The sequence below is a fragment of the Phyllobates terribilis genome, unplaced genomic scaffold (assembly GCF_046119375.1).
Source record: "Phyllobates terribilis strain yellow unplaced genomic scaffold, ASM4611937v1 Scaffold_5__5_contigs__length_657084704, whole genome shotgun sequence".
Classification (NCBI taxonomy): Eukaryota; Metazoa; Chordata; class Amphibia; order Anura; family Dendrobatidae; genus Phyllobates; species Phyllobates terribilis.
This window is the reverse complement of record NW_027362765.1, coordinates 378,365,182-378,509,360: the sequence shown is the minus strand read 5'-3', so window position 1 is coordinate 378,509,360 and position 144,179 is coordinate 378,365,182. Positions and strand designations below refer to the sequence as shown.

General features: G+C 42.5%; 3 protein-coding genes across 5 annotated transcripts; 2 read left to right on the top strand and 1 right to left on the bottom strand.

Moving 5' to 3' along the window:
• The first annotated feature begins 37,740 nt into the window (after nt 1-37,740).
• Nucleotides 37,741-108,270, top strand: PTPN6 (protein tyrosine phosphatase non-receptor type 6). 3 transcript variants are annotated; one of them, XM_073684828.1, is made up of 16 exons: nt 37,742-38,331; nt 45,132-45,254; nt 47,670-47,864; nt 84,341-84,521; nt 88,173-88,286; nt 88,540-88,653; nt 90,799-90,895; nt 93,860-93,939; nt 94,184-94,333; nt 94,654-94,785; nt 95,303-95,457; nt 97,441-97,508; nt 98,257-98,408; nt 98,635-98,714; nt 98,804-98,929; nt 108,136-108,270. In XM_073684828.1, exons 1-15 carry the CDS (start codon nt 38,324-38,326, stop codon nt 98,922-98,924), a joined length of 1,770 nt encoding a protein of 589 aa, XP_073540929.1. In that variant the 5' UTR covers nt 37,742-38,323; the 3' UTR covers nt 98,925-98,929; nt 108,136-108,270. The 3 variants fall into 3 exon arrangements, with proteins under 3 accessions (XP_073540931.1, XP_073540929.1, XP_073540930.1); XM_073684829.1 differs by having other exon boundaries at nt 98,804-98,940; XM_073684830.1 differs by lacking the exon at nt 47,670-47,864 and having other exon boundaries at nt 37,741-38,331.
• Nucleotides 108,271-115,288: 7,018 nt separating this feature from the next.
• On the bottom strand, nt 115,289-126,633 carry PHB2 (prohibitin 2). Its single transcript, XM_073684841.1, has 9 exons — nt 126,475-126,633; nt 123,667-123,796; nt 123,513-123,597; nt 122,460-122,539; nt 116,486-116,670; nt 116,147-116,276; nt 115,685-115,788; nt 115,479-115,556; nt 115,289-115,369 (listed from the first exon to the last, which is right to left on the bottom strand). The coding sequence occupies exons 2-9, from the start codon at nt 123,791-123,793 to the stop codon at nt 115,289-115,291; spliced, it is 870 nt and encodes a 289-aa protein (XP_073540942.1). The 5' UTR covers nt 123,794-123,796; nt 126,475-126,633.
• Nucleotides 126,634-126,637: 4 nt separating this feature from the next.
• On the top strand, nt 126,638-135,133 carry EMG1 (EMG1 N1-specific pseudouridine methyltransferase). The gene is made up of 6 exons (XM_073684848.1): nt 126,638-126,816; nt 127,419-127,520; nt 129,382-129,523; nt 129,604-129,662; nt 134,287-134,436; nt 134,906-135,133. The coding sequence occupies exons 1-6, from the start codon at nt 126,697-126,699 to the stop codon at nt 135,017-135,019; spliced, it is 687 nt and encodes a 228-aa protein (XP_073540949.1). The 5' UTR covers nt 126,638-126,696; the 3' UTR covers nt 135,020-135,133.
• The last annotated feature ends 9,046 nt before the right edge of the window (nt 135,134-144,179 follow it).

Below are 144,179 nucleotides of genomic sequence, written 5' to 3'. Positions count from 1 at the left end.
TCACTCACCCTCCACGGGTTCATTGCTGAGTCTGCTCATGCACCCTGTGTTTGCAATTTAAGAGTAGTGCAACCGACCGCACTGATTGGTTGCAGCGTTGTTGATGTGACATCAGTGCTGCAGCAACCGGAGCAGCGGTGGAGACTCAACTCCGGACCTGGTGAGGGTGAGTAATGCACTTTTTTTTTTTTTTTTTTTAAATGCGCCTAGGAATGGGGATTTTTCTGACCCTTTAAGGACGGGTTTACACTTTAGATAGGACGCCCAGAACAATCAGTACTAGATCGCTCCGTTTGCATCTACTCGTTATTCGCAGCAGCACGTTGGCACAAGACTCTGCGCTGCCGAAAATATTTAGGCAATGAGCGTTTTTTTCATTCGCCGGGTGATCAGCAGCCTCTTTCCTTCAGCTACAACGCTCCTTTCCAAATATTCGTACAGTGGTAATGCGCCCTACGCTGGCTTACAGATCATCGTTCTCGGCAGCACATCGTCCTGTGCACACGTGCTGCCTAGAATAAAGACAGTCTATGCACACTGACCTACTGACCATTCTGAGATGGCAGTCTGTCTAAACAGACTATTAATCCGCCCCTGATCAGAGAGTGTGAACAAGCTCCAAGGTGAGAATTCTCCTTTGGTGCCAATATTTGCCACCTCATCCATGAGGAGGAGGATGGATAGCCTTCACTGTAGACCATCATAAGGGGTCTGCTGATGGGGGTCAAGGTGCAGCAGAAGTGGGGGGGGGGTCACCCTCTAAAAATTCAGTAGAGACCTTGCTGCGTCGGCGGCTTGTTTAGTTATTTGCATAAACATCTATGTGGAGCGATTTCTGCTGACCTGTGACGATTTTCATACAGTGGCGAGAAAATCCTGACACACCCGGCTGTCTGTACAAGACATCACAATAGCTTCATATTGGTACAAGGCAGAGCTGGCCGGAGCCAGGTGCAAATGATTTAACTGCTAAAGTGCTGAGCAGTTTACATCCACAGAGTGCCGGTCATTCAGATTGTAGCGGAGAGGTTTCACTAAGCTTTATTAACTAGGAACGTGCGTAAATAACTGATCATAAATCCTAATACTGCCCCCTATGTACAAGAATATAACTCCTATAATACATCTCTTTATGTACAAGAACATAGGTACTATAATACTGCTGCAATGTACAAGAATATAACTACTATAATACTGCCCCCTATGTACAAGAATATAACTACTATAATACTGCTCCTATGTACAAGAATATAACTACTATAATACTGCTCCTATATACAAGAATATAACTACTATAATACTGCCCCCTATGTACAAGAATATAACTACTATAATACTGCTCCTATGTACAAGAATATAACTACTATAATACTGCTCCTATGTACAAGAATATAACTACTATAATACTGCCCCCTATGTACAAGAATATAACTACTATAATACTGCTCCTATGTACAAGAATATAACTACTATAATACTGCTCCTATGTACAAGAATATGACTACTATAATACTGCCCCCTATGTACAAGAATATAACTATTATAATACTGCCCCCTATGTACAAGAATATAACTACTATAATACTGCTCCTATGTACAAGAATATAACTCCTAGAATACTGCTCCCTATATACAAGAATATAACTCCTATAATACTGCTCCTATGTACAAGAATATAACTACTATAATACTGCCCCTATGTACAAGAATATAACTACTATAATACTGCTCCTATGTACAAGAATATAACTACTATAATACTGCCCCCTATGTACAAGAATATAACTACTATAATACTGCCCCTATATACAAGAATATAACTACTATAATACTGCTCCTATATACAAGAATATAACTACTATAATACTGCCCCCTATGTACAAGAATATAACTACTATAATACTGCTCCCTATGTACAAGAATATAACTCCTATAATACTGCCCCCTATGTACAAGAATATAACTCCTATAATACTGCCCCCTATGTACAAGAATATAACTCCTATAATACTGCTCCTATGTACAAGAATATAACTCCTATAATACTGCTCCTATGTACAAGAATATAACTACTATAATACTGCCCCCTATGTACAAGAATATAACTACTATAATACTGCCCCTATATACAAGAATATAACTACTATAATACTGCTCCTATGTACAAGAATATAACTACTATAATACTGCCCCCTATGTACAAGAATATAACTACTATAATACTGCCCCCTATGTACAAGAATATAACTACTATAATACTGCCCCCTATGTACAAGAATATAACTACTATAATACTGCCCCCTATGTACAAGAATATAACTACTATAATACTGCCCCTATATACAAGAATATAACTACTATAATACTGCTCCTATGTACAAGAATATAACTACTATAATACTGCCCCCTATGTACAAGAATATAACTACTATAATACTGCCCCCTATGTACAAGAATATAACTACTATAATACTGCTCCCTATGTACAAGAATATAACTCCTATAATACTGCCCCTATGTACAAGAATATAACTCCTATAATACTGCTCCTATGTACAAGAATATAACTACTATAATACTGCCCCCTATGTACAAGAATATAACTCCTATAATACTGCCCCTATGTACAAGAATATAACTACTATAATACTGCCCCCTATGTGCAAGAATATAACTACTATAATACTGCTCCTATGTACAAGAATATAACTACTATAATACTGCCCCTATGTACAAGAATATAACTACTATAATACTGCCCCCTATGTACAAGAATATAACTACTAGAATACTGCTCCTATGTACAAGAATATAACTACTATAATACTGTCACTATGTACAAGAATATAACTACTATAATACTGCTCCTATGTACAAGAATATAACTCCTATAATACTGCCCCCTATGTACAAGAATATAACTCCTATAATACTGCTCCTATGTACAAGAATATAACTACTATAATACTGCTCCCTATGTACAAGAATATAACTCCTATAATACTGCCCCTATGTACAAGAATATAACTACTATAATACTGCCCCCTATGTACAAGAATATAACTACTATAATACTGCTCCTATGTACAAGAATATAACTACTATAATACTGCCCCTATGTACAAGAATATAACTACTATAATACTGCCCCCTATGTACAAGAATATAACTACTAGAATACTGCTCCTGTGTACAAGAATATAACTACTAGAATACTGTCACTATGTACAAGAATATAACTACTATAATACTGCTCCTATGTACAAGAATATAACTCCTATAATACTGCCCCCTATGTACAAGAATATAACTCCTATAATACTGCTCCTATGTACAAGAATATAACTACTATAGTACTGCCCCCTATGTACAAGAATATAACTCCTATAATACTGCCCCTATGTACAAGAATATAACTCCTATAATACTGCCCCCTATGTACAAGAATATAACTACTATAATACTGCCCCCTATGTACAAGAATATAACTACTATAATACTGCCCCTATGTACAAGAATATAACTACTATAATACTGCCCCCTATGTACAAGAATATAACTACTATAATACTGCCCCCATGTACAAGAATATAACTACTATAATACTGCCCCCATGTACAAGAATATAACTGCTATAATACTGCTCCTATGTACAAGAATATAACTACTATAATACTGCTCCTATGTACAAGAATATAACTACTATAATACTGCTCCTATGTACAAGAATATAACTACTATAATACTGCCCCCTATGTACAAGAATATAACTACTATAATACTGCTCCTATGTACAAGAATATAACTACTATAATACTGCCCCCTATGTACAAGAATATAACTACTATAATACTTCTCCTATGTACAAGAATATAACTACTATAATACTGCCTCCTATGTACAAGAATATAACTACTATAATACTGCTCCTATGTACAAGAATATAACTACTATAATACTGCCCCCTATGTACAAGAATATAACTACTATAATACTGCCCCCTATGTACAAGAATATAACTACTATAATGTGGCTAACCTCCCTAGATGTGGACGGAAAAGAAAAATTGAGAGATTTCAACGCAAGATTGTGCGGATGGTGGATAAAGAACCTTGACTAACATCCAAACAAGTTCAAGCTGCCCTGCAGTCCGAGTGTAGAACAGTGTCAACCCGTACTATCCGTCGGCGTCTGAATGAAAAGGGACTGTATGGTAGGATACCCAGGAAGACCCCACTTCTTACCCCGAGACATAAAAAAGCCAGGTTGGAGTTTGCCAAAACTTACCTGAGAAAGCCTAAAACGTTTTGGAAGAATGTTCTCTGGTCAGATGAGACAAAAGTAGAGCTTTTTGGGAAATAGCATCAACATAGAGTGTACAGGAAAAAAAAAGAGGCATTCAAAGAAAAGAACACGGTCCCTACAGTCAAACATGGCGGAGGTTCCCTGATGTTTTGGGGTTGCTTTGCTGCCTCTGGCACTGGACTGCTTGACCGTGTGCATGGCATTATGAAGTCTGAAGACTACCAACAAATTTTGCAGCATAATTTAGGGCCCAGTGTGAGAAAGCTGGGTCTCCCTCAGAGGTCATGGGTCTTCCAGCAGTACAATGACCCAAAACACACTTCCAAAAGCACTATAAAATGGTTTGAGAGAAAGCACTGGAGACTTCTAAGGTGGCCAGCAATGAGTCCAGACCTGAATCCCATAGAACACCTGTGGAGAGATCTCAAAATGGCAGTTTGGAGAAGGCACCCTTCAAATATCAGGGACCTGGAGCAGTTTGTCAAAGAAGAATGGTCTACAATTCCAGCAGAGCATTGTAAGAAACTCATTGATGGTTACCGGAAGCGGTTGTTCGCAGTTATTTTGGCTAAAGGTTGTGCAACCAAGTATTAGGCTGAGGGTGCCAATACTTTTGTCTGGCCCATTTTTGGAGTTTTGTGTGAAATGATCAATGCTTTGATTTTTGCTTCATTCTCTTTTGTGTTTTTTCCTTGCAAGCAAATTAAATGAAGAGGATAATACCAAAGAATTTGTGATTGCAATCATTTTCAGGAAGAAACTGAGTATTATCTGACAGAATTGCAGGGGTGCCAATACTTTTGGCCACCACTGTAACTACTATAATACTGCTCCTATGTACAAGAATATAACTACTATAATACTGATCCTGTGTACAAGAATATAACTACTATAATACTGCCCCCTATGTGCAAGAATATAACTACTATAATACTGCCTCCTATGTACAAGAATATAACTACTATAATACTGCCCCTATGTACAAGAATATAACTACTATAATACTGCCCCTATGTGCAAGAATATAACTACTATAATACTGCCCCTATGTGCAAGAATATAACTACTATAATACTGCTCCTATGTACAAGAATATAACTACTATAATACTGCTCCTATGTACAAGAATATAACTACTATAATACTGCCCCTATGTACAAGAATATAACTACTATAATAATGCCCCTTATGTACAAGAATATAACTACCATAATACTGCCCCCTATGTACAAGAATATAACTACTATAATCCTGTGTACAAGAATATAACTACTATAATACTGCCCCCATGTACAAGAATATAACTACTATAATACGGCTCCTATGTACAAGAATATAACTACTATAATACTACTCCTATGTACAAGCATATAACTACTATAATACTACTCCTATGTACAAGAATATAACTACTATAATACTGCCCCTATGTACAAGAATATAACTACTATAATACTGCCCCTATGTACAAGAATATAACTACTATAATACTACTCCTATGTACAAGAATATAACTACTATAATACGGCTCCTATGTACAAGAATATAACTACTATAATACGGCTCCTATGTACAAGAATATAACTACTATAATACTACTCCTATGTACAAGAATATAACTACTATAATACTGCTATGTACAAGAATATAACTGCTATAATACTGCCTCCTATGTACAAGAATATAACTAATATAATACCGCTCCTATGTACAAGAATATAACTACTATAATACTACTCCTATGTACAAGAATATAACTACTATAATACTGCTCCTATGTACAAGAATATAACTACTATAATACCGCTATGTACAAGAATATAACTGCTATAATACTGCCTCCTATGTACAAGAATATAACTACTATAATACTGCTCCTATGTACAAGAATATAACTACTATAATACTACTCCTATGTACAAGAATAAAACTACTATAATACTGCTCCTATGTACAAGAATAAAACTACTATAATACTGCTCCTATGTACAAGAATAAAACTACTATAATACTGCTCCTATGTACAAGAATAAAACTACTATAATACTGCTCCTATGTACAAGAATATAACTACTATAATACTGCTCCTATATACAAGAATAAAACTACTATAACACTGCCCCCTATGTACAAGAATATAACTACTATAATACTGCTCCTATGTACAAGAATATAACTACTATAATACTGCTCCTATGTACAAGAATATAACTACTATTATACTGCTCCTATGTACAAGAATATAACCACTATAATACTGCCCCTATGTACAAGAATATAACTACTATAATACTGCCCCCTATGTACAAGAATATAACTACTATAATACTGCTCCTATGTACAAGAATATCACTACTATAATACTGTCTCCTATGTACAAGAATATAACTTCTATAATACTTCTCCTATGCACAAGAATAAAACTACTATAATACTGCCCCCTTTGTACAGGAATATAACTGCTATAATACTGCTCCTATGTACAAGAATATAACTACTATAATACTGCTCCTATGTACAAGAATATAACTACTATAATACTGCTCCTATGTACAAGAATATATCTACTATAATACTGCTCCTATGTACAAGAATATATCTACTATAATACTGCTCCTATGTACAAGAATATATCTACTATAATACTGCTCCTATGTACAAGAATATATCTACTATAATACTGCTCCTATGTACAAGAATATAACTACTATAATACTGCTCCTATGTACAAGAATATTACTACTATAATACTGCTATGTACAAGAATATAACTGCTATAATACTGCCTCCTATGTACAAGAATATAACTACTATAATACTGCTCCTATGTACAAGAATATAACTACTATAATACTGCTATGTACAAGAATATAACTGCTATAATATGCCTCCTATGTACAAGAATATAACTACTATAATACTGTCCCCTATATACAAGAATATAACTACTATAATACTGCCCCCATGTACAAGAATATAACTACTATAATACTGCCCCTATGTACAAGAATATAACTACTATAATACTGCTCCTATGTACAAGCATATAACTACTATAATACTGCCCCCTATGTACGAGAATATAACTACTATAATACTGCTATGTACAAGAATATAACTGCTATAATACTGCCTCCTATGTACAAGAATATAACTACTATAATACTGCCCCTATGTACAAGAATATAACTACTATAATACTGCCCCCTATGCACAAGAATATAACTACTATAATACTGCCCTCTATGTACAAGAATATAACTACTATAATACTGCTCCTATATACAAGAATGTAACTACTATAATACTGTCCCTATGTACAAGAATATAACTACTATAATACTGCCCCTATGTACAAGAATATAACTACTATAATAATGTCCCCTATGTACAAGAATATAACTACTATAATACTGCTCCTATGTACAAGAATATAACTACTATAATACTGCCCCTATGTACAAGAATATAACTACTATAATACTGACGCTATGTACAAGAATATAACTACTATAATACTGCTCCTATGTACAAGAATATAACTGCTATAATACTGCTCTTATATACAAGAATAAAACTACTATAACACTGCCCCCTATGTACAAGAATATAACTACTATAATACTGATCCTGTGTACAAGAATAAAACTATAATACTGCTCCTATGTACAAGAATATAACTACTATAATACTACTCCTATGTACAAGAATATAACTACTATAATACGGCTCCTATGTACAAGAATATAACTACTATAATACTGCTCCTATGTACAAGAATATAACTACTATAATACTGCTCCTATGTACAAGAATAAAACTACTATAATACTGCTCCTATGTACAAGAATATAACTACTATAATACTGCTATGTACAAGAATATAACTGCTATAATACTGCCTCCTATGTACAAGAATATAACTAATATAATACCGTTCCTATGTACAAGAATATAACTACTATAATACTACTCCTATGTACAAGAATATAACTACTATAATACTGCTCCTATGTACAAGAATATAACTACTATAATACTACTCCTATGTACAAGAATAAAACTACTATAATACTACCCCCTATGAACAAGAATAAAACTACTATAATACTGCTCCTATGTACAAGAATATCACTACTATAATACTGTCTCCTATGTACAAGAATATCACTACTATAATACTTCTCCTATGCACAAGAATAAAACTACTATAATACTGCTCCTATGTACAAGAATATCACTACTATAATACTGTCTCCTATGTACAAGAATATAACTTCTATAATACTTCTCCTATGCACAAGAATAAAACTACTATAATACTGCCCCCTTTGTACCGGAATATAACTGCTATAATACTGCTCCTATGTACAAGAATATAACTACTATAATACTGCTCCTATGTACAAGAATATAACTACTATAATACTGCTCCTATGTACAAGAATATATCTACTATAATACTGCTCCTATGTACAAGAATATATCTACTATAATACTGCTCCTATGTACAAGAATATATCTACTATAATACTGCTCCTATGTACAAGAATATAACTACTATAATACTGCTCCTATGTACAAGAATATTACTACTATAATACTGCTATGTACAAGAATATAACTGCTATAATACTGCCTCCTATGTACAAGAATATAACTACTATAATACTGCTCCTATGTACAAGAATATTACTACTATAATACTGCTATGTACAAGAATATAACTACTATAATACTGTCCCCTATATACAAGAATATAACTACTATAATACTGCCCCCATGTACAAGAATATAACTACTATAATACTGCCCCTATGTACAAGAATATAACTACGATAATACTGCTCCTATGTACAAGCATATAACTACTATAATACTGCCCCCTATGTACAAGAATATAACTACTATAATACGGCTCCTATGTACAAGAATATAACTACTATAATACGGCTCCTATGTACAAGAATATAACTACTATAATACGGCTCCTATGTACAAGAATATAACTACTATAATACTGCTCCTGTGTACAAGAATATAACTACTATAATACTACTCCTATGTACAAGAATAAAACTACTATAATACTGCTCCTATGTACAAGAATATAACTACTATAATACTACTCCTATGTACAAGAATATAACTACTATAATACTGCTATGTACAAGAATATAACTGCTATAATACTGCCTCCTATGTACAAGAATATAACTACTATAATACTACTCCTATGTACAAGAATAAAACTACTATAATACTGCTCCTATGTACAAGAATATAACTACTATAATACTACTCCTATGTACAAGAATAAAACTACTATAATACTGCTCCTATGTACAAGAATATAACTACTATAATACTGCTATGTACAAGAATATAACTGCTATAATACTGCCTCCTATGTACAAGAATATAACTAATATAATACTGCTCCTATGTACAAGAATATAACTACTATAATACTGCTCCTATGTACAAGAATATAACTACTATAATACTACTCCTATGTACAAGAATATAACTATTATAATACGGCTCCTATGTACAAGAATATAACTACTATAATACTGCTCCTGTGTACAAGAATATAACTACTATAATACTACTCCTATGTACAAGAATAAAACTACTATAATACTGCTCCTATGTGCAAGAATATAACTACTATAATACTACTCCTATGTACAAGAATAAAACTACTATAATACTGCTCCTATGTACAAGAATAAAACTACTATAATACTGCTCCTATGTACAAGAATAAAACTACTATAATACTGCTCCTATGTACAAGAATATAACTACTATAATACTGCTATGTACAAGAATATAACTGCTATAATACTGCCTCCTATGTACAAGAATATAACTAATATAATACTGCTCCTATGTACAAGAATATAACTACTATAATACTACTCCTATGTACAAGAATATAACTACTATAATACTGCTCCTATGTACAAGAATATAACTACTATAATACTACTCCTATGTACAAGAATAAAACTACTATAATACTGCCCCCTATGAACAAGAATAAAACTACTATAATACTGCCCCCTATGTACAAGAATATAACTACTATAATACTGCTCCTATATACAAGAATAAAACTGCTATAACACTGCCCCCTATGTACAAGAATATAACTACTATAATACTGCTCCTATGTACAAGAATATAACTACTATTATACTGCTCCTATGTACAAGAATATAACCACTATAATACTGCCCCTATGTACAAGAATATAACTACTATAATACTGCCCCCTATGTACAAGAATATAACTACTATAATACTGCTCCTATGTACAAGATTATAACTTCTATAATACTGCTATGTACAAGAATATAACTGCTATAATACTGCTCCTATGTACAAGAATATAACTACTATAATACTGCTCCTATGTACAAGAATATAACTACTATAATACTGCTCCTATGTACAAGAATATAACTACTATAATACTGCCCCCTATGTACAAGAATATAACTACTATAATACTGCTCCTATGTACAAGAATATAACTACTATAATACTGCCCCCTATGTACAAGAATATAACTACTATAATACTTCTCCTATGTACAAGAATATAACTACTATAATACTGCCCCCTATGTACAAGAATATAACTACTATAATACTGCTCCTATGTACAAGAATATAACTACTATAATACTGCCCCCTATGTACAAGAATATAACTACTATAATACTGCCCCCTATGTACAAGAATATAACTACTATAATGTGGCTAACCTCCCTAGATGTGGACGGAAAAGAAAAATTGAGAGATTTCAACGCAAGATTGTGCGGATGGTGGATAAAGAACCTTGACTAACATCCAAACAAGTTCAAGCTGCCCTGCAGTCCGAGTGTAGAACAGTGTCAACCCGTACTATCCGTCGGCGTCTGAATGAAAAGGGACTGTATGGTAGGATACCCAGGAAGACCCCACTTCTTACCCCGAGACATAAAAAAGCCAGGTTGGAGTTTGCCAAAACTTACCTGAGAAAGCCTAAAACGTTTTGGAAGAATGTTCTCTGGTCAGATGAGACAAAAGTAGAGCTTTTTGGGAAATAGCATCAACATAGAGTGTACAGGAAAAAAAAGAGGCATTCAAAGAAAAGAACACGGTCCCTACAGTCAAACATGGCGGAGGTTCCCTGATGTTTTGGGGTTGCTTTGCTGCCTCTGGCACTGGACTGCTTGACCGTGTGCATGGCATTATGAAGTCTGAAGACTACCAACAAATTTTGCAGCATAATGTAGGGCCCAGTGTGAGAAAGCTGGGTCTCCCTCAGAGGTCATGGGTCTTCCAGCAGTACAATGACCCAAAACACACTTCCAAAAGCACTATAAAATGGTTTGAGAGAAAGCACTGGAGACTTCTAAGGTGGCCAGCAATGAGTCCAGACCTGAATCCCATAGAACACCTGTGGAGAGATCTCAAAATGGCAGTTTGGAGAAGGCACCCTTCAAATATCAGGGACCTGGAGCAGTTTGTCAAAGAAGAATGGTCTACAATTCCAGCAGAGCATTGTAAGAAACTCATTGATGGTTACCGGAAGCGGTTGTTTCCAGTTATTTTGGCTAAAGGTTGTGCAACCAAGTATTAGGCTGAGGGTGCCAATACTTTTGTCTGGCCCATTTTTGGAGTTTTGTGTGAAATGATCAATGCTTTGATTTTTGCTTCATTCTCTTTTGTGTTTTTTCCTTGCAAGCAAATTAAATGAAGCGAATAATACCAAAGAATTTGTGATTGCAATCATTTTCAGGAAGAAACTGAGTATTATCTGACAGAATTGCAGGGGTGCCAATACTTTTGGCCACCACTGTAACTACTATAATACTGCTCCTATGTACAAGAATATAACTACTATAATACTGATCCTGTGTACAAGAATATAACTACTATAATACTGCCCCTTATGTGCAAGAATATAACTACTATAATACTGCCCCTATGTGCAAGAATATAACTACTATAATACTGCCCCTATGTGCAAGAATATAACTACTATAATACTGCTCCTATGTACAAGAATATAACTACTATAATACTGCTCCTATGTACAAGAATATAACTACTATAATACTGCCCCTATGTACAAGAATATAACTACTATAATAATGCCCCTTATGTACAAGAATATAACTACCATAATACTGCCCCCTATGTACAAGAATATAACTACTATAATCCTGTGTACAAGAATATAACTACTATAATACTGCCCCCATGTACAAGAATATAACTACTATAATACTGCCCCTATGTACAAGAATATAACTACTATAATACTGCCCCCTATGCACAAGAATATAACTACTATAATACTGCCCTCTATGTACAAGAATATAACTACTATAATACTGCTCCTATATACAAGAATGTAACTACTATAATACTGTCCCTATGTACAAGAATATAACTACTATAATACTGCCCCTATGTACAAGAATATAACTACTATAATAATGCCCCTATGTACAAGAATATAACTACTATAATAATGCCCCTTATGTACAAGAATATAACTACTATATTAATGCCCCTTATGTACAAGAATATAACTACTATAATAATGTCCCCTATGTACAAGAATATAACTACTATAATACTGCTCCTATGTACAAGAATATAACTACTATAATACTGCCCCTATGTACAAGAATATAACTACTATAATACTGACGCTATGTACAAGAATATAACTACTATAATACTGCTCCTATGTACAAGAATATAACTGCTATAATACTGCTCTTATATACAAGAATAAAACTACTATAACACTGCCCCCTATGTACAAGAATATAACTACTATAATACTGATCCTGTGTACAAGAATAAAACTACTATAATACTGCTCCTATGTACAAGAATATAACTACTATAATACTGCTCCTATGTACAAGAATATAACTACTATAATACTGCTCCTATGTACAAGAATATATCTACTATAATACTGCTCCTATGTACAAGAATATAACTACTATAATACTGCTCCTATGTACAAGAATATAACTACTATAATACTGCTATGTACAAGAATATAACTGCTATAATACTGCCTCCTATGTACAAGAATATAACTACTATAATACTGCCCCTATGTACAAGAATATAACTACTATAATACTGCCCCCTATGCACAAGAATATAACTACTATAATACTGCCCTCTATGTACAAGAATATAACTACTATAATACTGCTCCTATATACAAGAATGTAACTACTATAATACTGTCCCTATGTACAAGAATATAACTACTATAATACGGCTCCTATGTACAAGAATATAACTACTATAATACGGCTCCTATGTACAAAAATATAACTACTATAATACTACTCCTATGTACAAGCATATAACTACTATAATACTACTCCTATGTACAAGAATATAACTACTATAATACTGCCCCTATGTACAAGAATATAACTACTATAATACTGCCCCTATGTACAAGAATATAACTACTATAATACTACTCCTATGTACAAGAATATAACTACTATAATACGGCTCCTATGTACAAGAATATAACTACTATAATACGGCTCCTATGTACAAGAATATAACTACTATAATACTACTCCTATGTACAAGAATATAACTACTATAATACTGCTATGTACAAGAATATAACTGCTATAATACTGCCTCCTATGTACAAGAATATAACTAATATAATACCGCTCCTATGTACAAGAATATAACTACTATAATAGTACTCCTATGTACAAGAATATAACTACTATAATACTGCTCCTATATACAAGAATATAACTACTATAATACTGCTATGTACAAGAATATAACTGCTATAATACTGCCTCCTATGTACAAGAATATAACTACTATAATACTGCTCCTATGTACAAGAATATAACTACTATAATACTACTCCTATGTACAAGAATAAAACTACTATAATACTGCTCCTATGTACAAGAATAAAACTACTATAATACTGCTCCTATGTACTAGAATAAAACTACTATAATACTGCTCCTATGTACAAGAACAAAACTACTATAATACTGCTCCTATGTACAAGAATATAACTACTATAATACTGCTTCTATGTGCAAGAATATAACTACTATAATACTACTCCTATGTACAAGAATAAAACTACTATAATACTTGCCCCTATGAACAAGAATAAAACTACTATAATACTGCCCCCTATGTACAAGAATATAACTACTATAATACTGCTCCTATATACAAGAATAAAACTACTATAACACTGCCCCCTATGTACAAGAATATAACTACTATAATACTGCTCCTATGTACAAGAATATAACTACTATAATACTGCTCCTATGTACAAGAATATAACTACTATTATACTGCTCCTATGTACAAGAATATAACCACTATAATACTGCCCCTATGTACAAGAATATAACTACTATAATACTGCCCCCTATGTATAAGAATATAACTACTATAATACTGCTCCTATGTACAAGAATATCACTACTATAATACTGTCTCCTATGTACAAGAATATAACTTCTATAATACTTCTCCTATGCACAAGACTAAAACTACTATAATACTGCCCCCTTTGTACAGGAATATAACTGCTATAATACTGCTCCTATGTACAAGAATATAACTACTATAATACTGCTCCTATGTACAAGAATATAACTACTATAATACTGCTCCTATGTACAAGAATATATCTACTATAATACTTCTCCTATGTACAAGAATATATCTACTATAATACTGCTCCTATGTACAAGAATATATCTACTATAATACTGCTCCTATGTACAAGAATATATCTACTATAATACTGCTCCTATGTACAAGAACATTACTACTATAATACTGCTATGTACAAGAATATAACTGCTATAATACTGCCTCCTATGTACAAGAATATAACTACTATAATACTGCTCCTATGTACAAGAATATAACTACTATAATACTGCTATGTACAAGAATATAACTGCTATAATATGCCTCCTATGTACAAGAATAAAACTACTATAATACTGCCCCCTTTGTACAGGAATATAACTGCTATAATACTGCTCCTATGTACAAGAATATAACTACTATAATACTGCTCCTATGTACAAGAATATAACTACTATAATACTGCTCCTATGTACAAGAATATATCTACTATAATACTGCTCCTATGTACAAGAATATATCTACTATAATACTGCTCCTATGTACAAGAATATATCTACTATAATACTGCTCCTATGTACAAGAATATAACTACTATAATACTGCTCCTATGTACAAGAATATTACTACTATAATACTGCTATGTACAAGAATATAACTGCTATAATACTGCCTCCTATGTACAAGAATATAACTACTATAATACTGCTCCTATGTACAAGAATATAACTACTATAATACTGCTATGTACAAGAATATAACTGCTATAATATGCCTCCTATGTACAAGAATATAACTACTATAATACTGTCCCCTATATACAAGAATATAACTACTATAATACTGCCCCCATGTACAAGAATATAACTACTATAATACTGCCCCTATGTACAAGAATATAACTACTATAATACTGCTCCTATGTACAAGCATATAACTACTATAATACTGCCTCCTATGTACGAGAATATAACTACTATAATACTGCTATGTACAAGAATATAACTGCTATAATACTGCCTCCTATGTACAAGAATATAACTACTATAATACTGCCCCTATGTACAAGAATATAACTACTATAATACTGCCCCCTATGCACAAGAATATAACTACTATAATACTGCCCTCTATGTACAAGAATATAACTACTATAATACTGCTCCTATATACAAGAATGTAACTACTATAATACTGTCCCTATGTACAAGAATATAACTACTATAATACTGCCCCTATGTACAAGAATATAACTACTATAATAATGTCCCCTATGTACAAGAATATAACTACTATAATACTGCTCCTATGTACAAGAATATAACTACTATAATACTGCCCCTATGTACAAGAATATAACTACTATAATACTGACACTATGTACAAGAATATAACTACTATAATACTGCTCCTATGTACAAGAATATAACTGCTATAATACTGCTCTTATATAAAAGAATAAAACTACTATAACACTGCCCCCTATGTACAAGAATATAACTACTATAATACTGATCCTGTGTACAAGAATAAAACTACTATAATACTGCTCCTATGTACAAGAATATAACTACTATAATACTACTCCTATGTACAAGAATATAACTACTATAATACGGCTCCTATGTACAAGAATATAACTACTATAATACTGCTCCTATGTACAAGAATATAACTACTATAATACTGCTCCTATGTACAAGAATAAAACTACTATAATACTGCTCCTATGTACAAGAATATAACTACTATAATACTGCTATGTACAAGAATATAACTGCTATAATACTGCCTCCTATGTACAAGAATATAACTAATATAATACCGCTCCTATGTACAAGAATATAACTACTATAATACTACTCCTATGTACAAGAATATAACTACTATAATACTGCTCCTATGTACAAGAATATAACTACTATAATACTACTCCTATGTACAAGAATAATACTACTATAATACTGCCCCCTATGAACAAGAATAAAACTACTATAATACTGCTCCTATGTACAAGAATATCACTACTATAATACTGTCTCCTATGTACAAGAATATCACTACTATAATACTTCTCCTATGCACAAGAATAAAACTACTATAATACTGCTCCTATGTACAAGAATATCACTACTATAATACTGTCTCCTATGTACAAGAATATAACTTCTATAATACTTCTCCTATGCACAAGAATAAAACTACTATAATACTGCCCCCTTTGTACAGGAATATAACTGCTATAATACTGCTCCTATGTACAAGAATATAACTACTATAATACTGCTCCTATGTACAAGAATATAACTACTATAATACTGCTCCTATGTACAAGAATATATCTACTATAATACTGCTCCTATGTACAAGAATATATCTACTATAATACTGCTCCTATGTACAAGAATATATCTACTATAATACTGCTCCTATGTACAAGAATATAACTACTATAATACTGCTCCTATGTACAAGAATATTACTACTATAATACTGCTATGTACAAGAATATAACTGCTATAATACTGCCTCCTATGTACAAGAATATAACTACTATAATACTGCTCCTATGTGCAAGAATATTACTACTATAATACTGCTATGTACAAGAATATAACTACTATAATACTGTCCCCTATATACAAGAATATAACTACTATAATACTGCCCCCATGTACAAGAATATAACTACTATAATACTGCCCCTATGTACAAGAATATAACTACTATAATACTGCTCCTATGTACAAGCATATAACTACTATAATACTGCCCCCTATGTACAAGAATATAACTACTATAATACGGCTCCTATGTACAAGAATATAACTACTATAATACGGCTCCTATGTACAAGAATATAACTACTATAATACGGCTCCTATGTACAAGAATATAACTACTATAATACTGCTCCTGTGTACAAGAATATAACTACTATAATACTACTCCTATGTACAAGAATAAAACTACTATAATACTGCTCCTATGTACAAGAATATAACTACTATAATACTACTCCTATGTACAAGAATATAACTACTATAATACTGCTATGTACAAGAATATAACTGCTATAATACTGCCTCCTATGTACAAGAATATAACTACTATAATACTACTCCTATGTACAAGAATAAAACTACTATAATACTGCTCCTATGTACAAGAATATAACTACTATAATACTACTCCTATGTACAAGAATAAAACTACTATAATACTACTCCTATGTACAAGAATAAAACTACTATAATACTGCTCCTATGTACAAGAATATAACTACTATAATACTGCTATGTACAAGAATATAACTGCTATAATACTGCCTCCTATGTACAAGAATATAACTAATATAATACTGCTCCTATGTACAAGAATATAAGTACTATAATACTGCTCCTATGTACAAGAATATAACTACTATAATACTACTCCTATGTACAAGAATATAACTATTATAATACGGCTCCTATGTACAAGAATATAACTACTATAATACTGCTCCTGTGTACAAGAATATAACTACTATAATACTACTATGTACAAGAATAAAACTACTATAATACGGCTCCTATGTACAAGAATATAACTACTATAATACTACTCCTATGTACAAGAATAAAACTACTATAATACTGCTCCTATGTACAAGAATAAAACTACTATAATACTGCTCCTATGTACAAGAATAAAACTACTATAATACTGCTCCTATGTACAAGAATATAACTACTATAATACTGCTATGTACAAGAATATAACTGCTATAATACTGCCTCCTATGTACAAGAATATAACTAATATAATACTGCTCCTATGTACAAGAATATAACTACTATAATACTACTCCTATGTACAAGAATATAACTACTATAATACTGCTCCTATGTACAAGAATATAACTACTATAATACTACTCCTATGTACAAGAATAAAACTACTATAATACTGCCCCCTATGAACAAGAATAAAACTACTATAATACTGCCCCCTATGTACAAGAATATAACTACTATAATACTGCTCCTATATACAAGAATAAAACTGCTATAACACTGCCCCCTATGTACAAGAATATAACTACTATAATACTGCTCCTATGTACAAGAATATAACTACTATTATACTGCTCCTATGTACAAGAATATAACCACTATAATACTGCCCCTATGTACAAGAATATAACTACTATAATACTGCCCCCTATGTACAAGAATATAACTACTATAATACTGCTCCTATGTACAAGATTATAACTTCTATAATACTTCTCCTATGTACAAGAATATAACTACTATAATACTGCTACTATGCACAAGAATAAAACTACTATAATACTGCCCCGTTTGTACAGGAATATAACTGCTATAATACTGCTCCTATGTACAAGAATATAACTACTATAATACTGCTCCTATGTACAAGAATATATCTACTATAATACTGCTCCTATGTACAAGAATATAACTACTATAATACTGCTCCTATGTACAAGAATATAACTACTATAATACTGCTATGTACAAGAATATAACTGCTATAATACTGCCTCCTATGTACAAGAATATAACTACTATAATACTGCTCCTATGTACAAGAATATAACTAATATAATACTGCTATGTACAAGAATATAACTGCTATAATATGCCTCCTATGTACAAGAATATAACTACTATAATACTGTCCCCTATATACAAGAATATAACTACTATAATGCTGCCCCTATGTACAAGAATATAACTACTATAATACTGCTCCTATGTACAAGCATATAACTACTATAATACTGCCCCCTATGTACGAGAATATAACTACTATAATACTGCTCCTATGTACAAGAATATAACTACTATAATACGGCTCCTATGTACAAGAATATAACTACTATAATACGGCTCCTATGTACAAGAATATAACTACTATAATACTGCTCCTATGTACAAGAATATAACTACTATAATACTGCTATGTACAAGAATATAACTACTATAATACGGCTCCTATGTACAAGAATATAACTACTATAATACTGCCTCCTATGTACAAGAATATAACTAATATAATACTGCTCCTATGTACAAGAATATAACTACTATAATACTACTCCTATGTACAAGAATATAACTACTATAATACTGCCTCCTATGTACAAGAATATAACTACTATAATACTGCTATGTACAAGAATATAACTGCTATAATACTGCCTCCTATGTATAAGAATATAACTACTATAATACTGCTCCTATGTACAAGAATATAACTACTATAATACTGCCCCCTATATACAAGAATATAACTACTATAATACTGCTCCTATGTACAAGAATAAAACTACTATAATACTGCTCCTATGTACAAGAATATAACTACTATAATGCTGCCCCCTATAAACAAGAATATAACTACTATAATACTGCCTCCTATGTACAAGAATATAACTGCTATAATACTGCCCCTATGTACAAGAATATAACTGCTATAATACTGCCCCTATGTACAGGAATATAATTTGGATACTACTCCATATGATGCAGAGTATTGCTGTTATCCTCTTTCTTACTCCAGGTATTTTGCAGTGACTATTTTCCTTTTTCCGTGTACTTATGTGACTTATTCCTGATTTACAAGGGTGAGTTTGCAGCTGGAAGGATAAGCGATATCGCACTCAGGATGGTGATAGGTTTATTGCTGATGTACCTGGCGCTGCGCTCCTGCAGAGAGTAGATAAGGAGTTATATATATGTATACTGTATATCCCCAGTGATGGTCTGGGTATTAGCATTAGTACGGCACATTGTGCATCGCAGGGCGGTATTCTGCATGGTTGGGTGTGTTTGTTTTTTCCTTAAATTACCAGATCTAGGTAATGTTCCTACGGAAAAGAACTGCAGGTTCTCGTCTAAAAATAAGTTGGTGTCGACATGAGTTTTTTCTGATCCTATTTCTTACACTTCATGTATAAATTATATATTGTGCTGCTGCGATCGCGGTTTTCCATAGAAGGAAATGTCTTTAAAGGGTCATTGAATACCATGTGGATATCAGAATAGCGTGCAGGAAGTTATTTAGGATAGGCAATGCTCCTCGGGGAAAAATAGGTATGCAAATGAGCTCTCCTCAAGAAAGCAGAGGCGATGAAATGAGGATGGGTGATGGATGGAGTACCCCTTTAAGATGAAAATGTTGTTGACCCCACACTTTTCGCCTCCGCTTTCTCAGTGTTATAGTGGGGCGGCTTCGTGCCTTACTGCGTCTGCTGCCGGGGAGCATAGCCGTGAGAGCTGCGGGATGTTTCGCGCCTGTTGTATCAGGCTTATCTTTGCACAGTAATGGCAGCGGCCTCGGACATTTGTCCTGGGAAACAGATTATCTTCTCTCAGGAAACTTCCTCCTGTTACCTATTCACCCGTAAACCCAGTCATGGAGCCAGTATGTCTGCAAATAGCGAATTCTGCGCTGCCGCAAACAACCTGTGTGCCGGAGCGGACAGCCAGGAACCGCGCTGCTTAAAAGTTTGTGAACCCTTCAGAATTTTCCATATTTCTGCATAATTTGACCTATAACAAATCAGATTTTCACACAATAACTAAAAGTAGATAAAGAAGCAAATCAAACAAACGATTCCAAAATATTAGATTTTGTCATTTGAAAAAAATTATCCACTATCACCTGTCTTGTTGCTTTTCTGCACGTTCTCCTGAGATTCAGCTCATGGACAGATGTCCGGACATTTTCCTTTATAATTTGCTTGTAGAATTCAGAATTCATGGTTCTTATCGATCATGGCAGCCGTCCCACACTACGATATTGCCACCACCGTGTGTCACATGTATGAGGTTTGTTTCTTTTTCCAAACAACGTTTCTCACTTAAACCACAAATCTTTGTTTTGGTCTCATCCATCTAAAAAACATTGTTCCAATAGTCTTCTGGCTTGTCCAGACAATTTTTGTCAAACTGCTGACCAACAACAATGTTCTTTTTGGAGAGCGGTGGCTTTCTCTTTGCAATCCTGCCCTGCATACTATTGTTGTTCAGTGTCCTCCTGATGATTAACATTAGATAATGTGAGAGAGACCTTTAGTTGTTTAGAAGTTACCTTGGGTTTCTTTGTGACCTCACAGACTATTATACCCTTTGCTTTTGGAGTCACCTTTGTTGGGCGACCGCCGCTCGGGAGGGTAATAATGGTCATCTATTTCTTCAATTTGTACACAATCTGTCTGACTGTAGATTTTTTGGAGTCTAAATTATTCAGAGATTTTACCTTTTCCAGATTGATGAGCATACGCAACTCTTCTTCTAAGCTCCCATGATACTTTTCCTTCAACATATTGTGAAGATAACATGGATCTATCAAAGTCTAATTTAAATAAAACAGGTCGCCTACTCACACCTGATTGTCATCCCATCGATTATAGGCCCGTGAGTCTTACTTCTATACCAAGAAAGATCTTTGAACAAATTATTAAACATGTATGCTTGTACCTTTATGAGAATGATGTGATTAACCAGAGTCAGCATGGGTTTGTAACTAATAAGTCATGTCAGACTAACTTAATTTACTTCTTTGACAGAATCATTGACTGGGTGGATCAGGGAAACGCAGTAGTTATAGTATATCTTGACATCAGCAAAGCATTTGACAAAGTATCTCACACCATCCTTATTAAAAAAAAAATGACCAGCTATGGAATGGACAAGGCAACTGTTAGGTGGATTCATTCAGGCTCAGTGATCGGACCCAAAGATTGGTCATAAATGGTTGCACTTCCAGTTGGAAGAATGTCTCAAGTGGGGAACCGCAAGACTCTGTCCTGGGCCCTGTGTTGTTCAACATCTTTATCAATGATTTAGATGAAGGAATTTAGGGTAAACTGATTAAATTTGTTGATGACACAAAGCTAGGAGGGATAGCTAACACTAGAGAAGAGAGAGAGAGGATTCAAAAAGACCTAAATAAACTGGAACTGTGGGCAGCAACCAACAGAATGGTTTATAACAGGGAAAAATGCAAAGTCCTACATCTGGGCAAGAAAAATGAAAAAAAAACATGTACAGAATGGAAGGAATAGGGCTACGCAACAGCACATGTGAAAAAGACTTGGGTATACTAATAGATCATAGACTGAACATGAGTCAACAGTGTGATGCAGCAGCAAAAAAGGCAAATACAATTCTGGGATGTATTAACAGAAGCATATAGTCTAGATCGCGTGAAGTCATTATCGCACTTTACTCCTCTTTGGTCAGACCTCATCTGGAATACTGTGTACAGTTTTGGGCACCATGTCTTAAAAAAGACATAAAAAAGCTGGAGCAAGTTCAGAGAAGAGCGACCAGAATGGTGACCGGTCTGCAAACCATGTCCTATGAGGAACGGTTACAGGATTTGGGAATGTTTGGCTTGTAAAAGAGAAGACGGAGAGGAGACTTAATAAGCTGTCTACAAATATCTCAAGGGAACGTCACAGTGTAGCGGGATCATCCTTATTCTCATTTGTACAAAGACTAGAAGCAATGGGATGAAACTAAATGAGAGAAGATACAGATTAGATATTAGAAAAAACTGTTTGACAGTGAGGGTGATCAATGAGTGGAGAGGTGGAGAGTTCTCCTTCAATGGACGTCTTCACACAGAGGCTGGACAGACATCTGTCTGAGATGGTTTAGTGAATCCTGCATTGAGCAGGGGGTTGGACACGATGGAGCAGGAGGTCCCTTCCAACTCTACCATTCTATGATTAAAAACATCAGGCTCTCAGTTCTCTCTCAAATTATCGGCTAATCCTGAAAGTTCACATACTTTTGCCTCTCACAGGTATGTGATATTGAATCATTTCTGTCAACAAAATAATGACAAAGTCTTATATTTTTGACGTGTCTAATTTGGTTCTTTACTTTTAGAACTTAAAATGTATGCAGAAATATTGAATATTCTATAGGATTCACAAACTTTTAAGCATCACTGGATATTCTTGTACATAGGGGCAGTATTATAGTAGTTATATTCTTGTACATAGGAGCAGTATTATAGTAGTTATATTCTTGTATATAGGAGCAGTATTATAGTAGTTATATTCTTGTACATAGGAGCAGTATTATAGTAGTTATATTCTTGTACATAGGAGCAGTATTATAGAAGTTATATTCTTGTACATAGGAGCAGTATTATAGAAGTTATATTCTTGTACATAGGAGCAGTATTATAGTAGTTATATTCTTGTACATAAGGGGCAGTATTATAGTAGTTATATTCTTGTACGTAGGGGGCAGTATTATAGTAGTTATATTCTTGTACATAGGAGCAGTATTATAGTAGTTATATTCTTGTACATAGGGGCAGTATTATAGTAGTTATATTCTTGTATATAGGCGCAGTATTATAGAAGTTATATTCTTGTACATAGGAGCAGTATTATAGTAGTTATATTCTTGTATATAGGGGACAGTATTATAGTAGTTATATTCTTGTACATAGGAGCAGTATTATAGTAGTTATATTCTTGTACATAGGGGGCAGTATTATAGTAGTTATATTCTTGTACATAGGGGTAGTATTATAGTAGTTATATTCTTGTACATAGGGAGCAGTATTATAGTAGTTATATTCTTGTACATAGGGGCAGTATTAGAGTAGTTATATTCTTGTACATAGGGGGCAGTATTATAGTAGTTATATTCTTGTACATAGGAGCAGTATTATAGTAGTTATATTCTTGTACATGGGGGCAGTATTATAGTATTTATATTCTTGTACACAGGAGGAGTATTATAGTAGTTATATTCTTGTACATAGGTGCAGTATTATAGAAGTTATATTCTTGCACATAGGAGCAGTATTATAGTAGTTATATTCTTGTACATAGGAGCAGTATTATAGTAGTTATATTCTTGTATATAGGAGCAGTATTATAGTAGTTATATTCTTGTACATAGGAGCAGTATTATAGTAGTTATACTCTTGTACATAGGAGCAGTATTATACTAGTTGTATTCTTGTACATAGGGGCAGTATTATAGTAGTTATATTCTTGTACATAGGAGCAGTATTATAGTAGTTATATGCTTGTACATAGGAGCAGTATTATAGTAGTTATATTCTTGTACATAGGTGGCAGTATTATAGTAGTTATATTCTTGTACATAGGGGGCAGTATTATAGTAGTTATATTCTTGTACATAGGAGCAGTATTATAGTAGTTATATTCTTGTACATAGGAGCAGTATTATAGTAGTTATATTCTTGTACATAGGAGCAGTATTATAGTAGTTATATTCCTGCACATAGGAGCAGTATTATAGTAGTTATATTCTTGTACATAGGAGCAGTATTATAGTAGTTATATTCTTGTACATAGGGGGCAGTATTATTGTAGTTATATTCTTGTACATAGGAGCAGCATTATAGTAGTTATATTCTTGTACATAGGGGGTAGTATTATAGTAGTTATATTCTTGTACATAGGGGCAGTATTATAGTAGTTATATTCTTGTACATAGGAGCAGTATTATAGTAGTTATATTCTTGTACATAGGAGGCAGTATTATAGTAGCTATATTCTTGTACATAGGGGAAGTATTATAGTTGTTATATTCTTGTACATAGGAGCAGTATTATAGTAGTTATATTCTTGGACATAGGAGCAGTATTATAGTAGTTATATTCTTGTACATAGGGGACAGTATTATAGTAGTTATATTCTTGTACATAGGAGCAGTATTATAGTAGTTATCTTCTTGTACATAGGGGAAGTATTATAGTAGTTATCTTCTTGTACATAGGGGAAGTATTATAGTAGTTATATTCTTGTACATAGGGGAAGTATTATAGTAGTTATATTCTTGTACATAGGAGCAGTATTATAGTAGTTATATTCTTGTACATAGGGAGCAGTATTATAGTAGTTATATTCTTGAACATAGGGGCAGTACTATAGTAGTTATATTCTTGTACATAGGAGCAGTATTATAGTAGTTATATTCTTGTACATAGGGGCAGTACTATAGTAGTTATATTCTTGTACATAGGGGGCAGTATTATAGTAGTTATATTCTTGTACATAGGGAGCAGTATTATAGTAGTTATATTCTTGTACATAGGGGCAGTACTATAGTAGTTATATTCTTGTACATAGGAGCAGTATTATAGTAGTTATATTCTTGTACATAGGAGCACTATTATAATAGTTATATTCTTGTACATAGGAGCAGTATTATAGTAGTTATATTCTTGTACATAGGGGGCAGTATTATAGTAGCTATATTCTTGTACATAGGAGCAGTATTATAGTAGCTATATTCTACTATATAGGGGGCAGTATTATAGTAGTTATATTCTTGTACATAGGAGCAGTATTATAGTAGTTATATTCTTGTACATAGGAGCAGTATTATAGTAGTTATATTCTTGTACACAGGAGCAGTATTATAGTAGTTATATTCTTGTACATAGGAGCAGTATTATAGTAGTTATATTCTTGTACATAGGAGGCAGTATTATAGCAGTTATATTCTTGTACACAGGAGCAGTATTATAGTAGTTATATTCTTGTACATAGGTGGCAGTATTATAGTAGTTATATTCTTGTACATAGGAGGCAGTATTATAGCAGTTATATTCTTGTTCAGAGCAGACAGTATTATAGTAGTTATATTCTTGTACATAGGAGCAGTATTATAGTAGTTATATTCTTGCACATAGGAGCAGTATTATAGTAGTTATATTCTTGTACATAGGGGCAGTATTATAGTAGTTATATTCTTGTACATAGGGGCAGTATTATAGTAGTTATATTCTTGTACATAGGAGCAGTATTATAGTAGTTATATTCTTGTATATAGGAGCAGTATTATAGTAGTTATATTCTTGTACATAGGAGCAGTATTATAGTAGTTATATTCTTGTACATAGGAGCAGTATTATACTAGTTGTATTCTTGTACATAGGGGCAGTATTATAGTAGTTATATTCTTGTACATAGGAGCAGTATTATAGTAGTTATATTCTTGTACATAGGAGCAGTATTATAGTAGTTATATTCTTGTACATAGGGGGCAGTATTATAGTAGCTATATTCTTGTACATAGGGGGCAGTATTATAGTAGTTATATTCTTGTACATAGGGGCAGTATTATAGTAGTTATATTCTTGTACATAGGAGCAGTATTATAGTAGTTATATTCTTGTACATAGGAGGCAGTATTATAGTAGCTATATTCTTGTACATAGGGGAAGTATTATAGTTGTTATATTCTTGTACATAGGGGGCAGTATTATAGTAGTTATATTCTTGTACATAGGGGACAGTATTATAGTAGTTATATTCTTGTACATAGGAGCAGTATTATAGTAGTTATATTCTTGTACATAGGGGGCAGTATTATAGTAGTTATATTCTTGTACATAGGGGACAGTATTATAGTAGTTATATTCTTGTACATAGGAGCAGTATTATAGTAGTTATCTTCTTGTACATAGGGGAAGTATTATAGTAGTTATATTCTTGTACATAGGGGAAGTATTATAGTAGTTATATTCTTGTACATAGGGGCAGTACTATAGTAGTTATATTCTTGTACATAGGAGCAGCATTATAGTAGTTATATTCTTGAACATAGGGGCAGTATTATAGTAGTTATATTCTTGTACATGGGGCAGTACTATAGTAGTTATATTCTTGTACATAGGGGAAGTATTATAGTAGTTATATTCTTGTACATAGGGAGCAGTATTATAGTAGTTATATTCTTGTACATAGGGGCAGTACTATAGTAGTTATATTCTTGTACATAGGAGCAGTATTATACTAGTTGTATTCTTGTACATAGGTGCAGTATTATAGTTGTTATATTCTTGTACATAGGTGCAGTATTATAGTTGTTATATTCTTGTACATAGGAGCAGTATTATAGTAGTTATATTCTTGTACATAGGAGCAGTATTATAGTAGTTATCTTCTTGTACATAGGGGAAGTATTATAGTAGTTATATTCTTGTACATAGGGGAAGTATTATAGTAGTTATATTCTTGTACATAGGGGCAGTACTATAGTAGTTATATTCTTGTACATAGGAGCAGCATTATAGTAGTTATATTCTTGAACATAGGGGCAGTATTATAGTAGTTATATTCTTGTACATGGGGCAGTACTATAGTAGTTATATTCTTGTACATAGGGGAAGTATTATAGTAGTTATATTCTTGTACATAGGGAGCAGTATTATAGTAGTTATATTCTTGTACATAGGGGCAGTACTATAGTAGTTATATTCTTGTACATAGGAGCAGTATTATAGTAGTTATATTCTTGTACATAGGAGGCAGTATTATAGCAGTTATATTCTTGTACACAGGAGCAGTATTATAGTAGTTATATTCTTGTACATAGGGGGCAGTATTATAGTAGTTATATTCTTGTACATAGGAGGCAGTATTATAGTAGTTATATTCTTGTTCAGAGCAGACAGTATTATAGTAGTTATATTCTTGTATATAGGAGCAGTATTATAGCAGTTATATTCTTGTACATAGGAGCAGTATTATAGTAGTTATATTCTTGTACATAGGAGCAGTATTATACTAGTTGTATTCTTGTACATAGGTGCAGTATTATAGTTGTTATATTCTTGTACATGGGAGCAGTATTATAGTAGTTATATTCTTGTACATAGGGGCAGTATTATAGTAGTTATATTCTTGTACATAGGGGCAGTATTATAGCAGTTATATTCTTGTTCAGAGCAGACAGTATTATAGTAGTTATATTCTTGTACATAGGAGCAGTATTATAGTAGTTATATTCTTGCACATAGGAGCAGTATTATAGTAGTTATATTCTTGTACATAGGGGCAGTATTATAGTAGTTATATTCTTGTACATAGGGGCAGTATTATAGTAGTTATATTCTTGTACATAGGAGCAGTATTATAGTAGTTATATTCTTGTATATAGGAGCAGTATTATAGTAGTTATATTCTTGTACATAGGAGCAGTATTATAGTAGTTATATTCTTGTACATAGGAGCAGTATTATACTAGTTGTATTCTTGTACATAGGGGCAGTATTATAGTAGTTATATTCTTGTACATAGGAGCAATATTATAGTAGTTTTATTCTTGTACATAGGAGCAGTATTATAGTAGTTATATTCTTGTACATAGGGGGCAGTATTATAGTAGTTATATTCTTGTACATAGGGGGCAGTATTATAGTAGTTATATTCTTGTACATAGGGGCAGTATTATAGTAGTTATATTCTTGTACATAGGAGCAGTATTATAGTAGTTATATTCTTGTACATAGGAGGCAGTATTATAGTAGCTATATTCTTGTACATAGGGGAAGTATTATAGTTGTTATATTCTTGTACATAGGGGGCAGTATTATAGTAGTTATATTCTTGTACATAGGAGCAGTATTATAGTAGTTATATTCTTGTACATAGGAGCAGTATTATAGTAGTTATATTCTTGTACATAGGAGCAGTATTATAGTAGTTATATTCTTGTACATAGGGGGCAGTATTATTGTAGTTATATTCTTGTACATAGGAGCAGCATTATAGTAGTTATATTCTTGTACATAGGGGGTAGTATTATAGTAGTTATATTCTTGTACATAGGGGAGTATTATAGTAGTTATATTCTTGTACATAGGAGCAGTATTATAGTAGTTATATTCTTGTACATAGGAGGCAGTATTATAGTAGCTATATTCTTGTACATAGGGGAAGTATTATAGTTGTTATATTCTTGTACATAGGAGCAGTATTATAGTAGTTATATTCTTGGACATAGGAGCAGTATTATAGTAGTTATATTCTTGTACATAGGGGACAGTATTATAGTAGTTATATTCTTGTACATAGGAGCAGTATTATAGTAGTTATCTTCTTGTACATAGGGGAAGTATTATAGTAGTTATATTCTTGTACATAGGGGAAGTATTATAGTAGTTATATTCTTGTACATAGGGGAAGTATTATAGTAGTTATATTCTTGTACATAGGAGCAGTATTATAGTAGTTATATTCTTGTACATAGGGAGCAGTATTATAGTAGTTATATTCTTGTACATAGGGGCAGTACTATAGTAGTTATATTCTTGTACATAGGAGCAGTATTATAGTAGTTATATTCTTGTACATAGGGGCAGTACTATAGTAGTTATATTCTTGTACATAGGGGGCAGTATTATAGTAGTTATATTCTTGTACATAGGGAGCAGTATTATAGTAGTTATATTCTTGTACATAGGGGCAGTACTATAGTAGTTATATTCTTGTACATAGGAGCAGTATTATAGTAGTTATATTCTTGTACATAGGAGCACTATTATAATAGTTATATTCTTGTACATAGGAGCAGTATTATAGTAGTTATATTCTTGTACATAGGGGACAGTATTATAGTAGCTATATTCTTGTACATAGGGGCAGTATTATAGTAGCTATATTCTACTATATAGGGGGCAGTATTATAGTAGTTATATTCTTGTACATAGGAGCAGTATTATAGTAGTTATATTCTTGTACATAGGAGCAGTATTATAGTAGTTATATTCTTGTACACAGGAGCAGTATTATAGTAGTTATATTCTTGTACATAGGAGCAGTATTATAGTAGTTATATTTTTGTACATAGGAGGCAGTATTATAGCAGTTATATTCTTGTACACAGGAGCAGTATTATAGTAGTTATATTCTTGTACATAGGGGGCAGTATTATAGTAGTTATAAACTTGTACATAGGAGGCAGTATTATAGCAGTTATATTCTTGTTCAGAGCAGACAGTATTATAGTAGTTATATTCTTGTACATAGGAGCAGTATTATAGTAGTTATATTCTTGCACATAGGAGCAGTATTATAGTAGTTATATTCTTGTACATAGGGGCAGTATTATAGTAGTTATATTCTTGTACATAGGGGCAGTATTATAGTAGTTATATTCTTGTACATAGGAGCAGTATTATAGTAGTTATATTCTTGTATATAGGAGCAGTATTATAGTAGTTATATTCTTGTACATAGGAGCAGTATTATAGTAGTTATATTCTTGTACATAGGAGCAGTATTATACTAGTTGTATTCTTGTACATAGGGGCAGTATTATAGTAGTTATATTCTTGTACATAGGAGCAGTATTATAGTAGTTATATTCTTGTACATAGGAGCAGTATTATAGTAGTTATATTCTTGTACATAGGGGGCAGTATTATAGTAGTTATATTCTTGTACATAGGGGGCAGTATTATAGTAGTTATATTCTTGTACATAGGGAGCAGTATTATAGTAGTTATATTCTTGTACATAGGAGGCAGTATTATAGTAGTTATATTCTTGTTCAGAGCAGACAGTATTATAGTAGTTATATTCTTGTATATAGGAGCAGTATTATAGCAGTTATATTCTTGTACATAGGAGCAGTATTATAGTAGTTATATTCTTGTACATAGGAGCAGTATTATACTAGTTGTATTCTTGTACATAGGGGCAGTATTATAGTAGTTATATTCTTGTACATAGGAGCAGTATTATAGTAGTTATATTCTTGTACATAGGAGCAGTATTATAGTAGTTATATTCTTGTACATAGATGGCAGTATTATAGTAGTTATATTCTTGTACATAGGGGGCAGTATTATAGTAGTTATATTCTTGTACATAGGGGGCAGTATTATAGTAGTTATATTCTTGTACATAGGAGTAGTATTATAGTAGTTATATTCTTGTACATAGGAGCAGTATTATAGTAGTTATATTCTTGTACATAGGAGGCAGTATTATAGTAGCTATATTCTTGTACATAGGGGAAGTATTATAGTTGTTATATTCTTGTACATAGGGGCAGTATTATAGTAGTTATATTCTTGTACATAGGGGACAGTATTATAGTAGTTATATTCTTGTACATAGGAGCAGTATTATAGTAGTTACATTCTTGTACATAGGGGGCAGTATTATAGTAGTTATATTCTTGTACATAGGGGACAGTATTATAGTAGTTATATTCTTGTACATAGGAGCAGTATTATAGTAGTTATCTTCTTGTACATAGGGGAAGTATTATAGTAGTTATATTCTTGTACATAGGGGAAGTATTATAGTAGTTATATTCTTGTACATAGGGGCAGTACTATAGTAGTTATATTCTTGTACATAGGAGCAGCATTATAGTAGTTATATTCTTGAACATAGGGGGAGTATTATAGTAGTTATATTCTTGTACATGGGGCAGTACTATAGTAGTTATATTCTTGTACATAGGGGAAGTATTATAGTAGTTATATTCTTGTACATAGGGAGCAGTATTATAGTAGTTATATTCTTGTACATAGGGGCAGTACTATAGTAGTTATATTCTTGTACATAGGAGCAGTATTATAGTAGTTATATCCTTGTACATAGGGGCAGTACTATAGTAGTTATATTCTTGTACATAGGGGGAAGTATTATAGTTGTTATATTCTTGTACATAGGGGGCAGTATTATAGTAGTTATATTATTGTACATAGGGGACAGTATTATAGTAGTTATATTCTTGTACATAGGAGCACTATTATAATAGTTATATTCTTGTACATAGGAGCAGTATTATAGTAGTTATATTCTTATATATAGGAGCAGTATTATAGTAGTTATATTCTTATGCATAGGAGCAGTATTATAGTAGTTATATTCTTGTATATAAGGGCAGTATTATAGTAGTTATATTCTTGTACATAGAGGCAGTATTATAGTAGTTATATTCTTGTACAGTGAAAGCAGTATTATAGTAGTTATATTCTTGTACATAGGGGCAGTATTATAGTAGTTATATTCTACTATATAGGGGGCAGTATTATAGTAGTTATATTCTTGTACATAGGAGCAGTATTATAGTAGTTATATTCTTGTACATAGGGGGCAGTATTATAGTAGTTATATTCTTGTACATAGGAGCAGTATTATAGTAGTTATATTCTTGTACATAGGAGCAGTATTATAGTAGTTATATTCTTGTACATAGGAGCACTATTATAATAGTTATATTCTTGTACATAGGAGCAGTATTATAGTAGTTATATTCTTGTACATAGGGGGCAGTATTATAGTAGCTATATTCTTGTACATAGGAGCAGTATTATAGTAGCTATATTCTTGTACATAGGGGCAGTATTATAGTAGCTATATTCTACTATATAGGGGGCAGTATTATAGTAGTTATATTCTTGTACATAGGAGCAGTATTATAGTAGTTATATTCTTGTACATAGGAGCAGTATTATAGTAGTTATATTCTTGTACACAGGAGCAGTATTATAGTAGTTATATTCTTGTACATAGGAGCAGTATTATAGTAGTTATATTCTTGTATATAGGAGCAGTATTATAGTAGTTATATTCTTGTACATAGGAGCAGTATTATAGTAGTTATATTCTTGTACATAGGAGCAGTATTATACTAGTTGTATTCTTGTACATAGGGGCAGTATTATAGTAGTTATATTCTTGTACATAGGAGCAGTATTATAGTAGTTATATTCTTGTACATAGGAGCAGTATTATAGTAGTTATATTCTTGTACATAGGGGGCAGTATTATAGTAGTTATATTCTTGTACATAGGGGGCAGTATTATAGTAGTTATATTCTTGTACATAGGGGGCAGTATTATAGTAGTTATATTCTTGTACATAGGAGGCAGTATTATAGTAGTTATATTCTTGTTCAGAGCAGACAGTATTATAGTAGTTATATTCTTGTATATAGGAGCAGTATTATAGCAGTTATATTCTTGTACATAGGAGCAGTATTATAGTAGTTATATTCTTGTACATAGGAGCAGTATTATACTAGTTGTATTCTTGTACATAGGGGCAGTATTATAGTAGTTATATTCTTGTACATAGGAGCAGTATTATAGTAGTTATATTCTTGTACATAGGAGCAGTATTATAGTAGTTATATTCTTGTACATAGATGGCAGTATTATAGTAGTTATATTCTTGTACATAGGGGGCAGTATTATAGTAGTTATATTCTTGTACATAGGGGGCAGTATTATAGTAGTTATATTCTTGTACATAGGAGCAGTATTATAGTAGTTATATTCTTGTACATAGGAGTAGTATTATAGTAGTTATATTCTTGTACATAGGAGGCAGTATTATAGTAGCTATATTCTTGTACATAGGGGAAGTATTATAGTTGTTATATTCTTGTACATAGGGGCAGTATTATAGTAGTTATATTCTTGTACATAGGGGACAGTATTATAGTAGTTATATTCTTGTACATAGGAGCAGTATTATAGTAGTTATATTCTTGTACATAGGGGGCAGTATTATAGTAGTTATATTCTTGTACATAGGGGACAGTATTATAGTAGTTATATTCTTGTACATAGGAGCAGTATTATAGTAGTTATCTTCTTGTACATAGGGGAAGTATTATAGTAGTTATATTCTTGTACATAGGGGAAGTATTATAGTAGTTATATTCTTGTACATAGGAGCAGTATTATAGTAGTTATATTCTTGTACATAGGGGCAGTACTATAGTAGTTATATTCTTGTACATAGGAGCAGCATTATAGTAGTTATATTCTTGAACATAGGGGGAGTATTATAGTAGTTATATTCTTGTACATGGGGCAGTACTATAGTAGTTATATTCTTGTACATAGGGGAAGTATTATAGTAGTTGTATTCTTGTACATAGGGAGCAGTATTATAGTAGTTATATTCTTGTACATAGGGGCAGTACTATAGTAGTTATATTCTTGTACATAGGAGCAGTATTATAGTAGTTATATCCTTGTACATAGGGGCAGTACTATAGTAGTTATATTCTTGTACATAGGGGGAAGTATTATAGTTGTTATATTCTTGTACATAGGGGGCAGTATTATAGTAGTTATATTCTTGTACATAGGGGACAGTATTATAGTAGTTATATTCTTGTACATAGGAGCACTATTATAATAGTTATATTCTTGTACATAGGAGCAGTATTATAGTAGTTATATTCTTATATATAGGAGCAGTATTATAGTAGTTATATTCTTATACATAGGAGCAGTATTATAGTAGTTATATTCTTGTATATAAGGGCAGTATTATAGTAGTTATATTCTTGTACATAGAGGCAGTATTATAGTAGTTATATTCTTGTACAGTGAAAGCAGTATTATAGTAGTTATATTCTTGTACATAGGGGCAGTATTATAGTAGTTATATTCTACTATATAGGGGGCAGTATTATAGTAGTTATATTCTTGTACATAGGAGCAGTATTATAGTAGTTATATTCTTGTACATAGGGGGCAGTATTATAGTAGTTATATTCTTGTACATAGGAGCAGTATTATAGTAGTTATATTCTTGTACATAGGAGCAGTATTATAGTAGTTATATTCTTGTACATAGGGGAAGTATTATAGTAGTTATATTCTTGTACATAGGAGCAGTATTATAGTAGTTATATTCTTGTACATAGGGGCAGTACTATAGTAGTTATATTCTTGTACATAGGAGCAGCATTATAGTAGTTATATTCTTGAACATAGGGGGAGTATTATAGTAGTTATATTCTTGTACATGGGGCAGTACTATAGTAGTTATATTCTTGTACATAGGGGAAGTATTATAGTAGTTATATTCTTGTACATAGGGAGCAGTATTATAGTAGTTATATTCTTGTACATAGGGGCAGTACTATAGTAGTTATATTCTTGTACATAGGAGCAGTATTATAGTAGTTATATCCTTGTACATAGGGGCAGTACTATAGTAGTTATATTCTTGTACATAGGGGGAAGTATTATAGTTGTTATATTCTTGTACATAGGGGGCAGTATTATAGTAGTTATATTCTTGTACATAGGGGACAGTATTATAGTAGTTATATTCTTGTACATAGGAGCACTATTATAATAGTTATATTCTTGTACATAGGAGCAGTATTATAGTAGTTATATTCTTATATATAGGAGCAGTATTATAGTAGTTATATTCTTATACATAGGAGCAGTATTATAGTAGTTATATTCTTGTATATAAGGGCAGTATTATAGTAGTTATATTCTTGTACATAGAGGCAGTATTATAGTAGTTATATTCTTGTACAGTGAAAGCAGTATTATAGTAGTTATATTCTTGTACATAGGGGCAGTATTATAGTAGTTATATTCTACTATATAGGGGGCAGTATTATAGTAGTTATATTCTTGTACATAGGAGCAGTATTATAGTAGTTATATTCTTGTACATAGGGGGCAGTATTATAGTAGTTATATTCTTGTACATAGGAGCAGTATTATAGTAGTTATATTCTTGTACATAGGAGCAGTATTATAGTAGTTATATTCTTGTACATAGGAGCACTATTATAATAGTTATATTCTTGTACATAGGAGCAGTATTATAGTAGTTATATTCTTGTACATAGGGGGCAGTATTATAGTAGCTATATTCTTGTACATAGGAGCAGTATTATAGTAGCTATATTCTTGTACATAGGGGCAGTATTATAGTAGCTATATTCTACTATATAGGGGGCAGTATTATAGTAGTTATATTCTTGTACATAGGAGCAGTATTATAGTAGTTATATTCTTGTACATAGGAGCAGTATTATAGTAGTTATATTCTTGTACACAGGAGCAGTATTATAGTAGTTATATTCTTGTACATAGGAGCAGTATTATAGTAGTTATATTCTTGTACATAGGGGGCAGTATTATAGTAGTTATATTCTTGTACATAGGAGCAGTATTATAGTAGTTATATTCTTGTACATAGGAGCAGTATTATAGTAGTTATATTCTTGTACATAGGAGCAGTATTATAGTAGTTATATTCTTGTACATAGGGGGCAGTATTATAGTAGTTATAGTCTTGTACATAGGAGCAGTATTATAGTAGTTATATTCTTGTACATAGGGGGCAGTATTATAGTAGTTATAGTCTTGTACATAGAGGCAGTATTATAGTAGTTATATTCTTGTACATAGGACCAGTATTATAGTAGTTATATTCTTGTACATAGGAGCAGTATTATAGTAGTTATATTCTACTATATAGGGGGCAGTATTATATCCTCCTATAATTTCTGGGGATATCTGGAGGCTCAAGCTTAATTCACTTGCAGCGCCGCCACTGGTGAAATGAAGACTGCCAAGAATTTGAGTTACTGTTTCATTGTAAATTCTGCATGTTTTTATATCACTTTATAATATTTGCTGTCAGGGAATAGAATTATTCCTGTTTGCATTCAGAAAATTAAAAACAAAGAGGTACGGCATAAAGTGTTTCCACTCCTGACAAATCTGGGAGATGGACGTATTCGGCAGCACAAATCACCCTCCCTACATGGTATCACCGCAGGTAGCTGTGTCAGACACTTCAGCTCACAGACGATTTTTTAGACTGAATACAATGGTCGCAATCTGTCACCAGTGAAAAGAATTACATCTGTATAGTGTTTGATTATTTTTTTTTCGCCTTTGGATGTAAACTGTTTCTTTTCAGTGATAGTTAATGAAGTTCTTGAAATTGAGTAGGAAGTGAATTCTGAAATGTTTTAGAAAGTTGCAAAAGTTTTGATAATTCGAGAAGTCATTTCATCCAGTCTTGGTTTTGCCCTTCAGGCTCTCTTCCAGAGCCGCATTATTTCCTCGGCCTTTTATCTTTAGCCCTGTATCTTATTTCTGGCCCTCGCACCCTCCCACCATTGCTCTGCGCGGTCTGTGTGGGAGGAGGCATTGCCTGGTTACCTGTGGGTTGTAGCAGACGAGCCTCTCACCTGAGAGACCAGGTACTAAACCCTGATTACAGCTGTATTTCCCATCTACCCTGCACCTTGCACTATAAATCGTCTCTCCCTGCACCTTGCACCCCTCTCTGTCTATATGCCTGGGGCCTCTTGGCCTTTTATTTTGCAAGTTGACGTTGCTAGGAGTATTGTGCAGCTGAGCTTACACAATGTGTCTGAGGTGCACAGCTCAAAAATGAGAAGTAGAAGCTTTAGAGAACACAAGCTTCCTGTTTGAGAGAGCGAGAGACGGATTAACTGGCAGAAAAGAAAACTTCTTGCTGATTGCACATTGAGCGAGGGCAATGAAGCCAAGAGGAGAGATGCAGTGACACCGGTCTGCCCCAGGACAGCGATCACAGGAAGGTCTTTCCAGAAGTTGTGTCGGTGAGGTGAATGTAAGGAAAAGTTGGCTGCGGAGAAAAGCAAGTGACGGCGAGAGAAAGGGGAAGAACCCCGACGACAAGTCTCCACTCCGCACGTGAGGACCCCACGGCAAAGATTCAGAGATGGTCCGGTAAGGAGATGTGGATAATATCTGACGTTACAACCTCTGTCTCTGCTGCCGGTGTCTGTTTCTTTTTTTTCTTTATGGTCTTTTTATCTCTCTTTCCTTTATCCCAGTCTCCTGCCTTTCCTTCTGTCCCCCTTATCTTTTTCTGTGTCCCAAGCTTCTTTCTTCTGCTCTTTTTCTGCCTCTTGCTTTTCTCATTTTTCCTTCTTTGCTACATTTTCTCTCTGTCTCCCTTGCCTTTCCTGTCTCCCTTGCCTTTTCTCTCTGTCTCCTTTGCCGTTTCTCTCTGTCTCCCTTGCCTTTCTCTCTGTCTCCCTTGCCGTTTCTCTCTGTCTCCCTTGCCGTTTCTCTCTGTCTCCGTTGCCGTTTCTCTCTGTCTCCCTTGCCGTTTCTCTCTGTCCCCCTTGCCATTTCTCTCTGTTCTCTCTGTCTCCCTTTCCTTTTCTCTCTGTCTCCCTTGCCGTTTCTCTCTGTCTCCCTTGCCATTTCTCTCTGTTCTCTCTGTCTCCCTTGCCGTTTCTCTCTGTCTCCCTTGCCGTTTCTCTTTGTCTCCTTTGCCGTTTCTCTCTGTCTCCCTTGCCGTTTCTCTCTGTCTCCTTTGCCGTTTCTCTCTGTCTCCCTTGCCGTTTCTCTTTGTCTCCTTTGCCTTTTCTCTCTGTCTCCCTTGCCGTTTTTCTCTGTCCCCCTTGCCGTTTCTCTCTATCTTTTGACGTTTTTCTCTGTCCCCCTTGCTGTTTCTCTCTATCTTTTGCCGTTTCTCTCTATCTTTTGCCGTTTCTCTCTGTCTCCCTTGCCGTTTCTCTCTGTCTCCCTTGTCGTTTCTCTCTGTCTCCCTTGCCGTTTCTCTCTGTCTCCCTTGCCTTTTCTCTCTGTCTCCCTTGCCGTTTCTCTCAGTCTCCCTTGCCGTTTCTCTCTGTCTCCCTTGCCGTTTCTCTCTGTCTCCCTTGCCGTTTCTCTCTGTCTCCCTTGCCATTTCTCTCTATCTTTTGCCGTTTCTCTCTGTCTCCCTTGCCGTTTTTCTCTGTCCCCCTTGCTGTTTCTCTCTATCTTTTGCCGTTTCTCTCTATCTTTTGCCGTTTCTCTCTGTCTCCCTTGCCGTTTCTCTCTGTCTCCCTTGCCGTTTCTCTCTGTCTCCCTTGCCGTTTCTCTCTGTCTCCCTTGCCTTTTCTCTCTGTCTCCCTTGCCGTTTCTCTCTGTCTCCCTTGCCGTTTCTCTCTGTCTCCCTTGCCATTTCTCTCTATCTTTTGCCGTTTCTCTCTGTCTCCCTTGCCTTTTCTCTCTGTCTCCCTTGCCTTTTCTCTCTGCCTTCCTAGCTTTTTCTCAATCTTCCCAGCCTTTTTCTTCCACAATTTCCAAAACATCCATGAGATATGAATTTATTAAAAATGTCCCTCAAGTTCTTACTCGTAACATGATGGCCCTTTTTCACTGCCTGCAAGATGACACTTACAAATCTTTTTTCATTCATTGATTGGTCCTGCAGACTTGTCATTAACTTTCGGCTCATGTTCTGCTGGTCTTCCCTTGGTATCACTTCTACCGTACTCGTGGATGGTCCTCATTTGTTGCCTTGGTCCTTGATTCTTATCACATCTGGGCTTTCTCCACCATAAATCTTACAACAGCTCTTTGTGATCTAGGAAGCTTCTTTCTGGAGCTTTGATTTATAGTTTTTCTATGTTGTAACCTGTATTAAATACAACAAAAATTATATTGCCAAAGTTCTCACACTTTGCAAGAAGGTCCAAAGTGTGATTGTAACGGTTTCATAGTCTTGGACCATAACTTGCTTCCTTATACCCCTTGCTTCAAAGACTACAAAATGATCTTGTAATATTTGATATAAATAAAGTCCCAGATCGCCCCATCTCTTGCCATATTGATATTCCTAAATAAAGCGGGTACCAGTCGCCAACGTCCCTGTCCTTTCATAGGGATGATAACTCTTCCCGACTCTATACGTTGACATCGACGGCGTCCTCCCGACTCCCAAATGATGGGTCTAAAATTAATCCCATATTTAAAATTTCAGTGCCCAATTCATTTGTCCTCAGTTGATCCAAAAGAAGGTAAAATCTTTCCCTGAATGTCATAAAGCCATTAGTTGTAGGGTGAAAAAATACCTCCATTTTAATGGCATCATTATCACGGTTTACTGTCCGGTTCGTTTTCGGTCCCGGTGACCATACGACCATTGCTCATTCTGAGTGATCAGTCTTCTGCTTAGATCTTCAAGCTTCTCCATGGCTCCTGCAATTCTCTCCATCCTTCTTGCTGCTGGTCATCATCTTTAAAGGGGTTGTTCATCTTTGGGGACAATTTTTTTTTCTTTCTTAAATGCATTTATTTTCTCTGAAATAAATCATTTTTAGATTTGGGTTGAATTAAAAAAAAATTCACCCTTTACCTTCTATAATATCTCTGTTACACTGTATATTGCTGAATGTAGAATGAGTTAACTGGGAATCTATCAGTGAGCAAATTCTGTCTTAAGTTTTTTATCTGTCTCTTTCTGGGCTCTTCTCATCCTATTTATGATCTCCGAAAGCATCAACGTTGAATGTGCAGGGAAATAAAGAGCTTGTAAAAGCCGAAAGCTGCAAATTTTTTTATTGAAACCGAATTGCAAAAATGATATTTATCCCCATATGCATGCATTTAAGGTAAAAAAAAAGAATATATCCCCAGATGTGGACAACCCCTTTAAGTTGACGGATGAATGCTCCTTTGACTGACCGCTATTCCTCATGACTCACTTAATGTCCGACGACTGGAGAACGAGGTTGGCGATGTGCGTGCTCTCTCCATATTTTTTTGGTGCGTAACGAGACTCCATTCTTGAGATAGATGTGGGATGTCCAGAGGATATGTTAAAAATGTAAAAGATGGGGCTCTTTTTTAACCCCCTAATGACCAGATCTAATTTGACCTCAGTGATCCCATACTTTTTTTTTTTTTTAATTTTTACTTTGTTACATTTCAGGAACCATAACATTTTATTTTTGTGAGGGCTTATTATTTCCAGGATTGGTTGTATTTGTCATCGGTAACCTATTGGGGGTACATACCACCTTATGCCTAAATCTTCACGGGGAACAAAAAAATTGAAAACAAAAACAGCAATTCTGTTGTTTTTTTTATGACATTTTTAAGTTTATGCTTTTCATTTGCTGCAGAAATAAAGCGTTTTCTTTACTCTGTGGCTCAGCACGATTATGGCGAAATCTACTTTAGTTTTATTTATGTTTTATTACTTTTATACAATAAATATTTTGAAAACAATAAAATGTTTTTGTGTCGCCGTATTCTGAGAACCATAAGTTTCATATTTTTTGTAGCTGTATTTTGCATGACAAGATGTCGTTTTCATCAGCAACATTTTTTGGGTATATGTGATTTTTTGATCACTTTTTATTTATTTTTTTGCAAAAAAAAATAAATGCAATTCTGACATTTTTTTTCCAGTTTCCATGTAGGATAAATATTGATATACGGTAATTGTATAATATAGGTCGATACGATTACCAATTTGCAACTTTTTTTTTAAAGTTCTATTACGGTACTTTGCCTCAAGAAAATCCCTTTTTTTTTGCATAACCATTAGTATTTCTATTTTTATCTTTTTTTTTAGGGTCCGTACAACTTTTTGAATTATTTCACTCTACAAAAAGAAACACAATTCATAGTTCTGGTGTAGTTTTTTTAAAAAATTTTTCACTTTGTAGGGTGAATAATGTAATACTTTTATTTGGTCGTTAGAAATTATTGATACCGGATATGTGGTTTTTTTTTGGGTGCTATTTTTTTTTATGTGATTAAACACCTTTTTATTCTGAAAAAAATCATATTTTTTCCCATTAATTTTAAACAATTTAATATATATTTTTTCTATAATATTTATTAGTCCCCCAGGGAACTAGAAAGTGCGATTCTTTGATCACATAGATAATACCCTGCACTACTTATGTAGTGCAGAGCATTATCTTGTCTATCATTGTTATACAGGCAGGCCGCGTAACAGATTGTGCATATTTCTTCAATTTGTTTTTGGAAGTGTATCATTATAACATATGTATTTTTTTATTCCATATTTAAACTAACTCTTTTTTTTTTACGTTTGATAACAGTAACTTGTGTTTCCATTTGGAGACTTATATTTTAAGTATTATAATCTTTTATTGTACTGCATTGTAATACTTCCATATTTCCCTATGTGTACATATTGCTCTTATAATATTATTATTATTATTATTATTATTATTATTATTAATAATACCATCACCATCGGTGGTTACAATGCTGCGGCCTCTTATCTTTTTACACATTCTCTGACGCAAGCTCTGTATCAGAAGAATAGAGAGCTCGGACCGATATTCAGATCTATTAAGAAGTTAATCTGCACAGAATCCCTTTTACCTCGACTCTTAGTAATGTGGATATTTTCACAAAAAATTGGGAATATTTTTTTGCGTAACATTGAAAAAAAGGAAGAATATTTATATCTGGGATTTCTTTTGTGAGAACTGAGAAAGTTCTTTTGTTAGAAAGATTCATGTAAAAATAGCTTTATTTTTGTACTAAAGAAACTTCTCCAAAGCAATGCCGAATACCGCGGCACCAACACATAGTGGCTGAGTCATGTTTAAAGGGGCAGTCACAGGATAGCCATCAATATCTGACAGATGCCCAATTGCTTGGTTGTTTCTGTAACTCAAATGAAAAAGAAAAAAAACAAAAAACAGATGCACACTTTACAATTTGGAGTCCTGACATTTTTTATACCTACTGCTTGCAAAAATGTTGAGCTGGAAACCAGTTCTATCTATCTATCTGTCTGTCTGTCTGTCTGTCTGTCTATCTATCTGTATTACTGGGAGAGACACACAGAGCTCAAATCCAGCCTAAATTTCTGACAGAGACACACAGGGCTCACATCCAGCCTATATTATTGGGAGAGACACACAGACCTCATATCCAGCCTATATTACTGGGAGAGACACAGAGCTCATATCCGGCCTATATTACTGGGAGAGATACACAGACCTCATATCCAGCCTATATTACTGGGAGAGACACAGAGCTCATATCCAGCCTATATTACTGTGAGAGACGCACAGAGCTCACATCCAGCCTATATTACTGGGAGAGACACACAGACCTCATATCCAGCCTGTATTACTGGAAGAGACACAGAGCTCATATCCAGCCTATATTACTGGGAGAGATACACAGACCTCACATCCAGCCTATATTACTGGGAGAGACACACAGACCTCACATCCAGCTCATATTACTGGGAGAGACACACAGACCTCATATCCAGCCTATATTACTGGTAGAGACACACAGACCTCATATCCAGCCTATATTACTGGGAGAGACACACAGGGCTCACATCCAGCCTATATTACTGGGAGAGACACACAGACCTCATATCCAGCCTGTATTACTGGAAGAGACACAGAGCTCATATCCAGCCTATATTACTGGGAGAGATACACAGACCTCACATCCAGCCTATATTACTGGGAGACACACACAGACCTCACATCCAGCTCATATTACTGGGAGAGACACACAGACCTCATATCCAGCCTATATTACTGGTAGAGACACACAGACCTCATATCCAGCCTATATTACTGGGAGAGACACACAGGGCTCACATCCAGCCTATATTACTAGGAGAGATACACAGACCTCATATCCAGCCTATATTACTGGTAGAGACACACAGACCTCATATCCAGCCTATATTACTGGGAGAGACACACAGAGCTCACATCCAGCCTATATTACTGGAAGAGAGACACAGAGATCTCACATCCAGCTTATATTACTTCGAGAGACACACAGACCTCACATCCAGCCTATATTACTGGGATAGACACACAGACCTCACATCCAGTCTATATTACTGGGAGAGACACACAGAGCTCACATCCAGCCTATATTACTGGGAGAGACACACAGAGTTCACATCCAGCCTATATTACTGGGAGAGACACACAGAGCTCACATCCAGCCTATATTACTGGGAGAGACGCACAGAGCTCACATCCAGCCTATATTACTGGGAGAGACACACTGACCTCACATCCAGCCTAGATTTCTGAGAGACACACAGACCTCACATCCAGCTTATATAACTAAGAGAGACACAAAGACTTCACATCCAGCCTATATTACTGAGAGAGAGACACAGACCTAAAATCCAGCCTGTATTAGTGATAGAGACACACAGACTTTACATCGAGCCTTTATTACTGGGAGAGAAACATACTTCACATCCAGCCTATATTACTGGGAGAGACACACACAGCTCACATCCAGCCTATATTACTGGGAGAGACACACAGAACTCACATCCAGCCTATATATACTGGGAGAGACGCACAGAGCTCACATCCAGCCTATATTACTGGGAGAGACACACTGACCTCACATCCAGCCTAGATTTCTGAGAGACACACAGACCTCACATCCAGCTTATATAACTAAGAGAGACACACAGACTTCACATCCAGCCTATATTACTGGGAGAGACACACAGACCTCACATCCACCCTATATTACTGGGAGATACATACAGATCTCATATCCAACCTATATTAATGAGAGCAATACACAGATCTTCACATCCAGACTATATTACTGGGAGAGACACTCCCACAGGAGGAAAATATGAATTTTGAATGAGGCTGCAATTTTCTGTGTGCTTTAACCATTTTCTTTTATTCTATGATGGATTTGAGCATATGAATAAATTGAGTGATGATCTCCTCATCTCATTTAATTTCCAGGTGGTTTCATAGAGATATAACCGGGTTAGAGGCTGAGGCCCGTCTGAAAGCGAGAGGAGTCCATGGCAGTTTTCTTGTGCGTCCGAGCAGGAAGAGGCCCGAAGACTTTTCATTATCAGTCAGGTCAGTCCACCCTGATCACATTGATGGTTGTGATACCATGTTGGAGACTTCCAGGCTGTTGGCAATGCTTTAGTTTAGTTTTGAGATTAGAATTTTGCTATTAGAGGATAAGAAAAAAAACATTTACTTCCACTTTACAGCCCACAAATGTCTATTGTGAATCCATAATGTAACATTTTCCATAACTCCAAACTGCTTGTGCAGCTCCTTCCTGACGCTAGCTGTCAGTGCAGTCATCATACATAATCACCAACATATCAGCCGCTCCTCTTATTACGCTCCGGCACTATTATAAGCCACTGAGGTTTTTGGGTTGTTTTTTTTTACTGTTGCTTTTCTTTAGTGATAATTTGCTGCTTTTTTTTCTTTCTGCTTTTTTTTTCTTCCAATTTTGCAATTCTTTCATTCTGCTTTTCCCATGATGACGGGGGCAGCGCTTCCTGCGCATAAAGAGGAAGCGCCACTTTTATATATGTCACAGACTATAGACTTCCTACTTGAACGAAACAAACAGTTTAAGTTTTTTTTTTTTTTTGTTTTTTTTTATCGTAGTCCGAAAAGTTTGCAAAAGTCTCTATGGGATGAACTCAGTAGGGTCAGAATTTCCTGTGTCCCTTTATGTCAAAGCAGCACAGAGTATTTCAGGAAGCATTTTAATCTTTTGTCGGATGGGGGCAGAAGGGACTTCTCCGTTCAGGGCAGTGATGCAATCATGGAAATAAAAGCAAATAGCAGATAAATAGTGGAAATTTGCAGCCATGCAGCACAGAGTATTTTAGGAAATGAATGTGTTGTTCTAGTGGGTGGTCATTAACAAGACGGTGTCATGATATGATTAGAGGAAATGGGACAAATGGGGGGTCCCAGATTGAGATTGTAGTGTACTGTGGGTATAGCGGTGTCCTTCAGCAGCACAGAGTATTTCAGCATGGGGGATGCTCGTTTTTAGGGCGCAGTCCTTGATTGGTGTGAGGGCTGGGATGCATCGGACAGGTTCAATTTCACGATAGCAACAGACTGCACATAGCCGCATCTTCTCAGCAGCACAGAGTATGTCAGGAAAGGAATGTCCTGACTAGGCGGGGGCGGGGCAGAGACCTGTCTATGATGGTGATGAGGAGTAATGTCACGATGTGAGAAGGCTACATGGTCAGTCACATAATGCACAATGCTGGTGCTCCAGCAGCACAGAGTGTTTCAGAAAAGGAATGTGCTGATCTGGTAAGGAGTCAGTGACTTATTCACTTTTTCAGCGAGCATTGGGCTGCATGTGACAGAAGAGGGGCCAGGTAGCTAACAGGCTGATAGTACAAGGAACCAAGCAATGTGAACTGAGGTCTAAAATGGTACACATGAAATAAGAGCATGTTCACACTAGCAAAAAGATACAAAACCTACAAAAGACAAAAATATTTAATATAGACAGTGTAGGACTGTCCCAATTAGGGTCACCTTGTCGCTGGTGGGATGGCTTGTATACTTTTTTTTTTATCAAAAATAGTTCACTAAGTACCCTATATTTCATATGCAACTTTGCTTTACATTTATATATAATGATGGTAGGGTATGAGATATATTTTTTGTCTTGGATAGTACAAGGAGCAGAGTCTCCCAGCAGCACAGAGTATTTCAGAAGGAGAGCGTTCACCCCGTTAAGAAGTAGAGGGAGACGGATGACAAGAATGGCCTGACCACTTATATGATTGTATCAGGGAAAATATAATTTTTGTACTGTGTTACCCAGTAGATAGAAAAATATTTAGATTTGAGAGTCCTCAGTGGTTGATACCTTTTAATGGCTAACTGAAAAGATGGTAACAGGTTGCAAGCTTTCCAGACTCCTCCGGTCTCTTCATCAGGCATAGAATAACCCAAAATCTGAAGAGTCACATTATTTATACACAATAGGACACAGAAATAATGTAATAGATGAGACAGGTGATGGAAAGCAGAGCTATTACTATGGGAGAGAGATAAACAGCTCTGGCTGTAAATATTGGATTGGTTCATAGATAAGGACTGTGAAAGTTTTATTGTCCGATGATTGAGGTCTGGTCCAGGGTTACAATGACCCCACAGGTCTGATGAGCACATTCCTTAGTTGATGTAGAATGACATAAATCCATACGACACATTCATTCCTGCTCTGAAGGTGTCAAAGGTCACCATGCGTTTATATTCCCAAAGTTTTCTGTCTCTCTGAGATTTGAAATGACCTTTTATCAGTAATATGGGGCTGCAGAAAAGGAAACAAGTTGGTAAGAAGTAAGCTTTAAGGTCTCCCAGCAGCACAGAGTATTTCAGGGGGTGAGAGACTTTCCAAGAGAACCACCATTCATGATGCAGATACAATCACCTCCACAGAGGACAGTCAGGTGGGATCTGATGGATTCTTCCCTCTTTTTTCCCCCTTAGGGTGGAGGACTCTGTCACCCACATCCGGATCCAGAACACGGGCGACTACTACGACCTGTATGGGGGGGAGCAGTTTGCTACATTAACTGAACTAGTGGATTATTACACGGGACAACACGACTGCCTGCAGGACACCGACGGCACTGTCATCCCACTGAAGTATCCCCTGAACTGCTCCGACCCCACCAACGAGCGGTGAGTACCGGGCTGGTCCGTGTCTGTGCCACGGGAGAAAATCTGTCCGAGCCGCAAAGGTCGGGACCTCAGGTGCAGAGTCTGCATCTAATAACCTCTGACTGGATTAGATACACATAGGTGGTATCACACAGGATGGGATTAGCTGCACTGAGGCAGAGTATGCGGTGTACAGTGAGTACAAAAAGAATTCAGACCCCTTTACATTTTTCACTCTTTGTTTCATTGCAGCCATTTGGTAAATTCTAAAAAGTTCATTTTTTTCTCATTAAAGTCCACTCTGCACCCCATCTTGACTGGAAAAAACAGCAATGTAGAAGTTTTTGCAAATTTATTAAAAAAGAAAAACTGAAATATCACACGGTCATAAGTATTCAGACCCTTTGCTCAGTATTGAGTAGAAGCCCCTTTTGAGCTAGTACAGCCATGAGTCTTCTTGGGAATGATGCAACAAGTTTTTCACACCAGGATTTGGGGATCCTCTGCCATTCTTCCTTGCAGATCCTCTCCAGTTCCGTCATTTCGGATGGTGAACGTTGGTGGACAGCCATTTTCAGGTCTCTCCAGAGATGCTCAATTGGGTTTAGGTCAGGGCTCTGGCTGGGCCAGTCAAGAATGGTCACAGAGTTGTTCTGAAGCCACTCCTTTGTTATTTTAGCTGTGTGGTTAGGGTCATTGTCTTGTTGGAAGGTGAACCTTCGGCCAAGTCTGAGGTCCAGAGCACTCTGGAAGAGGTTTTCATCCAGGATATCTGTGTACTTGGCCATATTCATGTTTCCTTCAATTGCAACCAGTCATTCTGTCCCTGCAGCTGAAAAACACCCCCATAGCATGATGCTGCCACCGCCATGTTTCACTGTTGGGATTGTATTGGGCAGGTGATGAGCAGTGCCTGGTTTTCTCCACACATACTGCTTAGAATTATCACCAAAAAGTTCTATCTTCATCTTATCAGACCAGAGAATCTTATTTCTCATAGTCTGGGAGTCCTTCATGTGTTTTTGAGCAAACTCTATGCGGGCTTTCATATGTTTTGCACTGAGGAGAGGCTTCCGTCGGGCCACTCAGCCATAAAGGCCCGACTCGTGGAGGGCTGCAGTGATAGTTGACTTTTTGGAACTTTCTCCCATCTCCCTACTGCATCTCTGGAGCTCAGCCACAGTGATCTTGGGGTTCTTCTTTACCTCTCTCAAAAATGCTCTTCTCCCACGATTGCTCAGTTTGGCTGGACGGCCAGGTCTAGGAAGACTTCTGGTGGTCCCAAACTTCTTCCATTTAAGGATTATGGAGGCCACTGTGCTCTTAGGAACCTTGAGTAATGCAGAAATTCTTTTATAACCGTGGCCAGATCTGTGCCTTGCCACAATTCTGTCTCTGGGCTCCTTGGGCAGTTCCTTTGAGCTCATGATTCTCATTTGGTCTGACATGCACTGTGAGCTGTGAGGTCTTATATAGACAGGTGTGCGCCTTTCTAAATCAAGTCCTATCAGTTTAATTAAACACAGCTGGACTCCAATGAAAGAGTTGAACCATCTCAAGGAGGATCACAAGGAAATGGACAGCATGTGACTAAAATATGAGTGTCTGAGCAAAGGGTCTGAATACTTATGACCATGTGATATTTCAGTTTCCTTTTTTAATAAATTTGCAAAAATTTCTACATTTCTGTTTTTTTCAGTCAAGATGGGGTGCAGAGTGTACTTTAATGAGAGAAAAAAAATGAACTTTTTAGAATTTACCAAATGGCTGCAATGAAACAAAGAATGAAAAATTTAAAGGGGTCTGAATACTTTCCGTACCCACTGTAGATGATATACAATTGAAACCAGAAGTTTCCATACACTATATAAAAAGACACATCTCCATGTTTTTCTCAATATCTGACATGAAATCAGAATAAACCTTTACTGTTTTAGGTCAATTAGGATTACCATAATTTTTAATATTCGCCAAATGCCAGAATAATGAGAGAGAGAGAATGTTTTAAGGCATTTTTATTACTTACTGCAAAGTCAAAAGTTTCCATACATTTCATTGGTATTTGGTACCATTGCCCTTAAACTGAATGACTTGGGTCAGACATTTGGGATCTCCTTCCACAAGCTTCTCACAATAGTTGGTTGGAATTTGGGCCCATTCCTCCTGACAAGACTGGTGTCACTGATCCAGGTTTGTAGGTCGCCTTGCTCGCACCTGACTTTTCATCTTTGCCCATAAATTTTCAATAGGACTGAGATCAGGGCTTTGTGATGGCCGCTCCAAAACATTGACTTTGTTATCCTTAAGCCACTTTGTTACCATTTTGGCAGTATGCTTCGGGTCATTGTCCATTTGGAAGACCCATTTCCGCCCAAGCTGTAACTTCATGGCTGATGTCTTGAGATGTTGCTTCAGTATTGCCACATAATCTTCTTTTCTCATGATGCCATCTATTTTGGGACGTGCACCAGTCCCTCCTGCAGCAAAACAACCCCACAACATAATGCTGGCACCACCGTGTTTCACAGTTGGGATGGTGTTCTTAGGCTTCCAAGCTTCTTCTTTTTTCCTCCAAACGTAACGATGGTCATTATGCCCAAAAAGTTACATTTTAGTTTCATCAGACCACAGGACATGTCTCCAAAAATTAAGGTCTTTGTTCCTGAGTGCATTTGCAAACATTAATCTGGCTTTTTTATGTTTCTTTTGGAATAATGGCTTCTTCCTGGCAGAGTGGTCTTTCAGCCCATGTTGATTCAGTACTCGTTTCATTGCGGATATTGACACAATCTTACCAGCTTCCGCCATCATCTTCATCTTTCGTCCTTGGGTTGATATGCACATGTCGGACTAAAGCACGTCCATCTCTGGGACACAGAACCCGTCTCCTTCCTAAGCAGTATGATGGCTGGACATTCTCATCTTGTTTGTACTTGCGTATAATTGTTTGTACAGATGAACGAAGCACCTTCAGGTATCTTGAAATTGTACCCAAGGATGAGCCAGACTTGTGCAAGTCCACAATTCTCTTCCTGATATCTTGGCTGATTTCTTTAGACTTTCCCATGATGCTACACAAAGAAGCAGTGTGTTTCAGGTGTGAATTAAAATACATCCACAGGTGTGTATAATAAACGCAGATGTTGCCCAAAAAAAGAAGCTTCCAAACACATGACATCATCATATGGGCAGTCCAGAATTGTTTAAAGGCATAGTAATCTTAGTGTATGTAAACTTCTGACTTTGCAGTAAGTAGTAAAAATGCCTTAAAACATTCTCTCTCTCTCATTATTCTGGTATTTGGCAAATATTAAGCATTATGATAATCCTAATTGACCTAAAACGGGAAAGGTTTATTCTGATTTCATGTCAGATATTGAGAAAAACTTGTAGATGTGTCTTTTTATATAGTGTATGTAAACTTCTGGTTTCAACTGTACATTGACGGTATCACAGAGGATGGGCTGAGATCCATTGACACAGTACCGCACAGAGCCGCAGCTACATACATAGAGTGAGCATAATTTAGGATAGGATTAGATACAGTCGGACAGGATCATGCAACATATATTTCAGTGTTCAAACAATATCATTCAGAATAGACTTAGATACCGTGGCTCAGCAGACAGTATCACACAGGATAGGATTAGATACACAGTTCAGCTGACAGTTTCACACATGATATGATTAGATACCATGGCTTAGCAGACAGTATCACACAGGATAGGCTTAGATACCCTGGCTCAGCTGCACACTATCACATATGATAGGCTTAGATACCCTGGCTCAGGAGCACAGTATCACACAGGATAGGCTTAGATACCCTGGCTCAGCTGCACACTATCACATATGATAGGCTTAGATACCCTGGCTCAGCTGCACAGTATCACACATGATAGGCTTAGATACACAGTCTCAGCTGCAGACTATTCCTGCGGATTATTTTGTAGCACATTGTATATAAATTATACTTATTCTTTTGAGACCTGACAATTCGCAGCGTCTCGTCTGTTCCCGGATTTCTACGATTTGCTCCTTATTTAGAAAACTGTTTTGTTTTTTTGAGAATCAAATTATTGTTTTTATTTTTCTATTTGATATCGTAAAACTTTATAATTCCAAGATGTAAAAATGATGTTTCTCTACAATAATAATCAATCCCACAAGAGCTGAACAGCCATCCTGTGCCAGTACCTAACCCCATCATGTGTGATACAGTGCTAGTGTACCTAACCCCATCATGTGTGATACAGTGCTAGTGTACCTAACCCCATCTTGTGTGATACAGTGCTAGTGTACCTAACCCCATCGTGTGTGATACAGTGGTAGTGTATCTAACCCCATCATGTGTAATACAGTGCTAGCGTACCTAACCCCATCATGTGTAATACAGTGCTAGCTTATCTAATCCCATCATGTGTGATACAGTGCTAGTGTACCTAACCCCATCATGTGTGATACAGTGCTAGTGTACCTAACCCCATCATGTATAATACAGTGCTAGTGTACATAATCCCATCATGTGTGATACAGTGCTAGTGTACCTAACCCCATCATGTGTGTGTGATATAGTGCTAATATACCTAACCCCATCATGTGTGATACAGTGCTAGTGTATCTAACCCCATCATGTGTAATACAGTGCTAGTGTATCTAATCCCATCATGTGTAATACAGTGCTAGTGTATATAATCCCATCATGTGTGATACAGTGCTAGTGTACCTAACCCCATCATGTGTGTGTGATATAGTGCTAATATACCTAACCCCATCATGTGTGATACAGTGCTAGTGTATCTAACCCCATCATGTGTAATACAGTGCTAGTGTATCTAATCCCATCATGTGTAATACAGTGCTAGTGTATATAATCCCATCATGTGTGATACAGTGCTAGTGTACCTAACCCCATCATGTGTGTGTGATATAGTGCTAATATACCTAACCCCATCATGTGTGATACAGTGCTAGTGTATCTAACCCCATCATGTGTAATACAGTGCTAGTGTATCTAATCCCATCATGTGTAATACAGTGCTAGTGTATATAATCCCAACATGTGTGATACAGTGCTAGTGTACCTAATCCCATCATGTGTGATACAGTGCTAGTGTACCTAACCCCATCATGTGTGATACAGTGCTAGTGTACCTAACCCCATCTTGTGTGATACAGTGCTAGTGTACCTAACCCCATCATGTGTGATACATTGCTACTGTACCTAACCCCATCATGTGTGATACAGTGGTAGTGTATCTAACCCCATCATGTGTAATACAGTGCTAGCGTACCTAACCCCATCATGTGTAATACAGTGCTAGCTTATCTAATCCCATCATGTGTGATACAGTGCTAGTGTACCTAACCCCATCATGTGTGATACAGTGCTAGTGTATCTAACCCCATCATGTATAATACAGTGCTAGTGTACATAATCCCATCATGTGTGATACAGTGCTAGTGTACCTAACCCCATCATGTGTGTGTGATATAGTGCTAATATACCTAACCCCATCATGTGTGATACAGTGCTAGTGTACCTAACCCCATCATGTGTGATACAGTGCTAGTGTATCTAACCCCATCATGTGTAATACAGTGCTAGTGTATCTAATCCCATCATGTGTAATACAGTGCTAGTGTATATAATCCCATCATGTGTGATACAGTGCTAGTGTACCTAACCCCATCTTGTGTGATACAGTGCTAGTGTACCTAACCCCATCATGTGTGATACATTGCTACTGTACCTAACCCCATCATGTGTGATACAGTGGTAGTGTATCTAACCCCATCACGTGTAATACAGTGCTAGCGTACCTAACCCCATCATGTGTAATACAGTGCTAGCTTATCTAATCCCATCATGTGTGATACAGTGCTAGTGTACCTAACACCATCATGTGTGATACAGTGCTAGTGTATCTAACCCCATCATGTATCATACAGTGCTAGTATACATAATCCCATGATGTGTGATACAGTGCTAGTGTACCTAACCCCATCATGTGTGTGTGATATAGTGCTAATATACCTAACCCCATCATGTGTGATACAGTGCTAGTGTATCTAACCCCATCATGTGTAATACAGTGCTAGTGTATCTAATCCCATCATGTGTAATACAGTGCTAGTGTATATAATCCCATCATGTGTGATACAGTGCTAGTGTACCTAACCCCATCATGTGTGATACAGTGCTAGTGTACCTAACCCCATCATGTGTGATACAGTGCTAGTGTATCTAACCCCATCATGTGTAATACAGTGCTAGTGTATCTAATCCCATCACGTGTAATACAGTGCTAGTGTACCTAACCCCATCATGTGTAAAACGGTGCTAGTGTATATAATCCCATCATGTGTGATACAGTGCTAGTGTACCTAACCCCATCATGTGTAATACAGTGCTAGTGTATATCATCCCATCATGTGTGATACAGTGCTTCACTCTCTCTCTTCCCTCTCTCCTATTCTCTCTCTCCTGTCTCTCTTCTGTCTCTCTCTCCTTTCTTTCCTCTCTCTCTTCTTTCCTCTCCCTCTCCTCTCCCTCTCTTCTTTCCTCTCCCTCTCCTCTCTCTCCCCTCTCTTCACTCTCTCCTCTTTTTCTCCTGTCTCTCTCTCCTCTCTTCTCTCTCTCCTCTCTTCTCTCTCTCCTCTCTTCTCTCTCTCCTCTCTTCTGTCTCTCACTCCTTTCTCTCTCTTCTCTCTTCTGTCTCTCTCCTCTCTTCTCTCTCTCTCCTCTTTCCTCTTTATCTTCTCTCTCTCCTCTCTTCTCTTCTCTCTCTCTCCTCTCACTTTTCTCTTTCTTCTCTCTCTCCTCTCTCTTATCTTCCTTTTCTCTTTCCTCTCTCTCTCTCTCTTCACTCTCTCCTCTTTTTCTCCTGTCTCTCTCTCCTCTCTTCTCTCTCTCCTCTCTTCTCTCTTCTGTCTCTCACTCCTTTCTCTCTCCTCTCTTCTCTCTCTCTCTCCTCTTTCCTCTTTATCTTCTCTCTCTCCTCTCTTCTCTTCTCTCTCTCCTCTCACTTTTCTCTTTCCTCTTTATCTTCTCTCTCCTCTCTTCTCTTCTCTCTCTCTCCTCTCACTTTTCTCTTTCTTCTCTCTCTCCTCTCTCTTATCTTCCTTTTCTCTTTCCTCTCTCTCTCTTCACTCTCTCCTCTTTTTCTCCTGTCTCTCTCTCCTCTCTTCTCTCTCTCCTCTCTTCTCTCTTCTGTCTCTCACTCCTTTCTCTCTCCTCTCTTCTCTCTCTCTCTCCTCTTTCCTCTTTATCTTTTCTCTCTCCTCTCTTCTCTTCTCTCTCTCTCTCCTCTCACTTTTCTCTTTCTTCTCTCTCTCCTCTCTTCTGTCTCTCACTCCTTTCTCTCTCCTCTCTCTCCTCTCTTCTCTCTCTCTCTCCTCTTTCCTCTTTATCTTCTCTCTCTCCTCTCTTCTCTTCTCTCTCTCTCCTCTCACTTTTCTTTCTTTCTTCTCTCTCTCCTCTCTCTTATCTTCCTTTTCTCTCTTTCCTCTCTCTCTCTTCTCTCTCTCTCCTCTCATCACCTCATTGTGTGTGGTGACACTGACACTCAGGTGCGGTTACTTTTTCTTGCAGGCAGGTATCTGCTCCATCACCGCACACCTTCACTATCGTGTGACATGAGTGACATCACCACTTTCTATGGTGGTGACATTGTTACCTTCCAAGAGCAACAAACAAAAAGGCAGTGATCTGCTGCAGTTTGGGCATAACCGCACCCATTTTGGAGGTCGTGCTCATTCTCTGCACCTCTACATCTTGGCCTCGTGTAATTGGACCCTGGGGTACAGGAAACTTTTTTTTAATCTCTCATTTCTGGAAGGTTTTGTCAGGTGGCAGGAGACTCATCCCCTCTTTTTTTTTCTTCTTTTTTTTTTTGCTTGGCCACGCCCCCTGTGCCCTTCTACCTGATTTGCATACAGCTTCTACATTAGATTTCTAACGACTGGCACATCGGATCTTTTATTACTGGGGGACAAGCGCCTACTCTGACAGGTCCCCTATAAGGGGGTTGTCCTGTCTGAGACATGTTCCGCATGTTGTGTGTTTGGTAATTTTCGGTGAAGTGAATGAAGATCTGCTCATCCACGATAGCGCACCGGCGGGCCGTTCCTGACATAGAGGCGGGAGGATCTCTCAGACTTTTTTCGGACATATCCCTTTAATACTGATATTCTGTTCAGTTTTCATTTAACCTAAATTCTTTTTTCTTCATATAAAAAAATACAATAAAAAAAAGTAATAGAAAGTTTGAGTTACTTTTTGACACTTTTATTTATTTTTACTATTTTTTTATTTGATGATCTTTCATTTTCTCAGGGTTTTACATAAAAACAGCGACTTCTTTTGTGATTTTTTTTCATTTTCAATGTTTGAAATACAAGAAAGTTTTCATTTTAAAATCTTCTGACTGATGATGAGAGTAGTAATTACATTTACATTACTTGCCGCATGTGATTGGCCGGTGGCTCGGCGCCGCCCCTTTGTATTTGTCACATCGGGTATGTAAATATTGGGTAACCATGAGAGACGCCCGCGCCGGCTGCACCCTGTACGGACGGTCAACGCTTCTCCAGTAAATTATTAATATTCTCGGAAAACTTTAACCGTCTGTAAACTAAAGCCGTATGTAATGCTATAGAGTCCTGTGTCACAGGGTCGGCTTAGATACACGGCTCAGCAGACAGTATCACACACGGTCGGCTTAGATACACTGCTCAGCCGACAGTATCACACACGGTTGGCTTAGATACATGGCTCAGCAGACAGTATCACACACGGTCGACTTAGATACACGGCCCAGCAGACAGTATCACACATGGTTGGCTCAGATACACGGCTCAGCAGACAGTATCACACGGTCGGCTTAGATACACGGCTCAGCAGACAGTATCACACACGGTTGGCTTAGATACACGGCTCAACAGGCAGTATCACACACGGTCGGCTTAGATACACGGCTCAGCAGACAGTATCACACACGATCGGCTTAGATATGACGCGCCCCCTGGGCCATATTCTTTAGGGGAATATCCGGAGCCGGATCAGATGGGAGTTGTAGTCTTTCCGAGTGGCTGTGACCCGGTCCGTGCCCAGGGTGTCAAGCTCAGAGTATGTGGCAGTCCTACAGATGTTATTAAGTTCTTTATGTCAACTACGCCACCCGTTGTATTGCGGTCACTATGGCCGCCGCTGCAGCAGGGTCCGCTGAGGCTGATGGTGTTGGTGCAGCTTTTGGTAGTATAACCCCCAACGGGTGGGGTATAGCCTCAGGGGGTCAGGTGCAGAGGATGGGGGTTGTGGTGGTGCAGCATAGATGTTAAGTGAAGACAGAGTCGGGTTGTGCAGTTTAAGGTATTTACTCACTGCTGATGTTCCGGTCACTCCAGCCTCAAGTGACCACCCGAGCCGTGCTGCATCCACCAGGTCCTGGATTCAGCAAACCCCCAAACAAGTCCGGAGCGTGACCCTGAGCTCTCCTTCTGTCCTTTCCTCTGGCCGTCCCCACTAGTGATCCACCTAGGTCCAGCTCCCTCGGGCCTTCTGTTGGGAGACCCCTGGCCTTGGGTTCCCTGACCCTCCACGTGGTTTGCCTTCGGGGTGGATGTGGTGGGTGGCCGTGGCAGACGCTGCCCACGGCCTCCGGTCTCTGGCTAGGGTGTGCTTTTGCCCCCACCAGTTTGGGATCCGGTACCCTATTGCCGACTCTTCACCCGGGGATTGAATTTGGGTTCTCAGAGTCCTTTCTTTTTCCCTCTCTGGGTCTTTCCTTCTCTGCTCCACTCTCTCTCTGCAGGCTCATCTGGACCTCTGCTTCTTACTGACTCTGACAGACTGACCCTGATCTTTGATGGTGCCCACCTTATATACTCCCTCTATGTGTGAGCTCAGGTGACCAGCACCCAATGAGCTCCTATCTTTACCCAGGCTGCTCCCCCTATCTGCCCCTACACTACTTGGGATGTACCACCCCCCTCCCACTCCAGCCAGGAACAGACTCGGTCGTACCTGCACATTTCTAAGTGGGAGTACCGTCGGCCTGCCCCTCGGAAATGGGATGTGTGTAGTGCATGCAGCCTACCGAGCTCAGTTCCACACTCCATCCTTACCCGGGAGTGGAATATCACACCTCTGGATTGAGGTGCAATACCCCTGTAGCAGCCGAATCCTCAGGGTGCTACATTCCCCCCTGGTAAATCACAGCACGTCCTCGGGCTGTAAGAAGAAAACACCACAAAACATACAAATTTTTTTTTTTTCATATAAACAACATAGTAAAAACATATAAAATATCATATATATATCAGAAAACTTTTCATACAAATAACATTCTCGTCGCCTCTGCTCCTCCTCCGGTCACTGTGCAACGTGTGACCGGGTAAAGTGCGACAGTCTTTTCTTGAAAAAACTCGTGGCTTTCCTTTAAAACCAGTAGGGAGCGCTTTAGGACGCGCAACTATATACAGGGGATATGGCCGCTCTCAGTCCTCGGCCAGGTATTAGGGAGGAATGACCGCTCTCAGTCCTCGGTCAGTGGGATTTAAGGGATAAACGGGTAAACAGTTCACACTTGCTGGTCCCAACGGGGACTATATTAGCAACAGTTCACTGTGCCCCGTCGGGCAACTATATACAGCTTGTACTCTGCTGTACTTAACGACGGCGTCCTCCTGCTCTTTCTTTGTGGTTACCTTTAGCTTCAGACCCGTCCGGGTCCTCTTGTTCTTCCTCCTCACACCGCAGCTCTTCCTCCGTCAGGCGATGCACATGGAGGGCGTAGGGTCCCTTGGCACACTTGTGCCGGGTAAAGGTGACCTCGTCCCCGATGTAAAGGTCACGACCTCTGTGTCCCTCCGGTAGGTGGGACTCAACGTCTCTCCTGGTCACGAAGACGTCGCCTGGGGTGCGGTGGTCTCGGATGAAGCCCCACCCATGCTGCATGTTAAACTTGATCACAGTCCCGGTGGTGCGGGGACTATGCGCTGCACGGGGGTCTCTCCTGGCCCGGCTCTTCTGCTCCGCGCTCCTTATCTGGGCTTGTTGTTCCCGGACCCGCCTCTCTCTCCGCTCCCTCTCAAAGACCTCGAGCTGCTGGCGGCAGCACTCTGCACGCTCCGCTGCGGCTGCCCGAGTCTCTTGAGTGAACCCCATGAGATCTTCTCCGGTGGGGTCCCACTCAAATTGGGCCTCTTCTAGCGGGGGCGAGATCCTTTTTACGGGCTTTGGAGCCGGGATCAGGGGTTCACACATGGGCCTTGCCCTCTTTTGGAGCTCTTGTTCGTAGTACTCCCTGGGCCAGACAAAGGGCTGCCCGTCCGGCCATGTGTGTTGGGCGAACAGATCTTCTCCCAGATGCGGCACTCTTGGTCTTATGGGCGCGGTGGTGGTGGCGCCCGGGTTGCCCGGGCCTTGCGGCCAGGCCTGGGGTATCTGGAAGGTGAAGGGCACCGTAAGGACGGCGGCACCCTGGGCTACTTGGCCCTGCGACCAGGCCGGGGGCTCCGCGGAGGTAGGGGGCGCTGTTGGTATTGCGGCGCCCGGGGGTACTAGGCCTTGCGACCAGGCTGGTGGTACTTCCTGCTTGGTCACGCTCGGGGTCGAGGCGTGTGACGTCACAGGGGTCGCGGCTGCGGCTTCCGGTTGAGGCCTAGTCTGTGGCGGTGACGTTGCGGTTACGGGCACAGCAGGGGGTACTTCGGGCTCTGCGACGGGGAGCTGGGGCAGGCACGCGGTTTCCCGGCTTGGGGTAGAGACGTCCCCTTTACCTGCCTCCCTTCGTTCGGCTCCCTTCTCGGCGCCGTCTCCGGCCTTCAGTCCTCCTGCGCCATCCTCAGAGGCGGTCTGTCTCCTCGTCTCGGGTGGCGTGCTCCGCTGACGAGTCTCGGTCCGCTGGGCCATCTCTCGGCTCCACTGCGCCAACGTCTCTCGTTGCACCCGGGCCATCCTCCTTGCGAGGCCCTCCAGAGCGGTCTGCGCACACTCCCGGTCTCGGGGGAGCTGTGCTAGGACCTCCACTAGGCCTAGTGGGGTCGTTGCTTCTAGCAGGCTCCTGACCAACGGGTCGGTGCTGCTCTGCTCTCCTTCTGTTGTCTCCAGCAGGCTCCTGGCCAGCGGGCCGGTGCTGCTCTGCTCTCCCTCCTCTGTTTCTAGCAGGCTCCTGGCCAACGGGCCGGTGCTGCTCTGCTTTCTCGCCATCTCCGGGTAAGCTCCTCCGATACTCTTCTCCAGGCTTCTTGCCTCCGGGTGCGCTCGCTCCAGACTGCTCCAAGCGACACCCATCTTTGTTCTCTCCTTCTCAGTCCTCCCACTTCGAGGGCGGTCCCGGGGCCACTTGGTGATTGTCAGCTCCAGGGGCAGTTCTTTCACGCTGACAGACACCTCTAGCATCACAGTCTCTGTTGGTGGGGGCGGTTTCCACTTTTGGCGCCATTTTCGGTCCTGGCCCACGATGGGAGGTGGCCTCTTGCCACCCTCTGGCACGCCCATAATGGCGTCCGCTCTTCCAAGGCGGGAAACCTTCGGAAATGGCGGGAATCGTCTCCCAGTGGCGGGAAACTCTGCAGATGGCGGGAAAAAGCTGTTAATGGCGGACAACCGGCGGGAAACGACCTGTGATGGAGTCCGATGGCGGGGACCCTCCGGAACCGGCAGGAGACTTCTTTTTGAGGTAAACTCGTTCTTTTCTTCAGGCACGCAGTACCCGGTTGTTGTGGGCACGTAATCCTGCCGACTACGCCAAAGTTGACGCGCCCCCTGGGCCATATTCTTTAGGGGAATATCCGGAGCCGGATCAGATGGGAGTTGTAGTCTTTCCGAGTGGCTGTGACCCGGTCCGTGCCCAGGGTGTCAAGCTCAGAGTATGTGGCAGTCCTACAGATGTTATAAAGTTCTTAATGTCGACTACGCCACCCGTTGTATTGCGGTCACTATGGCCGCCGCTGCAGCAGGGTCCGCTGAGGCTGATGGTGTTGGTGCAGCTTTTGGTAGTATAACCCCCAACGGGTGGCGTATAGCCTCGGGGGGTCAGGTGCAGAGGATGGGGGTTGTGGTGGTACAGCATAGATGTTAAGTGAAGACAGAGTCGGGTTGTGCAGTTTAAGGTATTTACTCACTGCTGATGTTCCGGTCACTCCAGCTTCAAGTGACCACCCGAGCCGTGCTGCATCCACCAGGTCCTGGATTCAGCAAACCCCCAAACAAGTCCGGAGCGTGACCCTGAGCTCTCCTTCTGTCCTTTCCTCTGGCCGTCCCCACTAGTGATCCACCTAGGTCCAGCTCCCTCGGGCCTTCTGTTGGGAGACCCCTGGCCTTGGGTTCCCTGACCCTCCACGTGGTTTGCCTTCGGGGTGGATGTGGTGGGTGGCCGTGGCAGACGCTGCCCATGGCCTCCGGTCTCTGGCTAGGGTGTGCTTTTGCCCCCACCAGTTTGGGATCCGGTACCCTATTGCCGACTCTTCACCCGGGGATTGAATTTGGGTTCTCAGAGTCCTTTCTTTTTCCCTCTCTGGGTCTTTCCTTCTCTGCTCCACTCTCTCTCTGCAGGCTCATCTGGACCTCTGCTTCTTACTGACTCTGACAGACTGACCCTGATCTTTGATGGTGCCCACCTTATATACTCCCTCTATGTGTGAGCTCAGGTGACCAGCACCCAATGAGCTCCTATCTTTACCCAGGCTGCTCCCCCTATCTGCCCCTACACTACTTGGGATGTACCACCCCCCTCCCACTCCAGCCAGGAACAGACTCGGTCGTACCTGCACATTTCTAAGTGGGAGTACCGTCGGCCTGCCCCTCGGAAATGGGATGTGTGTAGTGCATGCAGCCTACCGAGCTCAGTTCCACACTCCATCCTTACCCGGGAGTGGAATATCACACCTCTGGGTTGAGGTGCAATACCCCTGTAGCAGCCGAATCCTCAGGGTGCTACAGATACACGGCTCAGCAGACAGTATCACACATGGTCGGCTTAGGTACACGGCTCAGCAGACAGTATCACACACGGTCGGCTTAGATACACGGCTCAGCAGACAGTATCACACATGGTCGGCTTAGATACATGGCTCAGCAGAAAGTATCACACACGGTCGGCTTAGGTACACGGCTCAGCAGACAGTATAACACACGGTCGGCTTAGATACACGGCTCAGCAGACAGTATCACACACAGTCGACTTAGGTACACGGCTCAGCAGACAGTATCACACACGGTCGGCTTAGATACATGGCTCAGCAGGCAGTATCACACATATTCGGCTTAGATACATGGCTCAGCAGACAGTATCACACATAATGGCTTAGATGCACAGCTCAGCAGACAGTATCACACATGATTGGCTTAGATACACTGCTCAGCAGACAGTGTCACACATGATCAGCGTAGATACACGGCTCAGCAGACAGTATCACACATATTCGGCTTAGATACATGGCTCAGCAGACAGTATCACACATAATGGCTTAGATGCACAGCTCAGCAGACAGTATCACACACGATTGGCTTAGATACACTGCTCAGCAGACAGTGTCACACATGATCAGCGTAGATACATGGCTCAGCAGACAGTATCACACAGGATAGGATTAGATACATGGCTCAGCAGACAGTATCACACATGGTCAGCGTAGATACACGGCTCAGCAGACAGTATCACACTTAGTTGGCTTAGACACATCTCAGGAGACAGTATAGGCTTAGATACACCTCTGAGCCGACAGTATCACACACAAAGGGCTTAGGTGCACTTGAACAGTATCACTTAGGAGAGACTTAAATACATGAAATTAAGTATCTGCTCAGTATCTAAGCCTGTAAAATCTACTGAGATAGTGTATCTAAGCCTATTTCAATAAACTTCACAGGCTTAGATACTGAGCAGATAGTATCGCATATGACTGGATTAGACATATCTCAGTAGACAGTATAGGCTTAGATACACCTCTGAGCCGACAGTATCACATATGAGGTGCTTAGGTACACTTGAACAGGATAATTTAGGAGAGACTTAGATATATAAGATTAAATACATAAATTCAGAACATAGTGATAGGCTTAGATACACTAGCTCAGCAAATAATATCTCTATGCTTAGATACACCTCTCAGCAGACTGTACCTACATATCTTGGACTTAAGTACTCTTTAACAGTATCACACACAAACTTAGACATACCTCTCAGCAGACAGCATTAAATGTGATGGGCTTAGATACACTTGAACAGTATTATACAGGAGAGACAATATCGTATCTAAGCTTAGATACAATGCCATAGCAGATGCTATTGCACATAATAGGCTTAGATACACTCAGATGGTATCACCCATGATAGGTTTACATATACTGGTGCAGCAGATGGCATCACACATGATAGGCCTAGATACACTGTGATACTGTTACACACAGAAAGCTTAGATACACTGACCCAGCAGGTAATACCATACTTGATGGGCTTAGATACACACTGATAAATGGTGTTTTGGATCATGATGACTCATGCATTGGTGTTTTAGCTGGTGCTCTCATCATGTCACTGTCACATGTAAAGGGGTCCTCTGACCCCCCAATGTCTGATAGATGGTGGCCCTCATGTGTACAGTGGGAGGACCCCTTTAACTCCCCTAGTCTCAGTATCAGGCAGTCACCCCACAGCAGGTCAGGGCGCTCGGATGCTATTTTGGGTACAGGATGAGGTTTGGCGTCACCACCTGCGTGTCTTGAAATAAGGATGTGGCGTCGGGTCTTGTAGACAGGATGGGGCTGATTATAGTAACCTGCGGCCCATCTGCTGCGGGGGGTCCCAGCTGGACAGAGAGGGGCCAATAATTCAGGTTATATCTGATCCTTGTAGGTCACAGACAAACCAGCAGTCCTCTGCTGTTGACGGATCTGCTCTTCCTATCAAGTGTCTCTGATTACTACTTTAAAGGGGTATTCCTACCGGAGAGAACTAGGCTACGGCTGGAGTCGCACAACTAAAGTTGCGTGTGTGTGTGTGTGTGTGTATGTGTATATATATATATATATATATATATAATATATATATATATATAAATATTTTTTTTTTTTTTCTAATTTTTTTCTGGTTAAAAAATTAAAAACTTTTAAAAACTTTGCTCCGTGTCACAATTTTCGGAGAACCGTAACTATTTTTATTCCTCGGTTGATGGAGCTGTGTGACGGCTTGGTTTTTTTTTGCATGGTGGGACCATTTTGAGGTACATGGACAAAATTGTTGGTGCCTTCTGGTAAAGTAAGGACACCCCACAATGTCCACTGAAATAACTGGAAACTGACAAAAGTAAATTTTCAATGTCAATTTACTGAATATCAATCATGACAATCAGACTTTGCTTTTGGAATTTTGGTTCAGCAGAAAAATAAAACAAATGAATGACCGACCCCGGCCTGGTCAAAAATCGTAATATTAAAATAAAATATATAATTTATTAAATAAAATATTAATTAATATATATTAATATTTTGCTGCACACACTTTTGAAGGCGGCGACTGCTGCAAATACGATTTCTGTGACTCTCATGAGACTTCTGCACCGTCCACAGGGATTTTGGCCGACTCCTCGGGAGCAGATGGCTCCTCGTGTCTTCTCCAGACTCAGGTTTCAGATGTTCTGTAGGATCCGGGCTCATAGAAGCCTCTTCTGAAGAGTCCGCTGCTTTGCTCTTCACCATTCTTGGATGTTTTTCGCTGTGTGTTTTGGGTCATTATCCTGTTGGAGGACCCATGACCTGCGTCTCAGACTTTTTGACAATGGACAGAACATTTCGCCCCAGAATATCTTGATAGTCTTGAGATTTCATTATACCCTGCATATAGATTCAGGACCCCCTGTGCCAGATGCAGCAAACCCGCCCCAAATCATCCCGGAGCTCCTCCATGTGTCACAGCAGGTACAATGGTCTTTTCTTTGTAGGCTTCATGTTTGCGTCTGTGAACATAGAGCTGATGTGACACCAAAAATCTCCAGTCTTGTCTCCTCCGTCCAGAGGACGTTCTCCCGGAAGCTTTGTGACTTGTCAATATGCATTTTGGCAAATTCCAGTCTCACTTTTTACGACTTGATTTCCACATTTTGTTTCCTTCTCGGTAGTCTTCCATAAAGTCCACTTTGGCCAAGACAGTAACGGAGGACACGACCTGACACTGATGGACCTTGACTTTGGAGGAGGTCACCTCTAATCTCTTTGGTTCCCATTCATGTTATCAATCTCTTCAATTTGTCATCATTTTTTCCTCTTGAGGCCATGTCCACGGAGGTCGGCTACAGTCCCATAGACCTTACACTCCAGGATAATATGTTCAGCTGTAGTAACCTCGAGCTCTGTGGAGTCGTATTATAACCTTTACCTTAAACATTTTGTCTATAATTTTCCTTCTAATCTCCTGAGACACCTCTCTCCTCAGCTTTCTATGGTCCATGTTCAGTGTGATACCAAACAGCACAATGACTACTTTGTAGACACCTGTGATGATAATTTCAGGACACACCTTAGTTTCCCCATGTCACTATGGTCAAATTATTTTCAATATTTTCTAGGGGTAACATCATTTTTGTCCAGGCAATTTTCATTAGTTTTGTTTTTAAATTTTTTTTCTGCTGAACCAAAATTTGGTTTATATTTAGTTGATATTCAGTAAATTTATATTGAAAATTCCCTTTCATCAGTTTCAAGTTATTTCAGTGACCATTGTGGTTTTTCGTTACTTTAACAGAAGGTACCAACACTTTTGTGTAAGACGTTTTGATCGCTTTTTACTGCATTTTTTTGGGGGAGTTTTGCTGACCTAAAAACGGCAATTTTCTTTTTCTTTGCGTCCTTTATTTTATGGATTCGTTATTTATTACATACTGGATGTGTTTATTTTTTCAAAATGTCTTCATTTTCAGATTCTCATGTTTTTTTTTAAATTTTTTTTTAGAACTATATATATTATTTTCTGAACGATTTTAATGAAACAATAAAATAGTATTTAATGGGACAAAGGGATTTTGCTGCTTTTTAAAAAAATATTGTTGCTATACAATTTTTTTTTTAATGCATCCACTAGGGGAGTTGAAGCAGCGATCCTTTGAATAAATAGTATAAAAAATAGTATTATAACCTGTCAATGGTACATTCTGGAATTTCCTAATAGTCAGATTACAAAGTTAGACTGTGGGGGTCTTCGTTAGGACCGTCAGGATCGGAGTTATCTGCAGCAGGAGTCGGGCTGTATATAGGCGGCCATGACCTCATAGCTGTAGCCTTTATGACGGGTGTATCCATCACAATCCGGGGACTATCGCCCACTTGTGACAGATAGATCCATCACTTGTCGCTGAGAAGTTAAACTGCATCATATTTTATACTCTAGTCACATCCAGAGCTGCTTTCACAATTGCTGCCTTGCGCACAGGGCTCCACGAACATAATCCACATTCAGCTGACAATGGCGCTGGCGTCGGTGGGCCCCCTGATTCCACGGGCCCTTGTCGCAGTTGCACCCTCTGTGACCACGATCGTTACGCCCGTGCGTAGAGGTGAAGAGATAAGTTTCTTTGCTTTTTCCATCAATCTTGGATGACTTCTTTTTAATATTTTTTTCACAAATGCTATTTGTCATCTATCATCCAGAGCTGGTGCTAAGTGTCCGATCTATCAGGTCCCCGCTGCCAGAACCCCCACCGATCACTATGGGAGGTCCCAATCTCCCACGCATTCTGACCGCAGTTGGGATTGAACGGGTCGACCTGGACCTGTGTGACCTCTGCTGCTCCATTCATTGCTATGGGGCTGATGGACAAGTGCACTGTAGAGAGCTGCTCCATTCATGTCTATGGGACTGATGGACGAGTGCACTGTGCAGAGCTGCTCTATTCATGTCTGTGGGGCTGATGGAAGAGTGCACTGTGTAGAGATTCTCCATTCATGTCTATGGGGCTGATGGACGAGTGCATTGTGCAGAGATGCTCCATTCATGTCTATGGGGCCGATGGACGAGTGCACTGTGCAGAGCTGCTCTATTCATGTCTATGGGGCCAATGGACGAGTGCACTGTGCAGAGATGCTCCATTCATGTCTATGGGGCCAATGGACGAGTGCACTGTGCAGAGATGGTCCATTCATGTCTATGGGGCTGATAGATGAGTGCACTGTGAAGAGCTGCTCCATTCATGTCTATGGGGCTGATGGACCAGTGCACTGTGCAGAGCTGCTCCATTCATGTCTATGGGGCTGATGGAGGAGTGCACTGTGTAGAGCTGTTCCATTCATGTCTATGGGGCTGATGGACAAGTGCACTGTGTAGAGCTGCTCCATTCATGTCTATGGGGCTGATGGACGAGTGCACTGTGCAGAGCTGCTCCATTCATGTCTATGGGGCTGATGGAGGAGTGCACTGTGCAGAGCTGCTCCATTCATGTCTATGAGGCTGATGAACGAGTGCACTGTGCAGAGCTGCTCCATTCATGTCTATGGGGCTGATGGTGGAGTGCAGTGTGCAGAGCTGCTCCATTCATGTCTATGGGGCTGATGGACGAGTGCATTGTGCAGATTTGCTCTATTCATGTCTATGGGGCTGATGGAGGAGTGCACTGTGTAGAGCTGCTCCATTCATGTCTATGGGGCTGATGGAGGAGTGCACTGTGCAGAGCTGCTCCATTCATGTCTATGGGGCTGATGGACAAGTGCACTGTACAGAGATGCTCCATTAATGTCTATGGGGCCGATGGACAAGTGCACTGTGTAGAGCTGCTCCATTCATGTCTATGGGGCTGATGGATGAGTGCACTGTGCAGAGCTGCTCCATTCATGTCTGTGGGGCTGATGGAGGAGTGTACTGTGTAGAGCTGCTCCATTCATGTCTATGGGGCTGATGGACAAGTGCACTGTGCAGAGATGCTCCATTCATGTCTATGGGGCCGATGGATGAGTGCACTGTGCAGAGCTGCTCTATTCATGTCTATGAGACTGATGGACAAGTGCACAGTGTAGAGCTGCTCCATTCATTTCTATGGGGCCGATGGACAAGTGCACTGTGTAGAGCTGCTCCATTCATGTCTATGGGGCTGATGGACGAGTGCACTGTGCAGAGCTGCTCCATTCATGTCTATGGGGCTGATGGACGAGTGCACTGTGCAGAGCTGCTCCATTCATGTCTATGGGGCTGATGGACGAGTGCACTGTGCAGAGCTGCTCCATTCATGTCTATGGGGCTGATGGACAAGAGCACTGTGCAGAGATTCTCCATTCATGTCTATGGGGCTGATGGACGAGTGCACTGTGTAGAGCTGCTCCATTCATGTCTATGGGGCTGATGGACGAGTGCACGGTGCAGAGCTGCTCCATTCATGTCTATGGGGCTGATGGACGAGAGCGCTGTGCAGAGATTCTCCATTCATGTCAATGGGGCCGATGGACGAGTGCACTGTGCAGAGATGCTCCATTCATGTCTATGGGGCTGATGGACGAGTGCACTGTGTAGAGCTGCTCCATTCATGTCTATGGGGCTGATGGATGAGAGCAATGTGCAGAGATGCTCCATTCATGTCTATGGGGTCGATGGATGAGAGCACTGTGCAGAGCTGCTCTATTCATGTCCATGGGGCTGATGGACGAGTGCACTGTGCAGAGCTGCTCTATTCATGTCTATGGGGCTGATGAACGACTACACTGTGCAGAGCTGCTCTATTCATGTCTATGGGGCTGATGGACAAGTGCACTGTGTAGAGCTGCTCCATTCATGTGTATGGGGCTGATGGACGAGTGCACTGTGCTGAGCTGATCCATTCATGTCTATGGGGCTGATGGACGAGTGCACTGTGGAAGGATGCTCCATTCATGTCTATGGGGCTGATGGACGAGTGCACTGTGCAGAGATGCTCCATTCATGTCTATGGGGCCGATGGACGAGTGCACTGTGTAGAGCTGCTCCATTCATGTCTATGGGGCTGAAGGACAAGTGCACTGTGCAGAGCTGCTCCATTCATGTCTATGGGGCTGATGGAGGAGTGCACTGTGCAGAGCTGCTCCATTCATGTCTATGGGGCTGATGGACGAGTGCACTGTGCAGAGATGCTCCATTCATGTCTATGGGGCCGATGGACGAGTGCACTGTGCAGAGCTGCTCTATTCATGTCTATGGGGCTGATGGACGAGTGCACTGTGCAGAGCTGCTCCATTCATGTCTATGGGGCTGATGGACGAGTGCACTGTGCAGAGATGCTCCATTCATGTCTATGGGGACGATGGACGAGTGCACTATGCAGAGCTGCTCCATTCATGTTTATGGGGCTGATGGAGGAGTGCACTGTGCAGAGCTGCTCCATTCATGTCTATGGGGCTGATGGACGAGTGCACTGTGCAGAGCTGCTCCATTCTTGTCTATGGGGCTGATGGAGGAGTGCACTGTGTAGAGCTGCTCCATTCATGTCTATGGGGCTGATGGACGAGTGCACTGTGCAGAGATGCTCCATTCATGTCTATGGGGCCGATGGACAAGTGCACTGTGTAGAGCTGCTCCATTCATGTCTATGGGGCTGATGGACGAGTGCACTGTGCAGAGCTGCTCCATTCATGTCTATGGGGCTGATGGAGGAGTGTACTGTGCAGAGCTGCTCCATTCATGTCTATGGGGCTGATGGATGAGTGCACTGTGCAGAGATGCTCCATTCATGTCTATGGGGCTGATGGACGAGTGCACTGTGCAGAGCTGCTCTATTCATGTCTATTCATGTCTATGAGACCGATGGACAAGTGCACAGTGTAGAGCTGCTCCATTCATTTCTATGGGGCCGATGGACAAGTGCACTGTGTAGAGCTGCTCCATTCATGTCTATGGGGCTGATGGACGAGTGCACTGTGCAGAGATGCTCCATTCATGTCTATGGGGCTGATGGACGAGTGCACTGTGCAGAGATGCTCCATTCATGTCTAAGGGGCCGATGGACAAGTGCACTGTGCAGAGCTGCTCCATTCATGTCTATGGGGCTGATGGACGAGTGCACTGTGCAGAGATGCTCCATTCATGTCTATGGGGCCGATGGACGAGTGCACTGTGCAGAGCTGCTCTATTCTTGTCTATGAGACCGATGGACAAGTGCACTGTGCAGAGCTGCTCCATTCATGTCTATGTGGCTGATGGAGGAGTGCACTGTGCAGAGCTGCTCCATTCATGTCTATGGGGCCGATGGACAAGTGCACTGTGTAGAGCTGCTCCATTCATGTCTATGGGGCTGATGGACGAGTGCATTGTGCAGAGCTGTTCCATTCATGTCTATGGGGCTGATGGAGGAGTGCACTGTGCAGAGCTGCTCCATTCATGTCTATGGGGCTGATGGACAAGTGCACTGTGTAGAGCTGCACCATTCATGTCTATGGGGCTGATGGACGAGTGCACTGTGTAGAGCTGCACCATTCATGTCTATGGGGCTGATGGAGGAGTGCACTGTGCAGAGCTGCTCTGTTCATGTCTATGGGGCTGATGGACGAGTGCACTGTGCAGCGATGTTCCATTCATGTCTATGGGACCGATGGACGAGTGCACTGTGCAGAGCTGCTCTATTCATGTCTATGAGACCGATGGACAAGTGCACTGTGTAGAGCTGCTCTATTCATGTCTATGGGGCCGATGGACGAGAGCACTGTGCAGAGATGCTCCATTCATGTCTGTGGGGCCGATGGACAAGTGCACTGTGCAGAGCTGCTCCATTCATGTCTATGGGGCTCATGGACAAGAGCACTGTGCAGAGATTCTCCATTCATGTCTATGGGGCTGATGGACGAGTGCATTGTGCAGAGATGCTCCATTCATGTCTATGGGGCCGATGGACGAGTGCACTGTGCAGAAATGCTCCATTCATGTCTATGGGGCCGATGGACGAGTGCACTGTGCAGAGATGCTCCATTCATGTCTATGGGGCCGATGGACGAGTGCACTGTGCAGAGATGCTCCATTCATGTCTATGGGGCTGATGGACGAGTGCACTGTGCAGAGATGCTCCATTCATGTCTATGGGGCTGATGGACGAGTGCACTGTGCAGAGATGCTCCATTCATGTCTATGGGGCTGATGGACGAGTGCACTGTGTAGAGCTGCTCCATTCATGTCTATGGGGCTGATGGACAAGTGCACTGTGTAGAGCTGCTCCATTCATGTCTATGGGGCCGATGGATGAGTGCACTGTGCAGAGATGCTCCATTCATGTCTATGGGGCTGATGGACGAGTGCACTGTGCAGAGATGCTCCATTCATGTCTATGGGGCTGATGGACGAGTGCACTGTGTAGAGCTGCTCTATTCATGTCTATGGGGCTGATGGACAAGTGCACTGTGTAGAGCTGCTCCATTCATGTCTATGGGGCCGATGGATGAGTGCACTGTGCATATCTGTTTTATTGGAGAAAAATATAAAAAGTACATGTCTGCAGTTACCAGATGTTTGAAATGGCCTCAAGGGCAAAATAAATCTGTATATCTGCATTCAATGTTAGAAGAATCTATCTATTATCTATTTATATTCAGTGGGTACGGAAAGTATTCAGACCCCTTTAAATTTTTCACTCTTTGTTTCATTGCAACCATTTGGTAAATGCTAAAAAGTTCATTTTTTCTCATTAAAGTCCACTCTGCAGCCCATCTTGACTGGAAAAAAACCAGAAATGTAGAAATTTTTGCAAATTTATTAAAAAAGAAAAGCTGAAATATCACATGATCATAAGTATTCAGACCCTTTGCTCAGACACTCATATTTAAGTCACATGCTGTCCATTTCCTTGTGATCCTCCTTGAGATGGTTCTACTCCTTCATTGGAGTCCAGCTGTGTTGGAAAGGCACACACCTGTCTACAGTCATGGCCAAAAGTATTGAGAATGAGACAAATAGTAATTTTTCCAAAGTTTACTGCTTCATTTTTTGTAATGGCAATTTGCATATACTCCTGAATGTCAAAGAGTGATCAGCTTAACAGCAATTACTGTACTTGCAAAGTCAATATTTGCCCAGAAAATGAAATTTAACCCCCAAAACACATTTCAACATCATTGCAGTCCTGCCTTAAAAGGAGCAGCTAACATCGTTTTAGTGATTGATCCATTAACACAGGTGTGGGTGTTGATGACGACAGGGCTGGCGATCAATCAGTCATGATTAAGTAAGAATGACATCACTGGACACTTTAAAAGGAGGCTGGTTCTTGGTATCATTGTTTCTCTTCAGTTAACCATGGTTATCTCTAAAGAAACACGTGCAGCCATCATTGCACTGCACAAAAATGGCCTAACGGGGAAGAGTATCGCAGCTACAAAGATTGCACCTCAGTCAACAATCTATCGCATCATCAAGAACTTCAAGGAGAGAGCTTCCATTGTTGTCAAAAAGGCTCCAGGGCGCCCAAGAAAGACCAGCAAGCGCCAGGACCATATCTTCAAACTGTTTCAGCTACGGGATCGGACTATCAGCAGTGCCGAGCTTGCTCAGGAATGGCAGCAGGCTGGTGTGAGTGCTTCTGCACGCACTGTGAGGCGGAGACTCTTTGAGCAAGGGCTGGTTTCAAGGAGGGCAGCAAAGAAGCCACTTCTCTCCAGAAAAAACATCAGGGACCGACTGATATTCTGCAAAAGGTACAGGGAGTGGACTGCTGAGGACTGGGGCAAAGTCATTTTCTCTGATGAATCCCCTTTTCGATTGTTTGGGACATCTGGAAAACAGCTTATTCGGAGAAGAAGAGGTGAGTGCTACCACCAGTCTTATCTCATGCCAACTGTAAAGCATCCTGAAACCATTCATGTGTGGGGTTGCTTCTCAGCCAAGGGAATCGGCTCACTCACAGTCTTGCCTAAAAACACAGCCATGAATAAAGAATGGTACCAGAATGTCCTCCAAGAGCAACTTCTCCCAACCGTCCAAGAGCAGTTTGGCGCCCAACAATGCCTTTTCCAGCATGATGGAGCACCTTGCCATAAAGCAAAGGTGATAACTAAATGGCTCATGGAACAAAACATAGAGATTTTGGGTCCATGGCCTGGAAACTCCCCAGATCTTAATCCCATTGAGAACTTGTGGTCAATCATCAAGAGATGGGTGGACAAACAAAAACCAACAAATTCTGGCAAAATGCAAGCATTGATTATGCAAGAATGGACTGCTATCAGTCAGGATTTGGTCCAAAAGTTGATTGAGAGCATGCCAGGGAGAATTACAGAGGTCTTGAAGAAGAAGGGGCAACACTGCAAATATTGACTTGCTGCATTAACTCATTCTAACTGTCAATATAACCTATTGGTACTCATAATATGATTGCAATTATATTTCTGTATGTGATATAAACATCAGACAAACACTAATAAAAACCGGAGGCCAGCAGATCATGTGAAAATATAATTTTGGTGTCATTCTCAAAACTTATGGCCATCACTGTATATAAGACACAGTGCATGTCAGACCAAATGAGAATCATGAGCCCAAGGAGCTCAGAGACAGAATTGTGGCAAGGCACCGATCTGGCCAAGGTTATAAAAGAATTTCTGCATTTCTCAAGGTTCCTAAGAGCACAGTGGCCTCCATAATCCTTAAATGGGAGAGGTTTGGGACCACTAGAAGTCTTCCTAGACCTGGCCGTCCAGCCAAACTGAGCAATCGTGGGAGAAGAGCCTTTTTGAGAGAGATAAAGAAGAACCCCAAGATCACTGTGGCTGAGCTCCAGAGATGCAGTAGGGAGATGGGAGAAAGTTTCACAAAGTCAGCTATCACTGCAGCCCTCCACCAGTCGGGCCTTTATGGCAGAGTGGCCCGACGGAAACCTCTCCTCAGTGCGCAAACATATGACAGCCCGCATAGAGTTTGCTCAAAAACACATGAAGGACTCCCAGACTATGAGAAATAAGATTCTCTGGTCTGATGAGACGAAGATAGAACTTTTTGGTGATAATTCTAAGCGGTATGTGTGGAGAAAACCAAGTACTACTCATCACCTGCCCAATACAATCCCAACAGTGAAACATGGTGGTGGCAGCATCATGCTATGGGGGTGTTTTTCAGCTGCAGGGACAGAACGACTGTTTGCAATTGAAGGAAACAGGAATGTGGCCAAGTACAGAGATATCCTGAATGAAAACCTCTTCCAGAGTGCTCTGGACCTCAGACTTGGCCGAAGGTTCACCTTCCAACAAGACAATGATCCTAAGCACACAGCTAAAATAACAAAGGAGTGGCTTCAGAACAACTCTGTGACCATTCTTGACTGGCCCAGCCAGAGCCCTGACCTAAACCCAATTGAGCATCTCTGGAGAGACCTGAAAATGGCTGTCCACCAATGTTCACCATCCAACCTGACGGAACTGGAGAGGATCCGCAAGGAAGAATGGCAGAGGATCCCCAAATCCAGGTGTGAAAAACTTGTTGCATCATTCCCAAGAAGACTCATGGCTGCACTAGCTCAAAAGGGGGCTTCTACTCAATACTGAGCAAAGGGGCTGAATACTTATGACCATGTGATATTTCAGTTTTTATTTTTTCTAATAAATTTGCAAAAATTTCTACATTTCTGATTTTTTCAGTCAAGATGGGGTGCAGAGTGTACTTTAATGAGAAAAAAAATGAACTTTTTAGAATTTACCAAATGGCTGCAATGAAACAAAGAGTGAAAAATTTAAAGGGGTCTGAATACTTTCCGTACCCACTGTATCTATCTATTATCTATATAGTTGACAAAGGTTGGTCACAACCGAAACATTGCCACACTGTTTGGGCTAATAAAGTCCACTTTTTTTCACAAAGAAATTCTTTTGGAGTGCTGCCTGCCTTTTTTGCCTATATTACAACTGCAAATGGATATTTGTTTGGGGGGCCTTGTACCCGGATTTAAAATATATGGTGCTGTTCCAATTTTGCTACTATTATCTCTCTATTATCTCTCTATCATCTATCTATTATCTATTATCTATCTATTATCTATCTATTATCTATCTATTATCTCTCTATTATCTCTCTATCATCTATCTATTATCTATCTATTATCTATCTATTATCTATCTATTATCTCTCTATTATCTCTCTATCATCTATCTATTATCTATTATCTATCTATTATCTATCTATTATCTATCTATTATCTCTCTATTATCTCTCTATTATCTCTCATTTTTTATCGGACTGTTCTATATTTAATCTTTTATTTTGTGCCTTCACGGTTTTACACTTCGGGGCGCTTGCAGTTACATGTCTCAGTTCTCAGTTTCCCCCGTCTTCTTCCCTCCTTGACTCCCCACCCATACCGCGCACCGCTGTGTCCCTCTGAGCTTCCTTCTTGCGGTTGGAAAATTCTCTGCTCTGTTTTGAAATAATTTGTCACTGAAGTTTCCATCATGTGACTTCAGACAACTCAACCACACAATCCTCTTGTGCAAAATGCAAACTGCGCTGTGGGGAACTATGACAGGTGCATCATATTATAATGGTGTCTGATAAGCAAGTGCATTGTGGATGTAATGGCCGCGAGCCAGATACCTGCAGTGTCCCGAAATATCTCACCTTACATTAATCCAAAACAAATATATCATCATAATTCTACTACATCCCCATGTCAATTTACACTTCAAATCAACATTTAATACTGGTGCAGTCACTGTGTACATACATTACATTACTGATCCTGTACTGATCCTGAGTTACATCCTGTATTATACTCCAGAGCTGCACTCACTATTCTGCTGGTGCAGTCAGTGTGTACATACAATACATTACTGATCCTGTACTGATCCTGAGTTACATCCTGTATTATACTCCAGAGCTGCACTCACTATTCTGCTGGTGCAGTCACTGTGTACATACATTACATTACTGATCCTGAGTTACATCCTGTATTATACTCCAGAGCTGCACTCACTATTCTGCTGGTGCAGTCACTGTGTACATACAATACATTACTGATCCTGTACTGATCCTGAGTTACATCCTGTATTATACTCCAGAGCTGCACTCACTATTCTGCTGGTGCAGTCACTGTGTACATACATTACATTACTGATCCTGAGTTACATCCTGTATTATACTCCAGAGCTGCACTCACTATTCTGCTGGTGCAGTCACTGTGTACATACAATTCATTACTGATCCTGTACTGATCCTGAGTTACATCCTGTATTATACTCCAGAGCTGCACTCACTATTCTGCTGGTGCAGTCACTGTGTACATACATTACATTACTGATCCTGAGTTACATCCTGTATTATACTCCAGAGCTGCACTCACTATTCTGCTGGTGCAGTCACTGTGTACATACATTACATTACTGATCCTGAGTTACATCCTGTATTATACTCCAGAGTTGCACTCACTATTCTGCTGGTGCAGTCACTGTGTACATACATTACATTACTGATCCTGAGTTACATCCTGTATTATACTCCAGAGCTGCACTCACTATTCTGCTGGTGCAGTCACTGTGTACATACATTACATTACTGATCCTGAGTTACATCCTGTATTATACTCCAGAGCCGCACTCACTATTCTGCTTGTGCAGTCACTGTGTACATACATTACATTACTGATCCTGAGTTACATCCTGTATTATACTCCAGAGCTGCACTCACTATTCTGCTGGTGCAGTCACTGTGTACATACATTACATTACTGATCCTGAGTTACATCCTGTATTATACTCCAGAGCTGCACTCACTATTCTGCTGGTGCAGTCACTGTGTACATACATTACATTACAGATCCTGAGTTACATCCTGTATTAAACTCCAGAGCTGCACTCACTATTCTGCTGGTGCAGTCACTGTGTACATACAATACATTACTGATCCTATACTGATCCTGAGTTACATCCTGTATTATACTCCAGAGCTGCACTCACTATTCTGCTGGTGCAGTCACTGTGTACATACATTACATTACTGATCCTGAGTTACATCCTGTATTATACTCCAGAGCTGCACTCACTATTCTGCTGGTGCAGTCACTGTGTACATACATTACATTACTGATCCTGAGTTACATCCTGTATTATACTCCAGAGCTGCACTCACTATTCTGCTGGTGCAGTCACTGTGTACATACATTACATTACTGATCCTGAGTTACATCCTGTATTATCCTCCAGAGCTGCACTCACTATTCTGCTGGTGCAGTCACTGTGTACATACATTACATTACTGATCCTGTACTGATCCTGAGGTACATCCTGTATTATCCTCCAGAGCTGCACTCACTATTCTGCTGGTGCCGTCACTGTGTACATACAATACATTACTGATCCTGTACTGATTCTGAGTTACATCCTGTATTATGCTCCAGAGCTGCACTCACTATTCTGCTGGTGCAGTCACTGTGTACATACATTACATTACTGATCCTGAGTTACATCCTGTATTATCCTCCAGAGCTGCACTCACTATTCTGCTGGTGCAGTCACTGTGTACATACATTACATTACTGATCCTGTACTGATCCTGAGGTACATCCTGTATTATACTCGAGAGCTGCACTCACAATTGTGGTGGTGCAGTCACTGTGTACATACATTACATTACTGATCCTGTACTGATCCTGAGTTACATCCTTATACTCCAGAGCTGCACTCACTATTCTGCTGGTGGAGTCACTGTGTACATACATTACATTACTGATCCTGAGTTACATCCTGTATTATACTCCAGAGCTGCACTCACTATTCTGCAGGTGCAGTCACTGTGTACATACATTACATTACTGATCCTGTACTGATCCTGAGTTACATCCTGTATTATACTCTAGAGCTGCACTCACTATTCTGCTGGTGCAGTCACTGTGTACATACATTACATTACTGATCCTGTACTGATCCTGAGTTACATCCTTATACTCCAGAGCTGCACTCACTATTCTGCTGGTGGAGTCACTGTGTACATACATTACATTACTGATCCTGAGTTACATCCTGTATTATACTCCAGAGCTGCACTCACTATTCTGCAGGTGCAGTCACTGTGTACATACATTACATTACTGATCCTGTACTGATCCTGAGTTACATCCTGTATTATACTCTAGAGCTGCACTCACTATTCTGCTGGTGCAGTCACTGTGTACATACAGTACAGACCAAAAGTTTTGACACACCTTCTCATTTAAAGATTTTTCTGTATTTTCATGACTATGAAAATTGTACTTTCACACTGAAGGCATCAAAACTATGAATTACCACATGTGGAATTATATACTTAACAAAAAAGTGTGAAACAACTGAAAATATGTCTTATATTCTAGGTTCTTCAAAGTAGCCACCTTTTGCTTTGATGACTGCTTTGCACGCTCTTGGCATTCTCTTGATGAGCTTCAAGAGGTAGTCACCGGAAATGGTCTTCCAATAATCTTGAAGGAGTTCCCAGAGATGCTTAGCACTTGTTGGCCCTTTTGCCTTCACTCTGCGGTCCAGCTCACCCCAAACCATCTCGATTGGGTTCCGGTCTGGTGACTGTGGAGGCCAGGTCATCTGGCGTAGCACCCCATCACTCTCCTTCTTGGTCAAATAGCCCTTACACAGCCTGGAGGTGTGTTTGGGGTCATTGTCCTGTTGAAAAATAAATGATGGTCCAACTAAACGCAAACCGGATGGAATAGCATGCCGCTGCAAGATGCTGTGGTAGCCATGCTGGTTCATTATGCCTTCAATTTTGAATAAATCCCCAACAGTGTCACCAGCAAAGCCCCCCCACACCATCACACCTCCTCCTCCATGCTTCACGGTGGGAACCAGGCATGTAGAGTCCATCCGTTCACCTTTTCTGCGTCGCACAAAGACACGGTGGTTGGAACCAAAGATCTCAAATTTGGACTCATCAGACCCAAGCACAGATTTCCACTGGTCTAATGTCCATTCCTTGTGTTCTTTAGCCCAAACAAGTCTCTTCTGCTTGTTGCCTGTCCTTAGCAGTGGTTTCCTAGCAGCTATTTTACCATGAAGGCCTGCTGCACAAAGTCTCCTCTTAACAGTTGTTGTAGAGATGTGTCTGCTGCTAGAACTCTGTGTGGCATTGACCTGGTCTCTAATCTGAGCTGTATCCTCAGAAGCAGAGGTGACTCTTGGTCTTCCTTTCCTGGGGCGGTCCTCATGTGAGCCAGTTTCTTTGTAGCACTTGATGGTTTTTGCAACTGCACTTGGGGACACTTTCAAAGTTTGCCCAATTTTTCAGACTGACTGACCTTCATTTCTTAAAGTAATGATGGACACTCGTTTTTCTTTACTTAGCTGCTTTTTTCTTGCCATAATACAAATTCTAACAGTCTATTCAGTAGGACTATCAGCTGTGTATCCACCAGACTTCTGCACAACACAACTGATGGTCGCAACCCCATTTATAAGGCAAGAAATCCCACTTATTAAACCTGACAGGGCACACCTGTGAAGTGAAAACCATTTCCGGTGACTACCTCTTGAAGCTCATCAAGAGAATGCCAAGAGTGTGCAAAGCAGTCATCAAAGCAAAAGGTGGCTACTTTGAAGAACCTAGAATATAAGACATATTTTCAGTTGTTTCACACTTTTTTGTTAAGTATATAATTCCACATGTGTTAATTCATAGTTTTGATGCCTTCAGTGTGAATGTACAATTTTCATAGTCATGAAAATACAGAAAAATCTTTAAATGAGAAGGTGTGTCCAAACTTTTGGTCAGTACTGTACATTACTGATCCTGAGTTACATCCTGTATTATACTCCAGAGCTGCACTCACTATTCTGCTGGTGTAATCACTGTGTACATACATTACTGATCCTGTGTGATCCTGTGCATTGCTGGAGATGAGTGTCTGCTCCGCAGTACTGATGCTCAGAGGTGCTCTATGTTAGGCGTCAGGCTTTTGCTGGATTCAAAATGGGTCCAGAGCTTTCTGTGGTCTCCTATTTTGGTCCAGCCAGGGCTGATGCTGCTCAGCATCATCATCAGCCCCAACGCCTAGCTGGTCCACGAGATGTACAGATTGTCTCTCGGGTATTTGTGCCTAGCAATGTTAAGCATAGGTTGCTGAGGGAGACAGGGCTGTTGGAGCCTAAGTCCAGGATTCTCCGCACTGAGCATGTCCGTGACCTGGCGGACCTTGATTAGTGGTTTGGCAACCACCTGATCCTGTGACTTGGCACCGCCTGATTGGTCGCGGGTGACACCACCAATAGTGCGAAGGTGGGCAGGGCTTAGTCTTTAAAAGACCCGCCCACAAACATGGCTGCGCGCTCTGATCATTGAGCAAGTGATGCTGTTGTGTGGACGACTGTGTTCCACGTAGTTTCTATAGGCAGGCTAGTGGAAATAGGCAGGTAGCTCCGTCTTGCAGTCTGGCTCTGCTAAAGGGGTCGCCTAACACCCCGAGCAGCCTGCAGACGCCCTGTCCACGGCTATCGCCTGTCAGCCACGTGGAGTAATACCCTTCAGTCCGGTAGCACGCCGGCTGGAGGCACGTGTACCCGTCGGCGTAGTCACACACGCATCCTAGCGCCGCCAGTGTAGTCCCTGTGTAGTTAACAGGGCTACAGCTTCTTCCCCGGCCGCGCATCTCCCGTGCAGTTAACGGAGATAGAGCGAACCGCTATACCCGTTCCTGTGTGCAGCAACACGGAAGGGTTTATCATTTAAGTTGGTTGCTTTCCTTTTTACCCCGAAAGTGTTCGGCAGCAGTCCTCCAGGCTGCATCGCGGACCCCGGGGTCGGTTGCGTTCCATTATAATAAAGTTGTCTGCAACCGCCCTCCTAACAGTATCAGAGCGCCAGGGTCTTGCAGAACATGGCTGACAACCAGCAACTGCTGCAATATATACAGCAAATTGAGGCCAGACTTAAGTCTCTGGAACAAGCTGTCCCGGTCGCTGATATCACTGCAGTAGCTACCCAGGCGGCTTCTCAAGCAGCCAATATTATTAACGCGGCTGCGGTGAATAATGCGACCACTGCAAGTGCTCCATTACCCCGTTTTGCTCTCCCGGAAAAATTTTCTGGGAACAGTAAATTTTGCAGGGGTTTTATTAATTTTTGCTCCATTCACTTGGAGATGATGGAGGCACGGTTCCCCTCCGAAAGAGCCAAAGTGGGTTATGTCATCTCATTACTCTCCCACAGGGCTCTGTAGTGCGCTACTCCTCTATGGGAGCGGAATGATCCGGTTGTAGCAAATGCGAGTCTTTTCCTTAAGACTCTAAAAAGTATATTCCTTGGTCCTCAGGTCACGCATGATACGTCCCTTAAGCTTTTTGCATTCATCCAGGGTTCGGCCACCGCCAGCCACTATGGCATCCAGTTTAGAACCCTAGCGGCTGAACTGGATTGGTCTGAGCGGTCACTTATCCCGGTGTTCTGGAAGAGTCTGGCTGGTCATGTTAAAAATGCTCTATCTACCAGAGAGATTCCAACCTCCCTGGAGGAGTTAATCTCTCTCGCAAACCGAATTGATTTGCGTCATGCAGAACACAGGTTAGAGCTGGAGGTCGCCAAACCTCAGTATCGATTGGCACCTTCCTTCTCCAGACCCATATCCGAACTTGCGACTCCCGACCCGGAGCCTGAGGCTATGGATATATCCCGGACTGACTCTAGTCCCTCTCGTTCCCGACCTGCACATCTCTTGGAGTACCCCGTAAATAAGTGTTCCAAGCAGTCGGAAGAGCGAGTAGGTCTTACCACCGTCGGAGGAGGTGTATTAGATTCTGGGACTTCTTCCTCCAAATTGTTATATAATGTGACATTGTCCTTTGGTACATCTGCAGTTACTGCCAAGGCGTGGGTGGACTCTGGTGCTGATGGAAATTTTTTGTCATCTGCGTTTGCCCAGAGGCACGCCATCCCTATAGAGTTATTGTCAAGACCAATGAACATCAGTGTAGTCAATGGTTCACTCCTGGACACGCAAATCACCCACCAGTCGATTCCCCTCACCATGTAATTTCCTCAGGGCCACCGGGAGGTCATCTCCTTTCTTATTATTCCCGGTGGATTAGACGAGGTGTTATTGGGTCTCCCCTGGTTACGTTGTCATACTCCACACATTGACTGGAATACGGGGAGAATTTCTTCCTGGAGTGAGAATTGTGCGTCTCAGTGTATGGTCACAGTCACCCGGAGGGTAGTCTCTGATCCCTCTACCGTTGTGGCTTCCGGTACAGATTCTTTGTCTGTCCCCAGGACCCAGGCCTTGTCAGACTATGTCAAAAAGAACTCTCAGGTAGAGGGTGGCTGCAGTGTCCTCTAACCAGGTTCCGTCAGGGAGGACGTTTGTTTCCCCTAATCTACAAAATATGGTGCTCTCCTGGGCTCATGCCCCTAAGATCGGAGCTCATCTGGGGGTCAAACGTACCACTAAGTCCCTTCAACGGTCCTATTGGTGGCCCTGGTGGCGCCAGGACTTCAAGGACTTTATTCTCACGTGTCCCGTCTGTGTGAGAGATAAATCTTTCCGTCAAAGTCCGGCTGGTCGTCTCCATCTGTCACCCATGACGGACTCCACACATAGAGAGTTGGTTGTCACTTCTCGTCGTCCTGCCATGCTATCCGGGCGACAGAGTGTGGCTCACGGCTCGCAATACTAAAGTATGCAGGGAGTCTGCTAAGTTTGCCCCCCACTTTAAAAAAGGGTACCCTGTACACCGGAGGGGTCACAGTTCTGAGAATTTTCTCTGTGACCCGGTGGACCACATTCATGCTCCCCTGCTCATTGAGGAAAATGAGCGTCAAGTGGAGGGGGATGTTAGAAGGGGGGATAATGTTAGGCGTCGGGCTGTTGCTGGATTTGAAATTGGTCCAGAGCCTTCTGTGGTCTCCCATTTTGGTCCAGCTGGGGCTGATGCTGCTCAGCATCGTCATCAGCCCCAACACCTAGCTGGTCCATGAGATGTACAGATTGTCTCTCAGGTATTTGTGCCTAGCAACGTTAAGCATAGGTTGCTGAGGGAGACTGGGCTGTTGGAGCCTAAGTCCAGGATTCTCCGTACTGAGCATGTCCGTGACCTGGTGGACCGTGATTGGTGGTTTGGCAACCACCTGATCCGGTGACCTGGCACCGCCTGATTGGTTCGGGTGAAGCCACCAATAGTGCAAAGGTGGGCAGGGCTTAGTCTTTAAAAGACCCGCCCACAAACATGGCGGCGCGCTCTGATCATTGAGCAAGTGATGCTGTTGTGTGGATGACTGTGTTCCACGTAGTTTCTATAGGCAGGCTAGTGGAAATAGGCAGGTAGTTCCGTCTTGCAGTCTGGCTCTGTCAAAGGGGTTGCCTAACACCCCGAGCAGCCTGCAGACGTCCTGTCCACGGCTATCGCCTGTCAGCCACGTGGAGTAATACCCTTCAGTCCGGTAGCACGCTGGCTGGAGGCACGTGTACCCGTCGGCGTAGTCACACATGCATCCTAGCGCCGACACTGTAGTCCCTGTGCTGTAACAGGACTACAGATAGTTTTTCACCGCTTATCTCTCGTGCTGCTCACGGAGATAGAGTGAACCGCTATACCCGTTCCAGTGTGCAGTAACACGGAAGGGTTTATTATTTAAGTTGGTTGCTTTCCTTTTCACCCGGAAAATGTTCGGCAGCAGCCCACCAGGCTGCATCGCGGACCCCGGGGTCGGTTGCGTTCCATTATAATAAAGTTGTCTGCAACCGCCCTCCTAACACTCTACTCCCAGGATGCGGAACGATATATTGGAGGATCTCATCTAGGTCATTGGTTGAGTATCTGATAGCGGATGAAGGCTGATTCCACTGTCAGGAAAACCTGCCTGTACCTTCCGGTCCTGATAGCTACTTATAAATGAGGCCAAGTAACCACAATTTTTATATACAGGTTGCTATATGGTGACCACCGGGTGGAAAAAAAGTGCAAGAAAATCTGTGCTGATAAATTAGAAAACCACAACGAATATTCACCATGAGAACTTTCTTTCTATCTAATATCTATCTATTATCTATCTATTATCTGTCTGTCACTCTGTCTCTCTCTCTATATATATTGTAATGTCTGTGAATTCCATTTTCAACTTCTCCAAGTTTATATCGACACATTTGTTTCAGGTGTTAGTCTCCATTCACCTCCAGAGCTGCACTCAAACTTCAGCTGCACTCAAATTTGAACTCAAACGTTTATCTCTACCCCTGATCTCTCTCTGTGCGGTGGTTACATCCGAAGCAATTGAAATAAAGTAAAGTCATCTTTTCATGGAATTGGTCTTCTACCTCTGGTGTTTTGTTACTTTCTTCTGCCCGTATAGAGGAGTGAAAACTGTTATTACTTTGGCTTTACTTTCGCTCATGTGAGGATCTCTGTTATATTTAGCAGCTTATTTGTGTATTAACAGACATATTGTTATCTGCTGCGGGTATTTTTACTCTGCTTTGCATTCTCACCAGTTGTCTTATCTGTACTAGTTTTCCATTCATATTAATTTATGCTTCTGTAGAGCGCCACCCAGTGGAATACAGGAGTGAAAATGTATTGATTTTATTAATGTTCCAAAATTCCACAGCTGGTATCATGGGTATCTTTCTGGGCCAGATGCAGAGAAGTTACTACAGCAAAAGGGAGAACCATGGACGTTCCTTGTCAGAGAAAGTCGTAGTAAACCGGGAGACTTTGTCATATCTGTCCTGACGGCTGATGTAAAAGATGGGAAACCCCGAGTGACGCACATAAAGATCATATGTGAGGTAAAATGTTTATGTACTGGAATATAGTTACTATAATACTGCCCTCTATGTACCAGAATATAACTACTATAATACTGCTCCTATGTACCAGAATATAACTAATATAATACTGCTCCTATGTACAAGAATATAACTACTATAATACTGCTCCTATGTACAAGAATATGACTACCATAATACTGCCAACTATGTACAAGAATATAACTACTATAATACTGCTCCCTATGTACAAGAATATGACTACCATAATACTGCCAACTATGTACAAGAATATAACTACTATAATACTGCTCCTATGTACAGGAATATAACTACTATAATACTGTCCCCTATATACAAGAATATAACTACTATAATACTGCCCCTATGTACAAGAATATAACTACTATAATACTGCCCCTATGTACAAGAATATAACTACTATAATACTGCCCCTATGTACAAGAATATAACTACTATAATACTGCCCCTATATACAAGAATATAAGTACTATAATACTGCCCCTATGTACAAGAATATAACTACTATAATATTGCTCCTATGTACAAGAATATAACTACTATAATACTGCCCCCTATGTACAAGAATATAACTGCTATAATACTGCTCCTATGTACAAGAATATAACTATTATAATACTGCCCCCTATGTACAAGAATATATCTACTATAATACTGCCCCCTATGTACAAGAATATAACTACTATAATACTGCCCCCTATGTACAAGAATATAACTACTATAATACTGCCCCTATGTACAAGAATATAACTACTATAATACTGCCCCTATGTACAAGAATATAACTACTATAATACTGCCTCTATGTACAAGAATATAACTACTATAATACTGCTCCTATATACAAGAATATAACTACTATAATACTGCTCCTATGTACTAGAATATAACTACTATAATACAATACTGCTCCTATGTACAAGAATATAACTACTATAAAACTGCCCCTATGTACAAGAATATAACTACTATAATACTGCTCCTATGTACAAGAATATAACTACTATAATACTGCCCCCTATGTACAAGAATATAACTACTATAATACTGCCCCTATGTACAAGAATATAACTACTATAATACTGCCTCTATGTACCAGAATATAACTACTATAATACTGCTCCTATGTACCAGAATATAACTACTATAATACTGCCCCTATGTACAAGAATATAACTACTATAATACTGCCCCTATGTACAAGAATATAACTACTATAATACTGCTCCTATGTACAAGAATATAACTACTATAATACTGCCCCCTATGTACAAGAAAATAACTACTATAATACTGTTCCCTATGTACTAGAATATAACTACTATAATACTGCTCCTATGTACAAGAATATAACCACTATAATACTGCCCCCTATGTACAAGAATATAACTACTATAATACTGCTCCCTATGTACAAGAATATAACTACTATAATACTGCCCCTATGTACAAGAATATAACTACTATAATACTGCCCCTATGTACAAGTATATAACTACTATAATACTGTCCCTATATACAAGAATATAACTACTATAATACTGCTCCTATGTACAGGAATATAACTACTATAATACTGCCCCTATGTATAAGAATATAACTACTATAATACTGCTCCTATGTACAAGAATATAACTACTATAATACTGCCCCTATGTACAAGAATATAACTACTATAATACTGCTCCCTATGTACAAGAATATAACTACTATAATACTGCCCCTATGTACAAGAATATAACTACTATAATACTGCCCCTATGTACAAGAATATAACTACTATAATACTGCCCCTATGTACAAGTATATAACTACTATAATACTGTCCCTATATACAAGAATATAACTACTATAATACTGCTCCTATGTACAGGAATATAACGACTATAATACTGCCCCTATGTACAAGAATATAACTACTATAATACTGCTCCTATGTACAAAAATATAACTACTATAATACTGCCCCTATGTACAAGAATATAACTACTATAATACTGCTCCCTATGTACAAGAATATAACTACTATAATACTGCCCCTATGTACAAGAATATAACTACTATAATACTGCCCATATGTACAAGAATATAACTACTATAATACTGCTCCTATGTACAAGAATATAACTACTATAATACTGCCCCCTATGTACAAGAATATAACTACTATAATACTGCTCCCTATGTACAAGAATATAACTACTATAATACTGCCCCTATGTACAAGAATATAACTACTATAATACTGCCCCTATGTACAAGTATATAACTACTATAATACTGTCCCTATATACAAGAATATAACTACTATAATACTGCTCCTATGTACAGGAATATAGCTACTATAATACTGCCCCTATGTACAAGAATATAACTACTATAATACTGCTCCTATGTACAAGAATATAACTACTATAATACTGCCCCTATGTACAAGAATATAACTACTATAATACTGCTCCCTATGTACAAGAATATAACTACTATAATACTGCCCCTATGTACAAGAATATAACTACTATAATACTGCCCCTATGTACAAGAATATAACTACTATAATACTGCCCCTATGTACAAGTATATAACTACTATAATACTGCCCCCTATGTACAAGAAAATAACTACTATAATACTGTTCCCTATGTACTAGAATATAACTACTATAATACTGCTCCTATGTACAAGAATATAACCACTATAATACTGCCCCCTATGTACAAGAATATAACTACTATAATACTGCTCCCTATGTACAAGAATATAACTACTATAATACTGCCCCTATGTACAAGAATATAACTACTATAATACTGCCCCTATGTACAAGTATATAACTACTATAATACTGTCCCTATATACAAGAATATAACTACTATAATACTGCTCCTATGTACAGGAATATAACTACTATAATACTGCCCCTATGTACAAGAATATAACTACTATAATACTGCTCCTATGTACAAGAATATAACTACTATAATACTGCCCCTATGTACAAGAATATAACTACTATAATACTGCTCCCTATGTACAAGAATATAACTACTATAATACTGCCCCTATGTACAAGAATATAACTACTATAATACTGCCCCTATGTACAAGAATATAACTACTATAATACTGCCCCTATGTACAAGTATATAACTACTATAATACTGTTCCTATATACAAGAATATAACTACTATAATACTGCTCCTATGTACAGGAATATAACTACTATAATACTGCCCCTATGTACAAGAATATAACTACTATAATACTGCTCCTATGTACAAAAATATAACTACTATAATACTGCCCCTATGTACAAGAATATAACTACTATAATACTGCTCCCTATGTACAAGAATATAACTACTATAATACTGCCCCTATGTACAAGAATATAACTACTATAATACTGCCCATATGTACAAGAATATAACTACTATAATACTGCCCCTATGTACAAGAATATAACTACTATAATACTGCCCCCTATGTACAAGAATATAACTACTATAATACTGCCCCTATATACAAGAATATAACTACTATAATACTGCTCCTATGTACAAGAATATAACTACTATAATACTGCTCCTATGTATTACTGTGGATGATATTATTCTGTGTCTCTGTAGGGGGAGAATTATACTTTGGGGGATTTAAGATTTGATTCTCTCACGGATCTAATTGAAGCTTATAAGAAGCGTCATATAGAAGAAGTTTCTGGCGCCTACGTTTACTTGAAGAAGGTGAGGACAGAACATGATGATGTGGTGTGTGAAGGTCTGCGGTATTATATATCCTTCTCTATACTACTGAATAGTAATTATTAGCGTTATTATACTTAATGTTTCAGGATATTTTCAGCTTGGACTTGGATAAGGATCCTAATACTTATTTATGAGGGGCTGTATGATAAATATAGGCCTTGTCTCCTCTTGTTGTTTCCACTCTCCTCAGGGTTCTCCTTTATCTTCATGTCTCCGTCCATTTCTCCCACAGCCGTACCACTCCACCAGAGTCAATGCAGCCGACATTGAGAGTCGCATGAAGGAACTAGACAAAAAGTCAGAAAAAGAGGAAACATCGAAGGCCGGATTCTGGGAAGAGTTTGATGTAAGTCCTCCGTGGTTCACCACCCAATTACGTAATAAGACATTTGCTCTGGGTGTTTTATTTTTTTTAGGGGGATGTCCTTTTTTAGTTGGGTCCTCCTCGCCCCTCCCCCCCCCATTTCGGGTCCTCTTTGCCCTCGGGTCCTCCTCGCCCCTCCCCCCCCAGTCGGATCCTCCTCCCCCCACACCCCCAGTCAGGTCCTCCTCGCTCTCCCCATCCCAGTCAGGTCCTCCTCGCTCCCCCCCCTAGTCGAGTCCTCCTCACCCCACCCCTCCCAGTCGGGGTCCAGCTCGCTCCCCCTCCCCCCTCCTAGTCGGATCCTCCTTACTCCCCCCGAGTCAGGTCCTCCTTACCCCCCCCCCGAGTCAGGTCCTCCTTACCCCCCCCCATGAGTCAGGTCCTCCTTACCCCCCCCCCGAGTCAGGTCCTCCTTGCCCCCCCCATGAGTCAGGTCCTCCTTACCCCCCCCCCCATGAGTCAGGTCCTCCTTACCCCCCCCCCCGAGTCAGGTCCTCCTTACCCCCCCCGAGTCAGGTCCTCCTCGCCACCCACCCCGAGTCAGGTCTTCATTTCTGAATTGATTTTTGGTTCTTGGGATCTGGATTAAACTTGGGTTCTGATCTGGGTAGAAATCCGTCTTGAGGCCCGGTCTGCTGTGTGAATTTATTTTGGGGTCTGGTCTGGATTAATTTTTGGGTCTGATTTTATTTTTGGATCTGGTCTGGATTCACTTCAGGATCTGAAATTACCACATGTCCTACGTGTGTTCTTAATTAATTTGTGAATCTAGATTGTGGCATTAATTTATTTTGGGGTCTCAATTTACTTTTTTAGCCTGAATATTTTTTCGGGGACTCGGGGGGGTCTGGATTTATATTGGGTTCTGGTCTTGGGTAGAATTTTTTTAAGGGGTTTGTTTTGAATTTAATTTTTCTTTTGGTCTGGGGCTCTGAAATATTTTGTGGTCTCGCCTGGATTTATTCTGGATATTTTACCATCTTTGGGATTTTTGGGGGGTTCTGTTTTTGTTTTTTTTTGGGGGGGGGGGGGAGGCTTGATTCATTTAGAACTTATTTTGGGATTTGGTCTGGGGTCTCAATTTACTTTTTGAGACTGGATGGGGTACTGGATTTAATTTTCGGGCCTGGTCTGGGGTAGGAACGTATTTAGGGGTCTGGTCCAAATTAATTTTTTTGTCTGGGGGTTCTGATTTTTTTTTTGTCTGGGCTGGATTTATTACAGAGTACTTTTGGGGTCTTTGATAAATTTTAAGGACTGGATTTTCTTTTTGTTCTGGATTAATATTGTGGCCTTGATTAACTTTGGGGTTTAGTGTGCTATTTGAAGTTATTTTGGGGTCAGAAAGAAGTTTGGGGTCTAGAGAATGATTTTGGCATGAGACCGAGCAGCCAGGATCTATTTCCTGCCGAAAATCCGTCTTCATGTGACATGTTGTGATATCTGCCCCAGAAACATTTTGCTTTTGTTGTATGTGTTGGGACAGGAGAGCGGCACGTGGAACATTTTTGCACGATGGCTTGTGAATTTTTAGCTACTCCTCTGTCTCCTCCTTCTGCTTTCAAGCCATCGATAACTTTTTCTTCTTTTTGGTTATTTTTTAATCTCTCTTTTATGCTGCCTTTTCGCCTTCTTAGTAGGACAGTCCCACTTTGGTGAATTTTTTTCACTTATTTTACGAAAGACGTCATTTTTCCACCGTCCTCGATCGCTCGTGTTCTTACACTTTCCTTACTTGTCTTTATCTGGTGCAGACGAACCGATCCTACAGGGCTTTGCTGGGTGTTTTAGGTCAGGGTGGGGTGAAAAAAGTCTCCAGCCTCCGGGCAAAAAGCTGAGGAGTCACCACACAGGGAAGGAAACTCAGAAATGGCTGATCACCAATCACTGGTTGGGTTCCATCGCCCGGGGGAAATAATTCTAAGCCAAACAGACGTCTATGGAGGAAAAATCTAAAGCATCTGACTCGTTTCCATCGGGCGTTGGCCAAGAATATTCTTCTAGTTCCTAGATTTGTCTGCAGCCATCTGAGCTTCACCACGAGGCGTCATGGTGGTAAAGGCCGGTGTTTGGTGCAGACATTGCTGAGGGCTTCTTCATTGATCTTAAGTCTTTCTCCTCCTCCAGGTTCTTCAGAAACAGGAATCCAACTTATTGTACGAGAGGGCGGAGGGTCAGAGGCCGGAAAACAAAAGCAAAAACCGCTACAAAAATATCCTTCCGTGTGAGTTTGTCCTGAATCACATGACTGTTTCCACCTCATTTGTGTTCATTTTTGGGACATGCGCCCATATATCCTGGTGTATAGGAGCATCCGTGGAGGGTTTTTATTTTATTTTTTCACTCCATGTCCTTTTATCCACCCCTTGAATGTGGACGTTGATGCATGAGCTCCTCTTTATGACATCACACTAATTTCCAGGAAGTTTTTCTGCTCAACTTTTCCTGGAGATCCACCATATTTCTTTCCCAGGAGAGTTGGTCACTATGATCTAGTAGTAATTACAACGTCGCCTGCTTCACCTCGTTTGCTCAAATGCAGATCTCCCGATGATTGCAAGCCAGGGAGCTGCCCTAAGTGATAGCTGGCCTAAGTGATAGCTGCCCTAAGTGATAGCTGGCCTAAGTGATAGCTGGCCTAAGTGATAGCTGCCCTAAGTGATAGCTGCCCTATGTGATAGCTGGCCTATGTGATAGCTGGCCTATGTGATAGCTGGCCTATGTGATAGCTGGCCTATGTGATAGCTGGCCTATGTGATAGCTGGCCTATGTGATAGCTGGCCTATGTGATAGCTGGCCTATGTGATAGCTGCCCTAAGTGATAGCTGGCCTATGTGATAGCCGCCCTATGTGATAGCCACCTCAAGAGCCAGCCGCCCCATGTGATAGCCGACCCAAGTGCCAGCCGCCCTATGCGATAGCCGCCCTATGTGATAGTCGCTCCAAGTGCCAGCCGCCCCATGTGATAGCCGCTCCAAGTGCCAGCCACGCTATGTGATAGCCGCCCTACGTGATAGCCGCCCTACGTGATAGCCGCCCTATGTGATAGTCGCCCTATGCGATAGACGCCCTATGCGATAGCCGCCCTATGCGATAGCCACCCTATGCGATAGCCGCCCTATGCGATAGCCGCCCTATGTGATAGCCACCCCAAGTGCCAGCCACGCTATGTGATAGCCGCCCTAAGTGCCTGCCGCCCTACGTGATAGCCGCACCAAGTGCCAGCCGCCCTATGTGATAGCCACGCTATGTGATAGCCGCCCTAAGTGCCAGCCGCCCTATGTGATAGCCACCCCAAGTGCCAGCCACGCTATGTGATAGCCGCTCCAAGTGCCAGCCGCCCTATGTGATAGTCACCCCAAGTGCCAGCCACGCTATGTGATAGCCGCCCTACGTGATAGCCGCCCTATGTGATAGCCACCCCAAGTGCCAGCCACGCTATTTGATAGCCGCTCCAAGTGCCAGCCGCCCTAAGTGCCAGCCGCCCTATGTGATAGCCGCTCCAAGTGCCAGCCGCCCTATGTGATAGCCACCCCAAGTGCCAGCCACGCTATGTGATAGCCGCCCTACGTGATAGCCACCCTACGTGATAGCCGCCCCATGTGTTAGCCGCCCCATGTGTTAGCCGCCCCATGTGTTAGCCGCTCCATGTGCCAGCCACCCCATGTGATAGCCGCCCTATGTGATAGCCGCTCCAAGTGCCAGCCGCCCTATGTGATAGCCACCCCAAGTGCCAGCCATGCTGTGATAGCCGCCCTAAGTGCCAGCCGCCCTATGTGCCAGCCGCCCTATGTGATAGCCGCCCTATGCGATAGCCGCCCTATGCGATAGCCGCCCTATGCGATAGCCGCCCTATGCGATAGCCGCCCTATGTGATAGCCACCCTAAGTGCCAGCCACGCTATGTGATAGCCGCCCTAAGTGCCTGCCGCCCTATGTGATAGCCGCTCCAAGTGCCAGCCGCCCTATGTGATAGCCACGCTATGTGATAGCCGCCCTAAGTGCCAGCCGCCCTATGTGATAGCCACCCCAAGTGCCAGCCACGCTATGTGATAGCCGCTCCAAGTGCCAGCCGCCCCAAGTGCCAGCCGCCCTATGTGATAGCCGCTCCAAGTGCCAGCCGCCCTATGTGATAGCCACCCCAAGTGCCAGCCACGCTATGTGATAGCCGCCCTAGGTGATAGCCGACCCATGTGTTAGCCACCCCATGTGTTAGCCACCCCATGTGTTAGCCGCTCCATGTGCCAGCCACCCCATGTGATAGCCGCCCTATGTGATAGCCGCTCCAAGTGCCAGCCGCCCTATGTGATAGCCACCCCAAGTGCCAGCCATGCTGTGATAGCCGCCCTAAGTGCCAGCCGCCCTATGTGATAGCCGCCCTAAGTGCCAGCCGCCCTATGTCATAGCCGCTCCAAGTGCCAGCCACCCTATGTGATAGCCACCCCAAGTGCCAGCCACGCTATGTGATAGCCGCCCTATGTGATAGCCGCTCCAAGTGCCAGCCACGCTATGTGATAGCCGCCCTAAGTGCCAGCCGCCCTATGTGATAGCCACCCCAAATGCCAGCCACGCTATGTGATAGCCGCCCTAAGTGCCAGCTGCCCCATGTGATAGCCGCCCTATGTGATAGCCGTCCCAAGTGCTAGCCGCCTCATGTGATAGCCGCCTCGTGATAGCCGCCCCAAGTGCCAGCCGCCCTATGTGATAGCCATCCTTTGTGATAGCCGCCCCATGTGATAGCCGCCCCATGCGATAGCCGCCCCATGCGATAGCCGCCCTATGCGATAGCCGCCCTAAGTGCCAGCCGCCCTATGCGATAGCCGCCCTAAATGCCAGCCGCTCCCTGGAATAGAGCAGGCGGCCATCTCTGTAGTCTATTAGTGGCGGCCGGTCTCCTAGGTAAGGAGTGCAGCACTTACAAGCGCTTTGCTTTACAGCTCGTAAGCGCTGCTTCAGTGCCCTGTGACTTCTGATTGATTTTCCTCTGCTTGGAGCATGGGAGATCGCACGGTTGAGACCAGCAGCGTGATCGTGCCATTGATCCCAACTCTCAACCTTTTGGGGTGCACTGCCCCCCAGTAAGCACATAGCTCCTAAAAAAAAAAAGATGATGAGACAACCCCTTTAAGTCAGAACCATTAAATAATTTTTCTTTAATTTTGCCTTTTTTTTTCTCTCCTTTTTTCTAGTTGACCACACGAGAGTCATTCTACATAACGGAGACCCAAACGTTCCAGGCTCCGATTATATCAACGCCAATTACGTGACGGTGAGTCGCATGGATACAAAGGAGGATGGAAAGTAACTTGTCTGCAGGAGATGCTGAAAAGAAGAACTTCTGGAAGAAGTGACATAAAAGTTTTTACATTTACTTTCAAGTTGATCTTGGATAATTTGGATTGTGGGGTCACAAGCTTTCAAGGGGTCCTTGACCATTTCTTCATCTATCCAGAAAAGATATAAAAAAGTGACTATTTTCAGATTTTAAAAGGTTTTTTTTTGTTCTTTCTTAGAACCAACTAATTGGTGAAGATGAACCCTCCAAACGCTTCATTGCTTCTCAGGGGTGTTTAGCGTCCACCACGGGAGACTTCTGGCAGATGGTTTGGCAGGAGAATAGCCGGGTCATAGTGATGACCACCAAAGAAATAGAGAAGGGGCGGGTGAGGTTTCTTGTTTTCTATTTCATCCTGGTTTGTTTTTAGAAATTCTTTTATATTTTTAGTCTATATTTGTTTGGTCAGAGCTCCAGATCCTCTGAAATGGCATAGAAATTACACTCTGCGACCACGAGGGGGAGCTCACAGCTCAGTTTTATTACTGACATCAATGTGTGTGCAGTGAGCTCCCCCTAGTGGTGGCAGCAGGAGTTTTATGATCTAACTTTCTGCTACATTTTTCTCTTCTTGTTTTGCTTTTATCTTTATTTCCTAATGCCACCACCTTTCAAGGCTCGATTAACTCTCATTCCATTTAATTCTAGACTAAATGTGTACTTTACTGGCCGGAGGCACCTGGGACCAAGGAGTTTGGAAACTTTTCGGTTGAACTTTATAAGGAACATGAAGCCATGGAGTACAAGATCCGGGTTCTACGAGTGACCTGTCTTAAGGATGTAAGTATGCAGCTGAGCACCTGGGAAATTCTCTGTGTATAATTTTGCAAACTAATATTTTTACTTTTCAAAAATTAAAAAAATTAATTCAAAAATAAATAAATAAAAAATGACGTAATGAAACAGTGAAGGAAATCACCATCAAAGAGCAACAATGAAATACAATAGAGACATTAATATGATCTGTACTTTTTAGAATAGAAACGTCCAATGTCGAAAGTAGTTTCCAGATTATCAGAACATAGATACTGTATAATTTCAATAATCCGGCAACTACATCTCCGGTGTCTTGGGTCGCACAGATTTTCTGTGATAACGGACTAGGAAATAAAGGATTACGATTTTCCGATTGAAAGGGCTCCTCTCCCGTGTAGGATTTTTGGTCTGTGCCGGATTATCAGAATTTTGCTGTATATCAAATATCAGAATTATAGCAAAAGCTCAGTAGTAATGTCACCATCTGTAGACTGTGCCCCCCATCGTGGCAGGGTCTCAGACTATGTGCTTGTGTTCTCAGGGGGGCAAGACCCGGGAAATCTTTCACTACCAGTACCTGAGCTGGCCGGACCACGGCGTGCCCACCGACCCTGGCGGCGTCCTGAGCTTTCTAGGGGAGGTCAACCGCACGCAGGAAAGCATTCCTGCCGCCGGACCCATCATTGTCCATTGCAGGTAACGCCACAAGCATCGGTCGTGCTCCAGTCACATCCAGAGCAGCATACAAATACAGTTATATGAAAAAGTTTGGGCACCCCTATTAATCTTAAGCTTAATGTTTTATAAAAAATTGGTGTTTTTGCAACAGCTATTTCAGTTTGATATATGTAATAACTGTTGGACACAGTAATGTTTCTGCCTTGAAATGAGGTTTATTGTACTAACAGAAAATGTGCAATCTGCATTCAAACAAAATTTGACAGGTGCATAAGTATGGGCACCTCACCAGAAAAGTGACATTAATATTTAGTAGATCCTCCTTTTGCAAAAATAACAGCCTCTAGTCGCTTCCTGTAGCTTTTAATGAGTTCCTGGATCCTGGATGAAGGTATTTTTGACCATTCCTCTTTACAAAACAATTCCAGTTCAGTTAAGTTTGATGGTCACCGAGCATGGACAGCCCTCTTCAAATGATCCCACAGACGTTCAATGATATTCAGGTCTGGGGACTGGGATGGCCATTCCAGAACATTGTAATTGTTCCTCTCCATGAATGCCTGAGTAGATTTGGAGCGGTGTTTTGGATCATTGTCTTGCTGAAAGATCCATCCCCTGCGTAACTTCAACTTTATCACTGATTCTTGAACATTATTGTCAAGAATCTGCTGATACTGAGTGGAATCCATGCGTCCCTCAACTTTAACAAGATTCCCAGTGCCGGCTATGGCCACACAGCCCCAAAGCATGATGAAACCGCCACCAAATTTTACTGTGGGTAGCATGTGTTTTTCTTGGAATGCTGTGTTTTTTTGCCGCCATGCATAACGCCTTTTTGTATGACCAAACAACTCAATCTTGGTTTCATCAGTCCACAGGACCTTCTTCCAAAAAGAAATTGGCTTCCCCAAATGTGCTTTTGCATACCTCAGCTGACTCTGTTTGTGGCGTGCTTGCAGAAACGGCTTCCTTCGCATCACTCTCCCATACAGCTTCTCCTTGTGCAAAGTGCGTTGTATAGTTGACCGATGCACAGTGACACCATCTGCAGCAAGTTGATGCTGCAGCTCTCTGGAGGTGGTCTGAGGATTGTCCTTGACTGATCTCACCATTCTTCTTCTCTGCCTTTCTGATGTTTTTCTTGGCCTGCCACTTCTGGCCTTAACAAGAACTGTCCCTGTGCTCTTCCATTTCCTTACTATGTTCCTCACAGTGGAAACTGACAGGTTAAATCTCTGAGACAGCTTTTTGTATCCTTCCCCTGAACAACTATGTTGAATAATCTTTGTTTTCAGATCATTTGACAGTTGTTTTGAGGAGCCCATGATGCCACTCTTCAGAGGAGATTCAAACAGGAGAACAACTTGCAAGTGGCCACTTTAAGTAGCTTTTCTCATGATTGCATTCACCTGGCTATGAAGTTCAAAGCTCAATGAGGTTACAAAACCAAAAAAAGTGCTTTAGTAAGTCAGTAAAAAGTATTTAAAACAAGAAAATGATAAGGGTGCCCATACTTATGCACCTGTCAAATTTTGTTTGAATGCAGATTGCACTTTTTCTGTTAGTACAATAAACCTCATTTCAAGGCAGAAACATTACTGTGTCCAACAGTTATTACATATATCAAACTTAAATAGCTGTTGCAAAAACACCAATTTTTATAAAATATTAAGCTTAAGATTAATAGGGGTGCCCAAACTTTTTCATATAACTGTAATAATCCTGACGTTTAGTTAACCCTCTAATTGCTGGATCTGGACTCGCCCTCCTGCCTTCTACTGGTCCCGGTTCTGTACAGACCGTGCGGTGATGAGCGTCTGACAGATTGCTTATGGCAGGCGGCAGAATTCTGAATGCAGCTCTGGATGTGGCTAGAGTAGGAAACCTAATCTATGTCAGACCAGCAAGTCAAGCCCTCAACAATAGATGTAGATAGATGCCTCCTCTGCCTCGTGGTGGCCAGAAGTGCATCACTCGTTGCCTCCTCTGCTCTTTTCGCAGCGCCGGGATTGGCCGCACCGGGACCATTATCGTTATTGACATGTTGGTTGACACCATCCAGACAAAAGGTAAGAAGAAACCAAGATGTCTTCCTGCTGGGCTTGTGTTTAAAGGGGAGCATCGCTCCGCTGCCTCCTGGTTACTGGGGGGACGGGGGCACTCCTGAAGATTGACAGTTCGGACCAGCAGCATCATCACATCGCTGGTCCCGAACTGTGCGCTCCCCAATGTGCCGATCCCACCAGCTTCAGAGCAAGTGATTACAAGCTCCACAGCAAAAAGCTTGTAAGTGCTGCGCTCCTTGCCACCTCTGCAGTAGTGGCCGGTAACCTAGGCAATGAATAGTAAATGATAACATTAAAAATCTCTCCATGCTGGAGAACCGAGAGGATCAGAGCTGCAGTGAAAAGCATAGGGGGCAGGCAGTCTGAGCCTCTGATAAGACAGGAGGTAGATTTCAGACAACTACAGACCCCATCAGACAATAGTTGGGCCATAAAGCTGAGACTACATGGCGACTTTGCTGGTCACTTAATGCTGGTGAAGGGAGTTGCATACTCGCCGGACAGGAGCCCTGTGAACCGTCTCCTACCTGCCGGCGTCCCCGGCTCCTCTTCTCATCTGTAGGCTCGTCGTTGCCGCTCACACATGACATTGCACCGAGCCTTGTAACCAGATAAGAAGCCGGGGACGCCGGCAGGTAGGAGGCGGTTCACAGGGCTCCTGTCCGGCGACCATGGACCGATGAATCCTGGGAATAACCGATTTGCTCATCTCTTCCGCTCCCGTCTGTGACTGCTCCCGTGTCGCCTCTAGGTCTGGACTGTGACATCGACGTGCAGAAAACCATCCAGATGGTGCGGTCGCAGCGCTCGGGGATGGTGCAGACGGAGGCGCAGTACCGCTTTACCTACGCCGCCATAGCCCAGTACATCGACTCGGCCAAACACAAACTGCAGGCGCTGGAGGTACGGGCAGTGCGGCCGCTCCATGGAGACCTTATCTGATGACAATTCCTTTAGTGCAGAATCTGATAATCCGGCACTGTGATGCGGAATCTCGGATGTGTCTCCTGGTGGAATCCAGATTATACAGCGTTCTGTACCGGACGATCAGAGAATTTCTGGACTGAAGGAACTGTACTGTATACGGTGATGTGACCCCCAATGAAAAGAAAAAATTCTCCCCCCACAGAGAACGAAGACGGCCGAGTCGGAATACGGAAACCTGGGTCTGTCTATGTCCAAGATGAAGGTCACACGGAGTTCCTCCAAGTAAGATGTCCTTCCCCTCCAGTGTCAATGTAGCCCCCTGACGTCTGGTGCCCCCCGCGTTCTCACGCCCGACGTCTGCTGGGTTTCAGGCCTAAAGATGAAGGAACGGTTTACGAAAATCTGAGCGGCAGGAAAGACAAAAAAGAAAAGGTGAACAAGAAGACGTCATCGGAACGGGAGAAACCGCGGACCTCCGTGAAGAAGAAGTGACCCAAGTGAGACCACGGTATCACTAGTGATAGGCTTAGATACAGCACAGCATCACACAGGACAGGCTTAGATACAGCACAGTATCACACAGGACAGGCTTAGATACAGCATAGTATCACTGGACGGGTTTAGATACAGCATAGTATCACACTACACGGGCTTAGATACAACACAGGACGTGCTTAGATACAGCACAGCATCACACAGGACAGGCTTAGATACAGCACAGTATCACACAGGACAGGCTTAGATACAGCACAGTATCACACTGGACGGGTTTAGATACAGCATAGTATCACACTGGACGGGCTTAGATACAGCACAGCATCACACAGGACGGGCTTAGATACAGCACAGTATCACACAGGACGTGCTTAAATACAGCACAGTAGCACACAGTACAGGCTTAGGTACAACACAGCATCACACAGGACGTGCTTAGATACAGCACAGCATCACACTGGACGGGCTTAGATACAGCACAGCATCACACTGGACGGGTTTAGATACAGCATAGTATCACTGGACGGGTTTAGATACAGCATAGTATCACACTAGACGGGTTTAGATACAGCATAGTATCACACTGGACGGGTTTAGATACAGCATAGTATCACACTAGACGGGCTTAGATACTGCACAGCATCACACAGGACGGGCTTAGATACAGCACAGGGCTGGAGTCCATCTGTGCAAATATTTTCCAGCTTTTTAAAAAGTCGCATTTGATGAATTGGTCGCAAAGAAGTGGAAAACAAAAGAAATAACAAAACACTAACATGATGAAGATCTGAACAGAAAATAAACATTAATGAGGAGCAAATTGAAAGAAGAATAAGACGCAAATAAAAAACAGGCGATTAAAATGAAAAACTAGACAAAAGTGTGAATACAATAATGACTCGAGCTCTACAGGTTTATTAACACATCTAAAATAAAATACACAGACGAGATTAGTGCAGAGACAACACGGTAAAACAGACGGGAGAGGAGAACACCTGGGTAAAGTGTCCACCTGCAATGTCAATGTCTACCACAAGATGGCAGTGTACAAACCACAAACGCTAACAACCCAGAAATTTTGCGTTCCATCAAAGAGAAACAAATGGGGGTAAATAAATGGGGTAAAAGAAAAGTCAAGAAATATTAGGCACTAACCCACTCGACAAACATGGGGTCCCAATATTAGGCTCCCAGGAAGGCTGACAATAATAACAAAAAAAAAAAGAAGTAGCAACCACCCCTTGAAGTGGGCACATGAACAAGAGTTCCCGCAATAATACAGAGTGACCTAGGGTAGAACAGCAGGGACGCACCGCACCAAATGCGCTTTTTTCCTTGGTAAGCTTCATCTCGGGTCACTTTGTATTACTGCAGGAATATATATTTCTCCTTTACGCACCGCAAACATTTCTGGGTTTTCTGCTCTTGTGGTTATACACTGCCATCTTCTGGTATACATTGACATTGCAGGGTGGACACTTTATCCGGGTGTTCTCTTCTGATTGTATTCTCATCTAGTCTCTGTACTAATCCCGTCTGTGTAGTTTATTTTAGATCTATTAATAATGTTTGTGGGTTTCTCTTGGGCTTTGCTTGTATTGGTACCAATAAGCTGGTACATGTGGGTACATGGTACATTCTGGATTTAGATACAGCAAACAGAATTACACACAAAAGGTTTAGATCCACCATCCAGCATATCACATCTAAACAGGCTTGGATACAGCAGCTCAGAAAATAGAAAAGCAAATATAAAGGATTCGCATTGTCATCTTTGCAGACAGTATTAAAGACCGGTTCAGATACTCCAGCACAATAGACAGTATGACGGGATCAGATACACGACCTCTGCGGGCGGCATCAGAGGATCAGACACACGACCTCTGCAGGCGGCATCAGGGGATCAGATACACGACCTCTGCGGGCGGCATCAGAGGATCAGACACACGACCTCTGCAGGCGGCATCAGGGGATCAGATACACGACCTCTGCGGGCGGCATCAGAGGATCAGACACACGACCTCTGCTGGCGGCATCAGGGGATCAGATACACAACCTCTGCGGGCGGCATCAGAGGATCAGACACACGACCTCTGCAGGCGGCATCAGGGGATCAGATACACGACCTCTGCGGGCGTCATCAGGGGATCAGATACACGACCTCTGCAGGCGGCATCAGGGGATCAGACACACGACCTCTGCAGGCGGCATCAGAGGATCAGACACACGACCTCTGCAGGTGGCATCAGAGGATCAGACACACGACCTCTGCAGGCGGCATCAGGGGATCAGATACACGACCTCTGCGGGCGGCATCAGATGATCAGATACACGACCTCTGCGGGCGGCATCAGATGATCAGATACACGACCTCTGCAGGCGGCATCAGAGGATCAGATACACGACCTCTGCAGGCGGCATCAGAGGATCAGACACACGACCTCTGCGGGCGGCATCAGATGATCAGATACACGACCTCTGCGGGCGTCATCAGGGGATCAGATACACGACCTCTGCAGGCGGCATCAGGGGATCAGACACACGACCTCTGCAGGCGGCATCAGAGGATCAGACACACGACCTCTGCAGGCGGCATCAGAGGATCAGACACACGACCTCTGCGGGCGGCATCAGGGGATCAGATACACGACCTCTGCGGGCGGAATCAGATGATCAGATACACGACCTCTGCGGGCGGCATCAGAGGATCAGACACAAGACTTCTGCGGGCGGCATCAGAGGATCAGATACACGACCTCTGCGGGCGGCATCAGGGGATCAGATACACGACCTCTGCGGGCGGCATCAGGGGATCAGATACACAACCTCTGCAGGCGGCATCAGAGGATCAGACACACGACCTCTGCAGGCGGCATCAGGGGATCAGATACACAACCTCTGCAGGCGGCATCAGGGGATCAGACACACGACCTCTGCAGGCGGCATCAGGGGATCAGATACACAACCTCTGCAGGCGGCATCAGGGGATCAGACACACGACCTCTGCAGGCGGCATCAGGGGATCAGATACACGACCTCTGCAGGCGGCATCAGGGGATCAGATACACAACCTCTGCAGGCGGCATCAGGGGATCAGACACACGACCTCTGCAGGCGGCATCAGGGGATCAGATACACGACCTCTGCAGGCGGCATCAGAGGATCAGACACACGACCTCTGCAGGCGGCATCAGAGGATCAGACACACGACCTCTGCGGGCAGCATCAGATCATCAGACACACGACCTCTGCAGGCAGCATCAGAGGATCAGATATACGACCTCTGCGGGCGGCATCAGATACACGACCTCTGCGGGCGGCATCAGGGGATCAGATACACGACCTCTGCAGGCGGCATCAGAGGATCAGATACACGACCTCTGCAGGCTGCATCAGAGGATCAGACACACGACCTCTGCAGGTGGCATCAGAGGATCAGACACACGACCTCTGCAGGCAGCATCAGAGGATCAGATACACGACCTCTGCGGGCGGCATCAGATACACGACCTCTGCGGGCGGCATCAGGGGATCAGATACACGACCTCTGCAGGCGGCATCAGGGGATCAGATACACGACCTCTACGGGCGGCATCAGGGGATCAGATACACGACCTTTGCTGGCGGCATCAGATGATCAGATACACGACCTCTGCGGGCGGCATCAGGGGATCAGATACACGACCTTTGCGGGTGGAATCAGGGGATCAGATACACAACCTCTGCGGGGGCATCGGGATCAGATACACGACCTCTGCAGGCGGCATCAGGGGATCAGATACACAACCTCTGTGGGCAGCATCAGGGGATCTGATACACGACCTCTGCGGGCGCATCGGGGGATCAGACCCACGACCTCTGCAGGCAGCATCAGATGATCAGATACACGACCTCTGCAGGCGGCATCAGGGGATCAGATACACGACCTTTGCGGGTGGAATCAGGGGATAAGATACACGACCTCTGCGGGCGGCATCAGGGGATCAGATACACAACCTCTGCGGGCAGCATCAGGGGATCTGATACACGACCTCTGCGGGCGGCATCAGGGGATCGGATACACGACCTCTGCGAGCGGCATCAGGGGATCTGATACACGACCTCTGCGGGCGGCATCGGGGGATCAGATACACGACCTCTGCAGGCAGCATCAGGGGATCAGATACACGACCTCTGCGGGCAGCATCAGGGGATCTGATACACGACCTCTGCAGGTGGCATCAGGGGATCTGATACACGACCTCTGCGGGTGGCATCAGGGGATCAGACCCACGACCTCTGCAGGCAGCATCAGATGATCAGATACACGACCTCTGCGGGCGGCATCAGGGGATCAGATACACGACCTTTGCGGGTGGAATCAGGGGATCAGATACACGACCTCTGCGGGCGGCATCAGGGGATCAGATACACGACCTCTGCAGGCGGCATCAGGGGATCAGATACACGACCTCTACGGGCTGCATCAGGGGATCAGATACACGACCTTTGCGGGCGGCATCAGATGATCAGATACACGACCTCTGCGGGCGGCATCAGGGGATCAGATACACGACCTTTGCGGGTGGAATCAGGGGATCAGATACACGACCTCTGCGGGCGGCATCAGGGGATCAGATACACAACCTCTGCGGGCAGCATCAGGGGATCTGATACACGACCTCTGCGGGCGGCATCAGGGGATCGGATACACGACCTCTGCGGGCGGCATCGGGGGATCAGATACACGACCTCTGCAGGCAGCATCAGGGGATCAGATACACGACCTCTGCGGGCAGCATCAGGGGATCTGATACACGACCTCTGCAGGTGGCATCAGGGGATCTGATACATGACCTCTGCAGGTGGCATCAGGGGATCTGATACACGACCTCTGCAGGCAGCATCAGGGGATCAGATACACGACCTCTGCGGGCGGCATCAGGGGATCTGATACACGACCTCTGCAGGCGGCATCAGGGGATCAGACCCACGACCTCTGCAGGCAGCATCAGATGATCAGATACACGACCTCTGCGGGCGGCATCAGGGGATCAGATACACGACCTTTGCGGGTGGAATCAGGGGATCAGATACACGACCTCTGCGGGCGGCATCAGGGGATCAGATACACGACCTCTGCAGGCGGCATCAGGGGATCAGATACACGACCTCTACGGGCTGCATCAGGGGATCAGATACACGACCTTTGCGGGCGGCATCAGATGATCAGATACACGACCTCTGCGGGCAGCATCAGGGGATCAGATATACGACCTCTGCTGGTGGAATCAGGGGATCAGATACACGACCTCTGCGGGCGGCATCAGGGGATCAGATACACGACCTCTGCAGGCGGCATTAGGGGATCAGATACATGACCTCTGCGGGCAGCATCAGGGGATCTGATACACGACCTCTGCAAGCGGCATCAGGGGATCTGATACACGACCTCTGCGGGTGGCATCAGGGGATCAGACCCACGACCTCTGCAGGCAGCATCAGATGATCAGATACATGACCTCTGTGGGCGGCATCAGGGGATCAGATACACGACCTTTGCGGGTGGAATCAGGGGATCAGATACACGACCTCTGCGGGCGGCATCAGGGGATCAGATACACGACCTCTGCAGGCGGCATCAGGGGATCAGATACACGACCTCTACGGGCAGCATCAGGGGATCTGATACACGACCTCTGCAGGTGGCATCAGGGGATCTGATACACGACCTCTGCGGGTGGCATCAGGGGATCAGATCCACGACCTCTGCAGGCAGCATCAGATGATCAGATACACGACCTCTGCGGGCGGCATCAGGGGATCAGATACACGACCTTTGCGGGTGGAATCAGGGGATCAGATACACGACCTCTGCGGGCGGCATCAGGGGATCAGATACACGACCTCTGCAGGCGGCATCAGGGGATCAGATACACGACCTCTACGGGCGGCATCAGGGGATCAGATACACGACCTCTACGGGCGGCATCAGGGGATCAGATACACGACCTCTGCGGGCGGCATCAGGGGATCAGATACACGACCTCTACGGGCTGCATCAGGGGATCAGATACACGACCTCTGCGGGCGGCATCAGGGGATCGGATACACGACCTCTGCGAGCGGCATCAGGGGATCTGATACACGACCTCTGCGGGCGGCATCGGGGGATCAGATACACGACCTCTGCAGGCAGCCTCAGGGGATCTCATACACGACCTCTGCGGGCGGCATCAGGGGATCGGATACACGACCTCTGCGAGCGGCATCAGGGGATCGGATACACGACCTCTGCGGGCGGCATCGGGGGATCAGATACACGACCTCTGCAGGCAGCATCAGGGGATCAGATACACGACCTCTGCGGGCAGCATCAGGGGATCTGATACACGACCTCTGCGGGCGGCATCAGGGGATCGGATACACGACCTCTGCGAGCGGCATCAGGGGATCTGATGCACGACCTCTGCGGGCAGCATCAGGGGATCAGATACACGACCTCTGCGGGCAGCATCAGGGGATCTGATACACGACCTCTGCAGGTGGCATCAGGGGATCTGATACACGACCTCTGCAGGCGGCATCAGGGGATCAGACCCACGACCTCTGCAGGCAGCATCAGATGATCAGATACACGACCTCTGCGGGCGGCATCAGGGGTTCAGATACACGACCTTTGCGGGTGGAATCAGGGGATCAGATACACGACCTCTGCGGGCGGCATCAGGGGATCAGATACACGACCTCTGCGGGCGGCATCAGGGGATCAGATACACGACCTCTGCAGGCGGCATCAGGGGATCAGATACACGACCTCTACGGGCAGCATCAGGGGATCTGATACACGACCTCTGCAGGTGGCATCAGGGGATCTGATACACGACCTCTGCGGGTGGCATCAGGGGATCAGATCCACGACCTCTGCAGGCAGCATCAGATGATCAGATACACGACCTCTGCGGGCGGCATCAGGGGATCAGATACACGACCTTTGCGGGTGGAATCAGGGGATCAGATACACGACCTCTGCGGGCGGCATCAGGGGATCAGATACACGACCTCTGCAGGCGGCATCAGGGGATCAGATACACGACCTCTACGGGCGGCATCAGGGGATCAGATACACGACCTCTACGGGCGGCATCAGGGGATCAGATACACGACCTCTGCGGGCGGCATCAGGGGATCAGATACACGACCTCTACGGGCTGCATCAGGGGATCAGATACACGACCTCTGCGGGCGGCATCAGGGGATCGGATACACGACCTCTGCGAGCGGCATCAGGGGATCTGATACACGACCTCTGCGGGCGGCATCGGGGGATCAGATACACGACCTCTGCAGGCAGCCTCAGGGGATCTCATACACGACCTCTGCGGGCGGCATCAGGGGATCGGATACACGACCTCTGCGAGCGGCATCAGGGGATCGGATACACGACCTCTGCGGGCGGCATCGGGGGATCAGATACACGACCTCTGCAGGCAGCATCAGGGGATCAGATACACGACCTCTGCGGGCAGCATCAGGGGATCTGATACACGACCTCTGCGGGCGGCATCAGGGGATCGGATACACGACCTCTGCGAGCGGCATCAGGGGATCTGATGCACGACCTCTGCGGGCAGCATCAGGGGATCAGATACACGACCTCTGCGGGCAGCATCAGGGGATCTGATACACGACCTCTGCAGGTGGCATCAGGGGATCTGATACACGACCTCTGCAGGCGGCATCAGGGGATCAGACCCACGACCTCTGCAGGCAGCATCAGATGATCAGATACACGACCTCTGCGGGCGGCATCAGGGGTTCAGATACACGACCTTTGCGGGTGGAATCAGGGGATCAGATACACGACCTCTGCGGGCGGCATCAGGGGATCAGATACACGACCTCTGCAGGCGGCATCAGGGGATCAGATACACGACCTCTACGGGCTGCATCAGGGGATCAGATACACGACCTTTGCGGGCGGCATCAGATGATCAGATACACGACCTCTGCGGGCGGCATCAGGGGATCAGATACACGACCTCTGCGGGCGGCATCAGGGGATCAGATACACGACCTCTGCAGGCGGCATCAGGGGATCAGATACACAACCTCTGTGGGCAGCATCAGGGGATCTGATACACGACCTCTGCGGGCGCATCGGGGGATCAGACCCACGACCTCTGCGGGCGGCATCAGGGGATCAGATGCACGACCTTTGCGGGTGTAATCAGGGGATCAGATACACGACCTCTGTGGGCGGCATCAGGGGATCAGATACACGACCTCTGCAGGCGGCATCAGGGGATCAGATACACGACCTCTGCAGGCGGCATCAGGGGATCAGATACACGACCTTTGCGGGTGGAATCAGGGGATCAGATACACGACCTCTGCGGGCGGCATCAGATGATCAGATACACGACCTCTGCAGGCGGCATCAGGGGATCAGATACACGACCTCTGCAGGCGGCATCAGGGGATCAGATACACGACCTTTGCGGGTGGAATCAGGGGATCAGATACACGACCTCTGCGGGCGGCATCAGGGGATCAGATACACGACCTCTGCGGGCGGCATCAGGGGATTGGATACACGACCTCTGCAGGCGGCATCGGGGGATTGGATACACAACCATAACACATGACATCACTTACATCCACCAGTAGATGAGATGATTGCAGTGTACACTGAGCGCCCCCTTATGGTAAAGTGCTGTATATACAAGCTCGGTGCTGGAAGTTTCCACAATGAGCATTTCTTGTTTCTTCATTGTGCAAAAAAAAACAAAAACGCTTCGTCTCAGACTGTTCCAGCAAAGTGGACGGGATTTCCCCAAATCTCATCCTGTGCTTTTCTTTTTATATTGCATAAGCTGCGGTGTGATTTTGCAATCTCCAGCATGTCAATCCCTCTTGACGGTAACATGCATTTTTTGGGGGGATTTTCCCCGTAGATTTGATTGAGATACGGAAAATCCGCAGATTATATATATATATATTTTTATTAATGTAACCTGCACATTACTGTATCAATAAAGTTTTATTAAAGCTTAATGACCGGACGCTTCCAACTCAACCAAAAAGGTAAAAACCGCAACTGAAAACAAAATACAAGTGACCTGATTTGGGTAATTAGTGCTGAAAAATCCTCCTGGTGGGAACGTGACCGTACACCTCAGTCTGACCCACTTCTGAATTGATGAATCTCACGTTTTCTTCCCGACAGGTTTCTGCGGACGGATCCCTTCAGAATTTTTTTTACCTGATCCCAGACTGCCTCGGCCCAGCACACAATCTGGACAGTTTTACTAGAAAATGTGACATTTCTGATAATTTAATAAAGTGTTCTGCATGCAGTGAATACCGGCTCGTATATTTAAGCGGCTCTCTAGTTCTGCAGCAATGATGTCCGATCCTGTGTTTAGCAGATTAGTGATATTACTTCGCCAGCAGTTTTGCCTGCAATTACAGCAATGAAGAGATTAGAACCGAGCTGCAATTCCATGTGCAGCCACTAGCAAATATACGGCGCTGTCCCTGGTAAGGGGGAGACTGTGCGAGCGGCACACGTATAGCAGCAACAGAGCGTGCTCAGCCATGCCGCCAATCAGGAGCACATTGTCCTCCGGAATAACAAACGTGAGAGAGTCCCTTTAAAAAAAGGGACTTTGTGCACCATACATTTAAGTACACCTTCTCACCGGCTTGTTTTCCATCTATCTCTGCTAAGCTGTCAATCAAAGGGGAGGGTGGAGTTTGAAGGAAACCAAGCAGGTGGGAATGTGCACTTAAATGACCTGTGCACCATGGCTTGGCCAAGTGGCGGTACTGGGACTGATTAGTCATTCCTTGCTGAGAGTCCCTTTAATGCATCCTCTATAACCTGAGAAATAGTGATCAAGTGAATTTTTTTTTTCTGGTTTTGTCCAAGAAATAAAAACTCCGGGATGGAGGGAGCCAAGGACCATGGGGATAACAGTCCTCAAAGTACAATTAAAATACAGTGCTGTGAAAAAGTGTTTGCCCCCTTCCTAATTTCTAATTCTTTGGCATGTTTTTCACACTTCAATGTTTCAGATCACAAAACCAATGTAAATATTAGACAAAGATAACACAAGTAATCACAAAATGCAGTTTTTAAATTAAGGTCTTTATTAAGGGAAAAAGAAATCCAAACCTACAGGGCCCTGTGTGAGAAAGTGATTGCCCCATAAATCCAATAAATGGTTGGACCACCCTTAGCAGCAACAACTGCAATCAAGCGTTTGCGATAACTGGCAATGAGTCTTTACAACGCTCTGGAGGAATTTTAGCCGCTCATCTTTGGGAAATTGTTGTAATTCAGCCACATTGGAGGTTTCCGAGCATGAACCGCCTTTTTAAGGTCCTGCCACAGGATCTCAATCGGATTAAGGTCAGGACTTTGACTAGGCCACTCCAAAGTCTTAATTTTGTTTTTCTTAAGCCATTCAGAGGTGGACTTGATGGTGTGTTTTGGATCATTGTCCTGCGGCATAACCCAAGTGCTCTTCAGCCTGAGATCACAAACGGCTGGTCGGACATTCTCCTTCAGGATTTTTTGGTAGACAGCAGAATTCATGGTTCCATTTACTACAGCAAGTCATCCAGGTCCTGAAGCAGCAAATCCGCCCCAGACCATCACATTACCACCACCATATTTTACTGTTGGTATAATGTTCCTTTTATGAAATGCTGTGTTACTGCTACGCCAGATGTAGTGGGACATACACCTTCCAAAAAAGTTCATACTTTTGTCTCGTCAGTCCAGAGTATTCTTCCAAAAGTCTTGGCGATCATCAAGATGTTTTCTGGCAAAACAGATGAGCTTTTATGTTCCTTTTGCTCAGCAGTGGTTTTCGTCTTGGAACTCTGCCATGCATGCCATTTTTGCCCAGTCTCTTTCTTATGGTGGAGTCATCAACATTGACCTTAACTGAGACAAGTGAGGCCTTCAGTTCTTTAGATGTTGTTGTGGGGTCCTTTGTGACCTCTTGGATAAGTTGTCGCTGCTTTTAGGGTAATTTCGGTCAGCCGGACAATCCTGGGAAGAATAATAATAATTGTTATTTTTATAGCGCCAACATATTCTGCAGCACTTTACAATTTTGGGAATTGGGAAGGTTCACCACTGTTCCATGTTTTCACCTTTTGTGGATAATGGCTCTCACTGTGGTTCGCTTGAGTCCCAAAGCTTTAGAAATGGCTTTATGACCTTTTCCACACTGACAGATCTCAAGTACTTTGTTTCTCTATTATACTTGAATTTCTTTGCATCACAGCATGATTTCTAGCTTTTGTAGATATTTTGGTCTACTTCACTTTGTCAGGCAGGTCCTATTTAAGTGATTTCTTAGTAATCAGGCCTGTGTGTTGCTAGGGAAATTGAACTCAACTTCCCAAAGATGTGATAAATCACAGTTAATTTAGGTTTTAAGGGGGAGGGGGCAATCACTTTCACACAGGGCCCTGTAGGTTTGGATTTCTTCTTCCCTCAACAATAAAGACCTTCATTTGAAAACTGCATTTTGTGTTTACTTGTGTAATCAGGAAGGGGACAAACACTTTTTCACACCACTGTATAGAAATCTGTTTAAGGGGGTCCTTGACTCTAGAATCCCAATTTTTATGCTATTTTTTTTGTGGAAAACATATAAGGATTTTTAGGATAGGTTTTTTGTTTTGTTTTTTTTTACACAATATATTTACACGTTTTGAAATATACTTACAAATTTTTAGATCATGAATAAAGTATAAATATGTATTGTAAAAATGCAGTGAAGTGGGCAAAGAAAACAAAAAACAGTGGTGAACAGTGGCTACGCTCCCAGCTATTGTAGCTGTCTGAAACAAGAAAAATATTCTTAATTACTATGGAGAATCGAATTTTGGCACAATTGGAGGCCTGGCAAAATTACAACAACAAAAAAAATGGATTTTGACTTTATTCTGGTTCAGAAGATATGCACTTAATATACTGAAAATGTGTGCACAAGCCCGACTCAGTGGACTAATTGGTTCTGGAGATATCGTGGCAGCCAATTTGAAAAAATGTGGTTTTGAGAAACAACACGTTAAAAGTTTTTTGTACTGATTACACAGAGACACGTTTACTTATGATCAGCTATTCCAGGACCATAGTGACCCTTCCTCAGGCTCGTAAAATTCCTGCAGAGCTGTTCTGTCTTTTCTGCGATGAGATCTGTCGTCTTCCACGGAGTCAGACGAAGCCACTCCGAGCGACTTAAACGAGCCCCGTCCTGAGTGCGCACGTACCTCTCCACCTGCTGTCCAATAGGCATTTCCATCACGTCCGTTACTTTAAGAATTGCCGTAACTCCCTCGTTAAAGATAATTATTGCCAAAATCTTAGCTATGGTCACAATCTTTGCACCTGAATGAAGAAGATGTTTCAGAGCAAAAGTCCAAATGAGTGAGTAATTTTGCGTTCCAGCAAATCATCCGATGACAGTTCTTCATAAATTGGCTTTATTATATACAATACCTTCGCAGTAAGCGGTGGTATATGGTGATGGAAGGTTGCGAGTATACTTTTCGGCTTTACGCCATTTGCACCGGCTCTTTACCCAGTGGGCAGTTGTCTTGTTGTGGTTTATCATCGGTGGAACTTTAATGATAGTACGTGGCCCGTATTTCTTTCCTCATTGCCTCAACGGGGTCTGCATGTCTGTGAATAGCCAAGCCATAATACTTAGTGAGTTCACCAATAACTATCTTAACTTTCCAGCACCTTTGCCACCGATACCTTTATTTTATTTTTTTTCGCTTTGCGAAGTCTAATTCCCATTCTTTTTTTTCCTCTACACGGCCGACAAATTCTTTTCACGACAGTGGCTTCATCTTCATTCACATTTAAAATTCCACTAAATTGTTTTAGCCGTCTCCGTCTCCAATATACTTTCCGTAATGAACTCGGTGCTTCGCCTGCGATCTCAAAAAAAAAAAAAAAATTTCGGTGATGGCGTCGCTCTCCATTTTACAAGCACTGCTTTCATGATTGATGGAGCACCTTTCTTCATGCGTTTCGTACCATTCATTATTTTCCTCAATAGGGTCATCCTTTTTTTTTTTTTTTAAAGGTTCTGCACGCTAAACGCTTGACCCAACCTACTTTTAACCACAGCATCAACTACTTTTTTTCAAATGTTTTCCAATTCGAGTACACACACTAAATAGAGAGGAGAATCCTCTCCACCCCACCCCCATTGTTGAGTCGCCAGAAACTGTTAAATGTGCTGCAACATTTCCAGCTTCATCAACTTCTTGGGTTAAAGTGCAATTGTGTGTATATATATATATATATATATATATATATATATATATATATATATATATATATATATATATATATATATATATATATATATATATATATATATATATATATATATATATATATATATATATATATATATATATATATATATATATATATATATAAGCACAATAAGCGTTATAGCCATGCCATATGCCCATCAAGCCACAAAATAAAATGTAGGCCTTGTCCAACACCTACAAATCGAAAGACAAATGATTCCAAATGCCCGGTCAATAATTGATGAGGAATCAACGGAAACATTGTTACGGCAGCGCTTGACATTAATGTCAGGTCGTATACCTCGATGAATTTTTTTTTTTTTTTCTTTTCGCAAGTTTTCCCATATTAGCAACGATTTAATTGTCAAAAAAAATTCACAACGCAGTAACCAAATTTTCTCAAAACAGGAAACTCGATATTTTTCAAAGTTCTTTGTGAGCTTGTTGGCAAAAAAAAAAACAATACTGAATCCTGTTCGCTCGTGTGTCGGTTGCCTTAAAATATCTGTGGTTTTTTTTTTTAGGACGATATGTGGACTCTCTTTATAATCTCGACCCTTTATCCATTTCCACAAATTTTTTAAACTTCTAAAAAATTCATGAAAAACTTAGTTAGCGGCCGGCCACTCACCGCGACGTCATTAGCGGCCACTCACCGCGACGTCATTAGCGGCCACTCACCGCGACGTCATTAGCGGCCACTCACCGCGACGTTCACCACAGATCGCCTACAGCAACCAGCGTGCAGCCTCCAGCATTGAAGCTGCTGAGGTAAAGTGAAAGCTGAGCTCTGATTGGTTGCATGGGATAACTAGAGCAGTCTGACTGTGAGGCAGATTCCATAGCTGAGATGTCAGATCCTTCAGGACACAGTCTCTGCTGTATATACATTCACCTATTAGATCTCTGATCAGTGTGAGGTGATTACTAAGGCCACGGCCCCATTAATCAGTATTTTTTTTCTCAGCAGTGGGTAATAAACGCAGAAACGGTGACTTGTTTCTATTCTACCTTTTCTCTGATGGTTCCTCACCTGGTTTTGGCTCCTACTCCTGAGGAAAAAATACTGACCAAATACTGACCAAATACTGATAGTATTAGGACTTTAGGGCCACGGCCCCACTAAGGACCTTTTTTTTTTTTTTTTTTTTATAATGCTGCCCAAAAATTGACTATCTATTGGGCAACTTAATCAAAAAAACTAAGAAAGTATACACACATACAAGGCCGACAGAACGCTCCATTGTGCGTCCCGCGGTCCGAGCACTTATAGGGAGCGATCCCTGGAACGTGCTAAAAAGGTGCAAATCAACCTTTACAAATCAAGCTAAAATTGTTTTTTTCAGATATATATTTTCCATGTATTTAGTGTGGAGAATAATATATATATATATAAAAATTTCCGATCTGCTAGACTAGCTTTAATAAGGTTGTAGGAGCGAGGACAGCCCTGTCAGAAGACGGCTGCATTCGAGTAGTTGGGAGGCAGAGGAGGCGGTGATATCGCAGAGGCGGTCGGGTAGAAGTCGCGTTACTCCTCACTTTATCAGATTTTTGACATTTAGATTAAGGTCTTCATTGTGTGTGCAAATCCGCAGCATGTGCGAACATACAGAGCAACGAGGCGGCTGCAGCCACGGGGAAAAAAAAAAGAAAAACAAACAGTTTGATTTTATCTGAAGTTTTTTTTTATAAAGTTCACACATGATTGCATCCTCCCTGCCGGGGACACAGTCCACTACTAAGTGCTCTCCTGCTCGGGTCAATGTGACTGCGGCACGTGTCCAGCTCCAGAGCGGGCCGGGCAGAGATCGTTCTGGGGGATAAGAGAGGGAGGGGAGAGGGAGCCTGAAGAAGAATTACAGGGGGCAGTTTTGGTCGGCGGCGTTCATCATTTCTTGCCTTTCTGTGTTATGAGGCTGTCACTGCAGAGAGAGAAGCATAGAAAGGTGTGAGAGAGTCAGAAACATCAGAGGGACGCATATATAATAAAAAAAAAAAAAAACATTTCCTGTCTTCCATTTGAATGAGCTGATAACAGGGAACAACAGAATCCTAATGTTAATTAAAATACAAGCAGATATAAAATATCCAATAAAAGAAGGACCTACCTTCCTCTGCAGAATCCACATCATTCCAGGGAAGGAAAGAGAAGGGAAAAAAATAAATAAAAATCAGTAAAATAATTAAAAAACAGTATGTATGAAGTCTGAGCATGGATCCAGGGGTGCATGTGCAATATATATGACATTTACTGAACCTTCATTGTCACAGGAGTCAATAAAAGGAGCTGCTGGAGTGAGACATGGCAGAATTATCACGAGGCGCATGCTACTAATAAGTTTAGCGCATTGAGGGTCGTCAGGAATCTAAGCTAATTCCAAGGTGGTGCAGTTGTTGGCAATAACTTACATAACCATCTGGGGTAAATCTTAGGAAAACTTTTTGGAATGTTGGTGATCCCTCCCCACCTCCTGCTCTATATATATATATCTATATATCTATCTCTATCTATCTATATCTATATCTATCTATCTATCTATCTATCTATCTATATATCAAAAAAGTGTCAAAAGGAACTTAAAAAATAAAAACCATGCCATTTGGACAAGTGACTTTTCTCTTGTAATATTTCGGTATCCTTTATTTAAAAAAATAGTGATATTTTTCCATCAGAAAACTACTGCAAAGAGCTGAGTAACCCTTTGCAGTTCACAGATTCAGTATATGTAAGCCAAAACCAGGAGTGGGTGATAAATCCAGAAATGGTGACTTGTTTCTATTATACTTTTCCTCTGATTGTTCCTCTCCTGGTTTTGGCTTACAAATACTGAACGTGTGAACGTGGCCTTAGGCAAACCATCAGACACTGTTACAAAGCTTCTGGCGGCCATGTTTTGCATATTTCCCTCATGTGGCTCCAGCTCCAACCACCAACTCTGCGACATTCCTCCTATAAATAATGCACTTTTTTTGGGGGGGGGGGGGGTTCATGCTGCATTCTGCGTGTTGGGGAGTCTTCCTTACCTGGTGAAGGAGTCGTCCTGGAGGTTGAGGACGAGGTTGTCGGCGTTCAGATATATACGGTTCTGCGATGCAGCGATCTGAAAGGTGCAGATGAACAGGAATTACACCTGGGAGAAGGTGGTCTCCCCTACGCCATATCCCATCCTAGTGGAGACCCAGTCGTCCTCCCATTACAAGACCACTCACCGTCTTCGCTATGCTCTGAGCCGCCCGGATCCTCCTTAGTTTCAAGTAACCAGGATTTTTACCAAGAGCATCACCAATGTAAACGGCGGTCAAGGAAAAGACTGACACAGCGGCCACTATTATCCCATCCCTCCATACCCGGGGTCACCTATTCCCACCACTACGGGCAATGTCTCGGACAGCACATGTCTGGCTAGGAAGGATATCATCTTGGCAGCAGTGGCTTCTCCCTCCGCTTGGACAATCTTCTGTTTCTGGTCCTGTTTTGCCTTCTCCACCAAAAACTGAGCTCGCTGCGCCTCCTGCTGAGCTGTGGGCGAGTTAAAAATGGTCAATGTGTGAAGCTTGGGCACAACCATCAGTGATGACATGTGTCCAGAAGTAAAGAAGAAGAAGTTTTTCCCACCATAACAAGCAATATCATTGTCGGGATGTCAGGAGCAGCGCTGCTACAAATCCCCTGCTATAGCATCAACAGATAGAGTTCCGAGTGTCTGCAGCCACCACTAGAGGGAGCTCACCACAGAGGTTTTGGACAGCTGTAGACATTCATGTGATGGGGGCTCCCCCTAGTGGTGATATCATATAACCCCTTGAGTCAGGGAAAGACTGGGGAAAATGTCACTTCCCTAAATCCCCCTAAAACGATGGGTGCGGAGATCACTTACCCACTTGCTTGGACTCCACCGCCGCCGTGTATTCTCTGCTGAAGCTCAGTTCAGTGATGGCAACATCATCTAGGATCAAACTGAAATCCTTCGCTCGATCTGTCAGCTCCCGACGGATCAAGAGAGAGACCTGAGAGGTTAAAAAAAAAAAGGTAAGGGCCAAGTGTGACACATGACCGAATCTCTTATGGAGGGACGGTCAGACGAGCCCTATACACAAGAGAGGATTGGCTGATCCTGCCATGTTCGGATGGCCATCACCTAATGTGCAAGGGGGCCTCAACACTTCCAGCCGCCCCGTGGATTCCTAGCCCCCCACCCCTCAGCTGGGGGCATTACCTGGGCTCTTTGTGTGATGAGCTGTGATGCATTGAATTTGGCCACTACACTCTTAAGGACTTCATTCACAATGGAGGGCAGGACTCGCTCGTCATAATCCAAACCGAGCCGCTGGTACATCTGGGGGAGCTCGGAGGCCAGAGGGCGAGAGAGGACACGCAGGGTGATGTTCACCATCTGCAGATCTGGGGGAGAAGAGCAGAGCGTTACACCCCGCACACAGAACGGCAGACAAGCAGCATCGTACAGGATGAAGCCAGAGAAAATGTTCAGAAGCCCTGCGAATATTTATTACCAAGCTTCTACTTCAGTCACATCCAAAGCTGCACTCACAATATTACTGACTTTCAGATCTCTGTGCGAAGTGTAAATTCAATTGCACTAGACTTCTGAGGTCCAGAGACTAAAAGGAAACCAGCAAAGTACGATACAGAGCTCCAGATGTGACTGGAGTACAAGATGCCAGTGATGTTCATTAAGAACAGAAAAGCACAAAGCAAAAACCAGGGGAGGAGTCCTGAGGAGATCATTTGCATATTCCCACTGCATTTTGGGGTAAGTGAAGAGTCTCCGCGAGCTCAAAGAACACTGGATTTTGGCTGTTGGAGCTGAAAAGAGGACATCGGTAAACCACGCGCCGCATTTTGAAGCTTTTTTCTTTTTTAAGCTTTTTTCACTGTTTTCAGAACATTAACAATAAGAACATGGAAGAGTCCAGGAGCCATTTGGTGAGCTGCATATCCTGCTACATGTTCACAGACTTGCCAGTGGAAAAGCCAAACTTCACATGCCAGAAATGCAAGCTTGTGTCCCTGTTGGAGGAAAAGTTGCGAAATCTAGAAGAGAGGTTAACTACCTTGAAAATCATTAAGGAAGGTGAAGAGTTCTTAGACAGAGCAGAATTATCTCTTCATGATTCAGAAAGAGAAGAAATTCGAACTGCACCTGAGGAAACAGAGGAATGGAAGCCTGTGACCCACAGAAGCCGGAGGATCGAGAGGCAGTCAGCACCCATACTGCTCAGGAACCAGTACCAGGCTCTCACGCAGGAGAACCATGAAGAAATACAGCAAGATAAGACTTTGCCAGCAATGAATAACCTTGTAAGCCCTCAGAATCCTCCTGGATGGAGAAAGAAGAATGTTGTGAAGAAAAAACGGAGAGTGGTGGTCATGGGGGATTCCCTGTTAAGAGGAACAGAGGCCGCTATCTGCAGACCAGACATAACCTCAAGAGAAATGTGCTGTCTTCCAGGAGCAAAAATTAAAGATGTGTCTGACAGGATATCAAGACTCTTCAGACCTACAGATCACTACCCATTCCTGCTAATACATGTGGGGACAAATGACACCGCAAGAAAGGACCTGGAAACCATCTGCAGTGACTTTGAAGACTTAGGCAAGAAAGTGAAAGAATTGGGAGCGCAGGTGGTCTTCTCATCCATCCTCCCAGTGGATGGCCATGGAACAATGAGGTGGAATAAGATTCTACAGGTGAACAACTGGCTACGTCGATGGTGCCGTCAACAAGGATTTGGATTTCTGGATCACGGAATGAATTACCTATACGATGGACTACTTGCTAGAGATGGGGTGCACCTTACGAAGACTGGAAAACATGTATTTGGAAGTCGCCTTGCTACACTCATCAGAAGAGCTTTAAACTAGAACAATGTGGGAAGGGAAGCAAAAGGCCAGAAAAAGCCATACAGCTGACAAATACTATTGAGATCTCTGCTACTGGAAGTGGAAAAGAAGAACAAAGACAAAACAATTTAAATAATAAAAATATGGGAGGAAGAGAAACCAATCACAAACTAAAATGTTTTTATACAAATGCACAAAGCATGGGCAACAAACAAGGAGAATTGGAACTACTAATGCAGGAAAAGGAATATGATGTCATTGGAATCACTGAAACTTGGTGGGACGATACACATGATTGGAATAAAAGGCTAAAAGGATACAACTTATTTGCAAGAAACAGACTTGATAAACGAGGAGGAGGTGTCGCATTGTATGTTAGAAAAGCGTATATCTGCACAGAGATGGAAGCTTCAGAGACTGGGAGTTCTGTGGAAACTGTTTGGGTAAGAATACAAGGAGAGAACAACGGAAAGGACACCATTGTAGGCATTTACTACAGGCCACCTGGGCAAGCTGAAGATATGGATGAACTCTTTATGTATCAAATGACCAAGTTCTCCAAAAAATATGACGTAGTGGTCATGGGAGATTTCAACTATCCAGACATTTGTTGGGAATCTCTCTCAAGTAAAACTAACAGGTCAAGCAAATTCTTATCCTCTCTTGCTGACAACTTTATCTTCCAAAAGGTAGGGGAGAAAACAAGGGGATCTGCTACTTTGGATCTAATCCTTATAAACAGGGAGGAAATGGTTGAGGAGGTAAAGGTGGCTGGGACCCTAGGAGGCAGCGATCATGCTATTATAGAATTTTGGATAACTAGAGGAGGAAGACATGTGAAGACTCAAACTTCAAGGTTAGATTTTAGAAAGGCAGATTTTAAGAGACTCAGAAAGAGAATAGGAGGGATCCAATGGCTGGATGTCCTTAAGGACAAAAATGTCCAGGAAGGATGGGAAATTTTTAAAAATGAGATTCTCAAAGCACAATCGTTAACAATCCCGAAAAGTAGGAAGAATGGGAAGCATTTAAGGAAACCAGGATGGATGAACACAGAACTTAAACACATGCTAAAAAGAAAGAAAGAAATGTTTATTAAATGGAAAGAGGGAGGCATATCTAAAGAAGATTATAATGCAGTCTGCAGATCCTGCAGGGCACGTATCAGGTTAGCTAAAGCTGACAATGAATTAAGGCTTGCAAGAGATGTCAAAAGCAATAAAAAAGGATTTTGGGGGTATGTCAAAAGTAAAAGAAAAGTCAAAGATGCTATAGGATTTTTACAGGATGAAAATGGAGAAATGGTAAGAGGATGTTGAGAAGGCCGAACTTTTTATTCCTATTTTGCATCTGTTTTCTCTCAGAAAGAAAATGTAACATCAACTGATCTTCACTGTCCTTTTAGAGGAATAGAGGAATCCAAGTTATCTGTAAACAGAAAGATTGTGAGGGAATATTTAGCTAACATAAATGAGTTCAAGTCTCCAGGTCCAGACGAATTACACCCCAGAGTACTGAAGGAGATCATAGAAGAAATTTTAGAACCACTCTCCATAATCTTTGAAAATTCTTGGAGAACAGGAGAAGTCCCAGAAGACTGGAGAAGAGCAAATGTTGTTCCTATCTTCAAAAAGGGGAAGAAGGTGGACCCAGGGAACTATAGGCCGGTGAGTCTGACTTCTATACCAGGAAAGATCTTTGAACAAATTATTAAACAACATGTATGTAAGTACATGGATAAGAATGAAGTGATTAACCAGAGTCAGCATGGGTTTGTAACTAACAAGTCATGTCAGACTAACTTAATTTCCTTCTATGACAGAATCACTGACTGGGTGGATCAGGGAAATGCTGTAGATATAGTATATCTTGACTTCAGCAAAGCATTTGACAAAGTATCTCACACCATCCTTATTGAAAAAATGACCAAGTATGCAATGGACCAGGCAACTGTTAGGTGGATTCATAACTGGCTTAGTGATCGGACTCAAAGGGTAGTTGTAAATGGCTTCACATCCAGCTGGATGAATGTCTCAAGTGGGGTACCACAGGGCTCCGTCCTGGGACCTGTATTGTTCAACATCTTTATCAATGATTTAGATGAAGGAATTGAGGGTAAACTGATTAAATTTGCTGATGACACAAAGCTAGGAGGGATAGCTAATACTAGAGAAGAGAGAGAGGATTCAAAAAGACCTAAATAAACTGGAGCAGTGGGCAGCAACCAACAGAATGGTTTTTAACAGGGAAAAATGCAAAGTACTACATCTGGGCAATAAAAATGAAAAAAGCATATACAGAATGGGAGGAATAGAGCTAAGCAACAGTACATGTGAAAAAGACTTAGGTATACTAATAGATCATAGACTGAACATGAGTCAACAGTGTGATGCAGCAGCAAAAAAGGCAAATACAATTCTGGGATGTATTAACAGAAGCATACAGTCTAGATCACGTGAAGTCATTATCGGTCTTTACTCCTCTTTGGTCAGACCTCATCTGGAATACTGTGTACAGTTTTGGGCACCACATTTTAAAAAAGACATAGACAAACTGGAGCAAGTTCAGAGAAGAGCGACCAGAATGGTGACTGGTCTGCAAACCATGTCCTATGAGGAACAGTTGCAGGATTTGGGAATGTTTAGCTTGCAAAAAAGAAGACTGAGAGGAGACTTAATAGCTGTCTACAAATATGTCAAGGGCTGTCACATTGTAGAAGGATCATCTTTATTCTCATTTGCACAAGGAAAGACTAGAAGCAATGGGATGAAACTAAATGGGAGGAGACACAGATTAGATATTAGAAAAAACTTTTTGACAGTTAGGGTGATTAATGAGTGGAACAGGCTGCCACGAGAGGTGGTGAGTTCCCCTTCAATGGACGTCTTCAAACAGAGGCTGGACAGACATCTGTCTGAGATGATCTAGTGAATCCTGCTTTGAGCAGGGGGTTGGACCAGATGACCCAGGAGGTCCCTTCCAACTCTACCATTCTATGATTCTATGATTCTAAGTAACTGCAAAAACACACAACAGATTATATGCAAATCTACATTACTGATCCTGAGTTACATCCTGTATTATACTCCAGAGCTGCGCTCACTATTCTGCTGGTGCAGTCACTGTGTACATACATTACATTACTGATCCTGAGTTACATCCTGTATTATACTCCAGAGCTGCGCTCACTATTCTGCTGGTGCAGTCACTGTGTACATACATTACATTACTGATCCTGAGTTACATCCTGTATTATACTCCAGAGCTGCACTCACTATTCTGCTGGTGCAGTCCCTGTGTATATACATTACATTACTGATCCTGTACTGATCCTGAGTTACATCCTGTATTATACTCCAGAGCTGCACTCACTATTCTGCTGGTGCAGTCACTCTGTACATACATTACATTACTGATCCTGAGTTACCTCCTGTATTATACTCCAGAGCTGCACTCACTATTCTGCGCTGGTGTAGTCACTGTGTACATACATTACATTACTGATCCTGTACTATACTCCAGAGCTGCACTCACTTTTCTGCTGGTGCAGTCACTGTGTACATACATTACATTACTGATCCTGAGTTACCTCCTGTATTATACTCCAGAGCTGCACTCACTATTCTGCTGGTGCAGTCACTGTGTACATACATTACATTACATTACTGATCCTGAGTTACCTCCTGTATTATACTCCAGAGCTGCACTCACTATTCTGCTGCTGCAGTCACTGTGTACATACATTACATTACTGATCCTGTACTGATCCTGAGTTACCTCCTGTACTATACTCCAGAGCTGCACTCACTTTTCTGCTGGTGCAGTCACTGTGTACATACATTACATTACTGATCCCGAGTTACCTCCTGTATTATACTCCAGAGCTGCACTCACTATTCTGCTGGTGCAGTCACTCTGTACATACATTACATTACTGATCCTGAGTTACCTCCTGTATTATACTCCAGAGCTGCACTCACTATTCTGCGCTGGTGTAGTCACTGTGTACATACATTACATTACTGATCCTGTACTATACTCCAGAGCTGCACTCACTTTTCTGCTGGTGCAGTCACTGTGTACATACATTACATTACTGATCCTGAGTTACATCCTGTACTATACTCCAGAGCTGCACTCACTATTCTGCTGGTGCAGTCACTGTGTACATACATTACATTACTGATCCTGAGTTACATCCTGTATTATACTCCAGAGCAGCACTCACTATTCTGCTGGTGGAACTATGTTATCTACCATCAGGTTACTGTGCGGCTCAGTACCAGCATCTGTTGGATTCATTGTTTGGGGGCACAGACTTTTCTCACCTTTGGACCCAGTCGGGGAGGAGATTTTTCGTGGTTTTGCTCGGATATCGTAGATAATTGGATACTGGAACCAGGGAACCCTGCAAAATACGGGACACATTACCCAGTGATACAAGACATGGAGGAAACCGTCAGCAACATCCGGACCCTCAGGTCTTATTACAGATCTAGAACAAATGAGAAAACTGCTCATAAAAGCGGAGAAAGGTAACGAGAGACAAGTGTCCACCTGCAGAGACAACCTCCACCAATCAGGAGATTATGTATGAGCTGGACATGCTGGCACCTGTAGTTCCACCCCAAAAGCAATGCCAACGCCTGTGGGTAACAGAAGCCAACCAGCTCCTGTTCAGGTCTCATTGGTAGAGAAGCATCATCTGTGCAGACCTGATCCTCACAGCTGAGGGTCTGCTACAATTGCATCCAGCATAGACAATCCTCAGAGGCACGCCAAAAAAATAATTAAACAAATAAATCTCCTGCCGTTTTGTGTAATTTAGCTCTTATGTGTTTCTATGGTAACAGACTACAGACGAGCCCTGCGTAGTCAGATCCCGCAGTCGCCACTCCACTCCCTTTATCTTCTATAGGTAGAATTTTAAGAAGAGAAGAAAGAGGAACGCGTGACTGCAGGATTGGCAGGGGAGGGGGTGGGGGGGTTAACCTGAAGACCTGTAGTCACGGAGACACATAGGTTTGTACAAGAGCTGTAAACACAAAATGGTTGGAGATATTTAAATCTTTTTTTTCTTAATTTGCATTGGAGCACAATAAAATAAAAATGTTTGCATAAGTCTACACCCCCTTGTGCCAAGTATTGTGGGAAATGTAAGGATTCTGTTGGCTGTGTGTTTGGTGCTCAGGGTTCAGTTGTGTCCATCACACATCACTTAAATACCCGTACTTGAGACCGATATTTCCTAATTGGGGGGGGGGGGGGGACTCCTCCATGACGGCTCTTTCAGGGCGACCCCCCCCCCCCCAGATATAACTAGGCAGATTCGTCCTTCTGAACGCCCAGAGAGAGGCGGCTGCAGTACTGGGTGTCCGTACCTGAAGTGAAGCCCCTCGGCAAGGATCACGTCCTGCTGCACCCCCCCGATCCGATTAAAGAAGATGGCTCTGTGACCTCCCTCCACTACGGAGAGACAAGGGTGAGATACCACACAGAATCCGGGGGTACGAGGTTTCTGGGGGAGGCACTTACCTGTAAAGACCGACTCCTTCACGGCATAGGCCACAGCGCCCGCACCCAGCAGTAGCTTCAGCCCTGTGCCCAGACCACGGGGTCCGGCCGGCAGACGACCTGCAAAGTCCTTCAGGTTCTGAGCCATGATCTGCAGAGGGGAGAGGTAAAAATCCAACCATATCACAGTCCTGCAAAGCCCCATATACTTTGTGTTCAAATTCATCATTTTCAAGATCTCTGCTTGCTGACAGTGAATAATTTTTAGAATATTGCTCCAACGTGCAGCAACGATTCCTTCATCTGACTGAGCGGAGACTGGTCAGGACGGATCGGAATCCTCTGCAGATGATCGTGGCGCTACCACTCACAGACAACAAGCAGAGATCTCGTAAAGAACGGGGAATGAAACAAGTCTAGAAGAAAGTTGCTCTTCTGTGTACGGGGGGGGGGGGGTCGGGAGTAGACGGCGTACTCCTGCGTATGGAGGGGGGGGGGGGTCGGGAGTAGACGGCGTACTCCTACGTATGGAGGGGGGGAGGGTCGGGAGTAGACGGCGTACTCCTGCGCATGGAGGGGGGGGGAGGGTCGGGAGTAGACGGCGTACTCCTGCGCATGGAGGGGGGGGGAGGGTCGGGAGTAGACGGCGTACTCCTGCGCATGGAGGGGGGGGGAGGGTCGGGAGTAGACGGCGTACTCCTGCGTATGGAGGGGGGGGGAGGGTCGGGAGTAGACGGCGTACTCCTGCGTATGGAGGGGGGGGAGGGTCGGGAGTAGACGGCGTACTCCTGCGTATGGAGGGGGGGGGGAGGGTCGGGAGTAGACGGCGTACTCCTGCGTATGGAGGGGGGGAGGGTCGGGAGTAGACGGCGTACTCCTGCGTATGGGGGGGGGGGGGTCGGGAGTAGACGGCGTACTCCTGCGTATGGGGGGGGGGGGGGTCGGGAGTAGACGGCGTACTCCTGCGTATGGGGGGGGGGGGGGGTCGGGAGTAGACGGCGTACTCCTGCGTATGGGAGGGGGGGGGTCGGGAGTAGACGGCGTACTCCTGCGTATGGAGGGGGGGGGGTCGGGAGTAGACGGCGTACTCCTGCGTATGGGAGGGGGGGGGTCGGGAGTAGACGGCGTACTCCTGCGTATGGAGGGGGGGGGTCGGGAGTAGACGGCGTACTCCTGCGTATGGGAGGGGGGGGGGTCGGGAGTAGACGGCGTACTCCTGCGTATGGGAGGGGGGGGGTCGGGAGTAGACGGCGTACTCCTGCGTATGGAGGGGGGGGGGTCGGGAGTAGACGGCGTACTCCTGCGTATGGGGGGGGGGGGTCGGGAGTAGACGGCGTACTCCTGCGTATGGGGGGGGGGGGGTCGGGAGTAGACGGCGTACTCCTGCGTATGGAGGGGGGGGGTCGGGAGTAGACGGCGTACTCCTGCGTATGGAGGGGGGGGGTCGGGAGTAGACGGCGTACTCCTGCGTATGGAGGGGGGGGGGGTCGGGAGAAGACGGCGTACTCCTGCGTATGGAGGGGGGGGGTCGGGAGTAGACGGCGTACTCCTGCGTATGGAGGGGGGGGGGTCGGGAGTAGACGGCGTACTCCTGCGTATGGAGGGGGGGGGGGGTCGGGAGAAGACGGCGTACTCCTGCGTATGGAGGGGGGGGGGGGTCGGGAGAAGACGGCGTACTCCTGCGTATGGAGGGGGGGGGGGGTCGGGAGAAGACGGCGTACTCCTGCGTATGGAGGGGGGGGGTCGGGAGTAGACGGCGTACTCCTGCGTATGGAGGGGGGGGGGGTCGGGAGAAGACGGCGTACTCCTGCGTATGGAGGGGGGGGGGGTCAGGAGTAGACGGCGTACTCCTGCGTATGGAGGGGGGGGGGTCGGGAGTAGACGGCGTACTCCTGCGTATGGAGGGGGGGGGGTCAGGAGTAGATGGCGTACTCCTGCGTATGGAGGGGGGGGGGTCAGGAGTAGATGGCGTACTCCTGCGTATGATGGTGCTCTTCTGTCTGCAGCTTTAGTCCTGACGCACAATGAGTGATGATTGGGCTCCAGAGGATTACTGCTGGTTACATCAGATCACACAGGTCACATGACTGAAGGAAACTGCTCATAGTAAAACAGATCCGTCACCAGATCTGTCAATGTAACTTCATACATTATTACATGGACACCAAACGTTCTGTCTGTCCCCAACATTCACATATAACCTCGGTGCACGTCTGACCCTTCTCCCTAACCTGCAACACAAACCCCAGCCCCCTCTCCCACCATCTGTGACCTCGACCTTCACCCCCTCCATCCGACGCATACATCAGACCCTGACACCGTCGCCACACTTCCCCCATGGCCCCGACCGTCGCCACACTTCCCCCATGACCCCGACCGTCGCCACACTTCCCCCATGACCCCGACCGTCGCCACACTTCCCCCATGACCCCGACCGTCGCCACACTTCCCCCATGACCCAAGGCCCTGACAATCACCACACTTCCCTATGACCCCCTTGTCCGGCCGTTGCGGCTTTGATTTTCTCCACTTTCTCCAGAATCAGAACCATCAAATTTACAAAAAAAAAAAAACGTGCAGAGAATCCAACACCAAATTATAGGGCACAAAACACAAGAGATGGCGATGAGAAAAACATCATCGACATCGGGGCTGTATCTGAAGATCAGAGCCCGGGACACAAGGCATAAGAGAACCTGTCACCATGTGAGCCAGTGTACAGCCACCTGAGATACGCCTTATCCCTGTGTCTGCCTCAGGGCGGCGCTCACACATGACACACACTTGTATAGCAGCCCCCGGGGACCCCACAGTCTCCCGCGTCCTCACCCCTGTTCTCCTGCTGCTCTCACGTGTCCCCTCCTGTATGTCAGCCCCGGCAGTAGAAGGACACCGGAAGTGTGCTCCCGCTTGTCAGCTCCTGGTGGCCGCTTCTTCTGCTCTTTAGTTCCTATAGCGCCACAGTTTCCGCGTCACGTGACTCTCCAGCCAACCGCAAGATGGCGCCGATACCGGAAGTCGCTGGATCTCCATCCGCAACACTTACAAGATATGGCGGCGCGCAGGGAGCACGCGAGTGTAAATCTCACAGAAGACGAGCCACGAATAAAGCGGAAGAAAGACAAGAGGCTGATCGTGTTACTGGAGGGGGCCAGCCTGGAGACCGTGCGGGTAATATAGGCGGGTGCCTGGAGAACTAGAAGTATCAGCATGGCTCTGCATTGTTGGATGTGAGCTCAGTCTGTGCAGCGGTTATAAATAGTCGGCAGTGATTATAGTGTCGTGCTCAGGTTTAGGGCCCCTATAATTAGCATAATGGTTTGGCCCATTTGTCGTTACAATGGAGCTGTGCTATTGCTCGGAATGTTCCATTACAGTCAGAGGGGAGATACTGTTGACTGAATGGGATCTTGTGGATCCGTCCTAGAGACCAACGTGCTATGTGTGGACGACCGGCGTGGAAGGGGTGTTACAGAAACTCCATCCAAGGCCGTATATTAGTATTGACTGTGAGATCTCTGTGGCGGTGGCCTCCAACCTGATACTACAACTCCCAGCATACCGGGCAGGCAGCACATGCTGGGAGTTGTAGTTCTTCATCAGCCGATCGGCGCATGCGTTGTCACCTGCCGCCATTGTCGTCCTGGAGTGGGGCATCAGTCAGTAATTCTCCCCTCGAAGACGTGAACTGCAGTAAAATCCCCATGACAGTTCTTCCTGGACGTGCAGATGCTTCTCTCCGAATATTTATCATCATTGTTTCTTCTTTTCAGGTTGGAAAAACCTACGAATTATTAAATTGTGACCAACATAAGAACATCCTGGTAAAGAATGGGCGAGACCCGGGCGAGGTGCGGCCGGACATCACTCATCAGGTAGGAGGCGGCCGTGGTCAGGAGCCGCTGCGGTTGTCACTACTACTCTGCCCAGGGCAAGATAGAGACCCGGAGCGTCTACATGCTGACAGTTTCTGGGTGTCTCCGGTCTGTGGAGGAGGAGTCCGGAGCCCCCTTTGTTAGCCGGAGCTCAGGCTTAGTAGCCATAGATTCCCAGGTCTGGGGTCTGGGAGCAGATTGTCTTGTGCCTTGAAGGGCTTGTCCGGCTTTACTAAAACTTTCCCTTGGACATTGATGGCTTAAAAATTAACTTAGGCTCATCACCACTGTGGGCTTAGCGCAGTAATGTCGTGACCGTCCTTCTGTTATGGGACCACTGAGGCCTGTGATTGGCTGCAGTGGTCAGGTGACTGGAATGACACATCTGATGATGCACTGTTCTGGTCATCTGACCACTACAGCCAATCTCAGGCTTCAGCAGTCCTGTGACAGAAGTACGGAGATGACATCATCTTGTAGACTCATGCGTCCTGTCCTTTCAGGAAGAGATTTCTGCAGGCTCTGTATTATCGCAGGCAGGATTATAATGACTGATATCGCCTTTATATACAGTAGATAACACAGGATCCACCATTCACAATAGATGTCACAGCTCACTTCCTCCTCCTCCTGTACAATGACTGATAACTCCTCTATATACAGTAGATAACACAGGATCCACTATTCACACTAGGTGATGTCACAGCTCACCTCCTCCTCCTGTACAATGACTTATAACACCTCTATACACAGCAGATAATACAAGATCCACCATTCACAATAGGTGATGTCACAGCTCACCTCCTCCTCCTCCTGTACAATGACAGATAACACCTCTATATACAGTAGATAACACAGGATCCACTATTCACACTAGGTGATGTCACAGCTCACCTCCTCCTCCTGTACAATGACTTATAACACCTCTATACACAGCAGATAATACAAGATCCACCTTTCACATTAGGTGATGTCACAGCTCACATCCTCCTCCTCCTGTACAATGACAGATAACACCTCTATATACAGTAGATAACACAGGATCCACCATTCACAATAGGTGATGTCACAGCTCACCTCCTCCTCCTTCTGTACAATGACAGATAACACCTCTATATACAGTAGATAACACAGGATCCACCATTCACAATAGGTGATGTCACAGCTCACCTCCTCTTCCTCCCTTCACAATGATCTTCGTGCACACTCATAGGAAGCATGAATACAAAAGATCAGGTCGGGTTCTGACCATTGTGGCTAATCTGCATGTGCCATTTCCTGAAAGAACGGGAAGTTAGAGTTTTAAAGAAAGACCCAGCGGCAAATGTCAAAATTGGAAGATTATAAAGTTTTATTTTTAGTAAAAAAAAAATTGACAAAACTTGTAAAAATAAATAAATACATTTAACACAAAAACCTGATGTACATAATAAGTGATTTTTCTGATGCCAGTAAAGGTGAATGCTTCTAATGATGGCGCCACACATTCTCTGATAAAAGCACTGTGCGCCTGGCCGTGGATGTGCGGGGAGACCTCCTCCGTGACCGCGTACATGATGAAGCAGTCACTCACCACGTTGTGGATGCGCCTGTGCAGTTGGATGTGGCAGCAGCATAGTGCTGATCGTCGGCCGTGTAGTGCAGCTCTGGTGTATGGGGGGCTATGTACTGAACATCCCAGGGGTGCAGGGTGGGCACGGCTCGCAGCAGGGCTGTACTAGGCGGGGGGGGGGGGGAGAATGGCGTCAGTAGTGCCGCGCTCCTGGATATCTATAGGGAGACGTGACTGCCTGTGGGTAAATTTTCCCAAACCAGCCCCCTTCCTGAACACTTTTCTCATCTCTTGCATTGATCTCCCCAGAGTTTGCTGATGCTGCTGGACAGTCCCCTGAACCGGGCCGGATTACTACAGGTCTATATCCACACACAGAGGAACGTCCTCATCGAGGTCAACCCGCAGACCCGCATCCCCCGGACCTTCCCCCGATTCTGTGGCCTGATGGGTAAGTGGCAGCTCCCATGGCCTCCTGTGTGGGATCATCTTTGCCGCAGTTTACAGACTTTGTTTCTCCTTCTCTTTTAGTACAACTGCTGCACAAGTTGAGCGTCAGAGCCGCCGATGGACCCCAGAAACTCTTAAAGGTGAGAGCACTCCAAAAAACATCTGCAAGTCCACATGACCCTCAAATCCTGGGATATTAGTCGGTTGTTGACACCATTTTTGGGTCCACCGGAGGGTTCCTGCTTCCCCTGTGCTGGAAGCCTCTCTGATAACTAAGTGCCCGGATAATCCGGTGTCTGGACTCGGGTTCTCTTTTGCGCCAAACTAACTAATTTTTTTGGTTTCCCTCGTTCCCAATTTATTTTTTAATTATTTTATACCTTATTTTTGTAACACATTCCTGACATATGACGTACTATTACTTCCTACGTCAGGTCCGCAGCCTTGATGCAAGCTCAGGGCATCGTTGCCGCCAGACATTGGCTGTGATACAAGGGAGGAGCAGCAAAAATAATCAAGTAGAAAAAATATGAATTCCCCCCTGCCAATTTAACCCCTTTCTGACGTGTGACCTGGGCCGATTGGACCAATGACGTAGTTAGGTCATATGGCGATCGCACACAAGCGGTGCGGGGCGATCGCCGCCAGGTGTCAGCTGATTGTCACAGCTGACACCCGGTACTATGTGCAGGGAGCGGTCCCGCACCGCTCCCGACACATTAACCCCCTCAATGCTGCGTTCGAAGTCGATCGCAGCATTGCAGTGGCAAGGGGAGGTGATTGCAATACTCACCTCCTCTTCCAGCCTCCAGCGCTGTCTGCCTCGGCTTCCCGGATGTTGCCATGACGACCCGATGTCGTCATGACAACATCCGGGTCACCAGACAGCAGGAAGATTCTTTGGTCATGCACTGTGCATGACCAAACTATCTTCTCCCTGTGCAGCGCTGACAGTCTGTATAGCACAGGGATGGTGCTGCATTCCTGTGCTATGCAGGCGATCAGAATAAAAAAAAGTGAAAGTCCCAGAGTGGGACACAGAATAAAAGTCCAAAAAGTGTTAAAAAAAAGAAAAAAAAAATTGTAAAAATATTAAAAAAAATAATCCACCAAAAATAAAAATATAATGTACCCATCAATAAATATTATGAAAAAAAAACAATAAAAGTACACATATTTGGTATTGCTGCGTCCGGAACGACCTGACCTATCAAACTGTCCCACTAGTTAACCCCTTTAGTGAACACGGTAAAAAAAAAAAAAAAAACAACCAAAAAACAAATCTTTATCATCATACCGCCAAACAAAAAATGAAATAACACGCGATCAAAAAGACAAATATAAATAAAAATGGTACCGCTGAAAACGTCATCTTGTCCCGCAAAAAACAAGCCGCAATACAGCTCCATCAGCTGAAAAATAAAAAAGTTATAGCTCTCAGAATAAAGCGATGCCAAAAATTATTTTTTTCTATAAAATAGCTTTTATTGTGTAGAAGCGCCAAAACATAGAAACACAATATAAATGTGGTACCGCTGTAAACGTACTGACCCGAAGAATAAAGCTACTTTATCAATTTTACCACATGCAGAACGGCATAAAAAAAATTCTGGAATTGCTGGTATTTGTTTATTCTGCCTCCCAAAAATCGGAATAGAAAGCGATCAAAAAATGTCACGTGCCTGAAAATGGCACCAATAACAACGTCAACTCATCCCGCAAAAAACAAGCCGTCATATGATTGTCGGCTAAAATATGGAAAAATTGTAGCTCTCAAAATATGGCGATGCAAAAACTAGATTTTACAAAAAAAATGCGTCTTTTAGTGTGTGACAGCAGCTAAACATAAAAACCCCATATGATTCTGGTATCGCTGTAGTCTCACCGACCCGAAGAATAAAGTCGTCTAATCACTTATACCGCACAAGGAATGGCGTAAAAAATAAACTCTAGGGTTAGGGTTGGGCTAGGGATTTTTTTCAAAAGTAAAAAAAAAAAAAAGATGACGATATGGTGACTAATGTTGAGTGCAAGTGCTCACTACTTGAGTTTGCATCGGGTGCTCGGGTATGCATTGAGTATCACGGGTGCTCAAGTCTCTGCCCCATATGCTTCATGGCCAAAAAAAACCTCGCAGGGATTGCCTGCCATGCACGAGCGATCCCCGCATGTTTTTTTTGGGGGGTGTCTAATAACCATGAAACATGCGAGCGGGGACTCGAGCATGTCACTCGAGCACGTTCGATACATGGTGCATACCTGAGTACCCGATGCAAACTCAACTAGTGAGCACTTGCGCTCAAGACTAATGACAACTTATTCAATATGATGACCTAATGTTATCAAATTCTGCGTCGTACCTCTGGGTTCAAAATGTTCACTATACACCTTAATAAAATCCTTGAGGGGTGTAGTTTCCAAAATGGGGTCACTTGTGGGGGGTTTCCACTGTTTAGGCACATCACAGGTTCTCCAAACACGACATGGCGTCCGCTCTCGATTCCAGCCAATTTTGCGTTCAAAAAGTGACACAGTGCTCCTTCCCTTCTGAACCCTGCTGTGCGCCCAAACACTGTATTTTCCCCACATATGGGGTATTGGCGTACTCAGGAGAAATTGCACAACAGTTTTTGGGGTCCATTTTCTCCTCTTACCCTTGTGAAAATAAAAAAAAATGGGGCTAAAACATCATTGTTGTGGAAAAAGTTAGATTTTTTTATTTTCACGGCTCCATGTCATAAACTTCTGTAAAGCACTTGCGGGTTCAGGGTGCTCACCACACATCTAGATAAGTTCCCTGAGGGGTCTAGTTTCCAAAATGGTGTCACTTGTGGGTTTTTTCCACTGTTTAAGCACATCAGGGGCACATCCGCTAAGTATTCAAGTAAATTTTATATTCAAAAAGTCAAATGGCGCTCCTTCCCTTCCGAACCCTGCCGTGCGCCCAAACAGTGGTTTTCCCCCACATATGGGGTATCTGCTTACTCGGGAGAGTTGCATGGTGCAATTTCTCCTGTTACCCTTACGAAAATGCAAAATTGGGTGCTGAAAAACATTTTTGTGGGAAAAATGTGAACATTTTATTTTTACGGCTAAATGTTCTAAACTTCTGTGAAGCACCCGGCGGTTCAAGCTGCTCACTACACATCTAGATAAGTTCCCTGAGGGGTCTAGTTTCCAAAATGGTGTCACTTGTGGGGGGTTAAGGCACATCAGGGGCTCCCCAAACACAACATGGCGTCCGCGAATTATTCAAGTAAATTTTACATTCAAAAAGTCAAATGGCTCTCCTTCCCTTCCAAACCCTGCCATGTGCCCAAACAGTGTTTTTTCCCCACATATTGGGTATCTGCTTACTCAGGAGAAATTGGACAACAAATTTTGGGGTCCATTTTTTCCTGTTACCTCTGCGAAAATACTAAAAAAAAATTGGGTCTAAAGTAACATTTTTGTGAAAAAAGTTAAATGTTCATTTTTTTCTTCCACATTCCAAAAATTCCTGTGAAGCACCTGAAGGGTTAATAAAGTTCTTGAATGTGGTTTTGAGCACCTTGAGGGGTGCAGTTTTTAGAATGGTGTCACTTTTGGGTATTTTCTGTCATAAAGACCCCTCAAAGTGACTTCAAATGTGATGTGGTCCCTAAAAAAACATAAGTTTTGGGTCTTGGAAAATGTTGACCCAGGTAAACGGTCGCCGCTCATAGCAAGTGAGCAATTCTGCTGCACAGGAGATCAGACAATTGCTGCTTCTAGTCTCTCATGGAAACTATTGAATCAAGTGTAAAGTAAAAAAAAAAAAAAATGTTTTCAAAAATGTTATATATAAAAGTTCAAATCGCCGCCCCATTCTGAATAAAACAATAAAAAAAATCAAATATACACATATTTGGTATCGCTTCGTTCAGAATCGCCCGATCTATCAATATATAAAAAGAATTAATCCAATCTGTAAACGGCGTAACAAGAAGAAAAAATCATAACGTCAGAATTACGTTTTTTTTTTTTGGTCGCCGCAACATTGCAATAACAGGAGTCAAAATATTGTATCTACCCAAAATCATATCCATAAAAACGTCAGCTCGGCCCTCGGAAAGTAAGCCCTCACCGGCCCCAGATCCCGAAAAATGAAGATGCTGCGGGTTTCGGAAAATGACGACTTCTTTTTTTAACAAACTTTTGGATTTATTTTTTTTTCACCACATAAATAAAAATGAATCTATACATGTTTGATATCTACGTCCTTGTAATAACCTGGAGAATCAGAATAGCAGGTCAGTTTTAGCATTTAGTGAACAAGAGGGGGGGGGGGGGGGGGACAATTGTGGAATTGCACTTTTTTTTTTTTTTTTTGCAATTTTACTGCACTTGGATTTTTTTTTTTTCCCGGTTTCCAGTACACGATATGGTAAAACCAATGGTGACGTTCAAAATTACAACTCGTCCCGCAAAAACAACAAGACCGAAAAAGAAAAAAGTTATGGCTCTGGGAAGAAGAGGAGTTAAAAAACTAAAGCACAAAAACGGAAAAGGGCTGCGGCGTGAAGGGGTTAAAGCATTGAGGGCCACCAGCTGTCAGGGAATGCTGGGGGTTGTAGTTCTATAAGTTGGTAGACCACTGCAATAGACCTATCACGATGAATACAGCCACCCCGTTCATTGTTTGCACACACAGCGCCATACATATGGTTGTGGCTGTGCCTGGTACTGCAGCTCATGCTCAACATGTCATTTTCTTTTTTTTTTTTTCGTTCTCGCTTATATCAGGTTATTAAGAATCCGATCACTGATCACCTCCCTGCTGGATGTGTGAAGATCGCCACCTCGTTCCAGGGTGAAAGTGTTCGGTGTGTGCGAGATCTCGTCCCCTCCGAGCAGCCGATGATGATGGTAATCGGGGCGTTCGCGCACGGCTCGGTGAGTGTTCAGCAACGAGGGTGTGCAGCTGCAAATCTAGATCAGTCTTTATTGTATGATTCTCTCTTATGATTTGTGCAATCATATCAAAACCGCGCATTGGAGAGTCCTGTATACTTCAATAGCCAACAGTCCCCGATCCGTCTGTTTGCCCCCCCCCCCCCCGATCCATCTGTTTGCCCCTCCCCCCGATCCTTCTGTTTGCCCCTCCCCCCGATCCTTCTGTTTGCCCCTCCCCCCGATCCTTCTGTTTGCCCCTCCCCCCGATCCTTCTGTTTGCCCCCCCCCGATCCTTCTGTCCCCACCGATCACTTGATCAAGCAATTACTATATGACGTAAAGCTTTACAACTTCCTTTTAGTTAAATTCTTGTCCAGATATAAGAAGGACCATAGGAGACAGCGGACACTGTACCTGGACTGGCTGGGAGTTGTTGTCCCCCAGTCTTATATATATATTTTTTTTATAGGTCAATGTCGATTTTTCAGAACGCTGTGTGTCCATCAGTCAGTATCCTCTGTCCGCGGCCCTGACCTGTGCCAAGATCTGCACGGCCTTCGAAGAAGTCTGGGGCGTGGTATGAAGACGTCTGACAGAACGCTGCTTTTTTTTCTTCCCTTTTTATGTGTATTTTTTTTTTTTTTGAAGTGATGTAATTACTCTATATATTTCCTTTAAAAAAACAAAAAAAACTAAACCATGAGTAAGAAGTGAATTTTTTTCAAAAAGCTTGTAAATATATAAAGGGTTTCTCATCAGCTGCTGTGAGATTATATCTCCGAGCATGCAGCTTGTATGGCATGCTGGGAGTTGTAGTCGTAGGCTGCGTGCCCACTATGCGTTTTTCAAGTGTTTTTGCCGTGGAATTTCAGCAGCCAAAACGCTTAAAAAACGCTTGGTAATAAGTGCCCCATGTTCCCCAATGATAATCCGCATGTGCTGTGCACATGCTGCGGAAATTTCCGCTGCGGATCATCATTGCGGAAAAATCTGCAGCACGTCCTTTAATTTTGCGGACACACAGCGTAATCGCCACCATTGACTTGCATTGGACCGCGTGACATCCGCATCACTGCATCTGCACATGCGGGTATCACACGGTTCAATGTGCGGATGGTACCCAGGTCTGGAGAAGAGGAGAGTCTCTTCCAGACCCAGGTACCATAGTACCTGTAAAAAAAAAGAATTTAAAATAAAAATAAAGATTATACTTAACTTCTGATGTCTCCCGGTGTCCTCAGCGATGCGTCCGGTCTGTTGTATCAGTCGCGGTGGTGTGAAAGGACCTTTCATGACGCAGTCATGTGACCTGTCACATGACTAAATTATGTCATGGCAGGTCCTTAAACACCACCACGACAGATACCACAGACCGGACGCAGCGGAGAAAACACCGGGGGCCATCAGACGGTAAGTATAATCTTTATTTTTTATCATTTTTATTCTTTTTTTTTTTTAACTATTACTTGGTCACACTATATAAATCCATGCTGGCTCCATGGATTTATATAGTGTGACCAAGTTGTCAAGCACTTTCTAAGTGATGCTAAAATCCCTTGGAAAGCGATTGTCAACCCGCATGCGGAAATGCAAGTGAAGAACACGTCACATCCGCATGTGGAAAAAATCGGCAGCATTTCTGCATCGTGGGCACATAGCCTTATGATTAAACCACAGCTACAATGATTGTAAATGTATACGCTGTATACAATCTTATACGTGCTAGCTTGCACTGGTGCACACGGTCTTTGGGAAAGGGAAGCAGGGGGGTTGTCTCCATGATAGTTTGCCTGGACAAGTGTATAGGGGAGAAGAATCTACATAGAGACACAGACCTTTGACTTTGTGACCAGTTATTACCCCCCTATAAGCCAAATAGGCCGGCAGGATGTTTTTTTCCCATTTTTTTTAAGAAAGTGAAGGTCGGTAAAGTTTTTAGCACATAAGGAGTAGACACACACACAAGTTTTCTCCCAGGATTGCACAGGATTAAAAAACCACTGCTGCTTTTTTTCCCCTGAAATACAGCGCCACGCCTGTTTAAAGGTTTTGTTTGGTATTACACCTCAGCACGGTAATGCAGTCTGCACTGTGATCACTGAGCTGTCCCCGCCTCAGTCCTATGCTGTATTCCAAATATCATAACTCTTCGTGTCCATCACTGCCACTCACATAGGATTGATCACCCAGCTTTCCAAGTTCTGCAGTGATGCTGAACTGGGAAATTACATTTAGGCTTTGTGCCCACGATGCAGAAATTTCCTGAGCGCTTTTTCCTCTCCATGGCAGAAAAAATGCATGTGGATTTTACATGCGTTTTTTCAAGCGGTTTTCCAAGCGATTTTGAGCATCACTCAAATGCATTTGGAGAAGGGCTTGACAATCTAAGTTGGTCACACAATATAAATCCATGCAACTGGCATGGATTTATATTGTGTGACCAACTTATGAGAAGAGTTCTGCTTTCAAATGGTGCATCTATACTAAAAAAAAAAAAGAACCTTATACTCACCTCTCCGGCGGCCCCCGGTCTTCTCCCGCCGGCGATCCTCTCTCCTCGGCGGCCAGCGGTGTACTGGAAGGACCTGCGGTGACGTCATTTAACCCCTTAACAACCATGGGTCTTTCTGTTTTTGTGTTTTCATTTTTTGCTCCCCTTCTTCCCAGAGCCAGAATTTTTTTTAATTTTCATTCAATATGGCCATGTGAGGGCTTATTTTTTGCGGGACGAGTTGTACTTTTAAACGCCATCACTGGTTTTACCATATCGTGTGCTGGAAAACAGGAAAAAAATTCCAAGTGTGGTGAAATTGCAAAAAAAATGCAATTCCACAGTTGTTTTTTGGGTCCTTTTTTTACCACGTTCACTTAATGCTAAAACTGACCTGCCATCATTATTCTCCAGGTCATTACGAGTTCGAGACACCAAACATGTATAGGTTCTTTTTCATTTAAATGGTGAAAAAACAATACAAAGTTTAAAAAAAAAAAGACGCCATTTTCCAAGACCTGTAGCGTCTCCATTTTTCAGGATCTGGGGCCAGGTGAGGGCTTATTTTTTTGCACGCCGGGCTGACGTTTTTATTGATACTATTTTACGGTAGATCCGATGTTTTGATCGCCCATTATTGCATTTTATTGCAATGTTGCAGCGACCAAAAAAAACGTAAATCTGGCGTGTAGAATTTTTTTCTAGTTACGCCGTTTACCGATCGGATTAATTCTTCTTTTATATGGATAGATCGGGCGATTCTGAACGCGGCGATACCAAATATCTGTATGTGGGGTTTTTTTTAATTATTTTATTTTGAATGGGGCGAAAGGGGGGTGATTTAAACTTTTTTTTTTTAAAATATTTTTAAAAACATTTTTTTTACACTTACTGCTCTACTGCATACAAGCGATCAGCAAAAATGTTCATGTGCTATGAGCGCCGACCACTAGGTGGTGCTCATAGCAATTGAGACATGACAACCACTGGTGTCTGCTGCAGACCCTGGGTTGTCATGCCCACCCATCGATGACCCGCGATCACGTGACGGGGTCGTTGGTGGGCGGGGCTTAGGACGCGCTTCCCGGAAGCTCAAGTTAAATGCCGCTGTCAGAGATTGACAGCGGCATTTAACATGTTAACAGCCACGGGTGGATTGCAATTCCACCCTCGGCTGTTGCGGGCACATGTCAGCTGTAAGAATCAGCTGACATGTGCCCGGTTCAGTGCGGGCTCAGCGCCGTAGCCCCCGCTGAACCGGCCTTTCCGACCAGGTGCGTACTATTACTGACCTGGTCGGAAAGGGGTTAATCAGCTGATGGTCTGACGTGACGATCAGCCGATTCAATGATGTCACCGCAGGTCCTAACAGTATACCGCGGGCCGCCGAGGAGAGCGGATCACCGCCGGGAGGAGACCGGGGGCCGCCGGAGAGGTGACTGAATAATTTATTTTATTTTTTACTTTATATTCTTTTTTAACTTGCAGGTAAGATGGTACCCGGGTCTGGATGAGAGTCTCCTCTTCTCCGGACCCGGGTACCATCCGCACATTGAAACGCATAAAGTCCGCATTTATAAATCTATACATGCGGATGTTATGCAGTTCAATGCAGGTCAATGGGCGCGATTTTGCCGCAAAATCGCGCCCAAACTGGTAGTGCTGCATATTTTTCCACAATGATAATCCGCAGTGGAACTTTCCGCAGCATGTGCACAGCACATGCGGATTATCATTGGGAAACATGGCGGACATCTTAACAAGCTATTTTAATGAGTTTTCGCGGCGGAAATGCATTAAATCCGCATCGTGGGCACACAGCCTTATTGGTGATGATTTTGGAGGGAAGAGCTTGATAGGATTCCAAAACAATCTGTCCGTTACCGATGTAATCTAAGAAGTATGCATGCAGCTCTGGAGCGGACAGAATAATACAATGCAAAAAAAAAAGTGTGAAATATACTATGTATACCTTTGTAACTTGAGAAACCCTAATCAATAAACCATGCCTCTTTCTTGAATGTTTCTCTTCTCCCCATTTGGCTGCTGCAGTCACTGTGTACATACACTACGTTACTGATCCTGAGTTATGTAATGTATTATACCCTAGAGCTGCACTCACTATTCTGCTGGTGCAGTCACTGTGTTCATACACTACGTTACTGATCCTGAGTTACGTAATGTATTATACCCTAGAGCTGCACTCACTATTCTGCTGGTGCAGTCACTGTGTACATACATTACTGATCCTGAGTTACATCCTGTATTATACTCCAGAGCTGCACTCACTATTCTGCTGGTGCAGTCACTGTGTACATACATTACATTACTGATCCTGAGTTACATCCTGTATTATACTCCAGAGCTGCACTCACTATTCTGCTGGTGCAGTCACTGTGTACATACATTACTGATCCTGAGTTATATCCTGTATTATACTCCAGAGCTGCACTCACTATTCTGCTGGTGTAGTCACTGTGTACATACATTACATTACTGATCCTGAGTTACATCCTGTATTATACTTCAGAGCTGCACTCACTATTCTGCTGGTGCAGTCACTGTGTACATACATTACATTACTAATCCTGTACTGATCCTGAGTTACATCCTGTATTATACTCCAGAGCTGCACTCACTATTCTGCTGGTGCAGTCACTGTGTACATACATTACTGATCCTGAGTTACATCCTGTATTATACTCCAGAGCTGCACTCACTATTCTGCTGGTGCAGTCACTGTGTACAAACATTACATTACTGATCCTGTACTGATCCTGAGTTACATCCTGTATTATACTCCAGAGCTGCACTCACTATTCTGCTGGTGCAGTCACTGTGTACATACATTACATTACTGATCCTGAGTTACATCCTCTATTATACTCCAGAGCTGCACTCACTATTCTGCTGATGCAGTCACTGTGTACATACAATTGAAACCAGAAGTTTCCATACACTGTATAAAAAGACACATCTGCATGGTTTTCCTCACTATCTGACATGAAATCAGAAGAAACCTTTCCCGTTTTAGGTCAATTAGGATTACCATCATTTTTAATATTTGCCAAATGTCAGAATAATGAGAGAGAGAGAATGTTTTAAGGCATTTTTATTACTTACTGCAAAGTCAAAGGTTTACATACACTAAGATTACTATGCCTTTAAACAATTCTGGACTGCCCATATGATGAGGTCATGTGTTTGGAAGCTTCTGATAGATTTTTTTGGCAACATCTGAGTTAGAGACACACCTGTGGATGTATTTGAATGCACACCTGAAACACACTTTTCTTTGTGTAGCATCATGGGAAAGTCTAAAGAAATCAGCCAAGATATCAGGAAGAGAATTGTGGACTTGCACAAGTCTGACTCATCCTTGGTTACAATTTCAAGATACCTGAAGGTGCCTCGTTCATCTGTACAAACAATTATACGCAAGTACAAACAAGATGAGAATGTCCAGCCATTATACCGCTCAAGAAGGAGATGGGTTCTGTGACCCAGAGATGAATGTGCTTTGGTCCGACATGTGCATAGCAACCCAAGGACAAAAGCAAAAGACCTTGTGGAGATGATGGCGAAAGCTGGTAAGATTGTGTCAATATCCACAGTGAAACGAGTACTGTATCAACATGGACTGAAAGACCACTCTGCCAGCAAGAAGCCATTACTCCCAAAGAAACACAAAAAAGCCAGATTAATGTTTGCAAATGCACACAAGAACAAAGACCTTAATTTTTCCCCTCATCCATGACAGCACACCTTGAGAGAGGGATCCGCCCCACCAAGGACAGGAAACCGTCTGAAATAAAAGGGCGGTACCTCTCCCTCGCTTCAGTTGGTTTCCTGTCCTTGACGGGAACCTGTCTGGAAGATGTTCATACTTACCTGGGCCTGTTCCAGTGTGGAAGAGCGGGCGCAGCCTGTGCACCGGGTTCCAGGCTCCAGAAGTGCCGTCCGCGGTTCCCTGGAGCCGTGTCTGAGCGTGCGCAGGCAGTGAGGAGTGCTCCGGCTCCCCGCAGACCGCTGCGCTGACCTCTTGTTGCCACAGGAGATCAAGCGGTTGTGATGACAGATGAGTGTGATGAGCGGCGTCTTCCGGGTGCGACGCGCCTGACGTCACGGCACGGTGCACACTGGGAGAGGCGTGCCCGATGACGGCACCCGGATCCATCATGGTGGCGCCCTATAAGCGCTTGCCGACCGGCTTTTGGAACCTCGGCCGGCGGGCGTCAGGAGGGGGGAGGACACCTGAACCGGAGGAAGTTCCGGATGTGCCCTATGTTAGGTGTGGGGGGGGTGTCCTTGTAAACGCTGCCTATACTCATGCTTGTGGTATAGCAGCTATGACAGCCAGGAGCAGCAGCAGCTGACCCCCTCCACCTCAGCAATGCCAGCGAAAGAAGCCGTCGGACGCCTCTCACACAGACAGCCGCTCCAGCAACCGTAGCGGTAGCAGGAGAAGTAAGGTGTCGGACGCTTCAGGGCCATCCAGAAGGGATTCATCTTATGTCCCACCACAGCCTCCAAATCCAGTACCCTTTTGTGACTTCAGGGGTGAGTGATCTTTGTGAATGTCACTTAATAGTAATGGAAAGTTATGTGCTTCATTCTTTAGGATCCTAAGAAGAGTAGCGCCAAACAGAAGCTCAGGGTTTGCGCCTTATGCCAAGTCCCCCTTTAAATAGTTTGGCAGAAACAGCTTTGTGCTAGCTGTATTAACCAAACCATAGCGGAGAGCACCCCGGATTTTGCTTCTAATTTGAGATCCATAATCCTTACAGAGGTTCAAGATTCCCTAAAAGGCTTACTTTAGGGGAAAAAGAGATCCCATAAGGATATCTCCTTCGACTATGATTCATCCTCCCAGTCGGAGGATCCATGCCTCAGTGAATCATCATCCTCCTCTTCATCAGACAGTGGTAGGCCCTGTTTCCCTATTGAGGATATGGACAAGTTGGTCAGAGCTGTCAGATCAACCATGGGGTTGAGGGAGGAAAAGGCAGCCAGGTCCCTGCAAGACATTATGTTCGCAGGCCTGGAGGAAAAAAAGAGACGCTCCTTTCCAGTGAATCCTAAAATTCAGACCCTTATAGACCGGGAATGGAGGAAGCCTGAGAAATCGGGAGTGTTGCCCTCATCCTCTAAAAGGAGGTACCCCTTCGAGGATAGTGTCTCCGGGTCCTGGGCTAAAATTCCTAAAGTTGACGGGGCTGTCGACCGATCATCCAAAAAATCGTCCCTACCCCTGGAGGATTTGAGCAGTCTAAAGGATGCTCTAGATAAGAAGGCAGATTCCTTCCTGCGTCACACCTGGGAAGCGGCGGCAGGGGGCCTGAAACCAGCGGTAGCAGGCACTTGTGTCGCTAAGTCACTCATGGTGTGGCTTCAGCAATTAGGAGACCAGCTCAAGGATAAAAAGATATCCAGAGATAAAATCCTCTCCAATCTACCTTTACTACAGGCTGCATCCGCTTTCCTTGCTCACTCCTCAGCAGATTCGGTTAAACTCGCTGCCAGGTCTGCAAACTTATCTAACGCTGCCGGACGAGCTCTCTGTGGCTCAAGGGTTGCCCAGGAGACCTGCAGTCTAAACATAAACTCTTTTCCCTTCCTTGTGATGGTAAACTCTTGTTTGGCCAAAAACTGGATGAGCTTTTGGAGAAGGCTGGCGACAGGAAGAGAGATTTCCCAGGGTTCACAAAAAGGTCCTACTTTCGGAGGAAAAGATTTAACCGGGGTCGCCCTCCTGGAGAAAAGAAAAGAGGGGAGCCCAGAGCTAAAAAAAAGACTCTGGTTACATGTTTGGGGGGCCATCCTCCAGTACCAAAAAAATTCCCCAATGACGCAGGGCTAGAGGTCGGTGGAAGGCTTTCCCATTTTATCCCAGCTTGGGAAGCCATTACTTCAAATCCCTGGGTGTTGAGTATCATAAAGAATGGCCTAAAGATACGCTTCAGTCAGATCCGTCACCGAACCTTCATGATCACCCCCAGGAGGAAGTCCAGGGAGGAGCAGATAGCTCTAGAGTCGGAGGTGCTAGATTTAGTCAACAAGCAGGTCCTTCACGAAGTTCCGGATTCACAAAGGGGAAGCGGATTTTATTCCCCCCTTATTTGTGATAAAAAACAAAACAAAAGGGTCCTTAAGGACCATTATCAACCTCAAAAGTCTAAATCAGCTGATAGAGAACCAAACTTTCAAGATGGAATCAGTGAACTCGGCAGTAAAACTCCTACACCACAATTGTTTCATGGCAGTTATCGACCTAAAAGATGCCTATTATCACGTCCCAATCCATCCAGACTACCAGAAGTACATAAAGGTAGCCCTATTCATCCAAGGGGAATTGAGGCATTTCCAATTTACTGCCCTACCCTTTGGACTCTCGATAGCACCGAGAGTGTTTACAAAGGTTATAGCGGAGGTGACAGCTTTTCTCCGAATCAAAAACGTGGTGATTGTTCCCTACTTAGACGACTTTCTGGTAATAGGGAAATCAGAAGACCACTGTTCCTCTCAACTTTTAGAGGTCAGGACAGCCTTACATCAGCTAGGATGGTTGATAAATATTCAAAAATCAAAACTATCCCCCCTCAAGGACTCTTTTTTGGCTTGACCCTAAATTCCCAACTCCAAGCTTGCTTCCTCCCAGAGGACAAGGTTTGCAAAATAATCAGCTTGGTCTCAAGGGCCATAGAGTCTTCAGTGATGTCCCTGAGAGGAGCAATGTCCCTACTGGGCTCCATGACGTCCTGTCTCCCAGCAGTCAAATGGGCGCCAAGGTCATATGAGGCTTCTTCAGTGGGAGGTCCTGTCAGCGCAAAAATCCTTCAACGGACATTTAGAAAGAGGACTATCTCTTTCCCTAGAGACGGTAGACTTACTCTCATGGTGGACAAACAGGGAGAATCTGACCTCAGGCTTGCAGTGGTCCAGACCAGTCGACAATACAATTACAACAGATGCAAGTGGCTCCTGCTGGGGGGTCATCTAGCAGATCTCTCGGTTCAGGGGCTCTGGCTACGTCACGAAATAGGGACATCATCGAACCTAAAAGAGCTTTTGGCAGTGGAGAAATCCCTGATAGGCTTCCTTCCCCACATACAGGGTCGCCATGTCCAGATCAGGTCCGACAATCGGACGATAGTAGCTTGTATAAATCACCAGGGAGGAACAAGATCTCGCTCCCTGATGGTAGTGGCAAACAGAATCCTGCAACTAGCAGAACAGCATCTCCCATCCCTCA

What these genes read in the sequence shown, in the direction of transcription:
- PHB2 (XM_073684841.1), bottom strand. Translation starts at nt 123,793, where the DNA reads ATGGCTCAGAACCTGAAGGACTTTGCAGGTCGTCTGCCGGCCGGACCC. An exon ending in GAAGGAGTCGGTCTTTACAG is followed by an intron (nt 123,598 to 123,666) that starts GTAAGTGCCTCC and finishes GTCTCTCCGTAG; the next exon opens with TGGAGGGAGGTCACAGAGCC. An exon ending in CTCAGAGCATAGCGAAGACG is followed by an intron (nt 115,370 to 115,478) that starts GTGAGTGGTCTT and finishes TGCACCTTTCAG; the next exon opens with ATCGCTGCATCGCAGAACCG.
- PTPN6 (XM_073684828.1), top strand. An exon ending in ACATAAAGATCATATGTGAG is followed by an intron (nt 84,522 to 88,172) that starts GTAAAATGTTTA and finishes GTGTCTCTGTAG; the next exon opens with GGGGAGAATTATACTTTGGG. An exon ending in CCCATCATTGTCCATTGCAG is followed by an intron (nt 95,458 to 97,440) that starts GTAACGCCACAA and finishes CTCTTTTCGCAG; the next exon opens with CGCCGGGATTGGCCGCACCG.
- EMG1 (XM_073684848.1), top strand. Translation starts at nt 126,697, where the DNA reads ATGGCGGCGCGCAGGGAGCACGCGAGTGTAAATCTCACAGAAGACGAG. An exon ending in GGCCGGACATCACTCATCAG is followed by an intron (nt 127,521 to 129,381) that starts GTAGGAGGCGGC and finishes TGATCTCCCCAG; the next exon opens with AGTTTGCTGATGCTGCTGGA. An exon ending in GGGCGTTCGCGCACGGCTCG is followed by an intron (nt 134,437 to 134,905) that starts GTGAGTGTTCAG and finishes TTTTTTTTATAG; the next exon opens with GTCAATGTCGATTTTTCAGA.